The sequence below is a fragment of the Squalius cephalus genome (genome assembly GCF_949319135.1).
Source record: "Squalius cephalus genome assembly, chromosome: 3".
Taxonomy (NCBI): domain Eukaryota; kingdom Metazoa; phylum Chordata; class Actinopteri; order Cypriniformes; family Leuciscidae; genus Squalius; species Squalius cephalus.
This window is the reverse complement of record NC_137124.1, coordinates 18,238,179-18,379,978: the sequence shown is the minus strand read 5'-3', so window position 1 is coordinate 18,379,978 and position 141,800 is coordinate 18,238,179. Positions and strand designations below refer to the sequence as shown.

At 37.7% G+C, this 141,800-nt stretch overlaps 13 protein-coding genes across 15 annotated transcripts in view; 10 read left to right on the top strand and 3 right to left on the bottom strand.

Moving 5' to 3' along the window:
* tnk1 (tyrosine kinase, non-receptor, 1) overlaps positions 1–1,863 on the bottom strand; it is a 22,160-nt gene extending 20,297 nt beyond the window's left edge. Inside the window, exon 1 of the mRNA XM_079866854.1 lies at positions 1,565–1,863. The gene's annotated coding sequence lies outside the window, so the exon portion shown is untranslated. The remainder of the gene's footprint in view (positions 1–1,564) is intronic.
* Positions 1,864–3,659: 1,796 nt separating this feature from the next.
* On the top strand, positions 3,660–11,055 carry senp3b (SUMO specific peptidase 3b). Its single transcript, XM_079865657.1, has 11 exons — positions 3,660–3,818; positions 4,487–5,224; positions 6,087–6,230; positions 6,468–6,579; positions 6,710–6,857; positions 6,950–6,997; positions 7,120–7,197; positions 9,308–9,445; positions 9,616–9,699; positions 9,826–9,876; positions 10,179–11,055. The coding sequence occupies exons 2-11, from the start codon at positions 4,525–4,527 to the stop codon at positions 10,287–10,289; spliced, it is 1,614 nt and encodes a 537-aa protein (XP_079721783.1). The 5' UTR covers positions 3,660–3,818; positions 4,487–4,524; the 3' UTR covers positions 10,290–11,055.
* Positions 11,056–11,226: 171 nt separating this feature from the next.
* On the top strand, positions 11,227–16,546 carry eif4a1a (eukaryotic translation initiation factor 4A1A). 2 transcript variants are annotated; one of them, XM_079865156.1, is made up of 12 exons: positions 11,227–11,309; positions 12,460–12,474; positions 12,710–12,758; positions 12,871–13,003; positions 13,308–13,447; positions 13,809–13,977; positions 14,113–14,222; positions 14,847–14,990; positions 15,296–15,433; positions 15,517–15,606; positions 15,890–15,969; positions 16,053–16,546. In XM_079865156.1, exons 1-12 carry the CDS (start codon positions 11,287–11,289, stop codon positions 16,195–16,197), a joined length of 1,236 nt encoding a protein of 411 aa, XP_079721282.1. In that variant the 5' UTR covers positions 11,227–11,286; the 3' UTR covers positions 16,198–16,546. The 2 variants fall into 2 exon arrangements, with proteins under 2 accessions (XP_079721282.1, XP_079721283.1); XM_079865157.1 differs by lacking the exon at positions 12,460–12,474 and having other exon boundaries at positions 11,271–11,309.
* A 6,263-nt stretch (positions 16,547–22,809) lies between these two features.
* On the top strand, positions 22,810–26,713 carry sox19b (SRY-box transcription factor 19b). Its single transcript, XM_079866677.1, has 2 exons — positions 22,810–23,730; positions 24,358–26,713. Exons 1-2 carry the CDS (start codon positions 23,096–23,098, stop codon positions 24,602–24,604), a joined length of 882 nt encoding a protein of 293 aa, XP_079722803.1. The 5' UTR covers positions 22,810–23,095; the 3' UTR covers positions 24,605–26,713.
* An 8,061-nt stretch (positions 26,714–34,774) lies between these two features.
* On the bottom strand, positions 34,775–38,277 carry mpdu1b (mannose-P-dolichol utilization defect 1b). Its single transcript, XM_079865324.1, has 7 exons — positions 38,118–38,277; positions 37,657–37,722; positions 37,441–37,573; positions 37,173–37,258; positions 36,970–37,088; positions 36,779–36,889; positions 34,775–36,241 (listed from the first exon to the last, which is right to left on the bottom strand). Exons 1-7 carry the CDS (start codon positions 38,239–38,241, stop codon positions 36,119–36,121), a joined length of 762 nt encoding a protein of 253 aa, XP_079721450.1. The 5' UTR covers positions 38,242–38,277; the 3' UTR covers positions 34,775–36,118.
* A 238-nt stretch (positions 38,278–38,515) lies between these two features.
* Positions 38,516–40,109, top strand: LOC307155025 (metallo-beta-lactamase domain-containing protein 1-like). The gene is made up of 2 exons (XM_079865325.1): positions 38,516–39,018; positions 39,131–40,109. The coding sequence occupies exons 1-2, from the start codon at positions 38,614–38,616 to the stop codon at positions 39,371–39,373; spliced, it is 648 nt and encodes a 215-aa protein (XP_079721451.1). The 5' UTR covers positions 38,516–38,613; the 3' UTR covers positions 39,374–40,109.
* On the top strand, positions 39,796–41,638 carry LOC307156266 (metallo-beta-lactamase domain-containing protein 1-like; the record flags this gene model as incomplete). Its single annotated transcript, XM_079867560.1, has 3 exons — positions 39,796–39,822; positions 40,151–40,540; positions 40,653–41,638. 3 exons carry the CDS (start codon positions 39,796–39,798, stop codon positions 40,893–40,895), a joined length of 660 nt encoding a protein of 219 aa, XP_079723686.1. The 3' UTR covers positions 40,896–41,638.
* A 1,403-nt stretch (positions 41,639–43,041) lies between these two features.
* tm4sf21b (transmembrane 4 L six family member 21b) lies at positions 43,042–45,427 on the top strand. The gene is made up of 5 exons (XM_079865326.1): positions 43,042–43,287; positions 43,472–43,537; positions 43,971–44,107; positions 44,894–45,080; positions 45,257–45,427. The coding sequence occupies exons 1-5, from the start codon at positions 43,096–43,098 to the stop codon at positions 45,263–45,265; spliced, it is 591 nt and encodes a 196-aa protein (XP_079721452.1). The 5' UTR covers positions 43,042–43,095; the 3' UTR covers positions 45,266–45,427.
* Positions 45,428–45,986: 559 nt separating this feature from the next.
* On the top strand, positions 45,987–49,233 carry LOC307155500 (lysophosphatidic acid receptor 6). The gene is made up of 2 exons (XM_079866184.1): positions 45,987–46,066; positions 46,638–49,233. The coding sequence occupies exon 2, from the start codon at positions 46,680–46,682 to the stop codon at positions 47,646–47,648; it is 969 nt and encodes a 322-aa protein (XP_079722310.1). The 5' UTR covers positions 45,987–46,066; positions 46,638–46,679; the 3' UTR covers positions 47,649–49,233.
* A 4,516-nt stretch (positions 49,234–53,749) lies between these two features.
* her8a (hairy-related 8a) lies at positions 53,750–56,685 on the top strand. The gene is made up of 4 exons (XM_079867402.1): positions 53,750–53,951; positions 54,710–54,805; positions 54,953–55,031; positions 55,531–56,685. The coding sequence occupies exons 1-4, from the start codon at positions 53,889–53,891 to the stop codon at positions 55,998–56,000; spliced, it is 708 nt and encodes a 235-aa protein (XP_079723528.1). The 5' UTR covers positions 53,750–53,888; the 3' UTR covers positions 56,001–56,685.
* A 5,584-nt stretch (positions 56,686–62,269) lies between these two features.
* Positions 62,270–75,903, top strand: gal3st4 (galactose-3-O-sulfotransferase 4). Of its 2 annotated transcripts, none has more exons than XM_079866322.1 (4): positions 62,270–62,577; positions 72,208–72,318; positions 73,112–73,421; positions 73,868–75,903. In XM_079866322.1, the coding sequence occupies exons 2-4, from the start codon at positions 72,212–72,214 to the stop codon at positions 74,855–74,857; spliced, it is 1,407 nt and encodes a 468-aa protein (XP_079722448.1). In that variant the 5' UTR covers positions 62,270–62,577; positions 72,208–72,211; the 3' UTR covers positions 74,858–75,903. The 2 variants fall into 2 exon arrangements, with proteins under 2 accessions (XP_079722448.1, XP_079722447.1); XM_079866321.1 differs by lacking the exon at positions 62,270–62,577 and adding an exon at positions 71,303–71,592.
* A 3,626-nt stretch (positions 75,904–79,529) lies between these two features.
* On the top strand, positions 79,530–93,029 carry trappc14 (trafficking protein particle complex subunit 14). Its single transcript, XM_079866479.1, has 11 exons — positions 79,530–79,638; positions 79,735–80,217; positions 82,629–82,724; positions 82,990–83,119; positions 83,419–83,505; positions 84,408–84,528; positions 85,403–85,550; positions 85,708–85,942; positions 88,097–88,233; positions 88,367–88,566; positions 90,275–93,029. The coding sequence occupies exons 2-11, from the start codon at positions 79,744–79,746 to the stop codon at positions 90,426–90,428; spliced, it is 1,782 nt and encodes a 593-aa protein (XP_079722605.1). The 5' UTR covers positions 79,530–79,638; positions 79,735–79,743; the 3' UTR covers positions 90,429–93,029.
* Positions 93,030–93,230: 201 nt separating this feature from the next.
* Positions 93,231–132,671, bottom strand: zanl (zonadhesin, like; the record flags this gene model as incomplete). Its single annotated transcript, XM_079865808.1, is given in 102 exon segments — positions 93,231–93,400; positions 93,487–93,536; positions 93,688–93,778; positions 93,880–94,029; positions 94,256–94,391; positions 94,510–94,712; positions 95,268–95,398; positions 95,620–95,781; positions 95,918–96,119; positions 96,252–96,381; positions 96,512–96,759; positions 96,918–97,062; positions 98,154–98,362; positions 98,526–98,797; positions 98,977–99,104; positions 99,296–99,460; positions 99,638–99,879; positions 99,981–100,125; positions 100,315–100,517; positions 100,820–100,996; positions 101,862–101,956; positions 102,087–102,195; positions 102,318–102,495; positions 102,596–102,843; positions 102,996–103,137; positions 104,024–104,226; positions 104,633–104,802; positions 104,911–105,018; positions 105,120–105,263; positions 106,124–106,269; positions 106,539–106,663; positions 106,876–106,992; positions 107,530–107,668; positions 107,775–107,971; positions 108,108–108,249; positions 108,343–108,481; positions 108,589–108,717; positions 108,808–108,956; positions 109,067–109,311; positions 109,409–109,553; positions 109,645–109,838; positions 110,163–110,304; positions 110,428–110,630; positions 111,016–111,185; positions 111,295–111,402; positions 111,898–112,041; positions 112,259–112,404; positions 112,756–112,880; positions 113,099–113,215; positions 113,795–113,933; positions 114,040–114,236; positions 114,373–114,514; positions 114,608–114,746; positions 114,854–114,982; positions 115,073–115,221; positions 115,345–115,589; positions 115,687–115,831; positions 115,923–116,116; positions 116,441–116,582; positions 116,706–116,908; positions 117,294–117,463; positions 117,573–117,680; positions 118,176–118,319; positions 118,536–118,681; positions 119,033–119,157; positions 119,375–119,491; positions 120,073–120,211; positions 120,318–120,514; positions 120,651–120,792; positions 120,886–121,024; positions 121,132–121,260; positions 121,351–121,499; positions 121,610–121,854; positions 121,952–122,096; positions 122,188–122,381; positions 122,706–122,847; positions 122,971–123,173; positions 123,559–123,728; positions 123,838–123,945; positions 124,441–124,584; positions 124,802–124,947; positions 125,299–125,423; positions 125,641–125,757; positions 126,339–126,477; positions 126,584–126,780; positions 126,917–127,058; positions 127,152–127,290; positions 127,398–127,526; positions 127,616–127,764; positions 127,875–128,119; positions 128,216–128,360; positions 128,452–128,645; positions 128,737–129,275; positions 129,277–129,386; positions 129,503–129,603; positions 129,820–129,984; positions 130,094–130,243; positions 130,339–130,423; positions 130,802–131,064; positions 131,336–131,479; positions 131,922–131,947; positions 132,598–132,671. Coding segments are annotated over 102 exon segments (16,086 nt in total). The 3' UTR covers positions 93,231–93,326.
* Between the last annotated feature and the right edge of the window lie 9,129 nt (positions 132,672–141,800).

Below are 141,800 nucleotides of genomic sequence, written 5' to 3'. Positions count from 1 at the left end.
AATACAATTAAACTCATAAAGTAATTACCGGTATGCTATGAATGACCACTGAATACCTCTCTAATGTATTCTAACTTGTTTGTATTGGCAAGGAAATCTCCCCTCTCCCCCTCTAACAGCTTCATACTGTATGCACAAGTATGCAAAGCATTGTTTTAAAGTTATGTGCAGAATAGGATGAAACCTTAAATAAATACTAGTTTGAGCTGTTCAGCACTGTCATTGCCTTCACGTGTATGTGAACTCCTATCAGCATGCGTACAAAGAGAAAATGAGAAACTCTCTGCTCTCTTGTGTTTACAGAACTAGGACAACATACAGACCAACTCAGAGTCAGACACATGACCTTGTCCTTTAGTGAATAATCAGCCAGTATACTTGAATAGATCACTCTAAAACTATGGGGGCTTGTCTGAGCAGGTAACCCGAGAGCGTCAAAATAAGATTCTAAGACAACACGCCCAAAATCCACACCCTGACTGACAAGAGAAAAATGATATTTGAAGAGGACACTGAAAGATTATCACACAACAAATCATTTCAGTTAACAAGTTGCAACATTCAGGCCTGTTTTCCTCTAGCCAACTTGATGAAGCCGTGCTTGGTTGTTTCCATTCACATTTCATATGGGTGTGAACTGATAGATAAGACAGATTCTACAGCATTACATCAAATATGTTTCAAACGTTTTAAAGTCTTGAAAGCAGAAAAGAGTGGCCATTGACAAAGTTATGAAGAAGTGTAAACCCAGCGCATTGAAACAAATGACAGCTTCTGTTGGTTTGGGATTTTTGTCAAAAGGTCTGACTTTAATCCTTCAAAAACTATAGAAATCTGTCAAACATATGCAGGTGACTTATGACCGGTTAGTCACAAAAAAAATATGTAGGTAATACTACATATTACTAATTTTCCAATTAACAGTGTAGTACTAATTATTATATCACAGTTATCTGAGAGATTTGTTGTAGGCCTAGTCTTTGCCTGGTCATTTCTTTTACACAAACATGAAATAGCAAAACAGATGACAGCATTAATAATACGGCATTAATAATGTCAGTTCAGTTGTTTCTTTTTTTACAAAATGTGTAATTTCAACAAATATAAAAAGCACATAGGCCTACACTGAAACTGAAACTACACACACTGTAGGTAGGAAAAAAACTGCATAAAGATTAACATTGTATGTATAGCCTATCCTATAGACTAGATTAAACTGCAGGGGATTTATTGCAGGGGATACGAAGTAAAGTCTTTAATGCAGCTTCAGAACGCAAACGTACAAATAATAACAGCCTACTCATAGTTTCACTTTGTACTATAAATCAGCCATTAAAGCAGATATGGTCGACTTAGATAGATACCTGTGCCCAGGTGAGTGTTTGAAGCATAACACCAAAGCGGAAATGACGCTTTTTCAAAAATAATTCCCTAGTAAATCCTTAGTTTTGACCAACCAGTTTAGACTCTCATGCACTTTGATTAAATATATTACTTATTTAATTATATAATTCACTTGTTGCAGACTAAGAATGCTACTTAGTAAACAAAAGCGTATACTTACAAACGATCGACGTTATTGTCCACAATAGAATCACTTCTTCTTCAGCTCGTGTCAAATGCACTCTTGGTATTATGTCCTTTAAGTCCACGTTTCACGTATGTTTATAATGTTAAAATCCGCCATACTAGAACAGCCTATAAAAAAAGTAGTATTCTGACTATAATTTATCTGAAGTTATAAGAGTTTGTAAAATAAGGACAGGTGTTTTAGACTGCGTCTGACGTCTCTATGTGATTTCAAAGCGTTCGGGCTGAGTTCTCCGTCACACCGCCTCCTCAAGTCCTCCGCCCTTCACCAATACTTCCCCCTCTTCACTTGCTGGATTTATACCTTTCTATTACATCATACTAATAATGACGGTTGTTTTTCTCCCCAAATTTGACAATCATGTAGATTGTGTAGCTATTTATCTTCTTCCTTTCCCCCGTTTATTTTTTTATTTTTTATCATGCTGCATGATTTCAAAAATCTACTTTTAAAAAAGGCACTATTCTTCCTCTGTAGCCTACTTGAAAACCACGTTATTGTTTTTGATTACCCATCATAATTATAAAAAATATTATTATTGTTTCATACTCTTTATAATAAATACAACTTTACACTGTGTGTATTTGTGTCTGCAACTTATATTTATTTTGAATATTATGTAGTTTGACAACATGGTTTTCCATTTATTTACATTTTACTAATAAATTATTTTAAATGTGGTGCTATACATTGAGTTTAAGATTGTGGTAATAATGGATAATAATGGATTCCTGTCCAGGAAATATGGGCTTATTTCTTGTTATAGGCATTCATTAAAAAAATTAGAAGTGTTGACATAAAAGGCATCAACAATTGTTTAATAACAAATGAAAATAAATAGGTGTGACAGGAAACTTGGGAGTTATTGTATTTGTACACTCAGCATGAAGGAACTCTCACATGTGGACTATAAAGCCCTGCATCATTAGAAGAACTTGAAAACAGATACTATTTCCCCCAGTGTCATTTTCAGTCATGCCTCTCTGATCCTGTCTTTCCAGTTTGACTGGATATTTATGGACTTTCTTCTTGTCACAAAGACACACACATGCAAATGATCATGTGAAATCATGTATTAGGCTACATTACCCTACGTAATCACCCTTTAGGGTAAAAAGAACAATTCACTTCCTGTTCTGTATTTATAATGTAGCCTATATATCATAAATATTGAAACATCATGGTTTGTCCATGCTAACTTTACCATTAGAAAACTGGTGTATACACGTTTTCTTTCTTTTCTTTTTTTTTTGGTGATCCTTAAAATGTGCATATATGGCCCACTGGATTGTATAAAACTAACTGCAACTTCACTGCATGAAATCTGCTCTAAATGTATGCAATCATTGCTGTCTGCAATAATTGAATCTGTCAATAAACCAAAAAACAAACAAACAAAAAAAAAAACACACACACAAGATGAAAACTTTGTATATAATAATGGACCATATCAGTAAGATATAACAGATATTTAACAGCTGAGTTCTGGGAAATCCCATTTGTTGTGAATCTCTTGAGTCAACTGCATGTTGCAATTCAAAGGACTCCTCATTTAGCCAGACTAGTGCAATTTTTTTAAGTTCTTCCTTCCCATCATATTGTGACTCAGGCCTAGAAATATGCAGCATGTTCTTAACCATAGGATCTTACTTCAGGCTGGAAACACGATACTGACAGCATAGAAAAGATCACTGACAAAATAAGATGAGTATGAAACTATGTATTTGAAGGATAGCCATTTACATTCAGCTACTGAAAACCTACTCAATAACCTACTAAAATGTTATTTTTTTAAAACCTATTAAATATCTAAGTATACTTGATTCAGAAAAATCAAAATTAGATAAGAAGGCAGGGTACAAGAGTGGAAGAAGGGTGCACAACCTTCTTCCATTTGAAACTAATTTTTATTTTACTACTCTTCCTTCATTACACGATTCAATCCAATATTTCTATGTTAACATGTTGCAAGTATCTTTATATGAGTATTATTTTTATGCTTTATTTTGCAAGGGTCTGTAACGCCATTACATGAGGCCAATGATGTCATCAGTTGCGCGCAGCAGCTGTTCATGGTTTCGTGTAAAGACCGCGACTGTATTCATTGATTGAGGTGGAAATCCTCGTAATGCACAATCTGGTTTCTTTGCTTCTAAATCATTGAAAATAAAGGCAAAGCGGCCGCGTGTGTTTTTCATTTACATTGGTTTAAAACTGCACGTAAAAGGTGAGTGATATGTGGGTATAATTCAAGAGACTGTACAGTAGGTAGCTGTTAGCTAGTCAGCTAATTAGCGAATTTGCACATGCCAGAGATCGAAAACTACCTAGTAAGCAACCGTAAATTATTCGGCTTATAACATCGTTGCAAAACACACAAAATATGTGTTGTTTTCTAGATATGACACGACAATTGAAAGGCTTTGATTAGGCGTGCTAGATGTGAATCTGTATAATATCTTCGCTCATTTTGTTGTTGATAGTAACTTAGCATTTTACCATTGTGCATGAATATATGTGCACATTTAATGAATCACGTTGGGTTAAACGCGGACAAATTGTTAAATTATTGTGAGAATGTATTAATTCTAATACTTGCTTTCTGTCCGAAGTGTTTTGCTCTTTTGTATTTGATCCTTTTAAATAAGACTAAATGAAAACAAAATGTAAAATATATATTTTCTATTTTTTATATCTAAAATGTAAAATGAGATATATGTAAGATATCTAATATGTTCTCCACTTTGACAATCACCATATATTATACAAGACCAGTTACCAGTCATTCATAAACAACATATCTGTATAATGCAAATTATCCACCTGCATCAGAAACAAAATTCAGGGTACTGAATTCACATTTTGTTCCAATTCACATTTTTTTCACTCTTGCAGACGGCAAGCTGGCGCAGGTAGCAGGTTGCCAGTGGACTATGAGAGACAGTGGTGGAAGCCTGGCCCAGAACCGCTGGCAAGGGGAACTCTCCTTGACTGTGAGCCAGGAGGCCAGCAGTGTTGGGGGCATGGGAGGTGATCTAATGGATCCAAACTCCCCTCCCAACACCACCAGCCCCATTCACCTCAAAATAGCTCACAAGGAGCGAATCTGGACTGGGGAGTACATAGAGCCAGTAGAAGTTGATGAAGAGCTTGGATTTGATGAGAATGAAGAAGATATTGAAGAAGAAGAACAAGATGAGGAAGAGATTGATTCTGAGTGTGGTTCCTGGGAAGAGAAAGATGAAGTGGAAGACTGGCAAATGCCATTTGAATCACAACCGCAAGTCATGTTCGCTAACAATTATCGGCAGCAGATGTCCTCACATGAAGGGGAGGTCAAATTCCAAGCTAGAAACTTTCCCGTGAATCCCTTCCAGATTCGACTTCATGGACTTAGGCAGCAAAGACTGAAGCGCTGGCGAAGACTGCGGTCTAGTGCAAGGTTACGCAACCGGCTTGTGCAGAATTGGAAAACGTGGAGACAGCGGGCGCAATGGGTTGGCAACTTAGGGTATCGACGGGCAAGGAGGTGGCGCCGGTATAGCCTTTATGCCAGCAAGAGAGAAGAACAGGGATGTGACACCTTGGGCTCATCACAAATAGGTTTGGAGACAACAAGTGGAGGAGAACCAGGTGAGATTTTTCCTTTTCTCATTGTTATTTAGAGTAGGGGTTTTCAGACTGGGGTATGTGGACCCCCAAGGGGCCACAAGGGAGTACTAGGAGGTCTAGGGTGACCAGACGTCCTGAAATCTAAGCTGTTGTCCTGAATCCCGAATCCGGCCCTAATTGTCCCGAAAATTATACTAAAGCAAAATCTTGAGTAGTAATTGTCTGATAAAACATTAAAAACTGTCCGTGGAAGTTGAGTCGTCCTGCAGCCAGCCCCCGTCGGCTGCTCATTGGCTGCAGCATCTTTTTTTTTCTTTTTTTTTAAGTTCTACAAAGATACCGAAGGCGCGAATTTAGATATGCATTGATAAGCGAGCCGCGAGGACCGTGGATGTGCAGCCAGTCGTAAAGGAGTGATTGATTGGTCGCGGCACTGTGTGCAAAAAAATACTTCGGCCTAATGTCTGATGTCGGGTTACTCAAAGCAAATCATCTACACAATTATTTCGTTTTCTTATTTAATGACCGACAATTTAGTTGTAATAATAATTTTGGCATAAGGCTTATTAGCATTAGGCTATAGCCTGAAAGGTCTGATTTACGCACTGTTACAACAGTCATTGTTTTTAGTCAACAGTCATTTGAGTTCATGATTTTAATGTTGTTTTTTTGTGGCAGACTAAAGACTAATGACAGACTGTTGATCTTTGAATAAAAATATGTTTGGTTCAGGTTTGAAATTCATTATCTTTTATTATAGGCTATGTAGTCTAATATCATAGTTGGCCTACTCCCCACCCCCCTCCACTGACAACAACTGATTTAAAGTAAATAGAATTATAGCCGAAATTGCATTATATTAATGTTTGTTCTCTCTCCACAGAAAATCCCTTTTTTGGTTTCAATGGTTATCATGGGGATTCTCAGTCAAATTCAGTTGTGACAGGGGGGCGGGAATATCTCATGAAGCCAACCACTCAAAAGATGGAGATGGTCCTAACAGAGGAGCACAGGGCTTATGTCCAAGGTAGAACTCCTGTTGTCTAGAAGCTGCAGAAACATTCATCCTATCTCATATTATCTCTTTAGGTTATGATATGGAAGCATGTCCAGCATATTTAGATAATATAGGGTTTATGCCAAGATTGCAGGCCAAAGTGGATGTAATACTCCTCAGTCCTCACAGATCTTGGTGTTAAAATGTGTAAAATGTCCCGAACTCAGTGGTGGTGGTACCTCATGCATGCATTTATTTATTTCTCAGGTCTTCTTGATGAATACCTTCGAAAGTATGGAAGTCTAATTCCTGTACAAACAGATGATATTGTCGAGGAACTGCAGGGCATCTTCAATGAGGACTTTTCTCAGACTCACAGGTCTCACTCATGCACAACCTCAAATACACTCTTTTTCGTTTAGTTCTTTGTCTTTGTGCATCTTGTGTATCACATAGATCTTTAGAAGTAAAGCTAAAGTATTTTTCTTTTCTTTACCATGTGCCTACAGGAAGGCTGTGGTGCAACATTTAATCCAATCCTACCAGAGGTCATCAGGGACTGCCATGTTGAAAGGGTTCCGGGTGAATTACAAGCGTCATGTTCTCACAATGGATGATCTTAGCACCCTCTATGGACAGAATTGGCTCAATGACCAGGTCAGTTTTGAGTTATACATGATACATTTCATTATTTAGTCTTTCTCAGTCCTTCTTAATGCATACATTGTTATTTCATCTGATTTTTTAAGATCATGAACATGTATGGAGACCTTGTGATGGATTCAGTGCCTGAAAAGGTGAATATTCTTTTCTTATTTCTCCTATGGAATTCTTTCTTTTTATATAGTTCAGTTGTATTCACTTGTGTTCAGTGTTTTTTTTTTTTTTTTGTATCTAATACCATCTCATTTACTTTTAGGTGCACTTCTTCAACAGTTTCTTTTATGACAAGTTGAGGACCAAAGGTTATGATGGAGTGAAACGGTGGACAAAGAATGTAAGAAAACTGTAAACTTCACTACCTCACAAAAGTTCACTACCATTCAAAAATTTTGATGTTAATGTTTTTGAAAGAAGTCTCCTGTGTTCATCAAGGCTGCATTTATTTGATTAAATAAAAAAAAACGTAATCTTATGAAATATTGCTATTTTAGTATATTTTAAAATGTAATATATTCCTTTGTTGGCAAAGCTAAATTTTCAGCATCATTACTCCAGTCTTTAGTATCGCATGATCCTTCAGAAATATATCTGATATGCTGATTTGGTGCTCAAGGAACATTTCTTATCATGATCAATGTTGAAAACATTGTGCTGGATTCTTTAAAAAAATAGAAAGTTCAAAAGAACAGCATTTAATTGAAATGGAAATCTTTTCTAACATTATAAATGATGTTTTATTTACAAAGTTCGGGAGGAGCACGTTCAGATAATTAACACGAGTGGAGAGCACTCAGCAATCAACGATAAGAGGTGTATATATATTCAGCAGTCTCACCTCAATTCGTTGACAGTTTAGCAGCATCCCTCCACCACCCCTTCTCCACACTTCTAGTCCTAACCATTTATATACGGGGGGAGTACTCTGGGTTCGGGCCGAATTCCGAACTCGGAGCCCTCCACCCGGACATTACGCCAAATACGCATTAAACTTTACTCCCTCTAATTGTATGTAAGTGTGAACTCGTGAAATATCTTTACTGTCACTTTGATGAATGTAATGCATCCTTGCTAAATAAGAGTTAATTTCTTCAAAAACAAATCTCACTGACCCCAAACTTTTGAAGATTATGTTATGTGTATAACAAGATCATATACATGTACACATCTGATAATATTTTGGTGGATCCATTCTTCAGTGCTAATCCTTAAAGGGATAGTTCACTTTGAAATTAAATTTTGGTATGTTTTAGCTTACCTCAAGGGCATCCAAGATGTAGGTGTCTTTTTTTCCGCAGTAGTTTCAATTTTGATATTTTTAGGTCAAACCGTTCTTGTCTGTCAGTCCTATAATGCAGGTCTATGGTCGCTGTCTCAAAGAGCATGCACAGAGTCCAAATTAAAACAATTCCCCATTGTCCAAATTAAACAATTCCCCATCGTAAGTACACATTGATGGCCTAAGACACGAAACGAGCGGTTTGTGTGAGAAAATGAACAGTATTTATATCGTTTTTTAACTCTTGTACACAGCCACGTCCAAGTGATCTGAGGGCGCGCGCGCATCCTGCTGTGTGACGTGTGCGTAGATATATATACACTAGAATAGATGCCGCCTTGCCTACGGCATTCGTTCCCATGAACTGCCGTAGCCAAGGCGACATCTAGTGTATATATATCTATGCACCAGTCTGCGCACACGTCACACAGCAGGATGCGCGAGCGCCCTCAGATCACTTGGACGTGGCTGTGTACAAGAGTTAAAAAACGATATAAATACTGTTCATTTTCTCACACAAACCGCTCGTTTCGTGTCTTAGGCCATCAATGTGTACTTACGATGGGGAATTGTTTTAATTTGGACTCTGTGCATGCTCTTTGAGACAGCGACCATAGACCTGCATTATAAGACTGACAGACAAGAACGGTTTGACCTAAAAATATCAAAATTGAAACTACTGCGGAAAAAAAGACACCTACATCTTGGATGCCCTTGAGGTAAGCTAAAACATACTAAAATTTAATTTCAAAGTGAACTATCCCTTTAAAGGGATGGTTCGGAGTAATTTCAACCTAGGGTCCTTTGCACCATGACCTCGAGCCAAACACCCCCCCAGAAGCTTTTTTTCCTTGGTCGAACATTATTAAAGTTAGAGCTTATTCAGAGATATCAGCCGAATGGCTTAGTGTAGGCGCTAATGGATCCAAGTTTGTATCTCGTAAATTACCCCACTAATTATGCCCGGAATGGTACCAAACTTCTACAGTAGTACAAACAGGTTCTGTACTCATAAAACGAGGCATTGGAAAGTTTGTAAGTACATCAGGAGTTTATCAGGAGTGCAAAGGACTCTAGGTTGAAATTACTCCGAACCATCCCTTTAAAGCAAATCCGCAGAACTTTTCTTGTTCTTGCTTTTATTAACACACGTTCAAACATGTTTCAGGTGGACATCTTCCAGAAGGATCTTTTGTTGATTCCCATTCATTTAGAAGTGCACTGGTCATTGGTCTCAGTTGATATTAAACAGCGCTCCATCACGTACTTCGATTCTCAGCGAACTCTTAATCGCCGCTGCCCCAAGGTATAAGCCACATAAAAATATAGTGTTGTATGTGCTATAGTACACTCAAAATCTTCTCCACAAACTATGGAATTTCTTTAAACCTGTGTGTAATGTCTAAAACAATATAATAATTAACCTCTGTGTTTGTAACTCTAATTAGCTAAGTGACCATTTTTTTCCCTCCACAGCATATTTTTAAATACCTGCAGGCAGAAGCCATGATAAAAGACAAGAGAGACTTCCTGATAGGGTGGAAAGGCTTTTTTAAAATGGTAAGTCCAGACACTGCAGTGAACATTTCCACAAGTTGCTACTTGTTGTGACAGCTTTTCTTTTTTTTTCTAATGCTGTTCAAATGTGTCAGTGACAGTTAATAAAGCCTCTTTTTTATGTTACAGAATGTTGGCAGACAGAATAATGACAGTGACTGTGGGGCATTTGTCCTGCAGGTTTGTACATACACCATTTTCATATAGCTGACCATGGTCTGGGGTTTTATGAGTGGTGGTTGATAAGATTTAGATTAACTGACACAATGCTGTAGATTTATAACTGTTTATCTAGTGTAAAATCCATTAAAATAGACTGTGGTGGGTTGAAGTTTTTAACATGCTTCATCCATAATACGACAAACTGTTCTCCACAAGTGCACAGAAAAATCAGATGCACAGACAATATTGTCAGAATATGTGTTGTTTGATGTCATAAGACTGACCTTTTATTTCTCTTTATTTATCCACCTCCTCTTTAGTACTGCAAGTGTCTCGCATTGGGTCAGCCCTTCAGCTTCCGTCAGCAGGACATGCCCAAGCTGAGGAGACTTATGTACAAAGAACTGTGTCATTGCAAGCTCTCACTGTGATATTTGTGTAAAGACTGCACAATCAGTGAGGAAAGCGATACATTTGTCCAAAAAGCCTGAGAGACTTCACAATGAGGATATTTTCTTCATCACTCACTTTTATTTTTATTTTGTATAACCTTTTCAGTTGGTTTCGTACTTGAGGCCAACATCTTGACTGAGAGATCTGAGGTAATCCACGGTTGACAGCCTGGCTTGCCCTTGTGACATACTGCCTAAATGGAACATTCTGTTTTGGGTTTTGTATTTGTTCTGTGCATAAAGATGAGAGTAACTGTGCCCTGATGCAGGTGACGATTCATGTCTGCAGTTTTGTTTTTAATAAATCGTCTTATGAAAATAACGATCTGGGTAATCATCAGAACACTTAAATTGTTATTCTGCTAGTCACATTGTAATTAATGTTGTATTTTGAAATGGCCAGGATTTATTATGGTAGTATTCTCATCATGTTAGCTTTGTTCACCCTTATTGAAACTGGAAATAATCCCAGTAAGCTGTTTTCTTTTCTTCTCAAAGCATATTTATATCACATATTAAATGAACCACTATTACAATAGCTGTGAATAATAGATGACTCACTTGCAGCGCTTGGGTAATAAGGGAAGCGTTACTTCTGACTATATTTTCTGGAAGTGAGCAAAACCTTTTATATTTATGAATTTTATTTTACTAATTTAAAATTAGGTATTTATCATTTAAAAAATGTAGATGCTAGAAAACCAAACATCACATTTCTTAAAGAAAAAAACGTGGTTAATATAGCAAAAAAAAAATTCAACTTCCAGCTAGGATTTTGTTCTCTTTTTTTCGTTTGGTGACGTCTTTAAACAGGCGCTTATAATAGGGAGAGACCAATCGTTTCTTGACCAATTGGAAGACACGCTGGGCGGGTCTATAATCTGATTGAACGGGAAGTTGTCCAATCAATGGACTTTGGTCGTCGTCACGGTTTAAGTATTTGCGCGTTTCCGCCAGTCTACAGTCCTTTGTAATAATGTCGTCTGAACATGAAGATAGGTAAGAAAACGTGCTCGAATAATTTTTTATATATATATCTATGTAAGTGCTGATCGTTTTACGGGAAATGTTTAGTCAGTGTTATTGATTTCATATGTGTTTAGGAAAATATAGAATATTTGTCTTTCATCAGCGTTTTAAAAGCTAACATTATCAGCCGATTTGGCACGTTCGTCCTCTCCCTGTTCCCGCCTCGTAAAAAATTACCCAGAAAAGTGTTTTTTTCACCAGGTAGCGTAACTACCATGCGTTTTACTTAAGATTATACTCGTAATGTTTATTGGAAAGTCTTTTCGAATGATTTTTGGAACGTCTATTCGACGTTCCGTTAGAATGCCGGTTTTTGTGACGCAACGTGTCTCACGCGCTTGTTCAGTTCCTCGTGTGGCCGGCGCGTCCATGCGGCACATGGTCACTCCCTTATCCTCGTTTTAAACATATTCTCTACATTTTAACGTTAATTTTAATGTACTTCGCCAAATGTCCCCGTATCAGGTGTCATTTAATAGAAAATATGTGTTTTGTTCGCAGATGTAGGCCTACAAAGGAGAAAATATGTAGGCCATGTGCCTTTCCTGGGCTAGACAATAGGGTGTTCTTGCGATGTAGGCCCAAGGCCTATCCTCACATAGGCCTCTCTTATTAAAATGTATATAAATGCTAAAGATGCTGATTATTCTTTTAAAATTTTAAAAGAAAAGGGAAACTGTGCCGTCTGTGAAACTATTAACTTACTTGAATACTTTGGGTCTATAATTAAATGTATACATGGATTGGTATAATACGGAGTTGACGCACGGTATTATTTTAAACCGCTTTTATAAGAGAGAACGTTGTAATTGTAATGATCGATTGTTGTTTCCGACGAATTACTAGAGCCACGTTGTTAATGGCGCTGACTGAAAATGGCTGCCTCTTGGTCATATTCTTAATTTACGATGGCAGTGACTTAACTGTAAAATATCGCTATGTTTTATAAATAATCGTAATCTAAAACCGTGACTTTTCCGTGGAATGCTAAAGGAGATATTAGGCAGACTGACAGCACTGGTAACCGTTCACTTTCGTTTATGGAGAATGATCCAATGCAAGCGAATAGTGACTGAGGCTGTCATTCTGACTAACCTTTTCTTTTCTTTTTCCCCACAAGTCATCATGAGTCTGAGTAAGTTTTCGTTTTTACTTGAACTAATTAAACATTTAACAATATATGAATAAATGTATGGGATGTTTGTGTGTAGATAAACCCCAACACTATAGGGGGACCGAGTGACTGAATTATTGGATGATATCCAATTAATTGCTGTTTAGTCCTTTAGCTGACTTTTCACATCTCAACACTGGAAAATGTGAAATGAGTTTTACATCAAAGCTGTACTAATTACAGCCTCTCATTTCAGACCCAGAGACAATGGCCCTGAGGGGATGGAACCAGATGGTATCATTGAGGTTGGTGTCTAAGAGCCATTTAATTTGTCTATAATTATATTGATATAAAATAACACATGTTTATATGCGCATCAGCGTAAACTATAAATGTATTTTATTTTTATTTTTTCAGAGCAACTGGAAGGAGATTGTCGATAGTTTTGATGATATGAATCTGCGAGAGGCTCTTCTCAGAGGAATCTATGCTTATGGTTTTGAGAAACCTTCTGCCATTCAGCAGAGGGCAATCCTCCCTTGTATCAAGGGTATGTAGAATTTTACTTGCCCATCTATGCTTAGTCGTTTTATATTATTGGATTATAAATTCAGTTTATTCATGCCCTTATTAATTGGGCAAGGCTGTGTCTGTCAGTGACACTGACCTATATCTGGTAAGGGCAGATTAAATAAAGCCTATATTCATCCCAGTCAACTCAACACAGTGAGGCATAGACTGTTTCATGGTATGGGCACAAATGCTTTCCTTAGTACTTTTAACATTACAGTCAGTTTGAAACTCCAAGTGATTGAATGGCCATTGGTTAATGTTCTGCAGTTTTCTGTCTGTAGGTTATGATGTCATTGCACAGGCTCAGTCTGGCACAGGAAAGACGGCCACGTTTGCCATCTCCATTCTGCAGCAGGTTGATGTGGAGCTGAAGGCTACACAAGCAATGGTGCTGGCTCCTACCAGAGAGCTGGCCCAACAGGTGAAAAGCATTACTCATTCAGGTTTGCTATAGCACACAGGTTCTGTCTTTGTCTTCTGTGTCTTCAAATGAAAAAGTGTGGAAAGTTTAAGCGTGTCCCCTATCAACTGGGCAAGGCTGTGTCTGTCAGTGACGCAAAGTCCGATATCTGTTAGGGGAAGAGGAAATTAAGACCGTATTCATCCCAGTCAGCTCAACACAGTGAGACAAAGACTGTTTCATGCTATGGGCACAGATACACATCAATTATTTTAACATGATTCACCATCCATTTTGTTTCTTGTGCAGTGACTCATGAGCACAGATGGGGTTTTTTTTAGATTGTTTTTATTATTTGCTAAACTGTCTTTGTCGTCTTTAGATTCAGAAGGTGGTCCTGGCTCTTGGAGACTACATGGGGGCATCTTGCCATGCCTGCATCGGTGGCACCAATGTCCGTAATGACGTTCAGAAGCTTCAGGCTGATGTGCCCCACATAGTGGTTGGGACCCCTGGCCGTGTGTTTGACATGCTTAACCGCAGGTATCTCTGTAAGTACAGATTATGGGCACTTGTTCTAGCATTCATTGTTTTCTCAACTACCTGTTCTGTTTATTGCAATGGTTCACAGATTAGTATTCTGCATGCCTAATGTCTTAGAAATGACACCTATTTTCCTATTTCAGCTCCTAAATATATAAAGATGTTTGCGCTGGATGAGGCAGATGAAATGTTGAGCAGAGGCTTCAAGGACCAAATCTATGAGATCTTTCAGAAGTTGGCCACAGATACTCAGGTGAGCTAATACTTTTCAGTTTCTGGTGCCCACACCAAAGATACCCTCTCCTACCAGCTTCCTATGCTGAATTGGGAATCATGATCTTTGGTAGAGAAATGTTTCTGCTCTCCACTATGATTGGGCTCTTGGGGTCCCTCTTCATGACTATTAAGCAGCTGACACTTCATACCTTAAATGAGTTTCTAATTGCTGTGCAGTTTGTTTACTTTTAACTTCAAAGTAGATGAAATCTGGCTGAGCATTAACCCCTGGTTTCACAGACAAGACTTAACCCTAGTCCCAGACTAAAATGTATGTTTGAGTTTTAACTGAAAGCAACTTTCACTGACACATCTTAGTGTCAATGCCATTTTGTCTCTACACACTAATGTTTTTTTTTTAAGGCATGTTTATAAAATACTTAAGTAGCCTAATCCTGTCTTAATCTAAGCCCTGTTTGTGAAACCAGTCCATAACTTCCTCCGCATCATGATCAGCTTAGATTGCTGTAGATTTGACCATGATAACTGTACATTTGTTAACCCAACAAATAGCCTATCCTATAACATGAAAAGGTGTTCTTAGTGTTGACTCGGTTTGTAAGCTTATGCATGTTGGGGTTTTTTCTTTTTCTTTTCCCAGGTGATTCTTTTGTCTGCCACTATGCCTCAGGAGGTGCTGGAGGTGACTACAAAGTTCATGAGAGATCCTATTCGTATCCTAGTTAAGAAAGAAGAGCTGACCCTTGAGGGAATCCGGCAGTTCTACATCAATGTTGAGAAGGAGGTGAGTGAGTAATAAATATTCCTTTCTCTACCCTAAAATCTTCAAAGATGTTCATTTGCAGTTCTAGTTTAGTTTTTTTTTGTGACTGAAGTTGTAATGCTGTTTTGTGATGATCCCCATGCGTGTCAACTGATCCCAGACTCTCTGCAGTGCTCAGTGTCTGGTAAGCGTTTTGCTTGCCAGTGCATTTTGAGCCTGTAGGACTCTGGGAACATGATCTTGACTTAAGTCTGAAAACAGCACCACCTATTGGAAGAGCAGGGTCTTATCTCCCTCCATTTGCTAAGCTTTTTTCTGTCTTTCAGGAGTGGAAGTTGGACACATTGTGTGATCTTTATGAAACCCTGACCATCACTCAGGCTGTAATCTTCATCAACACGCGCCGGAAGGTGGACTGGCTGACCGAGAAAATGCATGCGAGGGACTTCACGGTTTCTGCGCTGGTGAGTGACTGACGGGTTGTGGTGTTTATATAGTTTTCCAAAATGCCTTTGTGGTTAACTTTTTGCACTCTATGGCTTCATAGCATGGTGACATGGAGCAGAAGGAGAGAGACGTCATCATGAAAGAGTTCCGTTCTGGCTCCAGCCGAGTCCTCATTACTACCGACCTGCTGGTAAGCAACCTTTCATCTTCCTCTTTACCCACAGTTCTGAGATGTCACACCAAGGATCCCTCTTCCACCAGCGTGCTGTGCTGTGATGGGAATAAAGTTCTTTGGGAGATTATTCTAACTGCTCTCCACAGTGCCTGGGTTGCCAAGTCCCTCAACACGACTATAAAGCAGTTGACATTTACAAATTTCAAATGCACTGTTGCTTGTAATTAACTTGGGTTTGCTAGTTGACTGCTTGTTTTTCAATCCGTTACCATTCCTCACAGTACTTGTTTACTTTTAGGCAAGAGGCATTGATGTGCAGCAGGTTTCACTGGTTATCAACTATGACCTTCCAACCAACAGGGAGAACTATATTCACAGGTGAGTCTAAAATCTTTTCTGTGATGGTGGTTGTCTGATTTGTGCATTTGTCCCTGTTTAGTAACAGTGCTTTATTTGTGTAGAATTGGACGTGGTGGACGCTTTGGCAGAAAGGGCGTTGCTATCAACATGATCACCGAAGATGACAAGCGCACGCTGCGAGACATTGAAACCTTCTACAATACTACTGTGGAGGAAATGCCCATGAACGTTGCTGATCTGATCTAAGAGCCCTGCCCCATTCTTTCCTCCTTCCCTACTTTTTTTTTTTTTTCTCCCTCCCCTCTTTAGTCTCATTCCAACCCACATCTCTTTTCATGCAAATCCCTCACAAATCAAGTACTGTTGGTTCTGATGGTGTTTTTTAAAAATATAAATCCAGTATGTTGGCCACATTGAATACTCAAAATGAATACAATATTCGTAAGACTCATTTAATCTTGCCCATTTAAAATGGTGCCATCTAGTGATCAAGGAGGTGTTGCAGGGCTTATTTGCATGTGGTGTAAATGTTAATGCACTGACTGGCATAATGGATTGGAGACATGCCCTGCTTTTCTTGATAGTGTTGGTTTAACCATATTTGAGATGTGACTCTACATTGGAATTTTTTTTTTTTTTTTTTTTTTCTAGCACAGGGCAAAGGATGTAAACTATATAATGATTCATGTGTTTTATATGGAGGACTTGGACTTTTATTCCAAATTGCAAGTCACTGCCATTTTCCTTTTACAGAAGCATCTGAGTAGGTTAAGATCTGCTTGGTTTAAAAAAAGATGCTTCAGTTCAAAAGGAAGTTGGTTTGTGGGAACAAATCGGATTCTAGAATTGAAAAATGTGGTCAAGTAATTCTCAAACTGTCCAATTCTTGTTACATCTTTTGTTGTCCTGTGTGCGTGGCTGTAGCTTTTTCGGTTTTTGTAAATAGGCTTTACTCTGGCGGGATGAATGGCTGAAGGCATTAGAAATGAATTTGGAATGGTTGATATGATTGGATAACCCACCATTGTATTGCCTCAAATTTTTCTCTGCATCAAAGTCCTATTGAGGAGTTCTGCTCCCATAACCTACCTCACCAAACTGTGTTGGAGGGGTCTAAATATGTAAAGGACCAAACTGCAGTAGTAGAGTATATAGAGATCATTATGTCTTCGTATTGTTCAAAAAATGCCTGTCTTTTGTTGGGTGGGTTTGGATGTGGGGTTTACATTTGGGGTGGTTAGGGCTATTTTTTTAAACAAATTTATTACAAATGTGATAATTATTAACCTTTTTGAGACAGAAGCAATGTATTAAGTCTTTTCTACATTGGATTCTGTATAGTATTTATTTTAATGGTCTGAAATAAAGGTATTTCCCATTTTTAACATGCTAAGTTGTCTTACTTGTTTATTGTCTTTATTTTATATAATAAATCAATAGATCTGTTAAACAAGTGAAAACCTTTAATGTGATACGTCTATGGGTCTTGCTCTGGTTGAGCTTGTATTTTATTTTGAAGCTTAACGCCATACCTTTTTGCTGTTTGTTTCTTTATCAATGTTCCAGTCAGTGTTTCTGGCCTCTGGCTGTTTGATCATTAGATAGTATACATGATAAACATACAGCAACAACTGCACACGTCATAGTGTTACAGACAACAGGAATGATGGCTTCTGGAACTTATGGTACCACAATTAAAGTTTTGAAGTGTTAAATCCGTTAATATAATACATTTTGCTAGAATATTTTATGCATTCAAATATTTAGGTATAAGTTTAATATAAATATGGCCGTTTGAATTAGTTTTAAAGCATTAGTTCACCTGAAACTATTCATTAATTACTCGCATTCATGTTCCAAACCCGTAAGACTTGTTCATCTTCAGAACACAAATGAAGCTATGCATCCATTGACTACGCAGCTACCACTTAGTTGCTTCAAAAAGTTCATAATGAGATCGTGAAACTAATCCATATGAATTGAGCTGCTTAGGCAAAATTTGCTGAAGAGACTCCATTACTTTTATATGAGCAGATTTAATTTAGGCTTTTATTCACATATAAACATTGATCAGTGAACATAATCAAGCTCAACCGAACCTGCTTGATGCACAAGAACAAAATTCATTGGTTCTTGTGGAAGCTCAATCTTACAAGTCAAGCGAACATGATTGAGCTTCCATGTGTGTGAATAAAAGCCTAAATTCAATCTGTCTCTTCAGAAAATTTGGACTAAACCGCTCAATTCATATGGATTAGTTTCACAATGTCTTGAACTTTTTGGTAGTTGTGTAGGCTGTCAATGGAGGTACAGAAAGTTCTCAGATTTCATCAAAAAGATCTTCATTTGTGTTCCAAAAATGAACAAAAGTCTTACGGGTTTGGAGCGAAACGAGGTGACGAGTGAATGATGACAGAATTATGGGTGAACTATAACTCTTCAACAAAAACAAATGATTGTGATGCATAGCTGTCGGTAATATATGAATGAAACAAAAGCTAGGTTTATATAATAGAACTAATAAACTGAATATGTTTTAAATACACAATAACTAGGTTTATGTTTATTAAATATCGATAGATCCAACTGATTATGTAAACCAATCTCATATTTTAACTAACTGAATCTTTTTTTTTCCTTTTTTTTTTCCTTTTTTTTTTTCCTTTTTTTTTTTCTTAATGCCATGAACCAGATCATCATTCAAAGTAAAACAAATATAAAGTAAAATAAAATAAGAACAGTGCCAGAGGACAAGAAAAAAAGAATTACAAACAACAAAAAAAGGGTGTTACTTTATATAACATCATACCTACAAGTTTCACAACCTAACATTGATGTTGATTCTAAGGAATTTGAATAAGGCCTACAAAAAAAAAAAAAAAAAAATATATATATATATATATATATATATATATATATATATATATATATATATATGCAAATAATAGTAATAAACTATGCCATGATTCATTTTTTATTGTAGTGTAGTTTCGAGGATATGTAGATACTCGTATGTTGAAAAACTGAACCTAACTAAACTAAACCTGCTGGTCACAATATGTATATTTTACCATTAAAGTGATGGAATTAACTTTTGTTATGGCAATTATTTGCACTGCGATCAATGAGTAAATGTTCTCTTAAATCTTATTGGACGTAACTATTCCCATTTGGGCAAAACTAAACTTTTCAGCACACTTACCCCCGGTTTCACAGACAAGGCTTAAAGGGAAAGTTCACCCAAAAATTTTAATTTTGTCAGTTGACAGTAGCCATTGACCGAAAGTAAACAAACAAAAAAACACTATGTCAATGGCTACCGTCACCTGTCTGGTTTCAAACATTCTTCAAGATATCTTCTTTTGTGCTCAATAGAAGAAAGAAACTCATACAGGTTTGGAACAACTTGAGGGTGAGTAAATGAAAGAATTTTCATTTTTGGGTGAACTACTACCCCTTTAAGCCTAGTCCCAGACTAAAATTCATGTTTGAGGAGTTTTAACTGAAAGCAACTTGCACTGGCATATCTTAAAATATGTCAGTGCCATTGTTTTGTCTCAAGATGCACACCAGTGATGTTTTTTGTCTAAGGCACGTTTATAAAAGCTACTAATTAAGTCCTAATTAAACTAATCCTGGTTTAATCTAAACCCTGTCTGTGAAACCAGGCCTAAATTAGATATTTAAGCACTAAATGTTCACATATCATTATGCTGAGTCTGGTGCCCATTTTTAAGTGGAAAAACTCCTGAGAAGCGCACTTCTTGAAGCAAGAGTCAAGAGACAGACCTAGTACAGCTCCTTTAACGGCAAGTTCTGAGTGTGTCCACAGGAGGGCAGATCTGTACACCATCTGTATCCACAGGAGAGAAAGGAGCTTTCAGCTGTGCCACAAACTCAGGATGCATACCAATCCCATTGGACTTGTCATTCCAGCACATGGGGATGTATTAGGAAATGTTTTATTCACACATATGTGCCAATAGTTATCCGAAACTCCCTGAAGGCCTGTGTCATTACAATTCCACGGCTGCAACTTTTGATCACTTCAGCGAGATCGCTTCACCAACATCCCCTGACATAAAGTGCAGGCCCTCATTCACCTGTCCATCACGCAAACACTATGTTAATTCCCGCATCATGTACCCCTGTCCCACGTCCCCTTCATTCAATTCATTGTACCAATCCCCTCTCTTTCCTGCCCTTTTATACCCACAGTCTTCTTTTCCAACATTCTTCCTCCTATCACAGCCCTCCATTGGAGGCATAACAACCTCTCCCCTCCATCTCGCTCAGGGCTATACACCTTATGAGAAATGTTTTGATTATGTGTGCTCAGTGTAGGTGGCCCTCCGAAAAACTTTCACTGTCTGCATGGTAACCTCCCCCCCCCCATTCCACTTCCCCCTCTCCCCCTGCTGGGCGCATGATTGTGGGCTCAGGGATTATGCGAGCAGGAGGCTCGTAAAGGGCCTGCCAGGGTCTTTCTGTGCAGTGACGGATGGCTAGGAGCCCCCATTTACATAAGAAGGGAGAGAATAGAGGCCCCATTCACTCGGTCTGTCAGGGAGGACTCAGGGACAAACTGCACTCTCTCCAAGTTGCCCTCTTCCCCTCTCAGTCTCTCTTTTCTTCTTTATCTTTGCCATTCTCCCTTCTCCTCAAGCTTTTCCTCATCCGTCCTCCTTTCTTCGAGCCATTGTACTCAGTCTCTTCATTTTTGGGCCACTTAATTTTTTTTCTTTTTTTACTCTATTGGGTTTCCTATTTCAAATCAAAATGTCATATTTGTCCCAATGAATTACATAGCATTTAATTTTTCATTGTTCACAGATTAAAACAACAACAACAACAACTCAAAAAAGGTATTACACGAATACACTCTAACTTAAAAGGATATTTTGAATACCAAATATTGTTTTAAAAAGCCCCATCTATCTTAATTCTAAATGGTATTTTAAAATAAAAATAAAATATATGTATGTGTAACACACACACACACACATATATAAAACTATATATAATGTGTGTGTTCATTTTATGACTTTATTTATTTGCAATTAACCATTCAAATTTTGTTGATGCAAATTCACATCAGTGCTAAAAAATATATGCCAAATTCAGTCATTTTAAACATGCATATTAAAGCTTCTCAGAGTGAATATTCTCTGACAAAGTTATTGTCGTATCAAGATATCATTAAAATACTTTTCTTTAAGAAAAAAATATTTTGATCAGGATTCTCTTTTGTTTGTAATGAAATGACCGTAAACTTTCTTAGACATCTTGATGATCAATAAACACATTCTTCATTTAAAAAAATGTAAGAAGTAATAATAATTGATATAATTTGTTACTTATAACTAAGATATTTAATATAACTCCATATTTTACATTTACATTAAAGTTACATTTTAGCATAGTAGGCTATCCATAAATACCCAGTTTTTGGTAATGTAGCGTAAGACTTACAGTGATTGAAAATAATTATTTACAAGAAAGCTAAATATTATTTGACCATTTGATTTTTTTAATCTGCAATTCAAGGGAAAAAAAGCGTGCACACACTAAAAGAAAGATCAAATAAGCGAAAACAGTCTAGATGCCGTATTTATTTAGTTCAGTCATAGAACTCGTGTTGATTCTCCTTTACAGGTTCATTCAGGTATCTGTGTTTGAGCAGCTTAGAGCCCATGCAGCTGAATGGGTGGTTATCTTTTGTGTGCGCTTTGGAAAAACAACTGTGTTGTAACTTGTTTTGGACATACATATTCAAACCCATGAAAACACTGGTTTTAAAAAGCAATACAACAGTCAAAGAGAGGCATGTGGAGCACATGTGTATGCAAACATGAGGTCTTTGAGCTATCTGTGTTTGTAGGGGGCTACACTTAACATTTCTGAGACATTCTCTGAGCTGTCTTGGTTCGGTCTCAACCAAATGGGACAAAGAAACAACGGATGGCAGAATGAGTCAGGCACTTTCCATAAAGAGGTTTACTATTTGTCCAAAAATGTTTTCTGGACATGGTTATAAGAATGAAGCCCCACAATTTGTGGTTTGGTTGGCATTAAGGCATAACTGTCAGTCACGAACAGAAGCTGCTCGCATGGTTCACAAAGCACCTGCAAACTCACAGGCACTCACACCTGTGTCCACAAAAAAAAGAGAAAGAAACAACATAAAGCTTTGCACCCACACCTTTTCTCAAGCAATTATAGAAGCAATCCACACCTTTAGAAGTTTCTGACATTCACATGTCATAAATGGTCATAAAAGGGAGTAATGGCACATTGCTGTAATTATATATTGTGTGTAGGCTACTGTAATAATTCCCATTTCACACAAATTTACCCCGAAAACACAGCTCAATAAACGCACAAGATTTAAACAAACTGTTCGTTTTCACAGAAAATGTTCTCATGACCCCACCATGACAGGGCTAAGAAATGCCAATAGAAGAGACAGAAATTGTAAAGGTGCAAAGTGAAACTAATTAAGTCATAGAAAGTGATTCAAAGAAATCAGGTCCAGAATAACATTTGTGTCTAATTTTTAAAGGCTTGTCTGTTTTGAAGTGTATAAAAACATGTGCCATGACAATTTACACTGAAATATGTAATAATTATCAGTAATGTATATTTAGAATTGAATTCTCTGATCAATAAAATGAGTCTCTAGTTGTCTCTGCGTGCCGTTTACCTCCTGCAACAAGTGATCTTCGACGTACAACACCACACCCCTACCATTGTTATGCAAATGAGCAAAGGGTTGCGTTGAGCCCTGATTGGACAGACGTGGAATACAATTATACAATTGGTTCAGTGTGGACTGCAAACTATTTCTGCTCAACAAGTGGCTTGTGGATATCGTTCAACAGAGTTAGAGAGGGAGAGACAAACAGCAGAGATTGAGAAACTTTTCGAGACCTTTTACTTTATTTTGGTTTTAAAAACTTGCTATAAATGTTTTGATTAATCGGTTTCTCATTGCTCCTTTTTTGGAGTTTAATTTGGCGAGACAATCCCGGCTGTAAAGAGACTTCACCTGCGCCGGATTTGTTTGACCTGATTAGGTTCGCTTAGACACTTTTAATTGGCTGCTTTACGCATTGAGTGGTTGAAACTCAAAGTGAGTAGAGGCATGATGTATAGCATGATGGAGCATGAACTGAAGACCGCGGGTCAACCTCATCCCCACCAGAACAGTCCAGGGATGCCTCCTCCGGTCAGCGGGGTTGGAACTGCGCACCACGGATCAAAAACTTCTTGTCCACCCGGCGGGGACCCTATGGACAAAGTGAAGCGCCCCATGAATGCGTTTATGGTGTGGTCTCGCGGTCAGCGGAGGAAGATGGCACAGGAGAACCCCAAAATGCACAACTCTGAGATAAGCAAACGCCTCGGAGCGGAATGGAAACTTTTAACGGACGCGGAGAAGCGACCGTTCATCGATGAGGCCAAACGTTTGCGGGCTGTACACATGAAGGAATACCCCGATTACAAATACAAACCTCGGCGTAAGACCAAAGCTCTCATGAAGAAGGACAATCACGTCGGCAAATATCCTCTCGCACACGGCAACCTGTTGGCTTCAGCCGTGGCACAGGGACAAAGTGGCAGCCCGAGAATGGACGGCTATGGCTGGGGTCACGCCGGTGGTTATATGGGCATGCAGGGCGAGGCACTCGGATACCCGCAGCAACTGCACCGCTACGACCTGTCAGCTCTCCAATACCCGCCGGCACAGACGTACATGAACAGCGCCAGCCCTTACAGGTTTGTTTTATGAAGGGATTTTAGTGCAGTTACAGTACTAGGGAAGCTTGACAAATTGGGGAACTAGAAAACTAGTTATACGCGCCCGCACACTTATACATTTGTTAACTGATTCAGTTTTCGTCGTGTTTATCTGTGAAAAGAAGTTGAAGAATCAAACATTTGTGAACCGTTCATATTGGTCTCTTTAAATTTGTATTATCAAACCAAAATTGGTTTTTAAAATATTAATTGTAGTAGGCTATATAAAAGTAATTTCGTTCAAGTTGGTAAATTAATAAGCTTTCTGTGCTGACCATGACACTTTATTTGATTTATAAATGCGTTTATTCAGCATTTGACTAGATTTTTTTTCATCATAACTGCATATTTAGATAGATTTTCTTATCATTGCCCATATTTATTTAGCATTTGCCTATAGATTTTCTCAGATTCGCCACAACTAAGCTGACTTAACCTGTATAGACCGGTTATTTGCTTGTCTGCATTACTTTGAACAAATGCAGAGAGATGTTTTATATGTGGAAAGATACAGATTCTCAAAGCTGTTTATGTGTCTGATGCCTTGATCTTCTTTTGTTGATCACATTTTAATGGATTATTTTGTCCCCTTTTTTTTGTCCACAGCCAAATGTCGTATAGTGGCAGCCCTCAGCAGCCCAGTCCAGTGATGTCTATGGTTAAATCAGAACCCCTATCCCATTCACCTACTGGAGTACCAAACCACCACCGTGGCGCTTTCCAAGGGGACCTGAGGGACATGATTAGCATGTACATTCCAGGTGGGGATGCCAGCGATAGCTCAAACCAGAGGGCCTTCTCTGGTGTCCAACAGCACTATCTAGGTGGAACTGTTCCCCTCACTCATATCTGAAGTTTGGGGAATGCTCCCTGAACTCCTATTAGTTGGACCCTTATTGGGACTGTAGTGCCACACATAGACTGTATGGATTACTGAACACTTCTGATTGTTTACTACCTCCTTGCTTTAAATGATCTGAAGTTGTCTGCTGAAACTGTCTAGCAAACTTAGCTTTTTCAGTCTCCTGTTTTCTTCCTGTTTTTGCAGCCATCACACTGACCGATCACCTTTAACTTCCTAACTCATGGCGTTATGGACAATTAAAGGGGTTAGTTCACCCAAAAATGAAAATTCTGTCATTACTCACCCTCATGTCGTTCCAAACCTGTAAGACTTTAAAAGATCTTCATTCGTGTTCTGAAGATAAACTAATGAAAACTGAGAGCTTTGTTCCACCATTGACAGTCTACGCAACTGATACTTTCAAACCCTAGAAAGGTAGTAAAGACATAATTAAAATAATCCATGTGACTCCAGTGGTTTAACCTCAATTTTATGAAGCGACGTGAGTGCTTTGTTTGAGCAAAAAAAACATAATTTACCTCTTTATTTACAAAATTTTAATCTGTTACGTAACAACGTCCATTTTCGTGTCAACACAACACATGCGTTGTGGTGCTCTCTTGAACACATGTTGGAGATTCATATTTTGCGTCACTTAAAATTGAGTTTAAACCACTGCAGTCACATGGATTACTTTAATGATATCTGTACTACTTTTCTGGGGCTTGACAGTGGTAATTGCGTAGGCTGTCAATGGAGGGATAGAAAGCTCTTAGATTTCATCAGATATCTTAATTTGTGTTCCGAAGATGAACATCAGTCTTTCAGGTTTGGAAAGACATGAGGGTGAGTAATTAATGACCGGATTTTCATTTTTGGGTGAACTAACCCTTTAAATTGGCTTTTTTTCCCCTCAATTCCAGATATTTTAGCACAGGCATCCTCTTTCTTCCTGAATGGATAATAGTTTTTTTTTTTAAAACAGTATTCTTTTGTGCTCTGTGCAATGTTTAGAACATGCGTTGTTCATGCAGCAGTGGGAAATCATGATTTAAAATCTAATTGGGGTACAAAATAGGTCAGCCAATATTGATCGCAATGGCCAGTGATGGACAACATGAGACCTTAAGGAGTGTAAATTGTTTTTTGTTTTGTGAACCCTGTTTCCCACTTGTATGCCCAAACTGGCTCAGCACGTGGAATAACTGAGTGATTGGTCAAGTTGACCTTTTAAGTTTCTTTAAATTTGGGTATTAATATAGTATTGTTTTGGACAATCTCAGGGCTTTCTTCAAATAAATAGCATGAAAATGACAGTATCGGTTTGACATTGCCTCATCCAATTAGAAATACTTGATACTGTTACCCAATTTGTAAGAGGAAAGTCATTCAGTCTCTATATGCTTTGTTTTCATTCTTTAATAATAACTGAAAATGCATATGTACCATACCAGTGTGCACATACGTTTGTGAATGAACTTTTATTTTTATTTTTATGTAGTCTCTACAATCTACAATGAAATTGCACTCCTGTAAATGCTCAATATTTTAGCCATATTTACAGATTGCTAAATGTTGAGTTTGTCTTGCCTAGCATTCCAGTATTTCCCTCTTATGGGTCAAACTCGAATGCACTGATCTTCGCTGTCAGTCGATGCACTTCGTTAGACTAGAAGGTTCTCTACCTCATCTGGTCTTTCTCATTCTACCACAGCATTAAGTCTGCTTTTGCCATTACAGTATGGTTGACCAGTGAGTTCAGTGGACTTGACTGAAATTTTCTGTTGGGCTCTGTTTTGTCCTTTGACAACAAAATGCAAAGTTATGTCAAGGTCTTGAGGTTTGTTTTGAGCTCAAAGTGTGTAGGTGGCATTTTGTGGCAGTCAAAAATTAAGTTGGCCGCCACAAAGCTTGGTTAGTTACTAATATTTTGGTTAAATGGTGATTAAGCACAATGATAAACAGTTTACATTACCATTGAAGTGAGTTTGCAGCTTGCTGTTTAATTTTTTTTTTTTTTATGGTTTTAATTTAGGTTGTAAATACCTTTTTTGTACAGTGTATATTTCTTGGTTTTTGTGGCTCTTATAAGGGCCGTTTTTGCAGAATAAAACCTTTAAATACAACATCTGGTCTCAAGTTTTCTCATTTTGAAATAAATATTTGAATCTAAATAAATGTTTATTTGATTCCTAAGTCACATGCAAATTAAATTTGATGTCATCTTAGAACTTTAGCATCACTGGGACAAAAGTTCTGTTACCAATCCCTTCGGTGGTAAATACTGTTTGCAGTCAGCCAGAATCAATTTGCTGTGAGTGAAAGTGTCATAACTACCAAGATAAATAAAAAAGTGTTTGTTGACAACATGGTGGCCTCTTACACCGTGTTCTAAAAAACAAACACAAAATGTGGCAATGATAATCTCAGGTACTGTTTATGTGCTTTATATAATGTTAAAGGCGTGTAATGTGACTTTGAATATCATTTAGTGCTCCCAGCTTTGTAGCTGTAGCCTAAAAGCAACAATGGATAATTCACCTCAGATCTTGAAATTAAACAAATGGAACCAAGAACGTTCAAACTGTGAACCAACAAGTGTATTATTTGGCAAAGATTGTTTTAGTAACTCTGTAGCCTATGTATTTGAAAAATGTTTAAATGGTGTATTTGTGAATTTGATTTCATTTTCTTGAAAGTGCCGTCAAGATTACACTCTGGTGCTGTGAGTGCACTTGCCGCGAGAGCCCGCCCACACGCTGTTCTGATTGGCTGTGGATTTTGATTGATTTTTTTTAACGCATCTCGCTGTCGCGTCTTGTGGACAGACTAATTGTTTGTTGTTGGAATCTTATCGCATCGCATCTGGTTAGGACACGGTGTTAGGCTGGGGCACACTAGACTATTTTCAAATCTTAAACTGTGGGAGACCACAGATACAAGAGCAGTTTCAACCGATTTGGTTTAATCTCAACCGATCGATTTGGCGATTTCAACCGCACACACTAGAAGTTTCGTCCAAACCGTGAGACCACACCTGTCGATTGTAGATATCAAACTTGACTTAAGAAAAACAAATGGAGGATGATCAACGTCGTCAGCTGAATTCTTCCTGTGTGAGTTTTGTTTTAAGGGGAAAAAAACAAAGGGGGAAAAAAAGCTTTTTTTTTCGGAGCTGTAAAATAATCGGCGTAATTTTGTTTGTGGCTGACAAGTTTTAGGTATAGAAGCACGCAACATCTGGTTGGTGAAGCTTGCTCGCTCTCATTGGCTATCGCGGGTACACGTCAGAGGCAGCCCGATCAAGAGTTTGATCGCGTGAGCTCCAAAGAGGTCGGGAGCAGTAAAATAATCGTAATAACAAAACAGGGTTTTTTTTGGACAAAAAGTTGGTTGCGAGAAGCCTTGAATCGGGCCACACTCCCCAGATCATTAGGGGTTGCAAACCAAGCTTAAATTCTTTAAGTGAATGACCAGCCTAAGGGTCGTTTTCCAACGTTTTCAATTAAAAAAATATTTTATGTTTTTGGCTGTTCATTTACATGACGACCAGCGTTTTGGCGGCCTGAAAAAGTGCACGTTTTTGAAAACGATACCATTATTGTCTCTTTGTAAACCACAAAAACGTGAATTTGTGAAAACAGTAAGGTCATGCGCATGGCATGTGTTAGTTTTTCTTTACAAAGTGACATCGCCAATAAATGGACATGAATACTACAGCGTTTTAAATTGTTTCAGATCGTGTGAACAGGGATCGTTTTGACTATGTTAAAGCGCAAAGGAAAAACCTTTCCGTTTTTATTATAAACTTTTTTTAATTGACACTATTTATTTGCAATTTACAAACAAATTTAAAATCCATGATCAGGCATTAGGCCTATCTCATGTGACTGCAAATATATATTTAAAAAAACATTTATTTTGTGTTAAACATTTAAGCCATATAATTTACTTTTAATTGAAGCAGTTATTTAGTTTTTCTTTTGTATTATTTATGTAGTTTTAATAATACGTTTGTGTCGTAAAAAGTTAGAGACGATGAATAAATATTTAAAGACACAGGCCGAATGGAACGATTTAATGGCGAAATCATCTAACGTTACTCTGCCCCCAAATTCACTGTCCACCTCAACATAACCCTCTCTCTCCAGATTGAAAACTGGTTGTTGTCTCGGTCGTAATTGGCCGTTTCGGAGGCACATTGTCCGTCGCTTTTGAGATCGCAGGTGTACGTAGTAAGCCACTGAATCCGGAGAGGCTCCCTTGGACCACTTTGTTCCCTTTTCTCGCTTCCCGCTGTGCGGAAAATTAGCGTTGCCGTCGTTTCTCTCCGTTTTCTTCTCGGGTTTAACCCCCTCACCTCCTAATGTCATTCTCATGAAAATGTAAAAGCTCGCCGCGGCTAATCGGAGGGCGAAGGGAGGGGGGGGCTGCTGGGAAGAGCGCGTACTTTCATTAACCTTGATAACAGTTCAGGCGTGTTCCCAAGTTAGATGCAAGTAAATCATTATCCATTACCAATTTTTTAAAGTGTTTAAAGGGAGAAAATCAAGCCCACTTTGGTTTCAAAAGAGCTGCGCTTATCGTCAGACGACTTCTGACTATACTGGGGGTTAAGAGGGCGAATGTGGGTGTCGAGAAGAGGGCGGGGGACTGGGGGTGTTGAATTTTCTGGTGAGAAACATACCATCACTTAGCAACGACCACTGAGGCTTAAACAAACTGTTACCATGGTATATTTTGGGTTGCCAGTTTGCAGATTAAGGCCAAAATTCGAATGAATGAAATTGACTGAATGATCATGATAATATTTTATTAATTATTTCTTTTTTTTATTCGTTAAACCGCAATATTTTTACATTCTTTTTAAATTTGTTGACAGCATTCGTCATAAACCCGGAAACGAGATTATGGTTGCTCTGGAAACTGGGGGGTGCGTATTATTTACATGCATTCCGAGGGAGCCGCTCCCCTCCTGCACGCACACACACTGCACAGGCTGCACTGCCTAACAGGTGAAATAAAAACAGTGAATGTGAAGAACGTGGTAATTATGGCTATGAATTGACAAATTTACTCGGAAATATAGATATTCCATAGTATTGCATTTCCACTTAGGCTGTGTAAACAAGAAAACAATGCAGAACAGCGATAGAAAGCGGATAGGCTAGGCTACTTAAAGTGTTTTCAATGGCAACCCATTCCCGCTAAAAAATCAAAGATGCCTCTGCCGTGAATAAGGCCTATATTCACGAGCATAAGTTATGCGGTCCACACCAACAACATGCAACATTTTTGTCACATAGGCCTACAAGATAAAATGTTTGATGTAAAGTAATATTTTGCTCCAAAAAGAAAATTCTTTCATTATTTCACCCTTCTGCCATGTTCTGGCTGCATTTATGTTCGGTGTGTTTTGTTTATGCTCATTAAAATGTTGTTCTCTTTACAGCGGAATTTCCTCAGTATTATAATTCTTTTCATTTCTGTTTCACAGAAAAATAACAAGTTGAACGACATAAGGGTGAGCAAATATACCATATGTTTTTCTTTTTGAGTGCGCTATTTCATTTTCAATCTGTTCACAGGCCTACATCAAAACATGTTTCATCGCTCACTTGCGTGTTGGCTTGTCAGTCATACCTGCTTAGACGTTGTGTATGCACAGGTGAGTGAGTGGGCGTACATTTTTCTTCCCTTTTTTTTTTTTAAACAGCCGCTACGGTTGGTTGAAATGCCACCAGGGCTGCAGACACGCATGTGTGTGAGTCAACCTAGACGAGTATTGCCTGTCACGCAATAACAGGGGGGTGGCCAGACTCATCCGATAACATTCTGTTGTGTCTACCACTTGTCAAATGTATGGCTAATTTTATAAGATATGAATAGAATATGAAACCTGTTTAAACAGAAACATATGTTTGTGTATTACAAGAGCTCATGTGTTTTGTGCACAGACAAACATTATAAAAACTAAAAGGTAGAGCAAAACAAGGTATAGCGACAAATCTGCACACCGTAGGCAGGATGTTTCTGCCAAATCTATCAACATCCTATCTTGCGCTATCTTTTTTTTTTATTATTATTATCAAGATTTGGACGCTATTCTAAGAGGGAGGTGTAGGCCAACCTCTTAACTTTTTCCACTTTATTTATTCAGAGCAAAATAAAATAAAACGCATGGATTCCTGTTTGTCAACAGAACATTATCTACATCAAAAGACTGGCATGAGGCCAAAGCAGTAGTCCGTCGCTGATCTTACCTCATAGCTCGCAATGAGGTATAATGAAATGTTCTGGATGACAACCATAATTTCCCCTAGAAAATTCTTTTTTTTTTTTTTTTTTTTGGTCATAATGAATTTAAAAAAGCTGAAGAGGAAGTTGGATATGGTACATTTAGTGTGTTGACTTACCGGTAGTAGCCTACTTAAGTGGTCTCTGCAATTCTATTATTTATTTAAAGGAGCCAGTTTCAAACAAACAAACAAAAATGCATTGATAAAATGGAAAATATTCTATAATAGACCCCAGACGTCAAAGCCCACCTTTCTGAGCATCTGTGCCACGCTTTGACAGAGCACGTGTCCATTTCTGTCAGGTTAATGTGGTTAATAGAGGAAGCATTTGCACAGCAATGAAAGAGTGATTGACAGCTAACACTAATGACTGCACCACACCCTGAGCAAGACTGGTCTTGCAGCAAATCGAAGGAAAGCAAGGTGGGGTGAAACAGAGGCAGAGGGAAACAAGATACTCAGGATTACTATTTCCAAAAAAGATAATGCCATCACCTGTGATTTTATGCATGCAATGTTAATTGATGTTACTACACTAGCTGAGAGCTAAATATCTTTTAGTCTCTGACAAACCGGTCAGACACATAAATCTTCCGTTATAGGCTGGATAAGATATTTGTCAAGCACCCTACATGGGTGAGGAGGTGGTATACGTAATGCTGATTAGATACAGATATGGGAAACAGTCTTCTCTTCAGGTGAGGTGAGATAAGAACATGGGCCGTGCTTTAAGACCTTTCCAACAAACCTGAGAATAAAAAAAAAAAACAGATTGCGTAATCCAACATTATGGATTATATTAATACTTTAATTAAACTGTCAAGAAAAAAAATCCTGACCACTCTCAAAGAGTTAAAGTAACCCTCTTTTCCTTATTCCATTTACATAAATAAGTTATATACACTAATGCTCAAAAGTATATTTTTAATGTTTTTGAAAGAAGACTCTTATGCTCACCAAGGCTACATTTATTTGTTTAAATTACAGTAATATTGTGAAATATTATTACAATTATTCATCTGATGGCAAAACGGAATTTCCAGCAGCCATTATTCTAGTCTTCAGTGTCACACTATACTTTAGAAATCATTCTAATATGCTTATTTTGGTGCTCACGAAACATTTAGTATTATTATCAATGTTGAAAACAGTTGTGCTGCTTATTTGTATGGAAACTGTGATATTTTTTTATATGTCATTAATGATGAATAATATTATTCATGTCTTTACTCTCACTTTTAATCAATTCAGTGCATCCTTGCTGATTTTTTTTTTTTTTTTTTGGATAATACCTTTAATGATAATAATGAAAAAGGGTCTGCATGGGGAAAAAAAACCTAAGTAGAATTCACTTAATTCTTCTTTTGCAAGTTTTTGCATGCAGATTTTTAAAGTAAATTTCAGATAAGGAATTAAGTAAAATCTACTTAACTGAGTTAAGTAAAATTAACAAAGAAAATGATTTTAACTTGGCCAGTTTAAATTTGAGTAATTTCTACTTTTTATTCTATTCAAGTACATTTTACTCAAACAACATAACACTGAATTAAGCCATGATTTAAAAGTGTATGCTTTATTTCTAAGTAAATAATGAATAGATATTGTGTAGACAATCTGCATAATAGTGTGATACGGATTCAAGCACAGAGATCTCAATACTTGGTACACAATAACGGTAACATTCAATTGATCATTTTTGAGTATGAATGTATCATTTTGAGTAGAAAATCAACTCCACATATCACAAAACAGCAAGTTACTAAACCTAACAACAAAAACAAAGATAAAACTGTAAATACAGCTGGAAAACAGTGGAAAATGCAACCTTATTAATTATTCATGTTGAGTTGGTTTTACTTAATTTTCTAACGTTGATATTTACGCTTTAATTTCTACAAGCTGACATTGAGTACTAACATAGAATTTACTTCTTCTTCTTTTTTCTTGCCTGAACTATATTATTCAGGTATAAATTACATGTTTTTTTCTGTACTTCACCACAGATTTTTATTTTTCTTCAGTGTGTGATGAGCATTGACAATAGGTGTGTTTGACACGAGCTATGCTTAACCTTGCTGATCGGCAAGAATAGCCGGTTGGAGGTGGAGTTGAGAGCCATCAAGTCGGATACTTACTGCTTTTTTTTTGTAGAGTACGGGAAACACACTATCTACAGGAAAGCAAATAGAATGCTGTTGAGTTGACAGTAAATTTAAGTAGAATGTGTAGTCTTTGTAAGCAGTTAATTAACCATGAGCATGTGAGCACAACCAAAGAAAACATGCAGACTATGAAGATGTCTTTAAAGGACCTTACAGAGGAGCACCACTTTTATGCTTACAAATATGAAATCTCTAAATAAACTCTAATATATGGTCAAAAGACAATTGTTCCCTGTTTCAAGTCTATGGTTTATTTTAATGCTGCAAAGATATGCAGCAATTTACAGAAACGCTTTCCTCCATTGACTGACTTTGTGGCACTTCTCTATTATTATCTTTTGTTATTTGTTTTTGTGATATTTGATTTGGAGAGGCCACTACCCTACAGAGGATGTTTTGTTTTGGAGGTTGGATGGATGAATGATTTGGAGATTATTTTGTATTTTTATTTTATACTTTGCATTTAAAAATTATTTCTAACCTCCTGTTAATATTGGTTTTTTTTTTTTTTGCTTAAACATCTCACATAAATTTTTAGTTCAATTTTAGCCTCAGTTTTATCCTGCTAAATTATCCTTATCCTTTTATCCTGGTAAAATAAAGGCACAAACTTTTTGTATGGGACCAGAATAATTATCAGTTAAATTACTAATTACTAATTAATAATTTAATCAAAGGTGTTCTAAATTCAATGTATGGTTGTAAATACGTTATATTTAGACTACATTAGATGTAATATTTGTTCTGATTTGTCATAGCAAAATTTCAGAAGTCATTTCAAGTGTCTGTGCTTGAATACACTAAAAAATGCTGGGCTGTTTCAACCCAAATTTGGGTCAACTATGGACAAATTCAGCCATTGGGTTAAATTCGTAAATTAAATTTTTAACCATGTTTGGGTTTGTCCATATTTGACCCAAAATTGGGTTAAAACAACCCAGTGTTTTTTAGAGTGTAAGGTGGTGTTAAATAGAATTAGATAATTTGAGATTATATCACAGAAATAATTTGCTCTTGCTTCTATAACAGCTTTTCGTTATTTAGATAAACACTCTCATTAGATGCCTGTAGCTCATCTTTCTGTCACTTGCACTCATCCGTCCTGTCTGTCCTGTGCGTGATTACCATTGTTCAACCACACTGTAAAAATGATTATTCGAAGTTGTAAATATAACAAAGATTATTAGAGTGAAAATAATTTCAGTAAATACTACATCAATTTTTTTTTCACTCTTGTTTGAACTCTTATGTCTGTCTGCTCCCTATAAATCAAGACAGAGTAAGACTTTTTAAAAAATAATAAATGATTTAAAGTATAATTAAATGATCAGCTGAAATCACATCCAACTGGATAGGCTTCATTCGGCAACATTAAGCCAAGAAATCCAACTTGCTGTAGTCTATTAAAACATTAATTTTATTAGAAATTCATGCTGAAACTGATTTCAGAATTCTAGAGGTGGACTTTATAAAATTGCCACTGAATGCAGAACCAGTACTGCCAGTACACTTTTCTGAGCTATATACTGTAGATTGTTTCTCTTTTAAAAGTGATGACGAATGAAAACTAGTAGGGTAAAGGGTACCTACCAGTGGACAAAACTGACAGCGATTATATTTTTACCAACTCTTTGCCTCTCTCTGGTGGTACATTTATGTATCACAGTCCATCACTTCAAACCACCCATAATGAATAAATGAAAAAACACAACTTAAGATAGCTTTAAAATAAACTGTTTTATTATTTTCTTTTACAACTGATTGTGTCTTTTTTAAGCCTTTCACACTAAAAGAAATTCTCTGTGAACAGTGAGTAATAAACACTACAAATAATGGAAATGTTTTACTCAGCAGTCAAATGTACATTGCAACTTTAGATATGGAAAAACCGTAATCACAGCCATTTGTAAAATGTCATTCCTGAAATAAACCAACAATGAACAATAGATGTTCACATGCAAAAAAGGAAAATTAATTCACATGTGTGCAAATATGCAATGTCGATCATTCAAATGAAATTTTCATTTTACCTGTAGAGAGCTTAAAACAACTTGCATTTCTTGAACAAACAAAAAAGTGCTTTGTAGGAATTTTTTTCTTATTGTACCCAGTCCCCTTTACATCATGATGACACTCGACAGCACGGCTACATGCACTATTGCATGGCCATTGCAAGAAATACAACAGTAGTTGATTTACTATTTCCCATGTATTAACTAAAGAAATCCTTTATTTTGTCAAACGCCAAAACATATTGTGGGGTGTAAAGCAACATGAGCATTTCTAGGTTCTGGAAGACTTTGTGAAATAGTGTCCATATGGTGGGATTTGTATACACACAGAACAAAAAAAACAAAAACGATCCCCTATGGGGATAATACTTTCCCTATGACGTTCTAGTAGGGCTGCCTTTAGCATATGATGACACATATGATCATATGTGCGTTTTTTAAAGAATGCATTTTATGTATTTATTTATTTTGTACAATTTGGTCACTTTTACAATTCTGGAATTCATGTTTAAAAAAACCTTGGTAGACATTTTGTTCAAAGATTTGTTGTTGAATTCAAAATGGCTACATGTTTTAGTGAATATGCAGTGAGCCCGGTTAATGGGAGTAACAAAACAATACTCTAAAACAGGATGGCAGGAATTATACATAAGGATTTCGTACATACAGAATGTGGTTGAATGCAAGAATACTATGGACACTACTCCCTTCTCTGAGCTAAGAAAATGGTCCAAAAATTGCCTAATTAAATTACCCACTACCATAAAAAGGGCGAAGGAAAAGATCTAGAATTATAGAAGGACCCCTTTTGGCTTTTTTGTCCAATTAAGGGACCTGGAATAGATGAATGTGTGAATTTACACAGTATTCATAACTGTCTCTCCAGTAAGCGCTGATATGTTAACAATAAATGCACTTAACAACTGATCAAGGGACAGTGTTCAATTTTACAAGAACCGTCATTTTGATTAGGATACATCTGATCCCCAATCGGCTTTCCAGTGTTCTTAGTTGACTTGAGTGATCACTGAATTTGCCTTTCGTTCGGATCTACTCAGTCTTCTTCCTGAGGGCAGGGCTGCTGTTCCAGTAGTAGAGAACCTGAGCTGTGATCACACCATTACAGCAAGAAGAGATGATGTAGGTGACAGCCATGAGGGAATCTCCTGTTTCCTGTACAGGGACATCGAACACATTAAAATGGTCACTTCTCAATGAACCCATTTCAAACAATGAGGATCATAAATAAGTTACACTATCATTCAAAAGTTTCAGGTCAGTAACATTTTTTGCTTTGTTTTGAAAAACAGAGATACTTTCTTCAGCAAGGATGAATTAAATTGACCAAAAGTGGCCGTAAAGATTTTTACATCATTAAAAAAAAAAAACTATTTGAAATAAATGCTGTTCTTTTAAACTTTCTACTCAAAGAATTAAAAAAAATGGGTTTCTTGAGCACCAAATCACTATATTAGATTGATTTCGTGTGGTTCATGTAAGACTGGAGTAACGATGCTGAAAATTCAGCTTTGCCATCACAGAAATAAATTAAAAAATATTCTGAAATAAAAAAAATCCTGTATATTTAAATAATATTTCACAATATGACGGTTACTTTACTGTATTTTGATCCAGTACATTTAGTCTTGATGAGCATAAGAGACTTTTATTCGCTTAAATATGGCATGATTGCTCATTACGGTGGTTTACCTGCACTGTAGTGAATATGCGTGCTAGAGAGCCAGCAAACAGCAGAAACACTGAAATAGCTGACAGCTGCCCAGTGTGGCCATTTGTGTAGTTGGTACCAGCCTGAATTAACTGAAGACACAGAAAATCAGATAAATACATTTCTGCTGGTTCAGCTGTTGAACGGGGTTGTTTATTTTAGCCTAGCTTACTCGTCCAAAGATGATGGCTGGCATATTAGAGGCTTGCATGGTAGTGACAACAGACATGGGGACCATGGGAGAGAGGAGCACTGCCAATAGTCCAAAGTAGACTGCCATAAACCCCAAACCTGCAATCAAAAATGCACAATTTAAAAAAATGCAGCACAGATTTATTTTTATTTTTTGAAAAACATGTGGAATTGTCTTATAACCTTTGACGGTGTTTCCTCCGTAGTGCTGTATGAGGAAACCGATGGTCACAGTTTGAAACATGAGAAAAAGTGCCTCACCCCAGGAACTGTCAAAAATATTCACAGGCACATGTTTTACATCTTTGTTTCTATTAGCCAGTTTTCCACTTTTTTGTTTGACATTTATAAATGAATGGTGTCTTTGTATGGACAAATGTTTACCAAAACGGTAAATAAATATGAAATTAGACTTTAACATATTTATGAAAGAGCATCACTATTAATGTACCTGAAAGGGAAGCTGTTGGCAATACTGTAGGCCATGGTGCCTGTGATGGCAAACAGCTCTAGTAGTACAGAGTTAAAGCTCAGTCCCTCAGCACTTTTAGCACCAATCAGCTTTAGAATCTGAGGCAGCTTTACTATGAAGAAACATGCACAAATCATAAGTGTTAGGAAGTCTTGGTTTTTTATGTGTTCTAAAGATGGTGGAGATTTTCCTTACCTAATACAGAACCGAGGATGATCCCAATGCCTAGGCCTTTGCTGATTACAATCTTCAGACAATCCACTGTAGAGATTCACAAGGAAGAACTTCAATACTCAGACTTCAATATGATTGGCATGTAAAAGTTGACCCACAATTTTAATATAAGCCAAACAGATAACACATTTAATACAGACATTATTACTTTTTTGTGCAAATTATAAGGCAGATGACGTTTAACATATTAACATGTATGATGTCTTAATTAAAAACTGAGAACATCAAATCTAAGAGTCCTAAATTGTGACAGCATTTACCGAAGACAATAGACCCAGTAAGAAATTGACGTGTGTAGTTTACAGTAGAGAAATCCTCTTTGTCATTGAATCGTTATAAGTAAGTTATACCAGGAAATAATCTTTGAAATAGCTTCCATTTATCTATAAAGATGCAACTAAACTAATAAAACGTGAACCTACCGTGCAGAAGATTGAACTGTAAAAAGAACTCGTCATAACATCTTTCTGGCATTAAATAATTAACCAGAATATCTTTAAAAGGATCCATGAATGATGTTTCTGCAACTGCTTCCGATGCCGCCATGATGCAAACCTCAAATGATCACGTGATGTAGTGTGTTACTGTAGTACTTCCCCTTTATTTATGGAAATACTTCTAGCAGCTTATGTTCCCACGATCTTACTTGCGATTGAATAGAGAGGTCACACAAAATATCACTTCATCGAATAATTATTGCTGTTGTTATTATTATTTGTGTTTATAAAATTTGATTTGTCCTTCTACCAGCAAAAGGGGGCGCGATTGTACCATAAACGCCAAAATCTAAATTTCACCCCTTTCTAGTTTGTCCTTAGTAACTTTCCGTAGAAGTATATGAAGCGATACTGAATATAACATTTCAGCTGTTGTAAACTTTTTGTTCTATTGAATATTATCCCGATTACTCAGGCTCAAATGGACATGCCTCGCTCAATAAGAAAAAGTGAATCTGGCATCAATTCCAACATTTCAGGCCACCCGTATTGCGTCTCAGTATTGAAAGAGGGCTACTGCACAGCTGAGCCAGACGGCTCGTTTAGAGCTGACGGGACCATTTCTTTAATTACTGGACCACAAAATATTCTAGTAGACACCGGGGGTCCTTGGGACCGAGACTTTCTGGTCGGAAAACTGAAGGAGAATGGCATGACGCCAGGAAGTGTTGCTATAGTAGTCGGAACACACGGCCACTCTGACCACGTGGGAAACTTGGGGTTGTTTCCAGATGCCAAAATAATTGTGGGATGCGACATAAGCGTGGGGGATCGATATCTACCAAACCAGCTGGCTGAGGGACAGCCATACCCTATTGATGATTTTGTAAGTTATTTATATGTCATATAGGGCCATAACTAGACTAGCAAAGGGAAGTAACTTCTAATATATATAATTATATATAGTAGTAGACACTAATTTGGTAATCCACTTTAAGGTATCCATCATTCCAACACCTGGCCACATGGGCAGAGATGTCAGTGTCCTGGTAAAGGGAACATCAGAGGGTGCAGTCCTTGTCGCTGGAGACTTGTTTGAACGTTGCCACGATGAAGACTCCTGGAAGGAGCTGAGCGAGAACCCTCAGATACAAGAGACCAATCGACAGAAGGCGTTACAGATAGCGGATGTAATAATTCCTGGACATGGGCCATTATTTAGAGTGCACAAGCAATCATGACATTGACGTAATCTTGGACCTGAGGTTGAGTCATAGACAGAGCAATTATGAAACAAAGAACACATTAATTTATATCACACCAATGTGGCACAATAGTGTTAAAATAGCACATTGGTGTTGAATCGTACCATTCTGTTCACATATTTTTCAAATGTATTTCAAATTAGGCTACTGGCCATTCCTTTTTAGTTCAAAATAGGTATTTTCACACTCTTAACTGCATGGTGTAACCATTCATAAGTATATTAATGACATATATTACAGTGAAAATGAGTTGCTGTACTCTACTGTGGGTGTGAAATCACTTTATTCATGAATGTTAACTGTGGGTTTTTCAGTGTACTGACTGCTCAAGCCACTGCCCCACTTGCTTTTGCAGTTATTTTTAGGCTTTTGCTTATTTGTGAGTCATGTGTCAAAAGATGGTTGTGGAAGATATAACTGATGACGTAGTAGCAGTAGTAAATGAGTAGTAGTAAGTGAGGTCAAGGTTTGATTGTACTTCCACAAAATAATTTATAGATGGAGATTTTATGTGTGCCATCTTAATTCTTTATATGCGTAATACAAAATTAAGCACTTGCTTTTGTGAATGTTTGTAATTTTAAACAGTTAAAGGGATAGTTAATGGAAAGGGATAAAATGGAATTTCTGTCATCATTTACTCACCCTCAAGTTGTTCCAAACCTGTATAAATTTCTTTGTTCTGCTGAACATAAAGATATTTTAAAGAATGTTTGTAACAAAACAGTTGTGGGGCATTATTGACTTACATAGTATCTCCCCCCCCCCCCCCCCCCCCCCAATTCCAACATTTCAGGCCACCCGTATTGCGTCTCAGTATTGAAAGAGGGCTACTGCACAGCTGAGCCAGACGGCTCGTTTAGAGCTGACGGGACCATTTCTTTAATTACTGGACCACAAAATATTCTAGTAGACACCGGGGGTCCTTGGGACCGAGACTTTCTGGTCGGAAAACTGAAGGAGAATGGCATGACGCCAGGAAGTGTTGCTATAGTAGTCGGAACACACGGCCACTCTGACCACGTGGGAAACTTGGGGTTGTTTCCAGATGCCAAAATAATTGTGGGATGCGACATAAGCGTGGGGGATCGATATCTACCAAACCAGCTGGCTGAGGGACAGCCATACCCTATTGATGATTTTGTAAGTTATTTATATGTCATATAGGGCCATAACTAGACTAGCAAAGGGAAGTAACTTCTAATATATATAATTATATATAGTAGTAGACACTAATTTGGTAATCCACTTTAAGGTATCCATCATTCCAACACCTGGCCACATGGGCAGAGATGTCAGTGTCCTGGTAAAGGGAACATCAGAGGGTGCAGTCCTTGTCGCTGGAGACTTGTTTGAACGTTGCCACGATGAAGACTCCTGGAAGGAGCTGAGCGAGAACCCTCAGATACAAGAGACCAATCGACAGAAGGCGTTACAGATAGCGGATGTAATAATTCCTGGACATGGGCCATTATTTAGAGTGCACAAGCAATCATGACATTGACGTAATCTTGGACCTGAGGTTGAGTCATAGACAGAGCAATTATGAAACAAAGAACACATTAATTTATATCACACCAATGTGGCACAATAGTGTTAAAATAGCACATTGGTGTTGAATCGTACCATTCTGTTCACATATTTTTCAAATGTATTTCAAATTAGGCTACTGGCCATTCCTTTTTAGTTCAAAATAGGTATTTTCACACTCTTAACTGCATGGTGTAACCATTCATAAGTATATTAATGACATATATTACAGTGAAAATGAGTTGCTGTACTCTACTGTGGGTGTGAAATCACTTTATTCATGAATGTTAACTGTGGGTTTTTCAGTGTACTGACTGCTCAAGCCACTGCCCCACTTGCTTTTGCAGTTATTTTTAGGCTTTTGCTTATTTGTGAGTCATGTGTCAAAAGATGGTTGTGGAAGATATAACTGATGACGTAGTAGCAGTAGTAAATGAGTAGTAGTAAGTGAGGTCAAGGTTTGATTGTACTTCCACAAAATAATTTATAGATGGAGATTTTATGTGTGCCATCTTAATTCTTTATATGCGTAATACAAAATTAAGCACTTGCTTTTGTGAATGTTTGTAATTTTAAACAGTTAAAGGGATAGTTAATGGAAAGGGATAAAATGGAATTTCTGTCATCATTTACTCACCCTCAAGTTGTTCCAAACCTGTATAAATTTCTTTGTTCTGCTGAACATAAAGATATTTTAAAGAATGTTTGTAACAAAACAGTTGTGGGGCATTATTGACTTACATAGTATCCCCCCCCCCCCCCCCCATACTATGGAATTCAATGGTGTCCCACAACTTTTTGATTACAAACATTCTTCAAAATCAGCAGAACAAAAGAAATGTATACAGGTTTGGAACAACTTGAGGGTGAGTAAATGATGACAGAATTTCCCTTTTTGGATGAACTATCCCTTTAAGTACAATCATAATAGGCGATTAAAAACAGCTATCAAGTAATAAAAGACCATTTACACGTTTTTATGACCTAAATGTTAATTCATTGCATCATACTGCCATTTGCTGTAACCCATCAAAATAAATGTGTGTCAGTGTAAATGTGAATTATAGCATTTCCATGTGTTTTTCTTCTCATACTCATCCCAAATCACCAAAACATTGCTCCAGAAACGAATTCCTATTCAAGCAGTGTATTAGCACATTTACTCCACTAGAGTGCAGTCAGAAATAATGGATGTAAATTGATCGTTGAAAGAAGTGGTGACTCGTTAGGCTATTGCTGTTTTGTGCAACATCATGCTCAACAATAAGTTCAGGTAAAGTTTATTAATATCAAATGTTTCCCACAGTGGTTAACCAAAGATAGTGTCAGTCCCAGCGCACTTTTTTTTTATTGCACTGTAAAGCTTATACAGTGTCTTGTGGTGTTGAGGTAATTGGTGGTTGTGGTGAACACAACGAGAACCAATTTGGACATCATTTAATTTCTCTAAATGGAGTATTTGTTAAACTATTTATTAAATGATCCCATCTTAAAAATTAGATTAGCGGTTATAATAAATACAAAATGTTCTAATAATAGAAATGTTCACATATCTGTACCTTGATCCCTTTCTCAGTAGGCTTGACGTATGCTGTCATTACATAAAATAACTGTTTAGATTCCTGATTAGAGGGCATGTGGGATCTGTACATAAGTGCACTGAAAGGTTCAGAGTTCAGTAAAGAGCCACAAACACACCGACCCACACCTCCAACAGCAGATAACATTCATTGATCAAATGATCCAAGGCAATTTCCAGGATATTACAAATGTCATATGATGCCCATGAACAGATATCATTTCAAGCATTGCACCTCTTCACTTTATATGGATAATTGGCAAGCAATAACAAAAGCATTATGTAAGAACAATGTCTCCTTTGTGCAAAACAGTTTTCTGTCTAATAGCAGCATCATTCAGTATGTTTCTAAGGACTGTTTTTGAAAGAGTGACATTGGCTGTTCAAAGTACAGTCATTTTTATGGCAACTAATATATGATAAAGACGTGACATCAGTACCTGACCTGACGTCAGATAGGCGTGTTAGTCTTATCGCATAGAGTATTTATAATCTGTCCTCTCATCAACTTAGCACTCGAGAATAAAGTCTAACACGCTTAAAGTCTGTTTAATATTTCTGAGCCTTAACAAAACAGAATATTTACATCATGTGTACAGGAAAGTGTGCCAAGTTTATTGGCATCAGCCTCTATCCGCTGGCACTGCTGTCCATCATCTGCAACATTTTTCTGTTTTTCCCTGATTTGAAAACCAATTATTCAAAGGAGCAAGCAGAGGGGCTCTACCGTCTTACGGATGAGATCATATACATGGGAGGCGTTGTTGGAGGAGGTATCTTGGTAAGGAAATTCTATATCTCGTTGTATTGTTATTGAGTTTTCCCTTGACATTTCTGTTGGTGTTGTCTGACCAGTTTCTTGGCACTATTTAGTGCATCCATCCTGGCTTCTGGAATACATTGTAGGTTATATCTCTTCTTCAGCATACCTTTATGTTGATATGGCTACTGCTTTTCTCTTTTAGGTATTGATTCCTGCGATTCACATCCATAGCACTGGGAGGCAAGGCTGCTGTGCAAACCGATGTGGGGTGAGTTCTGCTAGGGTCACAGATTCGATTTATTTCTCTAGGACTACACTCTTGACTTTAATTGAATTAGTGCCTTAGAAGGACAGCAGGTGTGTCAGCTTTACCTAGGAATATTCATCATTTTATAGGGATAGTTACCCAAAATTGAACATATTGTCATCATTTACTTACCCTTATGTCGCCCCAAAAAAAACAATTGTCGACTTTTATTGTGTTAGGTTGAAAATAATCAAAGATATTTGAAAATGAACAAAAATAATCAAAGATATTTGAAAATTAACAAAGACATTTGCTTTTACTGTTTGCTGGTGAAACCACTATGAACCACTATGGTGAAAATGTTCATTTTTAACATAAAGAAAATGCTTACATTTTTCCACTTAGTGAACCTTTAACTGACCTAAGTCGGTTGTGTTCTTTCTGTCTATTATAGATGTTCCTGTCCATTATCTTTGCTGCAATTGGTGTGGTTGGTGCTCTGTACAGTGGTATTATAGCTGTGTTTGCACTGATTAATGGACCAGTTTGCTTGACTGTAGATGATCAATGGAGCAGACCATTCATGAACAGGTGTGAAAATGATTGGTCCATCCCATTTTCAGAACTCCAAACATCCTCTCCAGTTTAAAAAGAACATTTATAGAAAACAATTCTAGAGCTCCTAGAGAGAAAAATAGTCATGACAACTAAAATATAACTTTTTTGGGTGCAAAAATGTATAACATAATAGTGTACATCAAAATAGTTTGTGGCGCTTAACTGCTTTTAAAGGGTTAGTTCACCCAAAAATGAAAATTCTGTCATTAATTACTCACCCTCATGTTGTTCCAACCCCGTAAGAACACAGATGAAGATCTTTTTCATGAAATCTGAAAGCTTTCTGTCCCTCCATTGACAGCTACGCAACCACCACTTTAACGCTTCAAAAAAGTTCATAAAGAAATTGTAAAACTAATCCATATGAATCTAGCAGCTTATTAATTGAACATTGAAATTATTAAATGTTCAATGTTCAAATGTGAATAAAAGCCTACATTAAATCTGTTCATTATATAAAGCAATCCAGTCTCTTCAGGAAATTTGAACTAAACCACTCAATTCAAATGAATTAATTTTACGATTTCTTTATGAACTTTTTGAAGCGTTAAAGTGGTAGTTGCATAGGCTGTCAATGGAGGGACAGAAAGCTCTCAGATTTCATCAAAAATATATTAATTTCTGTTCTGAAGATAAACTAAAGTCTTACGGGTTTGGAAGACGTGACGGTGAGTAATGACAGAATTTTTCAAAAATGGTTAACCTTTAATGTCTTTTTGTTGTTCTTATTATTATTTATTTATTTGACATATTTTGCAGCACTGAAAACTACTTGGGAAACTCTGAAATCTGGAACACTTGCAAAGAGCCAAACAACGTTGTGGAGTTTAACATCAGCCTGTTTGTCACCCTGCTGGTGGCTGCTTGTTTAGAACTGCTGCTCTGTTTATTTCAGGTGCTCAACGGCCTCTTTGGCTGCATCTGTGGTACATGCAATCGCAAAGAGGTATGTACTGTATATAAAGATGACTTGATTTCTAAAGGTCAATCAGTTATTCATTTACTGCATTTTTTGCTGATGGTCTTGCAATATCTATTAATTCATTGATTGATTTATGGTGTCAGCATGGTACCTTGTAAAATGATCTGATAGTGGGTCTAAATGATGCTTTATTCCTATAGGTGGCATAACTTCAAAAGGACAACAGACCAGATAACACAGGATCAAGATTTATTACCAGACACTTGTCCTCAGTATCGATCAGTGACCATTAGCAAATGTGGAAGTGAACAGTAATTAACAAGAAAGGACCTGTAAAACGTACTCTTACTGATTAACATTATATCTTCTCGATTGAAACATTGTTTGCATATGTCATACTGAGAAAATGTTTGCATCAGAAAATGTATATGTCATACTGTTTGCATACTGAGAAAATGTGTCCAGAAACTCACTGATGTGGAAAAAATGGGTTCATTTGTTGTATAAATGTTAAAGTTGTATTTTTCTTATTTTATTTTGTAAAATATTTAGATATCTTTTAAATAATAGTTCAATGTTATGTTAAAATTAATGTATTTATATTTACACAGACATTTTAAGGAAGGATTGGGTGCATGGCTCTTATTAACATTTATGTCAGGCAGACCTTTTTTGACTGTGATCTTAATGTACCCAGATGTTTTAACACATTTTATTCTAAATAAAACTTTTAACAGGTTTTGGCTATTTTATTGCTTGTTTCTCTTTTTTGATAAACTATGTCACATTATTGAGAAGTTCAATGTGGTTTTTGGATGAGAAGTGCTTTGCTATGTAGTTGTTTGATGTTGCATAAGATAATACTTTAAAAAGAAGGCAGAAATGACTGACACTCACCACAAACTCATTTCCTGAAGTTAAGGCCCTTGATGAGACTGCAACATAAGAACTGTCTTGCATCAGTACCAACTACCAACCAAAAAGAAACTCTCTTCTACATAACAAAAACGGTGAGTGAATCATTTTCCACATGTTTTCATTTTTCAAATAAGGAAATACCATGTCTACATGGGCAGGCTTGACTTTTAATTACTTGTGTATGTAAAAGAAACACTGTTGGCAACTAAGCAAAACGGCAACTGAATTTGACAACATTGACATTTTGTTAACCCATCTTCTGTTCCACGGTAAAAACAAGGGATGTAGTCTACAGTAGCCTACAAACAGCATAAAATGTACCAAAAGATTTTTTCATTTTTATTCTTTATCTCACATAACCCTTGTACAGAATTCTGGCAAGATCTGAGATGCACATTGTACACTTTATGAGATGTTCATGTCACTTGATCTTTAAAAAAATAAAGGCTACTGGTTTCAAAATGCTTTGAGTTGGAGGAAATGTTTACTCTCCGACCCTTTTTTAAAGTTTCCTACTGACACAAGCTGTATGCTTGCAATACTTTGAAGAACCTCTGCATCTAAATAAAAAGCGAGATCCCTTCTTGGTGCAAGTTTCTTTTGAGATTGATAAGCCTGTTATAACATTTCATTACACAACCCTTTGTTTCTCTGTCATTACAGGCTATTAAAGACTAGTCAAGGAGGTAAATCCTAAGATCAGCAATGTTAAATTATACATGTCCGAATTCAACACAAGACCAGCAGAATGTGGTTTTTGTTGCTGTGTACTCAGTGGTCTTCATATTTGGACTGACCCTCAACCTCACTGCACTTGTCATTTTTTTCCGCAACTGTAAATCACGGTCGCACACCACAGTGTACATGATTCACCTAGCCTTTGCTGATCTTCTTCTGGTTTGTACGCTTCCAGTGAGGATCTATTACCACGGGGGGTTGGGGAATCCGAACCAGCAATTCTGTAATTTTACCGGTCTCATACTGCTAAGTAACATGTATGGCAGCATCTTCCTCCTCATGTGCATTAGCTTTGACCGTTGCATAGCAGTTTGCTTCCCGTTGTCTTCTCACGTCCGTGAGGGCCGCAAGAAAGCATGGTGTGTGTGTATGGGAATCTGGATCCTAACTACCGTAACGAGCTTACCTATCTATTTCAAAAATACATTTTCAGGAAATTTTCCTGAGTGCAAAAACAGCATGTGTTTTGGAAATTTTCCTAAGTATGCCACTCAAACATCTGCTCTCATTTCCACGCTAATTGTTGGGTTTGGGATCCCACTAACCGTTATGATTCTCAGCTCATGGGGGCTCATCCGGGCTATAAGCAAGAGCACGGCTGTTCAGACCAGTGACCTAGTAGACAGCAGAAGGATTAAAAGGATGATAATAACTAACTTGGCGATCTTTCTGTTCTGTTTTCTGCCATATCACGTTATGCTTGTGCTACTTAACGCCTATGAGGCTCCCCAGACCAGGTCAAGCTCACTGTTAACAGCTTACCAGTACAGCCTCATGATAGCTTGCCTGAATGGAATGCTGGACCCCCTGGTGTACTACTTCACAACAGAGACGTTTCGAAGAAAAATGGATGTTGCACCTGTACGCAGAATATGGCAAATGAACAGTCACAGCTCGGACGGAAACAACCGTTCACGCGCCCCGCTCACAACGTAAGCGCCACCTCATCTCAACACTGAAGATAAAAAAAGTTCATGCAGGTCTCATGCTTAGTGACAGTTTACATTACCGTTCCATAGCTATCTGCTTCAATAGAAAGAAAAGATGTAGATGGAGTGATAGATCACTCGCATGTGACTCAAAAAAAGAAAAAAGGAAACCACAAGTATTTTCTCCCTCCTGGGTGAGTTGCTGACTGCATGCACACAGTGTAGGCCTATGCAAAAAATGAGTGCTCTGTAAAGTCTAGACTCATTTTAGAGGGCATTGGTTTTTTCTCACATAGGCCTATGCATTTATGAGAAAGTAGCCTAAATGACTCGTTTAGCCATTGATGTGGAACCACTCGTTTTGTTTTCAGAAAGGACTCTCACTGGGAAGCCTTCGTAATGTGTTATGTCAAATCAAATATGACTGAAAAATTAGGATAATTATTTACAGAGAACATGTTCTAAGACAGTTAGATTAGAGCATTATATCCACATTTACATATTTGTAAAGTTTCTACATTTTGTTAACGATTCATAGCCTTTTAGTTGTAAGGTACTAATGCAGCAGTGTTGTATTTTTAAATGTTACTATTTGTAAGTAGCTTACTTGTGCATGGTAATTTTGCATGTGTGTAATTTAGAAATGTTGTTACTTTTCCATAAAATAACATATGGACATATGTGCTTAGATAATTGCTTAGAAAGTTTCGCTATTAGTATTGTTAAATAGTTAAAAAACCACCAAAACCCTCTTTTCTGCATGTTTCCACACCCTTCCCCTGCTCTACCACATCCGTTTGACCTGGTGCGCATAGCTTGTTCTGAGTATTACCACAGTTCCTTTAAGTCTAAGCAGGCCCGGCTGCAGAATGAAATGACTGAGGGGGCATGTGAAATTATTAAGGGGGCTTAACTTTATACCATCAATGAAACAATACACACTGATAACTTGCTTAGTAAAAAAAGATAAGCCAGCGTAATTTATTATGCATATATTAACCTTTTCACGCTTAATTTTTATATTCTAACTGACTCTGAGTTTTTTCAAGGCGACTGTTATTTTAGAATTTAGAACGTTCCCCCTTAATGTTTCCATGGCAACGCGTCATATTTGTCACGTGACACACCGCGGATATATCGCTTTTATTTCCTTTTCCCTTTTTTATTCAAAATACTCACAAACTTGCTTACCATGTCATCAACTATCTGATATTCCGATTCTCAAAAATGTGTATGTGAGTGTGTTTGGTCATTTAAAAACCTTTATAAATAATCTTGATCTTGACCTATAACGTGAGATGGCTGTGTCTTTGCGCCGCAGTTCTGAGAATCCTGTGAGTCATCAATTTCTCCCGAAATACATGCAAGCAAGTGGAATAGAAGAATAGAGTAAACTACTTTATAGTTACTTCCACTGTGTTTGTCTGATATGATATGAATAACACACATGTGACACGTCGGCAAATTATATTTGAATAGATTGTTATTGCTGCTTCCACAGACATCAGTGTGTATTTTACAAACTCCAAATGTATTGTTTTACTAGTGCTTAATGTGTATTTAAATGTCTGAAACCTAAAATAAACATTGTGAGGTTGAAAACACTGCATAGTTCGTTGTGATATATGACAGCGCTGAGCGCGTCCGACTCTGGCTCAGCGCCAGCCAACGCGCGAAAGCACAGTTTGAATCTGGCAGTTATGTCACGTAACCGAACATTCTAAATCCCATATGTGGGACCGTACTCTCAGGGGCACTGAAATAAAAAAATCCCATATATGGGACTGTACCGCTCAAAAGGTTAAACATTTCATTTGTAACCATAAATACAAAAATGAAACTGAGGGGGCACAAATCAGATCTGAGGGGGCAATGCCCCCTTTTGCCCCCTCGTGGCGCCGGGCCTGAGTCTAAGTATAACGCAAATATTCTCATGTGTAAATATGTTAATAAAAGTGATTAATATTCTCTTTTTGCAGTTTTAATTATTGTTATCCATCCATGTGATTTTCTTCTAGAGATGTCAAAGAGAAAACAACAACTTGTCATTAAAGAAGCACATTTCACTGGACAAGCATGCATTAAGCACTGGGGTGAATTCAGGGTGATTGGGACACTTTCCCCAGTCATCTCAATGGGAAAAAGTGTCCCAATCACCCTGAATTCACCCCAGTGCTTAATGCATGCTTGTCCAGTGAAATGTGCTTCTTTAATGACAAGTTGTTGTTTTCTCTTTGACATCTCTAGAAGAAAAGTGTCCCAATAAACCTGATTTCACCCCTATAGATCGCTTATAGTAGAGTGGATAGGTCCGATTTTCAGGGATAAAATCTTGATACCAAAATCAATAAAGATATTGGTAACACTTCACATTAAGGTTCATTAGTTAACTACCATGGTTAAATGAACAATACTTCTTTAGCATTTATTAATCTTAGTTAACATTAATTTACTAATACATTATTAAAATGAAAGGTTGTATTTGTGAACATTAGTTAATGCACTGTGAACTAACATTAACAAACAATGAACAGCTGTATTTTTATTAACTAACATTAAAAAAGATTAATAAATACTGTAACAAATGTAATGCTCATTGTTAGTTCATGTTAGTTAATCCATTAACTAATGTTAACTAATGAACCTTATTGTAAAGTGTTACCAAGATATTGATACAGATGCATGTAAATACCCACAACGTGTCTTAGTGCTTAACTGACTTACCCAAAAATGGCCCATGTGAACTATACTTTACATACTTTCTGAATGCAGAAGTTCTCGAGGCCATACGCATCAGAGCCAGGAGTATGAGGTTGCATTATCTGCTAATGCGTTCTTTTTGCACTCTAACGTTATTGTTGTAAATTGAGCACCCCCTGGTGGTAGACTAAATCACATAATAATTTAGCCTACTAGCTACTGTTGTAAAATGGAACAAATTTGTCTGTCGAATTAACTAACTTTGTATTAATAATTAACGATTAAGGGCTCAAATAGGCCCTATTATAGGCTATGCATGATCATGTTGATTATTTTTTGTTGATTTATTGCATGTCGATATTTAAATCTTAATTTTCCCCAAATAGCTAGGCTAACACGAAACCAATGATTCAGAAATGAAAACTTAACAGTAGCCTAGCTATACTTAGCCTAGGCCTACTTCGGATCATATAGGCCTATATATATATATGCATATGAAGACTTCAGATGCAAAAGCCTCTGAGTGCCATCTGAAACTTTCTTCTAAAACAAGCATTTTTATCAAGCTCGTATATAAGTTCAGTAATTTCACTTTAATGACAATTAATAGGTACTTTTCATTGTCATTTAAGTGAAATAACTGAACATAAACATACAAGCTTGATAAAAAAATGCTCTTTTAGAAGAAAATTTCAGATGGTACTTATAGGCTTTTGCATCTGAAGTCTTCATATATATAAAATTATATTATTTAGATTTTTTTATTTATTTAAATGACTATTGTTTTCATAAGTAGATTGGCTCTCTTTGCAACAAAAAGTAAAATCTGTAGCCCGAAAAAGAAAATCATTGCCTGTCCTTTGGTTTGTATAATAGTAACTTATACAACTACATTTGGATTATTAGACAATGTCGAAATAAAGTGAATCTGCAGAGTGTTGCATTCAAAGCATGTAATTGACAGAGAAGAAAGAGTTAAAACTCTTCACATGTGCTCGCGCTCATGACTGCTACTGAATATCTGAACACACACACAAAAAAAAAAAAGTACATCGACGGATCTTCTTCTGTCGGTTCTCCAAAATATAATCAAATGTATACTGTATTTCTGCAAGCATGTTTAAACTGGTTAACTCAACTGTGTCGACGGCAGGCAAAGACATTCGTTTTCAAGCCGAGTTCGCACGCCACTGCGCAACAATACACACAAACTACCGCGGGATGGCGGGTGTTCATAAACTGTGAACAATGGTAGCTTATTTAATGTATAAATTAATGTATATGTCCAAAAAACGGGTAATGTCATACTTTCTAGTAGTGCTATCATGGCGTAATAATCTGTTTGGTTGTAAAATGTATTACCTGAGTGAAATCAATGAAATCGAATATATCGTCCTGTGGAATCATTCATTCACAGACAGCTTACGAAGATGTTCAACTAATAAAGATCTTCATCGCTGGCAAATATATGATGCATTGGAAGATTTGCTCTCACTTGACTGTACTGTACAGTCCACTGCCACTTCATCTAACGCTCTTGATGTGCTTAAATCTTCCTGTTACGACTCGAGTCGAGTGTGAATTGAAATCGCTTCAGACGATTCAGTGCGTGCAGGAACTGAACAGATCATTCAAACTGATTCGCGAACCGATTTAGACAGATCTGCCAACTTGTTTGATGAAGTCTTTGAACAGAATCGACTCAAAAGAGTGATTCATTTGTGAATAGGCTTTATGCCCAGCTCCACTACTTCCTGAACTTCAGCCAGCTCCTTTGTTTCCTGTCTGCCATTATTGGACAAACTGATTAATCCAGGTGTGCCTGACCTCAGTAACAATAATCAGACACACCTGGATTAATCAGTTTGTCCAATAATGGCAGACAGGAAACAAAGGAGCTGGCTGAAGTTCAGGAAGTAGTGGAGCTGGGCATAAGGCCTATTGAGCATCGCTCAAGCCCAGAAAAAAGATACATATTGCACTTACGCATTTAACAACACATATTGCATTAAAATAAAGTAACGAGAGGAACGTCGCCCAACGTAACGAAGTAAAAGTAGCCTACAGTTTTTTCATTAGAAATGTACTCGAGTAAAAGTAATAAGTACCCACATTCAAATCTACTCTTAAAAGTACAATTTTTCCAAAAAAATACTCAAGTAAATGTAACGAAGTAAATGTAGGCTACTTCGTTACTACCATGGTTACTACCCAACTCTGGGCTTACATGGTGCAATTTATGTTGCAAACCTCAAAATGTGGGTTGCTGTGAAAAACCTATAAGAAAATCCACAATACGAGTGTTTAATGGTTTCGTGAGCCATTGAAACCAAAGTTGAATAAACCGATTTGTCTTTAAAAATTGACGTGTAGCCTAGGCTACAGCTGATTCATATTTTTTTTTCATGTATATTTTAAATGTGAGGCTATTTCTATTCATTTCTAGGGTGTACATTTTTACTGCATCCCCCCCGTTCACAAGCAAACAAACCTTCTTATAGGCTACTACTAATGTTTAATTTTACACGTGGTTTCCTGGTTGGTGACAGCAAACTGTCAATTAATCACAACCAATTCTCATATTTAATCGAATCAGTCTTTCTGTGGGCACTGTGTTTTTCTGGGCTCCTGAAGAGTTTAAGATGGCCATTAGGGATTTGGCACCCTGTCTATTATTCCGTTGACTGTGGGTCATTATGGCCGGACAACAGCAGAAAAAGAGATCTTGGCGTGCCTCAGTGGAGTGTGCCCGTCCCGTAGGTGAAAATAACAATGGCGAAGGCCTGAAGGGGTAGAGCAGAGGGGATGGGTCGCGCGCTGTGGAGGAAGGGGTGGGGAACTAGGAGATAATAGTAGTTCTCCCTCTGTGAAAACACTTAAAAACTAAGATTTCTTTGCTATTGTTGCTCGTTACCATCCTCCAACCTTTACCATCCAGTCTGTCTTTGTTGGGGTAGCGGATACCCCATTCTTGTTTTTGTTTACATATTGAATAGCATTGCATCTAAAATTCAACAGTGAAATATATGTTTTTAAATGCAACGTGATTCATTTAATGTCCTTACCTATATACCAGGTTAAAGGACAGAATTTAACAGGATAATAAACAATTGTATGCATCCACAGACAGGTGCATCCTTACTAATATCAGTTTTAATTTTAGTGTTTCATACTGTGAGAGCCACTTTCATTTTTTTCTTCTTCTGTTTAGTCAAATGCGTGTTCTGAAAGTGAGTCACTTGTGAAATCAAACTTTTGAACTCTGTGCTTTATCTCAGCGCTTCGCACTATGCGTGGAACGTGGGATTCGTTCTATTTAATAGGCCGAACCCGAGACTGTGGGAAATTGTGCAGCAAAAAGCACCCATGTATTGTCATGGTAATTTCGGTGGGTGGAGGTTTGAGGGGGAGTGCGAGTACATGTTAAACGAGGTTAAGTGAGCTTGTTTAGTTCCTAGTTTTATCAAGCCTACGCCACCGCAAACATTCCGAAATAGTCGTGGGAAAGCGAAAAAGTTTTCTTGTTTTTAACTAGAAGTGCAGAATAATGACGGCCTCCAATATCGGCAATGGCCCGGAGAAGAGTTTCAACGCAAAAGAAGAGCGAAAGGTATGTGACGATTTTGTGTTGTTTATGCAACTATGTCAAAATATGTACTCATTTGTTCATGGGGGATACAAGTAAAAAGCGTTTAAATAACTGAACATAAAATAGGGACATATTTCTATTTAATAGACCTTACAGAGCAGCTTTAAAAAGTTGCACAAATTCCAGACATGCTGTTTGAGAGTCCTCTGGTAATTTTATATAGAAGGAAACATAAGACCTAAATGTCAGAAATAGCAGTAGCACTTACTAAATGGGCTATTTCATAAAACAATTAGGCCTAGATTGTTTTGCAAATCTAAACATTGTTCAGTTAGTATCTAACTTTTAGATGTTGAGTAGTTCCTTATGAATATGTAAACCTTATACTTGAAAAGAAATTGCAATTGGCATGTTTTTTTTTTTTTTTTTTTTTTTTTTTTTGTCATGCAGTCTTCTTAAAATGATTTGCTCTGATTGGCTCAAATCAGTTGATACATTTCAAGTAGGCTACAGCTGTAAGAGTTTGACAGTGATCAAGTATTGGATCTTAAATAACTACTGACATGACTGAGTAACTTAGTCAAGACTTTACAGTAGTTTTGTTAAATAATCACATTTAATGAACTCATCTGAGAATGTTTCACACTTCAGACATGCACCTTACAGAATTGGCATGTGTATTGTGAGACTTGCTTTGTCAAATTGGTAGTGAATTAATCCCTTGAGGATGTCTAATGAATATTTCATACACACTAAAACCAGCTTGTTTATAATTTTAGCTGCGGAAACCCTTGATAGAGAAAAGACGCAGAGAGAGGATAAACTCAAGCCTTGAGCAACTAAAGGGTATAATGGTGGATGCCTACAATTTGGATGTAAGTGACCCAAATAAATATCATTAAATATAAACACTCTTTATATTTTAAATCTATTTGCACCAATATAATTCAAATCATTTTAATGCATTTATAATAATAAAAAAAAAAATGAAATAAATACATTTAAATGCACTTTTCCCACAGCAATCTAAATTGGAGAAGGCTGATGTTCTTGAGATAACAGTTCAGCACATGGAGAACCTTCAAAGAGGTCACGGACCAGGTTAGGCAGACTTTCTGGGCTAAAACCATTGTAGCAACCCTGTACATTTTAAGTTAATATTATTTCAAACATATAAACAAACTCTACTGATCTTTAAGGGGAAATGTATGATTGTTTACATTTAAAAAAATTCTATATATCATATTATTGAAGTATACAACTATATTATTTCCCCGATTGATTTCAATGTACATGTATTAGAATAATTGTTAACATTTAGTTTTAAAAGTATGGTAAAAGATCTATAAATAAGATCAGGTGCTTAATCTATATGTAAATCTATGTGTGTACTGATGATGATTCGAGGGCAGTAAATGTTTTGCCTTTGCACTGTGCACTTTTTTTTTTGTTGGTGTGCACTGAGCACTTTCGTATTTTTATTGCCTCTGAATAAAGACTTTAGACAATTCTTTTTCTCAAAGGAAACTGTGTGCAGGATTTTATTATGATTACATGGGGTAAAATCACTCCCATGCTTCTATTTTGCTTTGATTTTCAGGTGGTAGTCACGGTCCAGGCACTGGGTTTGAGTCTCGACAAAGATACGGTAGCGGGTACATTCAATGCATGCATGAGGTGCACAACCTGCTCCTGAGCTGCCCTGGGATGGACAAGACTCTGGGTGCACGTCTGCTTAACCACTTGCTGAAATCTCTTCCCCATATCAGCACTGAGGCTGGTAGCACAAGTTCTGTTGGCACCCCGAGCCCTGTTCCCCTGTCCCCGACCCATTCCCCTCTAAACCTGCCTTCCTTACAGGCTCACCCTCTCCATCTGCACACCCCTCCATCCCCTCCATCTCCTTCCCCTCCCTCCAGTCCCACTCACTCGCCAAGAGTCCCACTGATCAGAGAGAGACCCCGAGAACAGCCCTCTCCCCCCAGCTCTCCTTCCTCTCAGTCTCCAGCACAATCGGCCCTTCCCCCTTTCTTTCTAGGGGCCGATCCTTCCATGTGGAGGCCCTGGTGAATGACTCCAGCACCACCCCCCCCCCCCTGCACCCCCCCCCCCCCCATTTGCCCTCCCCTTGCCCTTCCTGGCCTGCCCTCTTCTACCTAATAGTTTCCATTACATTTGATCTCTTGAGAGGTTGTAGTGCTTTCCACTCAGAGGGGTGCGTCATATTGGGTTACAAAGTCCCATTGGGTTGTGTGGTATCATTTAAAGCACTATGCTGCATGCTTAGAAGCAAATTATGTTATGTGCATGCTTTTAGGGTATGATCATAAATGACACCAAAGCTGCCCTCATTGACTGTATATACTAGTATTGCTGCATTACTACTTATAGGCAAAGGTTAGATTACCTTACTTTGGTTTTAATTTTTTTAACAATGATATTTTTACTAGCTGGGTTTTAGATGTGGTGTATTTTGTACATGTAGTAAAAGGGGTTTGTTGAAATTATGCATATTTCTCTACCTTAAATGCAAAACACTGATAGTGACTCAGAAAGAGTAGAATGGACAAGATCATTTGTGAAAAATACTCCATCCTTGTATATTACAAGAAGTGAGGAGTCTGACTAGTACCTCATATTGAAGCAGTTAAAACTGATTTCCTTTATGAAAAATCAGAACTGTGTATTGTTTTTGTACTCTCAAATTATGATTATGATAAAGGTGATTTTAAAATAATAAAATAGATGATCAGTTTGTGTGTGTGTGTGTGTTTTAATATATAAATATATGTTTAACACCTTGTATATCTGGCTGTTAAACCAGTGACAAACAAAAACTGTTAGAATTTACAATTTTTATTTTTACTTTTACAAACAGCATCACAGGCATTTACTTCTAAATGAATGTACTCAAATTACAATATTTTGTACATCCCATTGTATTTTCACTTATTATGCCAGTCATTTTACCTTAAACAATTTGATCTACTACATCTTATATATTGTAACTTGCTTTCCATTCAATACACTGTGTAAATATGAAAAATTAGAACACTTTTTCGGCTAACTTCTATGGTATTTTTTTCCTATATGGAAGTAAGTGTCTGGTTACCAACATTCTTCAAAAATATCTTATTTTGTGTTCAACAGAAGAAAAAACAGGTTTGGAGGGTGAGTTAATGATGACGGAACTTTCATTTTTGGGTGAACTACCCTTTAGGCAAACTATATTCGTCCTATAATGTGAGAAAATGGTGCAATTAAAACAGCCTCTAGATGTCACTATTTACTAGTAACATGCTATGTCACACAGCCACCTCATATGTTAAAATAATTAAGATAACTGCCCCTTACTGGATTATCACCCATCCCTTGACTGTTACCTACAACTAAAGATAATATCTATAAAACATATTTATTTCTCTATTAAACATATGAAGACTTCAGATGCAAAAGCCTCTAAGTCCGTCTAAACTTTTTGTTTAATATTAACATTTTTATCAGGCTCGATCCTATGTGTAGGTTTCTACCCGGCATTTCTGAGGGGGCTGAGGCTGGAATTTAGTGAGTTTGAAGTGAAAGTATTTGATGAACGTCTCTATGTGCGGAGACGGTGAGCATTCACTCAATATTATTATCTCATTTTTGACAGAGGTGGCTTTTAGAGGCTTTTGCATAGGATGTCTTCATATATTTAGCGTAGTGGGGGAAAACGCCCCCTTTAAGGACTGTAATTTTTCTAAACAAAAGTTTTTGTCTAGAATAGTTATGTTTTTAGTGACAGTGACATAAATTATAAACCAAGTATGAAAAATGTTCAAAGTTTTCATGTTATTATACTTAATTTAATTTGTACCAAGCATGCGTTTTGCCACAGGTGGGGTAAAATGCCCCCACTCTGACAAAGCAATTTGCTTTATACATTTACAGCAAAATCAGAGTACAAGTAAGCTAGTTTTAGCTTAAATTTTAAAAGACAAGCCAAAATAACAGTAGATAAATATAAATATTTAATAATGAACCATGCTGAAAATCATCAGCCTATTTGAAAAATATTGTTAGCTGATGCCAACTGGCTAGCTAACTAGCTGATGCTAACTTGAGGTAATTTAAAAAATATAAGTCAAAACATTTGTATTCAACCACCTAGTTAGATTACATGTAATGTAAACAATGGATGTGATGTTTAGAACATTGTTACAGTAATTATGATAGTGAGAAGTGAGTTTTACCCCACAAACTACCCTTACGAAAAAGAAGTATAGCCTACTTCAAGTTCATTTTATTAAGTATACTTAAGTAATGTTCAAGTATATATTTTAAGTATACTTTATGTAGTAAGTATACTAATATCAACTTGTAGTAAACTTGTAAGTGTACTATTTCAATACTGCTTGGGACTAAATTGGCCCACTTTTAGTATATAAAAGTATACGTTTAAGTGTACTTTAAGTGTAACAGTAGTAAACTGTAAGTACACAACTAGGTTTCTCATTTGTAATGCATCTGTACTACAAGTGTACTTAAGTATACTAGTAGTTTACTATTTTAATAGAAGTAGTACATTTTTTAGTTTATGAAAGTACACACTGAAGTGTACTCTCAGTAAACTACTAGTTTAGTAGTTTATACTGCAAGTATACTTGTAAGTTTTCTTTAAGTGAACATAACATTATACTTACAGTTTACTATTTATATATTATTTTTGCACTTGCAATATAGGCCTACTACTATGTTGAAATGTAGATATTTTTATACTTGAAAAATACCTTTAACTGTACTTTAATTTTAAAAAACATTTTATTAGCTTCATGCATCCTATTTTATCAACACTTGAATGTCGGTGAGTTTCATAAAGAAAGGCAACATTTTAAAACAAAAAATTAGAGAAAATCACATTTTTGTCAAAGACTACGCCTTGATCAGATTCAGAACGATGATCAAAACACAGATGGAGTAGATCGAGTCCAACACCCCCAAAGCTTCACATTCGTTTTCTCGTCATGGGTTCGACATTTCATTTGGTAACATTAAGCAGTTTTGATTTACATGCAGTTTAATGTTTGATGATCACGTTATTTTACATTTGTGTAAACAATCTTATATCACTTGTTTCAGCTTCTCCTCCTGTGTTTTGATCCGGAGATTCTGTACTAGATGTGTCATATAGCGCCCCCTACCGTATAACAGTGAAACCATGGATAGCTGGAAAATTCAGTCAATGGTGGGGAAAAGTAGAATTAGAGTAAATTCCTATACACTACCAGTGGACTAGCCTACACAAAAATTCAGATACGCAGAATTAAAAATATATCTGTTCTATATCAATATTCTAATCAATATTTTCAAACAATGTAAGTTTCATAAGACTGTATGTGAAAAACTATGTAAAAAAAGAAAGTATATTTAATAGGCTACTCGATCAAAATAGTTAACACAATACACAACCACAAGCCAAGTATACTTTGCATACTTAATTATAGCCTACTTTTAAGTATATCTCAATCAAAAGATTGAGTTCAAGTACAGGCCAAATATACTTGGACTTTTCTCTCAGTATAAGTCAAGTACACATAAGTGTATACAGGTGCTGGTCATAAAATTAGAATATCATCAAAAAGTTGATTTATTTCAAGAATTCAACTTAACAGGTGAAACTAATATATTATATAGACTCATTACATGCAAGGTGAGATATTTCAAGCCTTTATTTGTTATAATTTTGATGATTATGGCTTACAGCTTATGAAACCCACGAAATCAAAATCCCAGAAAATTAGAATATTACATGAAATCACACAGTAATTACACAATGATACCATGGTCATTGAACCAGGTTTTGGTTCTTTTGGCAGTGTGGGCAGGTGCAAATCCTGCTGGAAAATGGAGTCAGCATCTCCATAAAGCTTGTCTGCTGAAGGAAGCATGAAGTGCTCTGGAAATGTCCTGGTGGACGGCTGCGTTGAGTGGACAACACAGTGGACCAACACCAGCCGATGACATGGCTCCCCAAACCAACACAGACTGTGGAAACTTCACACTGGACTTCAAGCATCTTGGATTGTGTGCCTCTCCATTCTTCCTCTAGACTCTGGGACCTTGGTTTCCAAATGAGATGCAAAATTTGCTCTCATCAGAAAAGAGGACTTTGGTCCACTGTGCTTTATTAAATCCAGAGTCAACGCAGCCGTCTACCAGGACATGTTCAGAGCACTTCATGCTTCCTTCATTTTCCAGCAGGATTTGCACCTGCCCACACTGCCAAAAGAACCAAAACCTGGTTCAATGACCATGGTATCACTGTGTAATTACTGTGTGATTTCATGTAATATTCTAATTTTCTGGGATTTTGATTTCGTGGGTTTCATAAGCTGTAAGCCATAATCATCAAAATTATAACAAATAAAGGCTTGCAATATCTCACTTTGCATGTAATGAGTCTATATAATATATTAGTTTCACCTGTTAAGTTGAATTCTTGAAATAAATCAACTTTTTGATGATATTCTAATTTTATGACCAGCACCTGTATTTCTGAGAAGCACATAAAGTATATTTCTGAGAAGTATATAAAATGTAGACTGAAAGTATACTTTCTTATTTTTAGTTTAAAAGAAGTATACTAATAGAACACTTGAATAAACTTCTTTTTCGGAAGGGTAGGTTTGAAAAAACAAATAGTCAAGGGGGCGTCCCCCCCATCCCCCCATCCCCCCCCCCCCATCCCCCCATCCCCCCCCATCCCCCCATCCCCCCCCCATCCCCCCATCCCCCCCCCCCCCACTTCCCTAAAGTGTGATTTAAGCAGGTTTTGGATTCCAGTAGGCATTGGACGCATATTTAAGTGATGTTGTAGACCTATAGCTGGATGTCAATCATTAATCTGATGCCGCATTAATAGGCTATATATATTCAAAAAAACTTTTTTTTTACTGGAAATTAAATAAATAGGCTAAATAATAATAATAATCATAAAATCTGGTAACCATGTAATGAAAATTTGATGTAGGACTATAGGCCTACAAGAAAAGAATTGACAGTATCCTACTATCTCTCAATGCCACGTTTTACATTCCTGAAAATGAAAAAAGGATCCATATGTTCAAGACGTGAGTCACAATTGCGAGAATGGAAAACAGGCATTTTTTCTTGTCATCGTCAATCATCACAAAATGACAATATAATTTTAGATGCAATGAGTTAGGGTTCCAGCTGTTTCTCCAAACATGTGGTTCATTAGGTCCACCGGTGTGTTTGGACACGTCCTTTACAGAGTGATCTGCACCCACTCTTGTTCACCATGCATCCAGGTGGCAACTGACCATTTCAACAAGACAAAACAGGACTGGGATGGCCAACATTTATCTTCTAATGGCCCCTTTGTTGACAGAACAATGTTGCTAAGTTTTGCTTATAAAGACTTTCATCTTTTTGTCTTTAAGCTTGTGAGGCCCACATACTCAAAACATTGGCCAAGCATTATTCATATCCAAATTACTGAAAAGACTGGGTTTCAGTGACCAGGCTCAGTCTGATTTCAGACGGTGAAAACTGTGAGCCTTGTGATCCCCAGATTCCCCTTGAGGTTCATTATTCAGTATCAGCTGGCGGAGCAAGAGCTCAGAGATGAATGGGGCTTTTGTTTGGCTTTGGATGTATGTGAGCGAAACAGATGGGGGTCGCATAGTTTGGGTGTACAGTGACACATAAAACCTTGGAGTTGTCAGTTCTTCAGTGTCATAAGCAACAGATAACACATTTATTCCACATTTACTGACTTTAAAAAGTATGGCAAAAAGAAACATGTAAGGCCTTTTGATACCAATTTACATGACTTTAGAATGAATTCAAAGAAAACAGAATTTTGAACATTTAAAATGATTTGTCACATAACAGGTCAATTTAAAATGAACTAGTGAGGGTAAAATGTGATTAAGCTTTATGGAGATATTGACAAGATACTGTACATACACTTCCTAACTTAACTCAAAAATAATAAAATAATAGCTACGTAATGCATGAATTTTAACTTGAAATTTTACACAAATTTGTAATAGAATTTTAGGTCTTTAATTATTTTTCTTATTTTAAACGTTTAATTATAATTTTTTATTTTAAACGTTCTTTAATGTGTCATTAAAGAACATTTATTTTCATAAGTATTGACATGGAAGATTTCATTATGGACTCAATTAATGAATAAATGATTGTTCTAAGTCACTTTTATGTCTGCAGTGTTGCAACAAAAGCACTGAAATGTATATGGTATTAAGATGTTGCAGCAGACAGGATAAAGTTACACTCTCCCTACGGAGTGAAGAGAGCGCGCCGCGCGTGCACGCACAGAGAGCTAGACAGACGGGGATACAGTAATGGATGGGGGTTGGGACAGATGGATTGTCTTAGCAGGCAGACGCGAGGAACTTCTTAAACACGTTTAATATAGTTTGAAGGACAGTCAACTATCTCAGCGTGGTGAGCTGTTTATCAACACAAAACTTTGTTGCATTTGGTGCCAGTTGGTGGATAACGGGAAGACTTGATTCACAGGGAATGCTGGAGTGCCTCGCGAACTAACATTTCTCTGCTCTTGGAGTAAAGGAACAGCCACAAATTTGCACTGACGCCTCTTTGAGACACAATTTGGGTAAGTAGACCTGATAATATATACAAACAAATACTAATGACAGTCTAAGGGTGCATTTCCAACTTCAGCGTCGTCCAGTTTCTTATATTAAAATATCTGAATCTGACCGCACCTACTGATAGCCTACTGATAATTATTTTCTGGAAACCATTTGCCCTGCGATTAAGTTTTACACTTTATTCTCTCTTCTGTATAGTCAGACTACTTTTTAGTCACTTTTATACTTTATTTAGGCCAATTCTACTTTTGTCCTGAATACGTGTCGGGTCAACATCTAATGACATATCCACCCTAAAGCGCTTTTCCGTTGCTATAGTCATCCCGGGTAAATAAGTAGATTATTCGGCTATGGGGTCGATTAGTGAAGGTAAGCTTGTTTAGCAGCTGCTAAATTTCTTGAAGGGTTTCTTTGGTCTCATGTGAATGGCCTGTGGAACAAGGTTGGACCGTTGTCCACTCTCCAATTTTCCACACACATGCAACTTTCTGCAAAGGACCAACTGTTGTCTTGTTCTGAAGTTTCACTAAGGGATTACCTTTCTCACACACAGCATAAAGGGATAGTGAATCCTCCAAAAGTGCTGTCATTACTCATTCACCCTCATGTTTTTCTAAACCTGACTGATTGACTTTCTTGGTTTTTGGAAGAATATCCTGGTCACTTTTTCATTATAAAAATGAATTATTATGACTGAAGCTGTCAAGCTCTGAAATGATGAAAACAATAACAACAACAACAACAAAAAACACCTTATAAAAGTGACCCATATGGCTTATGTGCGATATATAACCGACTAAAATGAAAATGATCTAGCTCTCATTGGCACACTGAGAGAAGCATGTTGAGTTATTTTGAGTTGAATCTTTTTGCTGCATTGGTTGTTATAGTTCACAAAACTGGTCTGAATGGTTTGTTCCTGAATTGGACTGATCTGTGAAAAGAAGCAGCAATTAAAGACTGCTGTATCTTATGGTTTTTGATGTTATCTGTATTCTAAAATGTATTGTTCTAGTCCAGGATTCTGGATGGAAAGAGGTGCACCAAATATTTCCCAGATGAACTGAAATGTTCATTTGGATGATTATGTTTCACTGTTTTATCACTGGTTCAATATTACCTGTGTTTTGTTTCTTGAACAGAAAACATGGACGGACACTTTTCAGGAACCATCAGTTTTAATTTATGCCTTTAGGCATGCATGTAAAAAAGGACTACTGGTACCTAAAGTTTACATAAATCAGTAAGCCAGCCTGTAGAACACTTAAAAATGGGTCGCACCTCTGTTCTGATTGGATCCTAGACAGCAAGGAAAAAGTACTGTATAATCATGTATAGGACAGCAAAGTAAATACATGTATCAAGTTTTAAAAGGGAAGAGAAAACGCTTCACTTACCTTTTGTTGTTGACGTCAAAGGCTGTGCATCAGTAGCCAATTTAGGTAAATGCCAACATGGTCAGGTTGCGTGACATGCCCTCATCCTCGAAAAGCCATGAACAAAACAAAACAAAAGCTAAAATGACCCATACTAAATTAAATATGGGTTCACTTTCAGCTAGGATCAAATGTTTTGTGCAGTGAAATATTTGATGCAGAGAGAATGAAACCATTAAAGTTAAGAGGCATTTAGAAACCAAACACTCAAACTGTAAGATATCTGAAAAAGTAAATTAAAAAACAATAATTATGCATAAATTCCAACTATGCATTTCAATTTAATGAATTTTTGTTACATTTTGTTATGTTTGCCCAATAATTATTTTCGTATTGTTTGTCTTGCATGCAAAATTTTGCATTTAAAGGTTTCAACTAGAGCCAGAAAGACATTCATCACCATATACAGTCACCTTCATTACTTTTATGCACATAATTCAAGCTAGTCATCTTATCATGAGATTCTAACCTACCTACTAACCTACTATCCAAACTATGCAGTTGGATAGCAAAGGGGAAGTGACTATGTGTGAAGTGTCAACAGTCAGAACCATGCTTGGTTTACAAATTTTCCATTCAGACAGTTGATAATCATATGTGAGATAAAGGTTCTTTATTGACATTGATTGTTCAATAAACAACTTTTAACATAGGCTACATGGAATCTTTTGATTGAATAAATGGTACTTTATAGTGGAAAAGGTTCTTTAGATTATTAAAATGTTCTTTGCACAAAGAAAAAAAGTTCTTTTAAGAACTGCTTGCTGAAAAGTTCTCTGGGGCACCTGTGGCTTCTATGGTTCTATGGCATTGCTGTGAAACTTTTGTATCAATACTGTTCCTTAGCAACATACTACAAGGCACTGTTCCAGCAATTACCATACTGTAAGCTGCTTTAGAAAAAGCTGCTAAAGCTGCTAAATGGCAACTAATTGCATTAAGTCATCCACAAATCCAATTGTGCATCCAATATTTTTACACAAAGATGTCCAGCATGTTTACATTTACTTATAACAAAATGGATTAAGAACATTAATATCGCCAATGAAGTAAAAAAATAAATAAATAAATAAATAAATAAACAACACGAGGTAAAATCCAGGAAACCAGATGCAGGAAATCTAAACCTGACGTCTACCTTATTGAAATTCATACAGTGAATTTGCGTATATATGTCCTTTTGACTGTTGTTAAAGGAGTAGTTCACTTTAAAATGAAAATAAGCCCATGATTTACTCACCCTCAAGCCATCCTAGTTGTATAGGCTACACTTGGCTTGAGGGTGAGTAAATCGTGGGCTAATTTTCATTTTAAAGTGAGCTACTTCACTAAAGGTGAAATTTACCTTAGGCAAAGAGCTGTTGTAAATCAGGTAATACAGGTGCTCGACTAATGAGCATTTCACCTTTACCGTTGTGGGGACACAATAAAATAATGTGTAAAAAACAAAAGCACTGATGTTGTAAGTAAAGTGCATGCTGTGACATAGGGCTGCACAATATATCGAAATTATCGAAATATCACAAATGTATATATCGCGATATGCATATGCACAGGTACCGCGATATGCATATGCAGGTACCGCGATATGCACAGGTCATGAACAAAAGAGAAAATCAAAATCAAAAGAAACCTTTTGTAGCTTTAATAAGAATCAGTATATATTTAATTCATACAGTGAAAACTAAGCAGTGTTTTATTTTTACATTTGATTATTCAGTTTATGTTGTTAAATAAACCTAATGTAGGCCTAAATCCTAAACCCCGTGGTTTACACTGATGTTAAAACAACACTTCTTATGCTACAGTAAAACACTGCTGTTCACTTTCAGAAGTTGTAGGGATGTTTTCTTGTCACAAAAAGAATGTGAAACAAGTATGTAGGTCATATAATTTTAAAAATATTTTAAAGATAATTTGTTTATTTTACACACTTTAAGCATTATCGAATATTGCATTATTTAATGAGATATCGCATATCGCATTTTTCTTCAATATTGTGCAGCCCTACTGTGACAAAACAGAATCCTTTCCCTCAACAAAATCCGATCACAAGCGGTCACAGGAGACATACAAGGTGTAAATGGCCATCTGCCTCAACTGACCACTTGTGGTCAGGGCCTCAAAAATAACAGTTTTGTTTAGAAGCTTTTGGAGCTGCTTACTTGGATATGCTTCCAGGATTATTGAGTGAGTGTTAATTATGACCGCCGCTAGCGTAGCTAGCGAAAGCGGTCATATAGGGATTGTCAAATGTTTTTTTTTTTTTTTTTTCCGTCATCTACTGAATTTTTCGTCAACGATACCAGGGACACCGAAACACCGGGGAACATGAAATTTGGTGGGCATGTAGCCCCACTAGACTTTTACGGAAAAATTTTGTTTGGTCCCCGGGGGCCACTCCCCCCCCGCGCTGGGCCCCCCCAAACCCCAAAAATTCAGTTTTTCCTAAATAACTACCTGAACCGTGGCACCGAGGATGAAGAAATTTTTATGGTATGTTGCTCTTAAGGGCCCACATCAACCTAGCCCATAATCACTCATTTGTGATTTGCGCCCCTCCCATAAAAAATGAAAATGCAATATTATTCTGCTTTAATCGCCCCTATCTTCAGTTGAGATGTTCAGAACTGCACCATATTTCATGTGTATGATTAACTTGACATCCTCTGGGGGTATGCTAAGTTTCGTAGAATTTCATCCATGGGGGGGTATAAAATAAATTCATTTATGTGCACATTTAGTGACTGTACACTCATCGGCCTGTAGATGGTGGTGTTGAGCGAAGGGTTGCTGGTTTAGGATGATACTGTCACTAGGTTGCCAACTGTCCCGAATTAGGCGGGACGTCCCGTATTTTGGGCCTAATTTATTTGTCCCGTGTGTGACCTCCCGTGTCCCGTTTTTTGACAAGCTGATAAACCACTGACTGATACAACAGCAACAGCAGCAGTGCTGACCACGACACTTGAGAATGATCACCGACACCTGTCATCATCCAATCACAGCTTTTTTTAATCACTGTTTTGAGACAAATCATTGTTTGATTTGCGAACATCCTCTGCCGTCTGGTCGCTTCCGCTTCAAGCCGGACTCGTCTCGCGCTAACGGTAATTTCCTTTCACTGTCCACGTTTTGATTTCGGCTAATCAATTTTGGCGAATGCAAACAACGTGATTATTGTTCATGAGTCTAACATCCAGCCACGCAAGAAAACATGTAATCTACCTGAGGGAATAATATGCTCAAAAAACATTTCTGATTATTATTAATGTTTTAAAGCTTTTAGAAAGTAAATAGAAAGCTTTTGTAACATTATCTTAACTGTCACTTTTGATTAATGTAATGCATCCTTGCTGAATAAAAGTAGGCATTTACTTTCTTTATTTTTTTTCCCCAAAAAATAATCTTACTAACCCCAAACTTTTGAACTGTAAGCCTAGTGTATAATGTTAAAAAAGCTTTCTATTTTAGATAAATGCTGTTATTTTGAACTATGGTTTGTTTGTAATGTGACTTTTTTCATGTATGACATTAAAATTATTTTTAGAATTAAATACATAAATAGGTTAAGCAATACAAATGTGTTTATGTCTGATAACCTTTTAAACACAAACTTAACTGCAGACACTGAAATGACGTACACTGTGTGATACAGTACAAATATTTTGAGTGTCCCTCATTTTCCTATAAATAACCACGATTGTCCCGCATTTTCCTTTTCTGAAGTTGGCAACCCTAACTGTCACACACACACATGCAGGAATACAAACAAACGCAAGCATGCACACACACTGACATCCACACGCACAGACACACACCCATACACACACATACAAATCCACATGCACAGACACACACACACACACAAACACACACGCGCACACACATGTACGCACGCATACATACACGCACAGACACACAGACACACACATACACAAACACACACATACACACACACACACACACACACACACAGACAGACATGCACATACTACTACTTTTTTTAAGTATATACATAAACACGCAATACAGCCAAATTGCTCCACGTCATTTATTTTTGTGGAAAGCCAGTGCAGGCCTGAGCGGCGGTCATATTTTGTACCGCCATGCGGTACATCTAGTTGGTTCTATTTTGAGCTATTTGTCATCCCGAGAATCCCTGAAGCAGTTTTGCAGTTTTATTAGATTTCATCCGGTGAGCGGGTGTTAGTTAATTACATCTTTAGAGGACATGCCAGTGTTTTCTGCACTGCTATTCAGCATCTCTTTGTTGCATTGTCCTCACTCTAGGCAACACTGAACACAGTGGAACACTGCAATCCATGATGTCCGATTCCGATTTGAATAATTTCATCTGCATAAACTCTTTCTCTTTCTTATAATCAACTGCAAGCTTACAGTTTTCCCTTTAACAACAGGCAAATGGTTCATATGAAATTTTCAACAAGGACTCATTTCACTGTATGAATTTCAATAAGGTAGACGTCTGGTTTAGATTTCCTGCATCTGGTTTCCTGGATTTTACATCTTTTTACCTCACTGGCGATATTAATGTTCTTAATCCATGAGTAACCCACTTCTAGCCAATAACCTTGAATTTGGTTACATGTCGTTTTTGCCAAAATAACTTGCGAGATGTATGATACTCCATCATGTAAGCAAAGTCAACAGTGATTAAAAGGTGTTTGGTTTCATTTCTTTGTATATAATACAGTACATGTGGTTTTTTGAAAAATTACTTTGCCACCATTAAAAAAATATGTTTTATATCAGTGGTTCCCAAACTCTGGTACGTGACAGAGGGGGAACGCGAACAACATGCTGAGTAAAAACGGGAAAATGGACTTAAAATACGTGACATCCAATCAATTAGGCTACCTCATCTTTTTTGGTCAAAACTGACTGCATCCACACAAGCAGCGTGCATATGATGTAGATATGGTTGTGTGCATAGTATGCTGCATTAGCAAATCGTGCTACATTACTGCCATTCTATGTACCTTTGTAAAAGTGGGGATTTAGCACTTACTAGCATGAAGAACAAATATAAACACAGAGAGTGCATAGAGATCAATTTAAGACAAATCTGCGATTCAAAAATAACACCCTGTGTGAGTGCCTATATGAGCAAGAATGCATTTTTTCCCCAGAATATCCACATGACTGCAAAAGTGACATTGATTGCATACAACAGTTCAACAAACGAAAAGGTAATATTAAGTGACGTACATTTTAAACAGTATTGTCAATATTGTTTGCTCTATTTTGCAACGAAATAATAGTTCCAATGAAAGCAACAGCAGAACTGTTTCAATGACCCATTCATAAATACAGCCACTTGCTTCGTAACTGAATGAATGAATGAATGACCCGAAGACTCACTCATTAAGACTTAGACTAAGCGACTAAGTGGCATTTTTTATGCCATTGTAATTGCATTCAATGTAAATGCTCTGAGCAGCATTAAACAATGTAAATACATCAAGATGCAGCTTGTGCCAGTGGAAAGATGACTTTTGTTGATACTGATTTCATTTGATTGAAATTATTGATTTAGTTTAATTCATTGCTTTATTTACTATATTAATAATTAAATTAATGACATTTTCAGAATTTGACAAAACATTAATTAAAAGCCTACATTTAATTGGGTTAGAAAAACCTTGCCTTTATAAAGGTAAAAAATGCACCTAAAACATGGGAACCACTGTTCTATATAATACAGATGTGTGTATGAATAAAATTCGGCCATTCTACATTCACCATGTTGTCACTGTCATGTGACTTGCATCAGTGGCCGCCTTCAATGGGTGCTTCTCAATCAGAAGGCTGCGTCCTAAGGCTGCATGTCTCGGTTGCCACACCATCAAACTCCGTCAAATGTCTCAATTGAGAGGATCCTTTAAAGACCGCCTTCGTTTCATGTCCTTCATGTGTTTTGAAGGATGCATCAAGAGTGTCCTTCGAGTCCCCCAATCACCCACAATCCTTTGCACACATTGCAATTTAAAAAAAAAAAAAAAAAAAAAAAAAAAAGAGCAAAAGATGAAAGCTTGTCCAATTTCACTACATAATGCAAGACAAAAATTATTTTGTAGTTAAAGGTATTATGTTTTCTTTTGTTTTGTTGTAAATTAATCACATAATGTTAAACCATGCATAATGTAAACCACAGATTGTTGTCATTACCTGTGCTGCGGTATTTTTCTAATTATAATTTGAATAGTATTTTCGCGTCATGACCGTTCATAATTCTGTCAGCCCTGCGCCCATATGCAAATAATTTTTAACGGGCCCCATCGGTTGAAATTGCATTCCGGGTTCCACATCATGCTGCATATAATCCAATCTGCCGCAGGCACATATGCATGCTGTGCATTCCCAGCATACCCAGACGCTACGCCACTGGATGTAGACATGCACACTTAATGCTGGAGGACTCTAGCCTACAAGCCTCCGCAGGACTAGGAAGGACACAGCCTCATAGGAACCACCCTTCTGTTTGAGAAGCACTACGTCATTCACAAATCAGTGGCATCATGATAGTAACGTGCCATTGAATGCACACTACCGAATCTCAATGGAAGAATTAGGTGATTCGGTACTTTTCGCCTACTGTTTTATGAATACTATGAATTCAGACATATTACTCGGCTCAAATAATGTTTTTCACATACCTACCTGCATGGAAGTAGGCATATTCACAAGTCTAGACTTGGCAAAAGGTCAGGTCTTGATGTGTTTAAAACTAGCTACTTTACATAAAGAGTTAATTTTATGCAAAATAATAGTTTATCTAACACAGGGATGGATGGGCAATGTCGGCTCTGGATTGCTGCATCTGTCCTGCTCCAAACCTAGTCAAACACATCTGAACAGGCTTATCAATGTCTTTACGGTTAGTAAGGCTATACAGGTGATTTTTTTATTTTTTTTTTATTTTTTATTTTTTAAATCAGGGTTGGAGGAGCTAAACTCTGCATGACAGGGGCACCCCAGGACCTATGTTGCCCATCGCTGATCTAATATGCAACAAAATAAAATAAAAAAACATTCCATGTGTGCCTCTAATGCTCTAAAAATGTAATAAAACATCGGAGAGTACCGTATTCGTGGCTATCTTTCTAACGATGGATGTGCCGTTTACTTATGTGCTCCGCTTGCAATAATAATGTCTGCGCTTATCGTTCCAGCAAATCTGGATTTGTGCTTGTAAGCAAAGACTAAGAGCAGGTCTGACGTCAGACATCGACTCGCATAGCAGCAGACCGGTCCCTAAACACCGCCCACACTCTCCCAAAACACAAAGCAGTCCCTTTTCTCTGTCTTAACCTGTCGAGAAACTAAAGCGAAGCGCATGCATGCACGTCAAGCAAACGGGAAATTTAACGCACTTGACGGCAATCGTGCAGGCGCTCTGTTGTCGGACCATATACGCACGGATGGAGCACTTGCATTACACAGACGTCGTCGGGCGGATTTGAAAGGCATCGGCCGAGATGCACCGAGGCTATTGCCAAGCGCCGATCTATAGTGATACCGGCCGGGTTTTATTATGGCTTTCAGACGGTCAGCTCGGTAAGTGCATCAGGCTTAGACTGTTAGGCGCAATCTGTGTTTTATGACAGAGGCAGTCTGTCTTTGTCCAAACGAATTCTGCAACATCCTTTTAAACAAGACGAGTCAAGCGTATGGAAAAGGCCAATTTTCGCATCTATTCTCTCCCGCAGCCTGTTTAAAGCCCTCCTCTACACCCGTTTTCATGCAAATATAATATAGTTTGCAATGAAGCATTGGACAAAAGTCTGTTCTCTTTGATCTAATCCTGAGTGGGAGAGAGTCTAGGATGCAGATAGCGACATGAGGCATGGACAAGAGTTTTAAAAAGCAGCCTTTAAGCTTTTTGTATGTGTTAACTATATGTGGATTTGACCTGACAACAGATACACCTGCCTGTTTGTCTCCGTTTTTTCTGTCATATTGAATGACTCCTCACTTCTCTGGTATAATGTCTCTTTTGTGTTTCAAATCACGGCTTGTCCTTTCTAACTCATTCCATTCTTCGCATAGTCACGTTCTTCCCTTTTATTGTACCTTTTTTTATCATTTGATACTTTATTATTGAACATTTCACTCTCCTTCTGCGCTGCACAGTATCACAGTCGAGGCTAACAGTTCTCCTCTTGGTCACAGGAGAATGCGGTGGCTGGGATGTTATCGGCTGGGGCCCATATGGAAAGCACTCCTGGTATTTGTTGTCATCGCTTTTGCTGGGCAACTTCTGGGAGTCATTTTCAACAAGAGGTAAGAAAATGTTCCCATTTCTATTTTCATTCCTTCTCAAATATTTCTTCTTGTTTACTGTACTCTATATACAGGATTTGCTTAAATACATAGTATTGTCATTTAACACTCAAGTGTTAAGAAACAATGTTGCTTAAATGTTTCTGGATTATTTACTGTAGCAAAATAACTAAATTAAAAGAATCATCTGTGACATGTTGCTAAAGGCTCTTCTGAGAAGGAAATTAATTTCCTTGTTTACCCCCCTCCCCCCCAAAAAAGAGAGAAAATGCTGTCATCAGTTGCTTATTCTCATGTCGTTTCAAACCTGCATGACTTTTTCTTCTGTTGAACATAAAAGAAGACATTTTATAAAGTCATACAGGTTCGAATGGCATGAAGGTAAACAATGACAAACTTTTTATTTTTCATCAAATGCTATTTAGCCAGTCAAGAGTAGTGTAATTATTCTTCTGTATGGTATCTTATTATGTAATTTATTCTACTAATATATAATGTGCCTTTTGGTACAAATAAGTGATTATGCATTCCACATTCTCAGAGTATCTCTCAATTCATTATTTGTGGCTAATCTATTCTCACTTGTTCATTTTGAAGTGTTTATTCTCTACTTTCTTAATCACTTTATCTCAGTTATCTCTCTTGTGTAATTATCTGTAACCTGACAGGCCTGTCTGCCTTGTTTAATTTATTTTCTTAGTATTTCTTAGTAGGCTATATTGAGTAGAACGGGAGATTAATTTTCGTTCTTGTTATAATTTTTATGTCATAATTTGTTCTTTCTTTCCATTAGCTGGATGCAGCCAGAGAGGCCTCACTCCCTCTACTCTTTTCCCTCTGACAATTCCCAAGGGGACTCTCTGGGGTCTTGTCAGCCCCACATACACATCATGTTCCTGAAGACTCACAAGACAGCAAGCAGCACCGTTCTCAATTTGCTCTATCGCTTTGGAGAGGAGCGGGGCCTTAAATTTGCCCTGCCCGTGGGGTACCAATTTGGCTACCCGCTGCCCTTTATCGCCCAGAGGGTGAAAGGATACAGAGGCCCTCACGTGGCAGAATTTGACATTATGGGAAATCACATGCGTTTCAACAAACCAGAGGTACAGCACATTTTCTGCTGGCATTTTCTCGGACAGATCTGTTGCAATCACACTCTGTTCATACATATTTAATCAAATTAATTAGCCGTCCAAGCAATGAAACCAATTTGATTCCTTAGTATTAATATTGTTTTTCTGGCCTAAAACTGTTTGGGCATCAAAGACCTTTCTTTCTGATACTATGTTTTCATTAATAATAAATACCACATAATCATTCAAATTCTTTTGATTGGTGCTAGCAGATGTTAGATACTAATTAATTAGCTAATTGCAGATTCAAACTACTTTTAAAGCATGTTTATTTTCTTCTAGTCCAGAATCTGGACTTTCTGATCAGGAAAAACTGTAGAAATATCCTCTTCTATAACCCTTTATATTTGAGTTCAGTTACATGATTGAAAATAATCCTATTTGGAATGTTATTCTCTTTTTCACTTTTGTTACAGGTTGAGAAGGTCATGCCAGCTGACACCTTCTATTTCTCCATCCTTCGAGAACCTTTGGCGCTAGCTGAATCCTCCTATGCCTACTATAAAAACGTTGCCCCTGCCTTCAGGCGTGCAAAAGGACTTGGAGATTTTGCAGACAACCCCTATAAGTACTACGACCCCAGACTCCGAAACAACCATTATGCCCGCAACCTGATGTGGTTTGACTTTGGTCTGGATCATACCTCTAACTTCAGCCTAGCGCTAGTCAAGCGCGGTGTGGCAGCAGTGCGTCGGAACTTCAAGCTCATCCTTCTCTCAGAGTATTTTGACCAATCTATGGTGCTGCTGCGCCACGCTCTGTGCTGGCCACTAGATGCTGTGGTTTCTTTTAGCCTAAACGCCAGGCAGCAAGTGCCCAGTGGAAGGTCAGGATGGGTGGTCAAGGCAGCTCCAGCCCCTTTGGCTTTAACAGACAAGCAAAAATCAAAATTACGTGAGTGGAATGCGCTGGACTGGCACCTTTACCAAGCTTTCAATCTCACTTTTTGGCAGGAAGTAGAGCGCTTTGGGCGTAGTCGGATGGAGACTGAGGTGGCCTTGCTTAGGACCAAAAGGGAGATTCTCACTCGAATTTGCTTACGCGACGGCGGCCGTCCCATAGAAGCCAGTCGTATCCGAGACAAGACCATCCGCCCTTTCCAGAGTGGATTAGTGAAGATCTTAGGTTATGAGTTGCAGTCGGGACTGGACAACGCCACGTGGGAAGCTTGCCTACGCATGATCAGGCCTGAAATTCAGTACAAAGATTTGCTGGATCTTCGGCAATTCCCGCGAACGCAGCAACCCCCAGTCGCTGGAGGGCTTCCAATAAGGAGGGAGTCCTCAAAACTCAGGACTGAAGACCATGGGGGAAGGAGGTTTATGGAAAAGGACTGGGATGGGACCATTCTGTTTCGGAATCAATCATTAGATCATCAGGTTGATTCAAAAGTAAGATTTAGATAGTGAGCTAGTTGCACCTTTTTTGCCTCAAGGTCAGTAGTTCTGACCCATTTTGGCTCCACGGGCCTCTGTGCTGCACTACTAGAGGAGAAAGGGATATCCAAGACATACAACACACCACTTTTTCATCGACTCTTCCTCCTCATCTTACCCTTCTACACTCTATTTTATACAACAGTAAGTGTCGGAGTGAAGAGGTACTTTGCAGTGGCTGGAGTGATATAATGGTACAAACATGCCAGATGGTGGCTAAGTTAATAAGCTCACTGTTGGTGAGTTTGATATTAAGAATAAGTGAGAATGCTGCTTCCCTGTCCATGCCGAGCCATGGAATGGTACAAAAACGCAACATAGCAGTATACATGTCATGTAAGTGGTTGCAGTATTTCGAACATACTGTTTAACCCACTCTTAAACAGATGAAGTATCTTTGGTACATAGCGTTCAAAAGTTTGAGTTAGTATGATTTTTTTTTAAAGAAATTAATACTTTATTCAGCTGGGATGCATTCAATTGATCAGAAGTGACATTAAAGGGGTGGTTGATTATGATTTCACTTTTCTAACTTTAGTTAGTGTGTAATGTTGCTGTTTGAGCATAAACAACATCTGCAAAGTTACAACGCTCAAAGTTCAAAGCAAAGGAAGATATTTGCTTTTAAAGAAATCGTTTTTTACGGACTACAACAAAAGGCTGGTAGGGACTTCCTGAGATTCCTCCGGGGTTAGTAACAAAATTTACATAAACCCCACCCCCAGAACACACAGTCCATGTTGAGAAGAGGAATAGTTGTTGTAGTACATTTGTGAGTCTGCTCAAGCTATCGCATCCGTCTTTTCACATGCAATATAGTACGTAACACAAATGCAATAGCACGTCTCTCTGTAGGCATCTTACAACAGTTCCCTCACAAGCGATTTTATAGATTATCATGATAACAGAATATGCTAATCAAAGACTTGAAGATAGTTAACTCCACATCAGCAACATAAATTCATCAACTAACCATTCAGAAACGTCCTGTTGCATTCTACATGTTGTCACTTCTTCTTGAGTATCTCCATCATTGTCCAACTCCAGTTTAAACATAAAAGGCAGAACAGTTTCTGACATTTTAGTGCTTGTCTGCGTGAGGTAATCGGAGCTGCTAACACACACAAGCTCTTGAAGCTCCGCCCTCTGTGCCGGGAGCAGCAGGTCATTTGCATTTAAAGGGACACACAACTACACGTTTTTGCTCACCTTCAAAAAGGGACAATTTTAACATGCTGTAAAAAATATTTTGAGATAAAACTTCACATAAACACTCTGGGGGACATCAGAGACTTATTTTACATCTTGTGAAAAGGGGCATTATACCACCCCTTTAAAGCCATTTATAATGTTACAAAAGATTTCTATTTCAAGTAAATGCTGTTCATTTTTGAACTTTGTATTCATCAAAGAATCCTGAAAATGTATCTCGTTTTCCACAAAAAAATTTGTTAAAATATATAACATTGATAATAATTAGCTTATTTATTGGAGCTTTCTTGAGCTCCAAATCAGCATATTAGAATGATTTCTGAAGGATCATGTGACACTGAAGACTGGAGTAATGATGCTGAAATAGAAAACAGAAAATTGTAAGAATATTTTACAATATTACTGTTTTTACTGTATTTTTGATTAAATAAATGGTGAGCATAAGAGACTTCTTTAAAAAAAAAAAAAAAAAAAAAAAAACCTTCCCAAGCTTTTGAAAATGAACATCCAGTATCACTACCAAAAAAGTAGGCTTTTGCATCCATTGAAATAGCAATTCGATTAGGGAAATGCAAAAAAAATATGGATATCCATTTGCTGTATGAAGAAATTCCACAAAAGTGGATTCACAGTCCCTTCATTGTCTGGCACACATTAGAGTGGCTTGAATTTAATTTTATATCCATTTATATGGGTATTTTTTCAACAGGAATCCCGACAGTGTTTTTTAATTGAATATAATTGCAAACGTTTGTTTTATATGCCTCACATTCAGTTTTAAAATCTGGGAACTGAGAGAAGACACAAAAGCAGGCTTGCAATAGTTCGATTTTCAGTGAAACATTATAAGCTATCATGAGTCCCATGGGTCTGGGAGAACAAAATCTCCAGTTTTTAACACTGTGAAATAATTATGACCATTCATAGAGGGCAAAATGGGCTGTAGATTTGTATTTATCAACCTCATTGATTGGCTAATGCACTTCCTGTAACAGTCTGTTTACCTCTTGATGTTTGCTAGAGTTTGATATTTTCTGCAGTTTTATTTTGAGGTTTTGAGTAAAAAAAAAAAATGATGGTGAATGTTTTATTAGCATGATAAATGCTGTAATTTCTGAGGCCTGTCATAGACACTTTAATGACCAGAAAATACTCCTCCTGAAATTCCAAAACTCAATGGTTATTTTGCCTTACTATTAGTACCTTTGTGAAGCAGTGCTTTAATATCAAAGCTTGCTGTATTTATTATGCTTTTGTATAAATTTCTCTGTGTATCTACTGCATTTATACTCTCAAACTTAAATGTTTTTTCTCTTATTGTGAGTGCTGAGAAAACGTAGTGTAGAAATTTGACTGGAATGCACTGTGCAAATTGCCCCATGTATGAACAGCCAGCTTTATGCAAATTTCAATGCACAGAGCAAGACGCTATCTTACAATACAAATTAATTTATTTCCTCTGTTTTAATTCAGACGTTCTTGAAATGAAGAAAACACTAGGTATGCTCACTGTCATGTGCCTACTCATGTGTCATTTATTGTATAGTTAGGATTTATATGCATGGCATAAACAACTGCATATTTGAATACCCCATTCCATTTTAGTTTGAATTGTACTATTGCCAGTTAATTCATTGTTTTTATCGCTTAATTTTCCAGCCTGAGTAGCTTCTGTGTTTGCAGATCACATGCAGTAGTTATTGATGGAGCTAAATTCAAAAATAATTGATGCATTAAGATGCATTAAGCTTATTATATTTTACAAAAAAAGACTTGATTTGAAAGTGTTCAAGACATAATGATTCATTTTGATAATCCCCCTTTCTCTTTAGAAACTTTGATGTTGGCTAATTTAATGCTTCTGCCATTAAAAAGAAAAGATTAATGCTACTGCTGTCAAACATTTGGAAGAAATTCACCCTAAATTGAATTTAAGCATTGATTTCCTGTTCAGCTTGAGATGTATAATAACTTTTACATTCATTCACCTCATTTTAATGAATACTCTGTAATGAGACTGTAATAAGTCTTGGCAATATTGTGCTGTAATACCTGCGTCTCATACAAATCAGTAGGTTCTGTGTCCTCATGACTCTTTAGGTAGATTATCTGTGGTACTGCAATTTAAAGATAAACCAAAGAGGTACTGACATTTCTGTGCTTGGAATCTTGATTTGGCACATAGGTTTTCATTGCATTCACTGACTAGAACATTAATTCAGAAGGCGTGCAAAGGGGCAAATACTGCCCACATTCTGCATCTTTGCAGATTTGATGCAACTGACATCAACTATCATCTCATAAGGGAATAAAAAGACACGGGCAGAAAGTTAATTAAAAAGTGTGCTTTCCAAGTGAGAAAAAATGCTACACTGCTCTTACAACACAATCTATAAATCTGTATGTGTCATTCAGTTTCATTTGAGCAGGAAAAGTAAACTCATTAATGTCTGTTCTGCACTTTTGAGGCCATAATGCGATTCACATGATGTTTCTGGTTGGGTTTCTCTTTGACTGAGATTTTTCAAACCTGTTTACCATATTTATTATTTTTTGTTACTTGAATAAATGGGGAAACCTCTGTAAATATTTGATTGTGATTAACCTGATTTGGGTTACTTGTATGTAGTAAAATAAAACAGCTTAAACTTTTATAACTTTTGTGATGAATTTGTTTCAGATATGTTTTCTAATGGTGCCCTTATCATTGATCTTTGTACTGAATGAGATAAGGTCATTACACACATTGATATACTAGATTAAACAATGGAAAAATAGTCTGGAACTTTAAGTTTGCATTTGTTTTTTTTCATGTTGTAGCATGTGAGTAAGAACGTAAAACTCTCATTTGCAACTTTATTCAGTTTTGCATTGATTCAAGTTCAATGCAAGCATTCAAATCGGTCAATTTAATCTGTGTTGCCTTCAGTGAAATATGCTAAAATAAAATAATATTAAAGCATTCACTGACTTCCAAATGTAGCAAGAGGGGTGAAGAAGGGGGCTACATTGCATGACAATAAGTTGTGGTTTTTAATCAACTCTTAGGTTGAAAATTTTCTCAACGAGAACACATTTTAACTTTACCATATTTACCATGTTATTATCTAAATTAGCTCAAACAATTGCCGTGTTTGCAGTTGCATTTAAATTCAGACATTAGAGACACAGCAGCTTCAAAACACTGGACTTTTCCCACATGCATTCATGGCTGAATATAAATAAATATTATTTTGTTGGAAATAATAATATAATATAATACATTTCAATTGAATATAAGTACAAATAAAGTAACGGAATATAATATATTCGAAGGATTATCCAAAATAGCTAGGACCCTTATTTACCTTCATCGACAAGCGACTATTCTCGCCTTGTTATCTTCGCGCTCTACTCCATCTTAACTCGATACGCATGCCTGCCATATAGCGCACTTGAATGTATTGTACGTCAACTGGCAGACAAGCGAAATGTGGAAAAATAAGATGAATGTAATTTTTCTTCAATCTGGGCAACCATAATATGAACTGAGCTGAAAGGTAAAGCGGGTTTGTTTAATTTCTTGTTTCTTATTTGAATGGGAGTGTTATTTGCATACTGCACAGGCTAAACGGATACTGTCTGTCTGCTTGCAGTGCGCTGTGATGGTTATGGTGTTAATGATGGAATCGCAATGCGAATACTTTATGTATTTCCCGGCCGTCCCCATCTCAGACCTGTCGGACCCGGCCAAATACCGGACGCTTCCGCGTCGCAGTCACCTTTATCTAGGGGAAACTGTGCGCTTTCTCCTGGTTTTGCGCTCGAGCACTGCGGCAGCTGATGGCAGCGGCTCGGAGCATCACAGCAGCCGCTCTTGGAGGGAGCTGGCCGGCTCTCTCTGCGCCGTGGCCAGCGTTAGCCCGGGCGACAACCGACAGCGGACACAGCCTCTGTATCACGACTACCACAGCAGCGGGGACGAGTGTGTGGAGGATACTGACGATGATGATGCTGCGGAGGTGGGCTGTGCAGGTAGAGGGGGCCCGAGGTACCGGGGCTTCAGGGAATGCAAGCCGCTCCTCATTCACAACAACCCCGGCAACGGCGTGAGGGAATTCCGCAAGGCTCCTGTGCAGGTGCATAAACAAACAATGTAGTCTTTTGGATTATAGCTGTTCATTGTAGAGGTAAAGTTCACTGCTATGAATGCAAATACACTTTACTTTAGCTATAATAACACGGAAGTGGTGATATTTCCTGTTACTGTTCTGTTTGAGAGATGTGTATGTCTTGGCTGCTGGTAAGCATGCATAACACATTCCTAATTTATCATTGAGGGTAGTCTTATTATTACTGGAAAGAACTTCCTGTTTTAGTGCTCTGGCCAAAATGCTACCAAGTGTAACGTTATTCCATGCAGTATATTTCTATAACGGTCTTGACTTCAACACCTACCGGTACACTCAGTCAAATTTTGTTAAAAAATCACCATGAAAAATTTTTTTTTTATAGATTATTGTAGAATCTTCTCTTCTCTTCTCTGATGAGGCGTTTACTGGTGTGAGGGTGGAATAACCTGTCACTCACATGAGATCCACCAATAGCAAACCACAGCGATCCAATCAATTGCTGATTGACATAATCAAGTCCCGCCCTGTGTTTTCTTGTTCGGCAAGCTGTTTCACTCGGATATACGTTACAATAGGGAAGAAAAGACTATTGCAACTTCCGTTTCATGCCAACTTTTTAACTAAGAAAGATTTTACAGAAAAATAAATTTACTGCATTTATAATAAATATTATTAAAGGAGTAGTTCACTTTAAAATGAAAATTTGCTTATGATTTACTCACCTTCAAACTATCCTAGGTGTACATGACTTTCTTCTTTCAGACGAATACAATCGTAGTTATATTAATAAACACCCTGACGCTTCCGAGCTTTATAATGGCAGTGAATTGCAACCATCAGATTTTAGCTCAAAAAAGTGCATCCATCCATTATAAAAGAACCCCACACTGCTCTGAGGGGTTAATAAAGGCCTTCTGAAGCAAAGCGATGAGTTTGTGTAAGAAAAATATTCAAATTTAACAGAAGTAGCGTTGTGCGTCATGGCGTAGAGTAAATATCAGCAGTATGTCCCATTACACTTAAGTCGAATCCGTATGTTCGTTTGGCCGGAAACTAGTTATTTTACTTTATAAAGTTTTAAATTTAGTTTTCCAAACAGATTGTGCAAGTTAGGGAGGTACAGCCCACTATTGAAATGAGGGCTTAGTTCTTAGTGCTATTTGCTCTGCTTTCTTGGTAGTCGCACCCCATAGTGCAAATAATTTTATATGTACCAGCCATGGAAGTCAGACATTACAGAGTGATGATGCTCAAGCTTTAGCCCAATGTTGTGTGGCTAACTGGCCAATGTTAGTATCCCTGAAGCATAAGAACACATAGATTCTCTACATGTAGAGGCTCTACATTTTTGGGCTTGGCCTTTTTTTTTTTTTTTTATGCTGCAATGAACAAGAAAAAAAGGCCAAGCCCAAAAATGGTTAAACACTAAGCATTTAATTGTCTTAACCACAAATTATTGTTCAGGAAATTAGCAAACATTTAAGCAAATGCACTACTTAAAAAGCCATTGCTGTCTTAGAAAAGCATCAAAGACAGAATGAAGTTTTTGCCAGAATATGGAAAGTTGTGTGTGGTGGAGTGATGAATCATAATGAAACACGAGTTGCGTGGTGATGCTCCAGAGTGGTGCCTTCGAAAATATGGTGTGAAATCTAATAATAAATGCATCACTGTTCACTATCACAGTGAAGCATGGAGGAAAAGGTGTCATTGTGTGGGGAGCCTTAGTATCTGCTGGGTTTGGTGAGCTACTTCACTCTGAAAAGTCATTTCATGCTTTGGAGTATAGGAGAATATTACAGAATGGCTTGCTTCCCACAAATGAAAAGTTGTTATCTAAAGAGGAATGATCAGGTGTTATTTTTTTCCAAACAAGACAATGCTCCTGAAGTGAAGAAGTGGCTTGAGAACAAGTCCATCAGGTTCATGTTTTGGCCTGGTCAAAGTCCAGATTTGAACCCTATAGTGAATATTTGGTCTCACATTAAACTCAATTGAACTGGGAGACATTTTTCAACTGCTCATGAACTGTTTGAAGCCATTAACATGGATTAAAATAACATTGACTCTTCTTCCTGTAAAAAACTGTCTGCAAGTTGGGGAGGGCTAACTTACTTTATCTTCACTATTTGTGCAATTCTTGCTAATTTCCTGACCAGTGATGTGTGATTAAAATTGTTAAGACCAGTAAAAGACCACTGAATATTTAGCAATTTTTTGCTTGGCCCATTTTTCTTTGCCCAGGAATGTATTTTAAGAGAAGATTAACGTGTTTTTTATTTTATTGAATTTTTTTTACCTTGGATGCATGTAAACCTTTTGTAGAGGACGTCTAAAACAACATTAGGCATCTTTAAAATGGCATAATAGGGGCGCTTTAACTCGTCCCATGTCTCATGTTTCACTTTGTTTCTCAGTCTCCTGTAGATGAGCCAGTTGTTTTAAGCGATGAGGTCATCTTCCCTTTGACTGTATCCCTGGATAAGCTCCCTGTCAACACTCTCAAAGTGAAGGTATGGCTACTGTCTTTGTTTTTATGCTTACTCTGGCATTCATGCATTTGGTTATGTGTTTTGCATTTAGTATTGTGGTATAAATAGAACAGGAACTTCTATCATCACACGCATTTTTGGCACACGTTTGTGCTGCTGACTTGTACATGTTTGTGCAAGAAATTATGAAATCTGACCAGTGCTCACGCTATGCCACATCACCTTGCACGTGTTGCTGATCACACTTCTGATTATGTGTCTGTGTTCGTGTGTTACCTCGATGAAGATAATTGTGACTGTGTGGAAGCAAGAAGAGGAGAAAGCTGAGATCCAAGAACATGGCTACCTCAGCATCCTCCAACAAAAGAGCCCCTGCCAAACATTCCGCCAGGACCTAAACACCTTCAAAGCGCAGGGTGAGCTCTTGCTTCCTTCGGCACAATACTGCATGATGTCATTATTGATTCAGGACCTCTGGGATCTTCCTTTTTCACCCATCACCTAGTTTTCTTTTTCATTTCAGTATTTCTCCTCTCTCTGTTTCTTTATCTATTATTTTGTTGTGTGCTTGTCGGTGTCATGTTTTTAGATTTGTGTTTTTCCTGCTGTGTTTTATGTATTTTAAAAGGCATTTTTCCTTTCAGAAACCTATGCTGTTTAGAATTTTTTTTATGGTGTTTTTAAATTGGTATAATTTTCTCTTGTTTGCTAACAGTCAGCACCACACTTAACGTCCTGCCCCCTCCCGCAGTGAAGTGTCAGCAAATGACAGTATCAGGGAGACACTTAACTGTCCTCAAAGGTAATGTCAGCCCTAGTTCTCTTTCTCACATTTTATGAGCACAAGTGATACATATACTGTACACTACCATTAAAATGTTTGGATTTTGGATTTTTAAATGTATTCAGCAAGGATGCATTAAGTTGATCAAAAGTGACATTAAAGACATTTATAATGTTACACAAGCTTTCTGTTTAAAAAACAATGCTTTTCTTTTGAACTTTCTATTCATCAAAAGATTCCTGAGGAAAATGTATCACCGTTTCAACAAAGCATAAAGCAGCACAACTGTTTGCAGCACTGATATTAATAAAAAAAATGTTTCTTGAGCAGCAAATCAGCATATTAGAATGAATTCTGAAGGATCATGTGACATGACTGGAGTAAGGATGCTGAAAAATCATTTACAAGTATATATAATATAATATTAATATAATTGTGAATCTCTTAAAAAAACGAAGGCCTCTTATGAATTTTTCAGAACCGTGAGTGTCTGTGTGTCTTCTGAGTATGATGTAATGGGTAGTCCCTAATGTAAGGGAGTGAAGAAATATATATTCATAATATCTCATTATAGAATTATTCCCATATCTATTCACACAGTCTTCAAGGGAGGATGCATGGATATGTTTGTATGTTATATTTGTATGACTTTATTAGACTGTCCTTTCTTTAAATCTGCCAACTATGTTCAAACAGTAACAGTTTCATTCAGCTGATGTACTACATACATTTAGTCATCACTGCTATAGTGTAAGCACATCATTAGACAATTTTGTGCTAAAATGGTTTGTGCGTGTGAGACAGGCAGTTGTCATTCTGTAGTTCTTTTGCATGCACTTTATTTTTGACCTTTGTGGCTTCCTGTCTCTTAATGTGATAGACGTCCTGTTTATGTATATACGAACATCTGACTGTTTCAGTGTTAAACGGGAGTTCTCAAGAAGAAGTGTGTGTGCGTGACGTCAAGATTTTTCCCAACTTCAATGCTTCATATTTACCAGTGATGCCAGATGGCTCGGTGCTGCTGGTGGACAATGTTTGGTAAGAGAAAACATTATGTGTGACCTCACACACCCATGAGTGTGATTGAAGTACAGTTATCAGTCTATTGATAATATCCTCAAACATTCTGGTTATGGTTTCTTATAAAGTCTTGTTTTTATAAAGTTTAGGGTTTTGTTCTTAAGTAAACTATTCAAAGTAAACTATCTGCTATTAATTCAACTTGAAACACTTAACAGAACATTCAAAATTGTGTTGTAGATAACACAAGATCTGTTGGACTATATATTGACTTATCATACTTATTGAGAAATTTAAGATAAAAGTTAAAAAAGTTTCACAATTAAAAATGTAACCAGTCATGAGTATGTCAACATCATATTTGCATGCTTTTTTTTTTTAGATGTGGCGCATACTTCCTGGAATGTATTTAACCATTTATTGCCGGTATTTCTTTTATATAGTACCAAAGACCTAAAACTAACCTCGTTTTGCTTTTTCCTCTTTGAGGAAATGCAAATCTTGGTATAACTGTGATGGCTTACAGGGAAAATAAAGTCATGCATTTGGATTTTTGTACCATTTTTTTATAATAAATCACAGTCTCTCTGTACATTCAAGAAATATCATTTTTGGATGTTTTAAAGGTTTTTGATATTTTGTTTATCTTCTTTAGTCATCAGTCAGGAGAAGTTGCCATGGCATATAATTCTTTGGATGTTTGAAAGGTTTTTGATATTTTGCTTATCTTCTTCAGTCATAAGTCAGGAGAAGTTGCTATGGCATTTTTGGATGTTTGAAAGGTTTTTGATATTATGTTTATCTTCTTCAGTCATAAGTCAAGGGAAGTTGCCATGTCATATCATTTTTTGGATGTTTGAAAGGTTTTTGATTTTACATTTATCTTCTTCAGTCATCAGTCAGGAGAAGTTGCCATGGCATCATTTTATAGAATGGACAGCGAGTCTAGCCACCTTCCCAGCATGCTCAGCGCTCTAGAGGAGCAGAACTTTCTCTTCCAGCTGCAGCTCAATAACCAGCCACAAGATGATTCAACTGAGGTAGGCCATCAGTCATTATGCAGTAAATTATGTGGTAACATTTTGTTTGGTACAGGCTAAAAAAATATATCTCACAGCCTGTTTTTTGTGTATCTTCTTTCTGATCATTTAAAACTTTGATATTTTTAATAAAATGTCATGTTTCTTTTTGCTGCAGGGACTGGAGGTGCCATTAGTTGCAGTCCTACAGTGGTCTACTTCTAAACTGCCCTTCACCAACTTTATCTACACTCACTATAGTCTCCCCAGCGTGAGACTGGACCGGCCGCGCTTCATTATGACCGCCAGCTGTCCCAGTGCGGTCAAGGCCCGTGAGCATTTCCGAGTGCGATATACCCTCCTCAACAACTTGCAGGACTTTCTGGCAGTCCGACTAGTCTGGACGCCTGAAGGTGAGGACCAATATTATTTTCGTAAAACGAAAACTGAAACTAAGACTAAAACTATTGGTCAAAAAACATTTTCGTAAACTGAAATAAAATAGAAATTTCAACAAAAATGAAAAACTAAAACTAAACTAACAGTTACTGAAAAACAAACTGAAATAAAATAATAATTAGCAAAAATAATTGTTTTTTTGTAATTAATAAGCTCTCATCCTGTACCGGACAATCAAGTTTTTCCATTCCACTGCGCTACTTTATTTTTCAATGTTTGACCGTTGCGCTCGAGTCTCGCGTCTTTTGCAGCGTCTCTTGCATGATACGACGTTCTAAAAACGCTGCACTCAAGTTAAAATATGTTCAACTTTTAAGAGACGCGCCTCGAGACCTTGCGCATTTTTCCCATTCCACTGCCCGTGTCTTTTTCCCGTTTTTTAAAGCAAAACCGATTTCCGTGTGAACCAGCCCTAAGAAGCAGAAATGGCCAAATATGTATTTCCATCATGCCTTAGGCTTATGCAAATACAGCTGTACCTTAATTCCAAGTAGGAAAACCATCTCATGTGAAACTAAACAAAATACCACACATTTTAGACAGGATACCACACTGAGCAGAAAACGCAAAAAACTAATGGCCTAGCATGTCTAGCCCACAATAGTAAACTAATGAAGTAATAAAAGTAAACTAAATGTCTGGTCTGAATAGAACACATGAATATGAGTATAACTATGAGTATATGATATTAAAATACGCAATAGACAAAAAGCATAAATGGATCAATACGTGAATAATGTTTGAAAGGATTAATCATAGAAATAAATAATCATACGCATATTTTTTCCTTTTTCTTATACACCATGTTTAACAAAATTTCATTTTTAATATGAATGAGTATGAATAAATAATTTTTACTTTTAAGTTGCATTTGTTTGGTTCTTTGTTCAATCTCAAACAATATAGATTTTTTTATTATTAAGAGGTTTACACAAGAGTTAACTGTGAACTGCAAACATTAAACTTTGCTGAAATTAAATGTCTTTAACTGGAAGTGTTCTGTTAACTCTGCAAACTATAATTACTAAAACTAAAACTGAAAGTAAATATATAAAAACTAAATAGAAATGTGTTCACAAAATAAAAACTAAACTAAAACTAGCAAAACCATTAATGAAACTAACTAAAACTAAACTGAAATTTATAGGACATTTTAAAATGATATTAAAATAAAAACTAATTTAAAAATGCAAAACTATAATAACCTTGAGGACTGGTAAAATAGTCAAAAAAAGTTTCAGAACAGAGTGGTCAGGGTTAGTGTCAGATTGTTGTATGATGTACACACAGTTGCCTGCTTTGATATACTGTTTGGTAAGTATATGGACGAATATATTATATGTTGTTTTTTAGCATTATTTAAACGCTATTATCGTATTTGTAAATATTTCGAATTAGCTTTTAATTCGATATTTTCTTTGTTTTAAGTTTTGTTATGAGGTTTTGTCATTTTTATTAGTTTTTTTTAAACATTTACAATTGGCTTTCATTTATTTTTATTTCACTTTTAATTTTAGTACTTCAACTTCTCTTATTTCAGTTAGTTGCCAAGGCAATATTTCTAATATTAAAATCCCTCCCCCCATATTTATATTTTATTTCAGATTTATTTCAATTAACAAAAAATGTTTTTAATTCAAAACCGGAAACCCACCCAATCTGGCAACACTGCACCTGAATATAGCAATAAAGGTGAGAGGGCTTTAAGAAATGAGAGATTGCCAATAAATCAAGAAGTGTTGTTTGTGAAGTTGAGAAAAAAAAAGTTTTGTAACACTATCCATTATAGGCCTGATAAAGGCAAAGTAGAGAGTAAAGGTGAACATTTCTGAATGTCATTAGCTCATAAAGGGTGTGGTTCTCTCTTGTAGATGTAGATAGCAGAGTTTGAGTCTCCAACTGTGACTATGTGAGTATTTGTAATGCCAGATGAGCTAATGTCCGTTAATACATCAAAGACATACAAGCAAAAGAATCCAATCTGACAGCATTGCATGTGCCTGATGCGTGTGTGCTAACATCTCAATTATGGCTGAAATGTTGTTGTTTTTTACATTGCTTTTTATTGCATGTCCTTTTGGGTTTTGATCCTCCTTTTGTCTTCTCAGGTCGTGGACAGAAAGAGGATCCTGCAGTGAATGCAGTGGTGTGTCATTCTCCTCTCAGTAACCTGGGTTACTGTCGAAAAGGCAGTACCCTCTCTGTCAGCGTGGCTTTCCAGATACTCCGATCAGGCCTTTTTGAGGTAAAGAGTCATTAAGTCTGTGTTGCATGTGAGCAATTCATTGTTCTGTTTCACTTCTTTCAACAAAACCAATGAGCTGAATTACTGGATGTAAACAACTCAGTATCCGCTATTCTATCTCCTCTGTCTTTAGTTGAGTCAGCACATGAAACTGAAGCTACAGTTCACAGCATCCGTGTCCAACCCTCCCCCTGACGCCCGTCCTTTGTCCCGCAAGAACAGTCCGTCGAGTCCAGCGGTCAGAGACATTCTGGACCGACATCAGGCCAGTCTCAGTCTGGGCCGCTCACAGTCCTTTTCTCACCAGCAACCATCCAAGTTTCACCTCACAAGGTATGCACATACACATTCACACAGATGATCTTCACATATTTTACATGCTTTATGGTTCAATCTTTCAGTCTCTCTCTCTCTCTCTCTCTCTCTCTCTCTCTCTCTCTCTCTCTCTCTCTCTCTCTCTCTCTCTCTCTCTCTCTCTCTCTCTCTCTCTCTCTCTCTCTCTCTCTCCTCTCTCTGTCTCTTACTCTCTCACACACACACACACACACACACGCACACACGCACGCACACGTACACACACTATACACAAGTACACTTTAAGTGGGACTTACCTTAAGATATTCATTTCATATTATAATTTACTAATGTCTCATTCTTTGTTTTTCTATTTTATTCTATTCTGTATGTATAAAAAGATGTTTATGTCTGTTGACAGTCTTTTTAACAGTAAGAAATAATACTCACATAGTGGAATGACAAAGATGAACTGCCAAACAACAATGTTTTAAATACAGTCCAGATAATATTTTAATATTTAGTTTGGTACAATAACAATATACACAACCATTTAAATGAGAACATAACACAACATAACTTAAAGGGATACTCCACCGTTTTTTTCATATTAAACTATGTTATTCCCTTAACTAAGACGAGTTGATACATACCTCTCTCATCTCAGTGCGTGCACTCAATCAGCACTCAATCAGAACAGTTACACGAGTAGTTATACGACCAAGTATGGTGACACAAAATAAAACGTTTATTTTGTGTCACCATACTTGGTCGTGTAACTACTCGTGTAACTGTATTTAAATAGGGAAAACATGGAGGTGTTTGGTCGCTTCTAGCTTCATCTCTGTTTGTTCCCTAATGAATGAACTGGGCTAAGCTAAGTGCTATCAAAGTGTCGCCGCGCGCCAGAGCGATTGAGTGCACGCACTGAGACGAGAGAGGTATGTATCAACTCGTCTTAGTTAAGGGAATAACAGTTTAATATGAAAAAACGGTGGAGTATCCCTTTAAAAAATGTTGTTGTTTTTTTTTTTAGAGAAATGTATACTTTTAAATAGTACTTTTTTTATTCTATTCATAAAAAAATATATATGACAGATTCACAAAAATATAATTTTCAAAAAAACTGTTTGAAAACTGTTTTCAACATTGATAATAATAAAAAATGTTTCTTGAGCACCAAATCAGCATATTAGAATGATTTTTGAAGAATCATGTGACTGAGGACTGGAGTAATGATGCTGAAAATTCATGCCATCACAGGAATAAATATATTTTTAAACATATTAAAATAGAAAATAGTTATTTGAAACTGTAATAATATTTCATAATATTATTGTTTTGCTGTATTTGAGACTTTTTCAAAGACTTTTTCAAAAACTACAAAATCTTAATGAACCCAAACTTTATGCTTTAGTTATAAAACTTTTAATATATAAGTTATTTAAACTTTTAATATATATATATATAAGTATATTTTAAATGAATAGTAGAAACAAGTTTTCCTTTATAATTTCTCTATAAAGATTTTTTTACACTTTTTAAACAAATTTTACTGTTCTACGGCAGCATCCTGACTGAAATGGAGCATCTTAGTTGATTGATTCAGAATTTTCTACATATTCAGGAACTCATATAGCATATGGCAAACTGGTACATCCTCTCACAACCCTCTCTCTTCTTTGTCAAATCATGATTGTCTCATTTCTGCAGCACTGATCAATGTTCATGTTTGTTTGTCTTACAGGACAGGTAGTGTTATGGAGCGCAGGGCCATCACCCCTCCCGTGGGCTCTCCTGTTGGCCGGCCTCTGTACCTCCCTCCAGACAGGAACATTTTGTCACTTGACAAAATAGCCAAGCGTGAGTGCAAGGTGCTGGTTCTGGATTCACACACCTAAATGCACACGCGCCCAGGGAGAGGAGTTACGGATATTCTCGAACTTTGGGAAAGAATCGTGTCATGAAGTAGTATAATTGGAAAAATGGTTTAATGTCCATTGTCTTTCAGTTTCTATTCTATAGGTATTTATTTTGTTCTTTTTACCAGCATTTATTGTTTACATGCTGTACAGTGGGATTATTTTAAATAATTGTGATGCAATTTATGTGCAGCTACTGACAATTTGGACTGAAGGAATGAAAAGAAAACATAAACACACAGGGTTTTTATTGTTTATCCATAGGACGTTTCACTGGAGTCAAGAAGTTCTGAAAGTAAAAAAGAGTGTATTTATGACTGTTTAAGGGAAGAATGGATGGTTATGGTTACCCAGACAGCAACATAGTGTCAGCCCAGATCCGGCCCACATCTGGTACGGATGGAATCCACAAGTACCAGATGTTGGCCGGATCTTGGGCCGACACTATGTTGCTGTCTGGGTAGTCACGCACAGATCAACATGAAATCTGCGTGCTCAGAAATTTCAGATTTCTGAAGAAACTAAAATTTCTCAAAGGATGTTGGTTTAATAGTTTGGCTATTTTGGTAACGTTTTTAGCTACCAATTAGAGTCTAACATTCCATGAAACCCATTTTGCGCTTTAAATCCATTCTGTCGAACTGTCCTCAAAAATCAGTGCAGACAATATGAAGTCAATTTTACAATCCTATTGTAAAAGCATGTAACATGCGAATGTAAGTCCCCCCCCCGCCCCCCGCCCCCCCTTCTCTGTTTGCTACTTAGTTTTGGATAGATTTACATTTCATTTGTCAACACTGCCAGCATTTCCCTGCCCTTGTTTAATTCCTCTTTGTCATTTGCATTTCACTTTGTAAAAGTGCTTTTATTGTTTTTCTTAAATACTTGAAAGATGGTTTGCAACTTTGTGCCTGTGGGCAATCAGAAAGTTTCTTTAATTTGCAGTCCTGTACACTGAAATGTTGTTTTTGTTGGTCTGGCCTTTATTGTACCTTGCAGTGTAACTCCATGTCACAAATATTCCTTACTCAGTCAATAGTCATACGTACGTGTTGTTAAATTCATATTTGTTTGATGTTTTCCATCGAATTACTTCACTGTTGTAATGTTAACACTCCAGTTCATCAAGCTGTGTTCAACTTTTAAAGGTTTCCCATGTAATTACACACAACCTTTCATTGCCTGAGAGCGGGTAAATCAAGTCACTTCTGGTTCTTGAAGGTGGAGCTTGTGTTATTGGCTGGAGCCATTTTATTTCTGCTCCTCCTTTTATGGATTTAGAAACATTCTGTCACATTCCTACTGCAGTGTGTGCTCTCAAATATGTGGTCTAATTTTTTGCTCCATGATCTTATCCCTCTCCAGGAACAAATTCCCGGTTAGTGTCAGGGCAGATTCTGGCCATACAGTTGTATTGATTTCTATGCATTTAAGCTGAACATTTGACTTTCACAGAGAGTTTCATATCTACAAGCCCTTTGGCTGTAGTGATAATCAATTATCAACTGGCGTAAAGTGTCACCCCATCGAGCCATTTAATGGGGTTATGATTGATTTCTTTGCATCAATGTTTACATGTGAGGACTACTGAATCATCCTTAGGACTGAAAAAACTTTTCTTTTGTTGTGGAATATTGCACATGGTTTTATATTGTCTATGAATATAGGACCTTGAATGTTTAATTTTTTCGACAGACTTCTCATTCTGCAGAAATGTAACACATTGATCCAAAACCATATTGTGGGTGTGGATAAAATGTTTTAATATAAACACTGTGATGTTTTTTTGTTTGTTTTTTCAAATTCTCATTCCATTTCACTTGTAATTTCCATATTTGCATCTTGGCCAGTTTACTTTTTTTTTGGACTATGTTTGTTATTATTTTATAGTGAAAACTTGTGAAGAAAGGTCACTTAGCACAATTAGACCGTTTATTGCAGAAGGAAATGTTCAGAAAACGTTTGGTATACTATTATCCAGGGCATCAATTCATCACATTTCATTTTCAACAAAGATGTAGACGGTCTTGTTTCGTTTTTTTTTTTAAGCACTTTATTTACATTTTTGTAACTTATTTTATTGGGGGGAAAAGAAGGAATGTTCAAAAAAGGGCCCATATGCTTTGAGTTCAAAAACTACACGGAACGATTATTATTTGACGTGGCAGGGATGAGAAATGCCAACTGTAACCACTGGATTTACTCCGTCTGTATAAATATCCTGTGGTTAGAAGTTGTGGAAAAAGGTATCAGAGCTGTTGAGGCAATATATGTTGAGTATTGCGCTTGTATTATGTGTTTGGACTATTTGCATTTTTTGAATTGCAAAGACCTGCCAAGCTCTTCTGGAGGACGTCCCTTGTGGCACACTCAATCATATAGATAACTAGTCGACAAAGACAATTTTTACTTTTCTGCTCTATGAACTGCTGCTTTGCGCATTTTTGTTTTTATACAGCTTTAATTACAATGCTGTTTAAAGTGTTAACAAAAGTGTTCAGAGTTGTTGGAAATGTGTGTTGTTGGATATTGGATATTGGATTGTTGCACTTGAAAAAGTTGAATAAAAGCAGTCAGGGCATAAATCGTCTTGTTAACTTATTCAAAATAATAATTAAAAAAAAGGACAGAAAATATAATTTATTTCATATCAGATGTTCACAGACATTTGAAAATTGCACTCGTTTCCCCAATCATATCACACCTCATACCTCACACCAAAAATTACAATAAAGTTTACAAATAAGTTACTGAAAGGTTGAAAAACTATTAACAGAGGTTTTACCAGTTATTTCACATATTCCACAAAGACGTTTAAAGTGAATAAATATTTTAAAGAAATCTGCACATATCAGCAAATCAATGTCAAAAAACAGTTCAGAATGTTGTTCCCTTCAGCTCGCTGTTGTCTGCTCCCTGCTTACTATCATCCAGATTTTTATAGGGATGCGCTGTGAACAAAAACACTCATATTACAGCTCATATTATACTTCTCAGTTTTTATGGTGTTTTAGAAAGACAATCAGTTATCACGTACCTGTTTTGCTCAGTTCAATTTTACTTGCCTCGTAAGACTTTTTCTTGCGGCTGTGTAAAAAGAGATAAAAAAATCATACATTTAATAAAAAAAAAAAACAATACAAAATTCAAATTATTTTATTTGCTTGGCTTTCACATTTTTGACATCATAGCACGATCAGTGTTTTTGATAAGAGTTTATTCTTTAAATGGGCTTTACCAGCACTTCTTGTAAATGCACGCAATTGCAGTGACTATGAGGATGACGCCAAGCGGCACGAGGACTCCAATCAAGATGATGGATGTTTTATCTATAAAACAGCAAGCAGGTAAAAACTCTGATTACACATCACTGGCATATATGGTTTCATTTTTAAGCATTAAAGAATACAGTATTTTCACATTCACTTACCCAGGCCTTCCTCATCCTCAGTGGGGACTTTAAAGAGCTCACAGTTTGTGCCCTCAAAACCTTCAGAGCAAGTGCAGGTGTACCCAGAACCATCTGTTTTGACCACACAGGTACCATCGTTCTGACAGGGTGAGCTCAAACACGGACTCACTGAGAGAGATAGAGAGCAAAAGAAGTTACAAATCAGTGCGCTACTCTTCTGAAGCACCCGTAATATGATAATGAATCCACATAATATCCTATCCGATATTATTTGTGGACTAAGAAAGGTCTCAAGCTATGCATGATATATTTATCACATATATTTCGAGCCAGAATATCCAATATTCATTGATAAAATGCTTTAAGAGTAAAGTAATCTCAATCAAATGCTCACTTTTATAACAGTCGCGTTTGGTCTCGTACACAGTGCAGATCTCGTTGTCTCCACAGCTCTTTGCTTGACACACAGCACCAGTTGTAGTGCACTCACAACTCTGTGAACAATCGTCTGTCACAAATGTCTCCTTGAGCTGTAGAGTTCAGAGAAGCATGATCAGCAAGTGCAATGTCTTGTTTCATTTTTTGGTACAATTCATGTTACATCATAACCTTTAACCTGTAGTATATTACATGCATCAAAAGCCTCACCAAATAGTAGCGATCTAGGTAAGTGCATCCACACTGGCTGTAAGGCACACAGTCTTGGTCGCTCAGGACAAAGCCAGAGGCGCACTGACATCCCTCCACACATTCTGTTTGCTCGCACTCCGAAGGAGCCGCAAGGTCTGCGCAGGACGCCGGGCATGGAGTCATACAGAAGGAGTAGGTGCTGTTGGCCCCACATTGCAGATCTGAATGTGATCACAAACACAAACAATCAGGAAATTATATGCGAAAGAGGAAACAAATTCATTTATAGTTTTTTACATACACTACCAAATGTTTAGGGTCAGTAAGTGTTTTGAAAGAAGTATTGGTAACACTTTAGAATACTGTTCCTTCATTAATGAATAACTACACTGGAACAAATGAGTAATGCACTATTAACATTCTAGTAACTACTATTAACTAACAAGAAACTAATTAAGTACTAGCGCTCAGTTGAATGTGGTAGTTCACTATTAGCTAATCAGTAAATACTATTTTTTTTCATACTTCCTAGAGAACTACTATATACAGGTTTATAATTAACATGAATAATGAATAATATAAAATAAAAGGTAACAGTAACTTACTAGTAATGAATCAAGTGTTACTACATCGTTCTAAAGGAACTACTTATTATTTGGATCAGTATTCTAAAGTGAAAAACATGATAACTACCTAATATTGACTGTCACTGTAAGCTTTTGAGATTTTTGTAAGATTTTGATTTATTTATTGATTTATTGATTTTTTTGTCTTACCACACTTCAGCTCCTGTCTCCATGGCTTTATTTGGACACCCTGATCTTGGCAAGCCCGAGCGTAGACGGCATAACTTTCACAGCGCAGTACTTCACTGCCCGGCTCAGCACACAGGTCAAACACACAATCCCTGCAATGCACACACACACACGGTCATGAAGTGAATCCGCACCAACACCCATAAATCAAGAGTTTATCTCAGTCAAACACAATGCACATAACACATGCTCTCATTCAGAGTTAGTGCAATACACACCCACTACACATTATGTTATTCTCTAACTCACACAGTACTTGCTGTCCCTAGAGTGTACACACCCTCACACACAAACAAATGCACACATTACTCACTCCTGGAACACGTTTGGTTCGACCACAGCATTGCAGGCAGCGAAAGGACCATCAGGGTCACTGAGAGCCCCACACTGTTTATTCCCGCTCAGCTCAGTCACCTGATCATCTGTGCAGCCCGCCGTCTCAAACCCTGAATCTAGATCTTCCTCCACTTCACGCCTAATCGTAAAGAAGACAGGATTTTTAGGAGTAGGATAAATTCAGATGATTCATTTCAGGTTATTTTATATGGTTAGGGTGAACTCCATGAGAATTTTCATCCCAGCTGATTTATAATGCATAGATTCTCCCGTACTTGTGCAGGTGCACCATCTTCGGTAGGGGTGTGATCCGAAGACTAGCCCCATCTTTGTCAGTTACTCTCCAGCTGTCTCCAAACTCATTGAGGTTGCGCGTAACTGTGCCGTCTGGTTTTGTGTACTCGTTACTGGTGCGTCCATCATAATTACCACACAGACCGAGCACACGAGATCTGTATACGCTAGGAAGACTCACCACTTTAGGTGAGAGGAAGAGAAAGAGAAAGAGAGAGAGTGTTTGTGATTATATACTTCAAAAAATAAGCAAGCTAGGCATTACAAAAAATCCTTTTCTAATATTCGTTTTAAGTTTGAGATTTGGTCTTGTACCTCCTTGGGAACTGCCATCAAAGCGCACAGAAAGGCCAAAGTCAGTTGTGAGCATAACAAAGCGAGACTTGGTTTTAATGTTAACTCCCTGTACAGGACTGTACGGTAGACCAACTTTCTCGCCATTGACCTGGTGGAGGAAAACAATGCAGAAGACTTGTTTTTACTATATAGTGTAATCCACGTATGAAGTAGCAGTGGTTTGAAAGTCTGTTAGATACAGCTATTAGGACTGACTACATATCCCATGATTCTCTCACCAGCACTTTCTTCTTCTGTTGCATGCGAACACTAATGCCGTACACGTCCACATAGACCTCGTGCAGAAGGGACACCCGACTGATTCCTCCCTGCCTTTGGTTTTTGCCGCGGACAGTGAAAGGGGTGAGGGAGCTTGGCAGATTGTTTCCTTTGGTTAATACATACGTATACGCTCCCTGGTAGTGGTGATTGTAATTGTCAAAGGTTCGATAGTGAGGGTCCCCAGCAATATTGCAGTCATCGAATTCTGCGAAAAGTAAAAGAAGTTTGAGTTAGTTCATCCCTGGGGTGGACATTAAGACTAATCTGGAAACTGCTTAGAGGGTCTAAGATATGCATTTCTTTAGATGCCCACCAGGCCCACATTTTTCCCTCTTTCTTAGTGTTTCGCATTGCAAAACTCACTCTCAGGTTTGCAGTAACGGTCTCCATTGCTGTCAAGATCACAGATTGAGTTCTCATTGCATTCAAAGGATGTGCAGGACAGCAGTCCTCCAAGGCTGCAGCTGCACCTCTGTTCGCAGTGGTCAGTTATCCACGAATCTCCCACCTGAAATGTATACCAGGCATTACTATTATTTGACATATAAAATAAAAGCACAGTCATCTTTACAGCACTTTTTTCTAATATATTCTTTAAGCACATTATATGTCTTTGCACATTATACATTTACATAGAAAATGATATCAATCGTGAGATGAAGAATAGAAGAGTTTTGAAGAATGGAATAGAAAAGGATAGATTTGAAGAATAGATGTCTTCAATATATATACACTACCATTCAAAGGTTTGGGGTCGGTAAGATTTTTAACGTTAGAAAAAGTCTCTAAGAAGGCTCAGTAAAGCTGTATTTATTTGAACAATAAATAAATAAATAAAAAATAACAGTAAAGTGTAATTTATTCATGTGATGCAAAGCTGAATTTTCAGCAGCCATTACTCCATTCTTCATAGTCACATGATCCTTTAGAAATTAGGAAACATTTATTTTTATTATCAATGTTGAAATCATTTGTGCTGCTTATTTTTGTGGAAATAATTAAGATAATTGTCTTCAGGATTTTTTGAAGAATGGAAAGTTCAGAATAATTTGTAACATTATTATTATTTTATTTTTTTTACTGAATTTCTGATCAAATGAATGTGCAATTGCTGAAAAGTATAAATTTTCTTAAAAAAAAAAAAAAAAATCAGACCAACAACTTTTGAACAATAGTGTAATATCTCAATATTTCAGTCAACCATCATAGCATTCTAGTATTAAAGCGACAGATCACCCAAAAATGAAAATTTTGTCATCACTTACCCTATTCCAAACCTATATAAGTTTCTTTCTTCTGTTGAACACAAAATAAAATATTTTAAAGAATGTTAGTTTGGTAATCAAAGAGTAGACGGTAGCCATTGACTTCCATAGCAGGAAAAAAAAATACAATGGAAGTCAATGGCTGCCATCAACTGTCTGGTTACCAACATTCTTTAAAATATCTTCTTTTGTGTTCAACAGAAGAATGAAATCCATACAGGTTTGGAACAACATGAGGGTGAGTAAATGATGACAAAATGTTCATTTTTGGGTGAACTATCCCTTTAAGGAAAGCTGATGTTTTTTGTGTTTTTTAGCCCCAAAGTTTACTCACCTCATGATACTCTCCACTGCTGTCAACACATCCACAGCTTGAGAGGGGAACACACTTGCCATCACTTAACACGAAGCCTGCATTGCACTGGCAGCCTTCAACACAGCTATTGGGTGGTAATGGGCAGAATATGGGGAAGAGGTCGGCACAAGTAGGAGGACATGGTGCTGTGCAGTCAGAATAGTGACTGTTTGGTGGGCATGGGAGAGCTGGAAATAAAAACACACAAAAGGAAAGAGGTATGATGCATTGAACTTAAATTACAATGATTCTCTGACATATTTAGAGACCATTTCTCCCAGCTGTCACCCAGCTTAGCATAACATTCTCAGCACATCTCTTCGCCTTTTCTTCCCTCTCTCTTTCACTTACGGCAGAATGTGCTGTTCCTCCAGCTGATCTTGATTCCAGCGCTATAACAGGCCTGGGCGTAAGCCTCAATGTTGTCGCACAGAGTCGACTGCATGCCATCATATTCGCACATGTCATAGACACAGTTCCCCAGAAAGGCTTCTGGAGGAATGAGAGAGTGACAGGGCTTGAAGAGATCAGACAGGATCGAAGCTGCGCATTGTGACTGGAAGATTTCTTCCTCATTCTCGTCACAGTTGGGTTTGTCTTCAGGTCTTGGATCAGGTTTGCAGCTGCGGATGGAGGAACAAGGAACGGATGAATACAACAGAAGAATGAAAAAAGTGGAACTCTGTTAATTTTTCACCATGATGCCTCAAATTCATATGCATCATAAGTGCTATTTATCTAGATTTGTTTATTTCTGAATTATGGAGAGGTGCTTAGAGGCACCAAATAATCTAACACTCACCCAGGATCACTGTCTCCCTCTGCTTTCCAGCTGTTACCAAGTTCAATGGCATTTTCGGCCGGTTTGCCATCAGGCATCAAGTTATCGTCAGATGAATCGCCGTTGTAGTTACCGCACATTCCACACACCTATAATAGAAATGTTGAAGGACAGAAAAAGTGTGTTTTGCTTCTTGTGGAAAATCTTAAATGCAGTTCAGATATTCTGACAAAAAGGGAACCGTCTGGTTTATTAATCATATGTCAGTATCAAAAGAATATATTTAGTACAAAAACAAAGTAGAGTGATGTTCTAGTTTTGTTTTTGTGTAGTTTCATACCTTGTTGAAATAGTCTCCAGGCACTGTGATCTCAATATGGTGCACTCCATCAAACTTCACAATCAGGCCAAAGTCAGTGTCTAGTATGGTGTTTACTCCACTGCTAAACACCCGTGCCTTGGCTGCAGTGATGTCGTAGGGGGTCTTTATCCTGCGTTCATTCAGCTAGTCGGAGGAGAAAACAAATGTGAGTACAGGCCAGAGATTTAGCACAATAAGATCACTGAATACATATGGTTTAGAATCGTATGCAATATTTCACTGTCTAATCAGAAGACATGCAAATGCAACATAGTTAAAACCACTACTCCATCTCTTCCTCTTTCCTTCTCGGACTCTCACCAGTACTCTTCCGTTCTTGCTGATGGTGATGTTGGCAGTGGGCAGGTAGACGGTCACGGAGCGAACATACGAAGCTTCTGGCTGGCCGCGTTCTTCGTTCTTGGCCACAATGGTGAAGGGTGTCACCATAGAGATGTTGCATATTGCCACCAGCGTGTAAGTGCAGGTACCCATGAAGGTGTGCATGATCCCGTCAAATGTGTAGTAGTGAGGATCACCAGCAATGTGGCAAATGCCCACTCCTGCAAAGAAGGCCAGTTAGTAGTCTGTCTGACAGATAGAGAGATGTATGTATGTATGGATGGATGGATGGATGAACATTTGTTTTTGGTAGAGTATGTACCTGTATTCACACAGCCCAGCTGACCCTCATTGACTTTACATTCCTGAGCGGGACCGCACTGCCATGCCTCGCATGTCACGTTATTGAAAGGTGAACAAACACAGCGCTCTGTGCAGTCATCTTTTGTGAACCAGCTGTCTCCAACCTGAAAAACAAATTGAAATGAATTAATAATTTGATTGCACAAAGGAAACTAGAAACAAAAATGAACTGAATTAAACTATTATTCAGTTATATTATTTATATTATTTAATATCTTTTTTTTGAGATGAAATTGTTTAAAACGTGAAAACATAAGTAAAAGTTTCATTCAATCTTCTAAAGAACCACTCACAGGCCTGTAGTTGTTGTCTTTGTCAGTGCAACCACACTCCTTGAAGGGCACACACTGGTCTCCACTAAGGACAAATCCAGGGTCACACACACATCCCTCAACACAGGGCTCAGTACAAGTGCCTTCAGATCCAGGGTCCTGACAACTGGCTGGACACGCTGAACCACAAGGCTCATAGTGACTACCAACCTGACATTTAATAGCTGCAAGAAATGGAAATAAAGGAGTGGTGTTCAATAAACAGATGAGAACAATGAGAACAAAGGAATGAAAATAGTGGGAATAGGATAGACGAGAAACTGGAAACAATGGTCGGAGAAGGAGAGACAAAAGTACAACCATTTTAACTCAGCCACTTTAGCAACAAAAGAGAGAAACAGCACCTATTGAAGGCTCTCTAATTGAAGGGTGCACACTACAAAGTCTTAAAAAGGATACCAGGATACAGTTAATAGCAGGTTTTAAAGGGCGCTTTACAGAATGCCTGTAGGGCTCAAACACTTACGGCAGAAGGTGTTATTTCTCCAGTTAATTGGCACCCCAGCTTGAGCGCACAGGTCAGCATAGCTTTGAATAGCTTGGCACAGTGCCACTGCGGCGCCACCGGTGCCACACTGATCAAACACACAGTTCTCAAAGTAAGGCTCGGGAGGCACCACTGCATGACATGGCTTGAAGATTCCTGGGAAAATAATGATGAATAGGCTTTAATGGTGCACAAAACAGGTGTCAGAAGAACGGCCCAATAAAACTGAGAAAATCAATGAAATGAACAGATGTGCTGGAATAGAAGCATAAATAGAGCAATGAGGACTCTTGCACACTTTAGTCTTGACATTCAGGTCATTAGCAGTGTTATTCGTTTTAATATCATTCAGATATTATTATAGTTTTTTATTTGTATATAATTTTAATTTTAGTTAAAGTTTTAGTAATTTTGTTGTATGTTTTTTTTTTTTTTTTTAAATGTCTATAGATTTTTCTTTTTTTCTTTTTTCTTTTTTAGATTTTAGATTTCTATTAGATTTTTTTCGGTTTTAGATTTAGTTATTTTAGTACATAAAGTTAAACTAAATGAAGATGAGAAATGTTGCCTTGGCAATCAGCTGAAATAAATAAGTTAATGTTTTTTTTTTTTTTTTTGATTCATTTCAGTTAACAGGTTTTTGTTTTTTTTAAAGCTATAATTTTTTATTTTTTATTTCAGATAACTATAATAACTCTGGCATAAGCCACAATTTCTAATTATAACAAACAATCCAACCTGAGGGGAACAAAGTGGACAATAATTATGGGTGATTGAGAAAAGTAACACTAAGCCCCAAAACACTGTTAAATTATTATATCCTGCAACCAAATCATATGCTGATTTGAAATGATTTAAAAAACAAAAAAAAGCACATAATGAATAAGAAACCAAATTAAATAAAACACCTACGAAAGATAGAACAGATAGAACAGAATTTTTTTAATGTTTTATGAATTTGATCAGGGACCTCATCATCAAAGTGTTTTAAAATGTATGTTTGAGTGTATGTGTGTCCCACCATTTGGATCGGTGATCATGCCACAGCTAGTAGGTTTCGTAGCTTCACTCTGGATCTTGTCATCACATTCAATGTCTCCTCCGTCATGAGTACAACTATGCGAGATACGAAAGGCATGAATGATTAAAGCTTCAATGATAAAAAGAGCATATTTATAAAAAATAAAAAAGAACAAAACCTTTCTATTACTGGTGCAGTGCACAGTTAAATATGCTTTTAACTTACTCGGGTCTGTCATCGGGCACCTGCCAGCTCTCTCCAAGCTCATTGGTGCTGTCTGTTGGCTTTCCATCTGGCTTAATGTTGTCATCATCAGGATTATCATTATAGTTTCCTGTAATATATTATCATTATTTAAATGAATCATATAAGACTATTAATATTTGATTAGTAGCAACTCTTGAGTCTTCATTATAATCATCAATAAAGTGAGATAATTGAATTTGCAGTCTTTACCACAGAGTCCACATAACAGTCCGCTGTAGGAGGAAGGCAGGGTGACATCTGCATGATGATTTCCATCAAAACGGACACGCAATCCAAAGTCTGTCTCAAGCACCACAAATTTGCCACTTAGGAAGATCTTGATACCGTTTGGAAGTGTGACAGGCACAGTGACCTGAACTCCATTCACCTGCAGGATGTAGGAATAAGGTAAGCTTACGTATGCACCACAGTTCTGATCTTCTCTAATCTGTTATTTAGCTCTCACAAATCTCAGAAATGTCCCTTACCTGAACTTTGCGACCCTTGCCCAAAATGACCTTTGTGTCATGGACATTGATGATAACAGATCTTACATAAGACACTTTCTTATTATTGTCTCTGTGCTCGTTCTGTGTCTCCACAGAAAAGTATGGCAAGCCGGAGGTCTCATTACAGGGCTTAGTGAGAGTGTAGGAGCAGGCACCCATGAAGTGATGTACTTTATCATCAAAGGAGTTATAATGAGGGTCACCAGAAACAGAGCAAATGCCTGTACCTAAAAGAGATAAAAATGGGGAGATAAAAAAAAAAGAGTTCCATGTCTCAACAGGTTTGTGCAGTTGCGTGTATGTGATAAGATGTGTAAACAAATATACCAGTGCACATGCTAAAAACTGTACTAAGTGTAAACCAGTATATATTTGTTACCAAGTGGTTTGCAGACATAGTCTCCATCTTGAAGTTGGCAACTCTCAGTAGGAAGACAGCTGGTGTTGTAACACTGAATAGTTCCTCCACCCTCACATGTACACTTCTGCGTACAGCTCTCCAGATACCAGCTCTCATTCACCTAAACATGGCCACATTGAGAGGAATGTGTTAAAACATTAACCACATTTTTTTTTTTTAAACCTGAATGGCTTATATTAATAAAATAAATCTTCACTATGTTTTAAGCAATCCTATAGACTATGATTTATCCCAGTGACTCGATTCCTTTGATCAGTTCACCAAAAAGGTTCATTTAGCCAAATGATTTGTTCAGTGACTGTGTTACGCCAGTAGGTAGCGAAAGCGTCTTACTGGCTGCGTCCGAAAGCTTAGGCAACTTAGGCAAATTGCCCTATCAGGCAATAGGTGTGTTCGACTTGAAGAGGCGCTGCACAGACCGATCGGTGTATGACATCAGAGTACCGCGAGAGCGATTAGAGAGCAGATGGCTCCGTATCCTTTTGAATCGAATTTGATACAACAACCGGCCTTCAAGCCACCACTACAATTCGAATGAAGCACCTAATGACTTTGCGGCATGTGATACGCTCATTGGATTAAAACGTGTCTTGCACAGCAGAGGCTTGTGTTCTTTTGTTGAATTATTTACTCAACCTATTTGTTAAAACATCCAGTCGAAGCATTTTTAATGAAAGACACAATGTGTTTGTCACATTTTCTGAAGAATAATATGACAAACAATTACTATGCAAACTAAAGTTTCTACGAATATCTGCTCTTCAAGAGGTCTGAATATTTATTTATTCTATAAGACCTCATTAACAGAGAAATAGATCAATAACATCATGGATGATTCGAGAACTTGGGACATTTTTATACTTTTAAAATAACTTGTCATGGTTGCAATGGTTTTGTGGATGTTTTGATCAAAATTTTTTATATTATTTTCATAATCTTGTCCATGGGCCCAAAAGCCCACGGGTCGGCCCTGGTTTTAAACTCACTGGGTGGTAGGAGCCTGAGGGGTCCACACAGCCACAGTCTTTAACAGGAACACATTTGTTGTCACTGAGGATGAAGCCAGGGTCGCACTCACAGCCCTCTACACACTTCTCACTGCAGCCCGGTGGTCCATTGATACCCAGACATGTCTCCGGACAGGAGCTCACACATATGGAGTAATGGCTGTTTGGAGGACATACCAGAGCTGTAGAAAAAAGGGGTAAAGCATCAGTAAATGACTGTGAAATTAAGGCTGAAGTGAGGATGCAATGTGGAGTATGTAGTTTCCCAGTCCCGTGTCCTCTTCCCCATGTGACAGCATTCCTGTCTCTACCACTCTGGCCTTTAAAGGCATAAAAGCTTCATAAATAATAAAAACAATCAGGCTAAAGTTAACATAAGTGTTCAACTCTAGCTGCCCTATTTCAACCTCCTGAACTACATTTACTTCAATAATTTATTTTGTCCATTAGAGAGAGCTGAAAGCTGACTTCACTGGGAATATGAAATGTCATTCTTGTACGGATGCAAGTTGCCAAATTTTGCTGCTTTATCACATTCTCAATCCGTTCATCACTTAATGCAATATGAGACATGTGAGTATGACTCACGGCAGAAGCCTGGCTCCCTCCACTGATGGACAGGTGCACCTGCACTCAGGCAAGCATCAGTGTAAGCTTGAAGCTGGTCACAAAGGGCCTGCTGCAGCCCTTGATAACGGCACATATCAAACACACAGCTCTGGAAGAACGGCAATGGGTCCACCACATTTATACAGTCCCTGTGAGGAGCAAATTTAAGGGAAAGTGTACAATGTTTAAGCACTAAAAGTTATTCATCATTGTTTATTAGCAGTATTTGGAAATTTCATGGTTTGGTAAGTCCTAACCTAAAGGGTCCATTTGTGTCAGTTATTCTCCCACAGTTCTCTGGGTTTGACACCTCACCCTCCAGCACAGGATCACAGGGTGGTTGAGGTCCAGGGTCAGGCTTGCATCTGAAAACACATCATCATTGAACAAATGAAGTCAACCTAATCCTCAAAACACTGTGCTGCATGTGCAGTTGATAAAATGCAGAAAAGAAAGAGGTACTGACGTTGCATCCTCGTCCTCATCAGTTTGCCAGCTGTCGCCAAACTGATGTGAGCTGTCAGATTGGGAGCCATCTGGCTTAGTGAAGTCATTATTAGGGTTTCCGTCGTAGTCCCCACACAGGCCACACATCTGGTCATAGTAGGAACTGATGAGTAAGAGAAGAACAAAGCGAGAGGGATTAATTTTAAGATGTTCATTTCCCCAGAAATGGTTTTTGATTTTTTTTCTTTTGTGGGAAGAATCCTATAACCCTTAAAGGGTTAGTTCACCCAAAAATGAAAATCTGTCATTAATGTCTCACCCTCATGTCGTTCCTAACTCGTAAGACTTTCGTTCATTTTCGAAACACAAATGAAGATCTTTTAATGAAATCTGAGAGCTTTCTGTCCCTCCATTGACAGTCTACACAACTTTAAACCCCCAGAAAGATAGTAAAGACATCATTAGAGTAATCCATGTGGCTCCAGAGGTTTAGCCTCAAATTTATGAGTGCTTTGTTTGAGCAAAAAAATGCAATTTACCATTTTATTTACAAAATATGAATCTCCAGCCCATGTTCACGAGAGCAACATGACGCATGCGTGTTGACACGAGAGCGGACGTTGTTACATGAACGTGCGTTAGACATTCATATTTATGAGTAAATTACATTTTTTGGTGCAAAGAAAGCACTCACGTTACTTCATAACCAGGTTAATCCACTGGAGTCACATGGATTACTTTACTACCTTTCTGGGACTTGAAGGCGGTAATTGTGTAGGCTGTCAATAGAGGGACAGAAAGCTCTCAGATTTCATTAAAAAGATCTTTATTTGTGTTCTGAAGATGAACAAAAGTGTTACTGGTTTGGAACGACATGAGGGTGAGAAATGAATGAATTTTAATTTTGGGGTTAACTAATCCTTCAAGAATCATGGTGGATCTTAGTGTTTCCTGACAAATTCTTCAGGTCAGAGTTATGTACTGTGTATATATTTCAATGAGGCTGTTTCAGAGTTTTAGTACCTGGGAACAGAGATCTTGGCGTAATGGTTGCCGTCCCACTTCACCTCCAGGCCGAACGTAGTTGTGAGGATTACATATTGGCCAGCAAGAGACAGAGAAATGAGCGGAGATGGCGAGTGGGGGAGGGACACCCTGAGTCCATTTACCTGGATTTGTGAAAAAGAGATAAACAATAGAGATGGATTGAAGACTAATGTTATCTTTGACTAGAAGAAATGTGATTATGAACAGATTAGGAACAACTGAAAGAAAATATTTTGGATATGAGGAGTGTCTCAAAACTATTGTCTTTATTTACTTAATGCCATAATCTAAGAGAGACTAAAACATATTTTAGCTGTCTCAATTGTTGATCTCAAGATTACAGAATGACTTCAGTGGTGGTTTAATGAAGGCAGCTGCTGTGGATACTGACCAGAGTTCTCCTGTTTTTCATCATTGTCACAGTGACACCATCAACAGTCACGTACAGTTTCCTCAGGTAAGAAAGACCAGAAATTCCTCTCTCTTCATTCTTACCCTCTATGGAGAACCAGGGGCCTGCAGACCCAGGAGAGAGGAAAGTAAAGTTATTTAAAATTCTTATTTAAACTTCATTTTTAAGTTAATTTTGGGAACATTTAATGTACATTGAATCAATATTAAGAATGGCAGGATTTTTTGTTTCTCCATAACACCTACTGTTGACCAAAGCATTCTAATGTCACTGCTGATTGTGGATGGTTTTAACATGGGTTTTAGCCATTGCTTACCAGTGTTGTTTTTACAGGTGCGGGCCAGAGTGTAGGTGCAAGTGCCCATGAAGCTGTAGTATTTGCCATCAAAGGTGTTATAATGAGGGTCACCAGAGATAATACAGTCTTGAGATCCTGGGGGATTGTGAAAAGATTAAGTATTTTTAAATACATCAACCATCTTTTAAGTGCTAAAGTTTGTGTAAAGTGCAATAGTATATTGTCGGATATACTTTTCGTAGGTAATGAAAAGTTTGTGATGTTATAATCTGTTTGCATGTAATACAACATTCTACTACCATGGTATGCTATTATATAAAGTAAGTTCACACGCATAGTCAAGCTAGAGTCTCCATTTCTCTAGCCAAATATACACGATACAATGTGTAATCAAATATTAAGAAGGATAAATTACAAACAGCATCTGTCTTTCAGAGTTAATGCAAGCCAAGACCAGTTGTTGTCTTATTAATGCATATAATGCTGGACATGCTGGACAAAGCCGAGCTAGTATCTAAATTTGTTAGCTCAACATTGCAAAACTGGACTAGTATGATTTTAAGCAGACATAAAAAAAAAGACAATTATTGCTTTAGCCTGACTGAAATTTGATGGATGGATGAAAAGTGAATAAGAATGCACTTACTGAGTTTACCTAACTATTGGACTCACCTTCTGGGTAACACCCAATTACACCATCCTGTACTCCACACTGTTCCATTGGTGGACAGTCAGCAGCGCTACAGGAAACGAACGGGGGGTTACACTTACACAGTAGCTCACAGTCCTTGGTGTAGAACTCTTCACCTGGCTAAATCCATGCAGAGAAGAAATATGTTAGTTTGATGAAAAATACTACTTGATTGACTATAACAAACCATCACTGTCCTAAATGATTCCACATACAGTTTCCTCACCTGATAATAATTTCCATTATGCCTGCAGCCACATGTGTCTTCTTTCACGCACTGGCCAGCACTGAGGATGTATCCAGGGTCACAAACACATCCTTCAGAACAAGGTCCAGTGCACTGATTTGGTGGAATTGGGTTACAGGAAGGTTGGCAAATTGGGGCACATGACTCAAAATGACTGTTGGGTGGGCATTTCAGAGCTGGAGAGGAAGAATGTGTTTTAGTACTAGTCATAAACTTCACTCTATCTGACAGTATGAGAAATAGTGCAAGCCATTGATGTCAGCAGTTTTTGTTCGAGTTTGTGGTTGAGGAATATGTATTTTTCAGACATACGACAGAAGGTGCTGTTTCTCCAGGGTCCAATTGTGACGCCACGGTCCTGACATTCGTTGACGTACGACTCTATTGCTTCACACAATGCAGAATGAGCTCCATCCAGCTCACACACATCAAACAAACAGTCTTGGAAGAAACCCTATACACACAGGGTTAAGATCTGTAAGTATCTTTTATATGGTTAAAATGACACACTAAAGCATTTCAAATAATCTGACTTGACTTCACTCACATTTGGGTTGACTTTTGGATGGCAAGCAGCAAATGGGCCATTGGTGTCCAATATGAGACCACAGTAAGCCGGCCCTTCATACAACTCCTGCTCAGCATCTGTGCATCCTGGGGTTGGGTCGACCTCTGGCTTGTTACACCTGAAAGGCAGAATCAAAGTTAAGTCATCTATGATATGAATTGATAGATAACAAACTGTAGATGAGTCTTTTATAATTAACAGCATGTGCATTGCATATTAACTTACTCAGGGTCTGTGTTCCAGCTGTGGCCAAAGTCACTGGGGTTTTGGACCAGTTCACCAGTCGGGGTCTGGAAGTCATCCTTAGGGTCTCCGTTGTAGTCCCCACATAGTCCACAAAGTTTGTCCTCATAGCTGTAAAATGATCACAAGCATGTAGAAACATTTAAAAGTGGATCAAGTTGTAATAGTTATTAAAAAGACTTTTATAAGAACCATACTCACTCCTTGATAACTTTGATGTCCATAAAGTGGTTTCCATCGTAACGTACAGTTACTCCAAAGTTCAAGACCACTGTGTAGTGCTTGCCAGACATAAAAATGTCAACACCACTGACAGGACTCAGAGGAATGTTCACTTTGGTACCATTGACCTGAGAAAAGTCAGAAAACATAACTGTCTATTTGAATGTGCCTCTAAATAAGATGTCTACAGTATATGTACATTAGCAGTAATATTGAAATGAATGTTCTTTTCTCTGACCTGCACAGTTCCTCCTTTCAGAATAGACACTATCACTCCCAGCGCATGGACATGAACTGCTTTTACATAGCTGATATAAAGATTGTTGTAGCGATTCTCATTGTCTGTGTATACAGCAAAGTAAGGCACATCTGTGCTGTTACAAGGTTCAGACATCAGGTAAGAACAGTTTCCCATGAAGTCGTAGCGCCGCTTATCAAAGGTGGTGTAATGGGGATCACCAGAAGCAACACAGGTGGAAGTTCCTGTGAGTGAAAAATATGTTGATGTCAAAGATATAATTAAAAAAATTAAAATTAAAATAGTTCAAGGGAATATTGTTGTTGGTTTTTTGTACATTACCTTTAAGGTAGCAGCCATGCACTCCACCAACCTCCCGACATTCTTCTGTCACAGGGTCACAGCTGTTGTCCACACAGTCGAAAGTGTAGTTGCCAGCACAGCGACACAACTTGGAACAGCCATTTCCAAAAATGATCTCACCAGGCTGAGTGTAAATACAGAACAAGTTTAGAGCAAAGGCTTAGGTCCCAGAAATGGATTAAAATGCAGCCTCACATCAACGACAACTCTTGTACCTCAAAATAATTGTTTTCTTCATCCAGGCATCCACACTGCTCAATAGGAACACAGCGCCGGCCACGGAAAACAAATCCTGGTTTACAGAAACAGCCGCTGATGCAAGAACCAGAGCAGTTGGTGGAGGGTTCTGCACAGGTAGGAATACAGGCTGGGCCGCAATCAATGTATTCAGAGTCTGGAGGGCAGTTCACTGTTGGAACACACGAAGAGTTGTTTAGCTATACAAATCTTGTCATTTTTTGATCGAGTAGGAGCAGGTACTCATGAAGTGATCTACTTTACTATCAGAGGAGGCAATGAGGGTCAATACAATAGAGACAAAACAAATTCTTATATCTAAAGAGAAAGATAAAAATGAAGTTAGAAATATAAGTTCCAGATCTGTCAGGAGTTTCAATTGGTTTGTGTATAACTGCATGTGTGTATATTCACGATGTGTTAATATGTGTAAATAAATGTACCCGTACATGTGCTCAAAACATTATTATGTATAAACCAGTAATATAATTGTTACCACTTGGTTTGCAGACATAGTCTCCATCTTCAAGTTGGCAACTCTCATTAGGAAGACAGCTGGTGTCGTAACACTGAATAGTTCCTCCACCCTCACATGTACACTTCTGCTTACAGCCCTCCAGAGACCAGCTCTCATTCACCTAAACATGGCCACATTGAGAGGAATGTCTGTCATTTTTGCAGTGGTTTCATGAATGTTGTTATTTTCACAATCTCGTCCATGGCCCCAGAAGCCCACGGGTCGGCCCTGGTTTTAAACTCACTGGGTGGTAGGAGCCTGAGGGGTCCACACAGCCACAGTCTTTAACAGGAACACATTTGTTGTCACTGAGGATGAAGCCAGGGTCGCACTCACAGCCCTCTACACACTTCTCACTGCAGCCCGGTGGTCCATTGATACCCAGACATGTCTCCGGACAGGAGCTCACACATATGGAGTAATGGCTGTTTGGAGGACATACCAGAGCTGTAGAAAAAAGGGGTAAAGCATCAGTAAATGACTGTGAAATTAAGGCTGAAGTGAGGATGCAATGTGGAGTATGTAGTTTCCCAGTCTCATGTCCTCTTCCCTCAGTGACGGGATTCCTGTTATAGAAGTCAAATAAATAATAAAAGCAAAAAGACTAAAGCTAACATAAGTAATCGACTCTAGCTGTCTTTTTCCAACCTCCTGAACTCCATTTCAATAATTAATATTGTGCATTAGAGAAAGCTTAAAGCAGGTTTGTCACTGGGAATGTGAAATGTTATTCTTGCATGGATGTAAGTTGCCAAATTGTACTTCTTTAGTATATGTTTAAAACGTTATACACTGTGCGATATGATACATCCTATAAGAGAGTGTGACTCACGGCAGAAGTCTGGCTCCCTCCACTGATGGACAGGTGCACCTGCACTCAGGCAAGCATCAGTGTAAGCTTGAAGCTGGTCACAAAGGGCCTGCTGCAGCCCTTGATAACGGCACATATCAAACACACAGCTCTGGAAGAACGGCAATGGGTCCACCACATTTATACAGTCCCTGTGAGGAGCAAATTTAAGGGAAAGTGTACATTTGTTAAGCACTAAAAATTATTTTAACTTTGTTTATTAGCAGTATTTGGAAATTTCATGGTTTGGTAAGTCCTAACCTAAAAGGTCCATTTGTGTCAGTTATTCTCCCACAGTTCTCTGGGTTTGACACCTCACCCTCCAGCACAGGATCACAGGGTGGTTGAGGTCCAGGGTCAGGCTTGCACCTGAAAACACAACATCATCGAACATATGAAATCGACCTGATCCTCAAAACATTGTGCTGCCTGTGTGACCGGTCCTATTCAACCCGCTTCGAGCGGGATTTGAACCGGGGTCTCTGGTGTGAGAGGCGGGCGTGCTAACAAGGACACTTAAGATCGCAGACTCTGGCACTAGTGACTGATGATAGTGGAGTGAGGTTTACACACACAGCTCTTACTGGCCTACATGCGTTACACTCGCCCCCCTAAACCTCACTCTTATCTGTTTCAACTGCACCAAATATAACCTGTCCTACTCTACCCGCTTCGAGGGGATTCGAACCGGTGTTGGAGGCGGGCGTGCTAACAAGGACGCTAACGGCAGCAGGCTCTAACGTCAGTCGCTAACATGCCTCTTGAGGCTAGGGGAGTAAGGTTTACATGCACAGTCTTACTGGCCTAAGTTCATTACACCTGCATGTGCAGTTGATAAAATGCAGAAAAGAAAGAGGTACTGACGTTGCATCCTCGTCCTCATCAGTTTGCCAGCTGTCGCCAAACTGATGTGAGCTGTCAGATTGGGAGCCATCTGGCTTAGTGAAGTCATTATTAGGGTTTCCATCGTAGTCTCCACACAGGCCACACATCTGGTCATAGTAGGAACTGAGAAAATATGAGAGAGCGGAAAAAAGAGAGAGAGATTAATGTAAAGATGTTCGTTTCCCTAGAGACACTTTTTGTTTTTTCTTTTGCAGGATTTACTCAAATCCTATAACCCTTAACAATCATGGTGGATCTTAATGTTTCCTGACAAATTCTTCAGGTCAGAGTTATGTACTGTGTATATATTCCATTGAGGCTGTTTTCAGAATTTTAGTACCTGGGAACCGAGATCTTGGCGTAATGGTTGCCATCCCACTTCACCTCCAGGCCGAACGAAGTTGTGAGGATTACATATTGGCCAGCAAGAGACAGAGAAATGAGCGGAGATGGCGAGTGGGGGAGGGACACCCTGAGTCCATTTACCTGGATGTGTGAAAAAGAGATAAACAATAGAGATGGATTGAAGACTAATGTTATCTTTGACTAGAAGAACTGAGAGATTTTTTTTCTTTTGTTGTAAAGGAAATATTATTCTTGAAGAAATGAAAAATGGACAGAGATATTCTGATTATTAACAGATTAGGAACAACTGAAAGAAAATATTTAAGATGAAAACTGTTATGTCCATAGTCCATTTACTTAATCTCAGAAATGAAAATTTCAGAAAAACTAAAATATAGTTTAGCTGTTGACTTAAAATCTCAATTGTTGATCTCAAGATTACAGAATGACTTCAGTGGTGGTTTAATGAAGGCAGCTGCTGTGGATACTGACCAGAGTTCTCCTGTTTTTCATCATTGTCACAGTGACACCATCAACAGTCACGTACAGTTTCCTCAGGTAAGAAACACCAGAAATTCCTCTCTCTTCATTCTTACCCTCTATGGAGAACCAGGGGCCTGCAGACCCAGGAGAGAGGAAAGTAAAGTTGTTTTAAAAGTTGATTATACTTTAAAGTTTAAACTATTAAAGTTTTTGAACTTTGTTTCAGGAATATTTCATGCACATTGAATCTGAATAGGATTTTTGTGCTACTCCATAAAAACTACTGATAACCAAAGCACTGTAAACTCATTGCATGTTTGGATCTTTGCACCCTGTCTTGGCCATTGCTTACCAGTGTTGTTTTTACAGGTGCGGGCCAGAGTGTAGGTGCAAGTGCCCATGAAGCTGTAGTATTTGCCATCAAAGGTGTTATAATGAGGGTCACCAGAGATAATACAGTCTTGAGATCCTGGGGGATTGTGAAAAGAAATTAAGTTTTTTATAAATGAATCAACCATTTGTTAAGGGCTAAAGAATATGTAGTTTGTTTAGTATATTGTATAATAATGTAATATTGTATATAGTGCATTATTTGTAATAAAAAGAAGAAAAAAAGAAGAGGAAGAATAATAATAATAAAAAAAGAAAAAAAGTATGTGGTGCTATGACCTGACCACAGTATACTATTACATAAAGTACATTTACATGTACAGTCAACATGCATAGTCAAGCCGCATTTTCCCGCTCTTTGTCTAAGTATGCATGACACAATACGTTATCGAGTATTTGAAGAATTAAATACACATTGCATGTCACATCTTTCAAAGCATGCACACAGCACTGAGACCAGTTGTAGTCTGATTAACACGTACAGGCTAGACAAAGTTAAGATACAATCACATGTATGATTTGATTACAAAATGATGCAAAAATTATTTCAGACTAAATTGTTCATATGTTAAAAAAGACATATTATTGCTTTAGTCTGACTGAAATCCTATTTTAATGTGAATGGAAACACACTTACGGAGTTAACCAAAGTACTCACCTTCTGGGTAACACCCAATTACACCATCCTGTACTCCACACTGTTCCATTGGTGGACAGTCAGCAGCGCTACAGGAAACGAACGGGGGGTTACACTTACACAGTAGCTCACAGTCCTTGGTGTAGAACTCTTCACCTGGCTAAATCCATGCAGAGAAGAAATATGTTAGTTTGATGAAAAATACTACTTGATTGACTATAACAAACCATCACTGTCCTAAATGATTCCACATACAGTTTCCTCACCTGATAATAATTTCCATTATGCCTGCAGCCACATGTGTCTTCTTTCACGCACTGGCCAGCACTGAGGATGTATCCAGGGTCACAAACACATCCTTCAGAACAAGGTCCAGTGCACTGATTTGGTGGAATTGGGTTACAGGAAGGTTGGCAAATTGGGGCACATGACTCAAAATGACTGTTGGGTGGGCATTTCAGAGCTGGAGAGGAAGAATGTGTTTTAGTACTAGTCATAAACTTCACTCTATCTGACAGTATGAGAAATAGTGCAAGCCATTGATGTCAGCAGTTTTTGTTCGAGTTTGTGGTTGAGGAATATGTATTTTTCAGACATACGACAGAAGGTGCTGTTTCTCCAGGGTCCAATTGTGACGCCACGGTCCTGACATTCGTTGACGTACGACTCTATTGCTTCACACAATGCAGAATGAGCTCCATCCAGCTCACACACATCAAACAAACAGTCTTGGAAGAAACCCTATACACACAGGGTTAAGATCTGTAAGTATCTTTTATATGGTTAAAATTACACACTAAAGCATTTCAAATAATCTGACTTGACTTCACTCACATTTGGGTTGACTTTTGGATGGCAAGCAGCAAATGGGCCATTGGTGTCCAATATGAGACCACAGTAAGCCGGCCCTTCATACAACTCCTGCTCAGCATCTGTGCATCCTGGGGTTGGGTCGACCTCTGGCTTGTTACACCTGAAAGGCAGAATCAAAGTTAAGTCATCTATGATATGAATTGATAGATAACATACTGTAGATGAGTCTTTTATAACTAACAGCATGTGCATTGCATATTAACTTACTCAGGGTCTGTGTTCCAGCTGTGGCCAAAGTCACTGGGGTTTTGGACCAGTTCACCAGTCGGGGTCTGGAAGTCATCCTTAGAGTCTCCGTTGTAGTCCCCACATAGTCCACAAAGTTTGTCCTCATAGCTGTAAAATGATCACAAGCATGTAGAAACATTTAAAAGTGGATCAAGTTGTAATAGTTATTAAAAAGACTTTTATAAGAACCATACTCACTCCTTGATAACTTTAATGTCCATAAAGTGGTTTCCATCGTAACGTACAGTTACTCCAAAGTTCAAGACCACTGTGTAGTGCTTGCCAGACATAAAAATGTCAACACCACTGACAGGACTCAGAGGAATGTTCACTTTGGTACCATTGACCTGAGAAAAGTCAGAAAACATAACTATTTGACATAACTGTCTATTTGAATGTGCCTCTAAATAAGATGTCTACAGTATATGTACATTAGCAGTAATATTGAAATGAATGTTCTTTTCTCTGACCTGCACAGTTCCTCCTTTCAGAATAGACACTATCACTCCCAGCGCATGGACATGAACTGCTTTTACATAGCTGATATAAAGATTGTTGTAGCGATTCTCATTGTCTGTGTATACAGCAAAGTAAGGCACATCTGTGCTGTTACAAAGTTCAGACATCAGGTAAGAACAGTTTCCCATGAAGTCGTAGCGCCGCTTATCAAAGGTGGTGTAATGGGGATCACCAGAAGCAACACAGGTGGAAGTTCCTGTGAGTGAAAAATATGTTGATGTCAAAGATATAATTAAAAAAATTAAAATTAAAATAGTTCAAGGGAATATTGTTGTTGGTTTTTTGTACATTACCTTTAAGGTAGCAGCCATGCACTCCACCAACCTCCCGACATTCTTCTGTCACAGGGTCACAGCTGTTGTCCACACAGTCGAAAGTGTAGTTGCCAGCACAGCGACACAACTTGGAACAGCCATTTCCAAAAATGATCTCACCAGGCTGAGTGTAAATACAGAACAAGTTTAGAGCAAAGGCTTAGGTCCCAGAAATGGATTAAAATGCAGCCTCACATCAACGACAACTCTTGTACCTCAAAATAATTGTTTTCTTCATCCAGGCATCCACACTGCTCAATAGGAACACAGCGCCGGCCACGGAAAACAAATCCTGGTTTACAGAAACAGCCGCTGATGCAAGAACCAGAGCAGTTGGTGGAGGGTTCTGCGCAGGTAGGAATACAGGCTGGGCCGCAATCAATGTATTCAGAGTCTGGAGGGCAGTTCACTGTTGGAACACACGAAGAGTTGTTTAGCTATACAAATCTTGTCATTTTTTGATCGAGTAGGAGCAGGTACTCATGAAGTGATCTACTTTACTATCAGAGGAGGCAATGAGGGTCAATACAATAGAGACAAAACAAATTCTTATATCTAAAGAGAAAGATAAAAATGAAGTTAGAAATATAAGTTCCAGATCTGTCAGGAGTTTCAATTGGTTTGTGTATAACTGCATGTGTGTATATTCACGATGTGTTAATATGTGTAAATAAATGTACCCGTACATGTGCTCAAAACATTATTATGTATAAACCAGTAATATAATTGTTACCACTTGGTTTGCAGACATAGTCTCCATCTTCAAGTTGGCAACTCTCATTAGGAAGACAGCTGGTGTCGTAACACTGAATAGTTCCTCCACCCTCACATGTACACTTCTGCTTACAGCCCTCCAGAGACCAGCTCTCATTCACCTAAACATGGCCACATTGAGAGGAATGTCTGTCATTTTTGCAGTGGTTTCATGAATGTTGTTATTTTCACAATCTCGTCCATGGCCCCAGAAGCCCACGGGTCGGCCCTGGTTTTAAACTCACTGGGTGGTAGGAGCCTGAGGGGTCCACACAGCCACAGTCTTTAACAGGAACACATTTGTTGTCACTGAGGATGAAGCCAGGGTCGCACTCACAGCCCTCTACACACTTCTCACTGCAGCCCGGTGGTCCATTGATACCCAGACATGTCTCCGGACAGGAGCTCACACATATGGAGTAATGGCTGTTTGGAGGACATACCAGAGCTGTAGAAAAAAGGGGTAAAGCATCAGTAAATGACTGTGAAATTAAGGCTGAAGTGAGGATGCAATGTGGAGTATGTAGTTTCCCAGTCTCATGTCCTCTTCCCTCAGTGACAGGATTCCTGTTATAGAAGTCAAATAAATAATAAAAGCAAAAAGACTAAAGCTAACATAAGTAATCGACTCTAGCTGTCTTTTTCCAACCTCCTGAACTCCATTTCAATAATTAATATTGTGCATTAGAGAAAGCTTAAAGCAGGTTTGTCACTGGGAATGTGAAATGTTATTCTTGCATGGATGTAAGTTGCCAAATTGTACTTCTTTAGTATATGTTTAAAACGTTATACACTGTGCGATATGATACATCCTATAAGAGAGTGTGACTCACGGCAGAAGTCTGGCTCCCTCCACTGATGGACAGGTGCACCTGCACTCAGGCAAGCATCAGTGTAAGCTTGAAGCTGGTCACAAAGGGCCTGCTGCAGCCCTTGATAACGGCACATATCAAACACACAGCTCTGGAAGAACGGCAATGGGTCCACCACATTTATACAGTCCCTGTGAGGAGCAAATGTAAGAGAAAGTGTACATTTGTTAAGCACTAAAACTTATTTTAACTTTGTTTATTAGCAGTATTTGGAAATTTCATAGTTTGGTAAGTCCTAACCTAAAAGGTCCATTTGTGTCAGTTATTCTCCCACAGTTCTCTGGGTTTGACACCTCACCCTCCAGCACAGGATCACAGGGTGGTTGAGGTCCAGGGTCAGGCTTGCACCTGAAAACACAACATCATCGAACATATGAAATCGACCTGATCCTCAAAACATTGTGCTGCCTGTGTGACCGGTCCTATTCAACCCGCTTCGAGCGGGATTTGAACCGGGGTCTCTGGTGTGAGAGGCAGGCGTGCTAACAAGGACACTTAAGATCGCAGACTCTGGCACTAGTGACTGATGATAGTGGAGTGAGGTTTACACACACAGCTCTTACTGGCCTACATGCGTTACCCTCGCCCCCCTAAACCTCACTCTTATCTGTTTCAACTGCACCAAATATAACCTGTCCTACTAGACCCGCTTCGAGGGGATTCGAACCGGTGTTGGAGGCGGGCGTGCTAACAAGGACGCTAACGGCAGCAGGCTCTAACGTCAGTCGCTAACATGCCTCTTGAGGCTAGGGGAGTGAGGTTTACATGCACAGTCTTACTGGCCTAAGTTCATTACACCTGCATATGCAGTTGATAAAATGCAGAAAAGAAAGAGGTACTGACGTTGCATCCTCGTCCTCATCAGTTTGCCAGCTTTCGCCAAACTGATGTGAGCTGTCAGATTGGGAGCCATCTGGCTTAGTGAAGTCATTATTAGGGTTTCCATCGTAGTCTCCACACAGGCCACACATCTGGTCATAGTAGGAACTGAGAAAATATGAGAGAGAGGAAAAAAGAGAGAGAGATTAATGTAAAGATGTTCGTTTCCCTAGAGACACTTTTTGTTTTTTCTTTTGCAGGATTTACTCAAATCCTATAACCCTTAACAATCATGGTGGATCTTAATGTTTCCTGACAAATTCTTCAGGTCAGAGTTATGTACTGTGTATATATTTCAATGAGGCTGTTTCAGAGTTTTAGTACCTGGGAACAGAGATCTTGGCGTAATGGTTGCCGTCCCACTTCACCTCCAGGCCGAACGAAGTTGTGAGGATTACATATTGGCCAGCAAGAGACAGAGAAATGAGCGGAGATGGCGAGTGGGGGAGGGACACCCTGAGTCCATTTACCTGGATGTGTGAAAAAGAGATAAACAATAGAGATGGATTGAAGACTAATGTTATCTTTGACTAGAAGAACTGAGAGATTTTTTTTCTTTTGTTGTAAAGGAAATATTATTCTTGAAGAAATGAAAAATGGACAGAGATATTCTGATTATTAACAGATTAGGAACAACTGAAAGAAAATATTTAAGATGAAAACTGTTATGTCCATAGTCCATTTACTTAATCTCAGAAATGAACATTTCAGAAAAACTAAAATATAGTTTAGCTGTTGACTTAAAATCTCAATTGTTGATCTCAAGATTACAGAATGACTTCAGTGGTGGTTTAATGAAGGCAGCTGCTGTGGATACTGACCAGAGTTCTCCTGTTTTTCATCATTGTCACAGTGACACCATCAACAGTCACGTACAGTTTCCTCAGGTAAGAAACACCAGAAATTCCTCTCTCTTCATTCTTACCCTCTATGGAGAACCAGGGGCCTGCAGACCCAGGAGAGAGGAAAGTAAATTGTTTTAAAAGTTGATTATACTTTAAAGTTTAAACTATTAAAGTTTTTGAACTTTGTTTCAGGAATATTTCATGCACATTGAATCGAAATAGGATTTTTGTGCTACTCCATAAAAACTACTGATAACCAAAGCACTGTAAACTCATTGCATGTTTGGATCTTTGCACCCTGTCTTGGCCATTGCTTACCAGTGTTGTTTTTACAGGTGCGGGCCAGAGTGTAGGTGCAAGTGCCCATGAAGCTGTAGTATTTGCCATCAAAGGTGTTATAATGAGGGTCACCAGAGATAATACAGTCTTGAGATCCTGGGGGATTGTGAAAAGAAATTAAGTTTTTTATAAATGAATCAACCATTTGTTAAGGGCTAAAGAATATGTAGTTTGTTTAGTATATTGTATAATAATGTAATATTGTATATAGTGCATTATTTGTAAGAAAAACAAGAAAAAAACAAGACGAAGAATAATAATAATAAAAAAAGAAAAATAAAGTATGTGGTGCTATGACCTGACCACAGTATACTATTACATAAAGTACATTTACATGTACAGTCAACATGCATAGTCAAGCCACATTTTCCCGCTCTTTGTCTAAGTATGCATGACACAATACGTAATCGAGTATTTGAAGAATTAAATACACATTGCATGTCACATCTTTCAAAGCATGCACACAGCACTGAGACCAGTTGTAGTCTAATTAACATGTTCAGGCAAGACAAAGTTAAGGTACAATCAGATGTATGATTTGATTACAAAATGATGCAAAAAATTATTTCAGACTAAATTGTTCACATGTTAAAAAGACATATTATTGCTTCAGTCTGACTGAAATCCTATTTTAATGTGAATGGAAACACATTTACGGAGTTAACCAAAGTACTCACCTTCTGGGTAACACCCAATTACACCATCCTGTACTCCACACTGTTCCATTGGTGGACAGTCAGCAGCGCTACAGGAAACGAACGGGGGGTTACACTTACACAGTAGCTCACAGTCCTTGGTGTAGAACTCTTCACCTGGCTAAATCCATGCAGAGAAGAAATATGTTAGTTTGATGAAAAATACTACTTGATTGACTATAACAAACCATCACTGTCCTAAATGATTCCACATACAGTTTCCTCACCTGATAATAATTTCCATTATGCCTGCAGCCACATGTGTCTTCTTTCACGCACTGGCCAGCACTGAGGATGTATCCAGGGTCACAAACACATCCTTCAGAACAAGGCCCAGTGCACTGATTTGGTGGAATTGGGTTACAGGAAGGTTGGCAAATTGGGGCACATGACTCAAAATGACTGTTGGGTGGGCATTTCAGAGCTGGAGAGGAAGAATGTGTTTTAGTACTAGTCATAAACTTCACTCTATCTGACAGTATGAGAAATAGTGCAAGCCATTGATGTCAGCAGTTTTTGTTCGAGTTTGTGGTTGAGGAATATGTATTTTTCAGACATACGACAGAAGGTGCTGTTTCTCCAGGGTCCAATTGTGACGCCACGGTCCTGACATTCGTTGACGTACGACTCTATTGCTTCACACAATGCAGAATGAGCTCCATCCAGCTCACACACATCAAACAAACAGTCTTGGAAGAAACCCTATACACACAGGGTTAAGATCTGTAAGTATCTTTTATATGGTTAAAATTACACACTAAAGCATTTCAAATAATCTGACTTGACTTCACTCACATTTGGGTTGACTTTTGGATGGCAAGCAGCAAATGGGCCATTGGTGTCCAATATGAGACCACAGTAAGCCGGCCCTTCATACAACTCCTGCTCAGCATCTGTGCATCCTGGGGTTGGGTCGACCTCTGGCTTGTTACACCTGAAAGGCAGAATCAAAGTTAAGTCATCTATGATATGAATTGATAGATAACATACTGTAGATGAGTCTTTTATAACTAACAGCATGTGCATTGCATATTAACTTACTCAGGGTCTGTGTTCCAGCTGTGGCCAAAGTCACTGGGGTTTTGGACCAGTTCACCAGTCGGGGTCTGGAAGTCATCCTTAGGGTCTCCGTTGTAGTCCCCACATAGTCCACAAAGTTTGTCCTCATAGCTGTAAAATGATCACAAGCATGTAGAAACATTTAAAAGTGGATCAAGTTGTAATAGTTATTAAAAATACTTTTATAAGAACCATACTCACTCCTTGATAACTTTAATGTCCATAAAGTGGTTTCCATCGTAACGTACAGTTACTCCAAAGTTCAAGACCACTGTGTAGTGCTTGCCAGACATAAAAATGTCAACACCACTGACAGGACTCAGAGGAATGTTCACTTTGGTACCATTGACCTGAGAAAAGTCAGAAAACATAACTGTCTATTTGAATGTGCCTCTAAATAAGATGTCTACAGTATATGTACATTAGCAGTAATATTGAAATGAATGTTCTTTTCTCTGACCTGCACAGTTCCTCCTTTCAGAATAGACACTATCACTCCCAGCGCATGGACATGAACTGCTTTTACATAGCTGATATAAAGATTGTTGTAGCGATTCTCATTGTCTGTGTATACAGCAAAGTAAGGCACATCTGTGCTGTTACAAAGCTCAGACATCAGGTAAGAACAGTTTCCCATGAAGTCGTAGCGCCGCTTATCAAATGTGGTGTAATGGGGATCACCAGAAGCAATACAAGTGGAAGTTCCTGTGAGTGAAAAATATGTTGATGTCAAAGATATAATTAAAAAAATTAAAATTAAAATAGTTCAAGGGAATATTGTTGTTGGTTTTTTGTACATTACCTTTAAGGTAGCAGCCATGCACTCCACCAACCTCCCGACATTCTTCTGTCACAGGGTCACAGCTGTTGTCCACACAGTCGAAAGTGTAGTTGCCAGCACAGCGACACAACTTGGAACAGCCATTTCCAAAAATGATCTCACCAGGCTGAGTGTAAATACAGAACAAGTTTAGAGCAAAGGCTTAGGTCCCAGAAATGGATAAAAATGCAGCCTCACATCAACGACAACTCTTGTACCTCAAAATAATTGTTTTCTTCATCCAGGCATCCACACTGCTCAATAGGAACACAGCGCCGGCCACGGAAAACAAATCCTGGTTTACAGAAACAGCCGCTGATGCAAGAACCAGAGCAGTTGGTGGAGGGTTCTGCACAGGAAGGAATACAGGCTGGGCCGCAATCAATGTATTCAGAGTCTGGAGGGCAGTTCACTGTTGGAACACAAGAAGAGTTGTTTAGCTATACAAATATTGTCATTTTTTGATAGAGTAGGAGCAGGTACTCATGAAGTGATCTACTTTACTATCAGAGGAGGCAATGAGGGTCAATACAATAGAGACAAAACAAATTCTTATATCTAAAGAGAAAGATAAAAATGAAGTTAGAAATATAAGTTCCAGATCTGTCAGGAGTTTCAATTGGTTTGTGTATAACTGCATGTGTGTATATTCACGATGTGTTAATATGTGTAAATAAATGTACCCGTACATGTGCTCAAAACATTATTATGTATAAACAAGTAATATAATTGTTACCACTTGGTTTGCAGACATAGTCTCCATCTTCAAGTTGGCAACTCTCATTAGGAAGACAGCTGGTGTCGTAACACTGAATAGTTCCTCCACCCTCACATGTACACTTCTGCTTACAGCCCTCCAGAGACCAGCTCTCATTCACCTAAACATGGCCACATTGAGAGGAATGTCTGTCATTTTTGCAGTGGTTTCATGAATGTTGTTATTTTCACAATCTCGTCCATGGCCCCAGAAGCCCACGGGTCGGCCCTGGTTTTAAACTCACTGGGTGGTAGGAGCCTGAGGGGTCCACACAGCCACAGTCTTTAACAGGAACACATTTGTTGTCACTGAGGATGAAGCCAGGGTCGCACTCACAGCCCTCTACACACTTCTCACTGCAGCCCGGTGGTCCATTGATACCCAGACATGTCTCCGGACAGGAGCTCACACATATGGAGTAATGGCTGTTTGGAGGACATACCAGAGCTGTAGAAAAAAGGGGTAAAGCATCAGTAAATGACTGTGAAATTAAGGCTGAAGTGAGGATGCAATGTGGAGTATGTAGTTTCCCAGTCTCATGTCCTCTTCCCTCAGTGACGGGATTCCTGTTATAGAAGTCAAATAAATAATAAAAGCAAAAAGACTAAAGCTAACATAAGTAATCGACTCTAGCTGTCTATTTCCAACCTCCTGAACTCCATTTCAATAATTAATATTGTGCATTAGAGAAAGCTTAAAGCAGGTTTGTCACTGGGAATGTGAAATGTTATTCTTGCATGGATGTAAGTTGCCAAATTGTACTTCTTTAGTATATGTTTAAAACGTTATACACTGTGCGATATGATACATCCTATAAGAGAGTGTGACTCACGGCAGAAGTCTGGCTCCCTCCACTGATGGACAGGTGCACCTGCACTCAGGCAAGCATCAGTGTAAGCTTGAAGCTGGTCACAAAGGGCCTGCTGCAGCCCTTGATAACGGCACATATCAAACACACAGCTCTGGAAGAACGGCAATGGGTCCACCACATTTATACAGTCCCTGTGAGGAGCAAATGTGAGAGAAAGTGTACATTTGTTAAGCACTAAAACTTATTTTAACTTTGTTTATTAGCAGTATTTGGAAATTTCATGGTTTGGTAAGTCCTAACCTAAAAGGTCCATTTGTGTCAGTTATTCTCCCACAGTTCTCTGGGTTTGACACCTCACCCTCCAGCACAGGATCACAGGGTGGTTGAGGTCCAGGGTCAGGCTTGCACCTGAAAACACAACATCATCGAACATATGAAATCGACCTGATCCTCAAAACATTGTGCTGCCTGTGTGACCGGTCCTATTCAACCCGCTTCGAGCGGGATTTGAACCGGGGTCTCTGGTGTGAGAGGCGGGCGTGCTAACAAGGACACTTAAGATCGCAGACTCTGGCACTAGTGACTGATGATAGTGGAGTGAGGTTTACACACACAGCTCTTACTGGCCTACATGCGTTACACTCGCCCCCCTAAACCTCACTCTTATCTGTTTCAACTGCACCAAATATAACCTGTCCTACTCGACCCGCTTCGAGGGGATTCGAACCGGTGTTGGAGGCGGGCGTGCTAACAAGGACGCTAACGGCAGCAGGCTCTAACGTCAGTCGCTAACATGCCTCTTGAGGCTAGGGGAGTAAGGTTTACATGCACAGTCTTACTGGCCTAAGTTCATTACACCTGCATGTGCAGTTGATAAAATGCAGAAAAGAAAGAGGTACTGACGTTGCATCCTCGTCCTCATCAGTTTGCCAGCTGTCGCCAAACTGATGTGAGCTGTCAGATTGGGAGCCATCTGGCTTAGTGAAGTCATTATTAGGGTTTCCATCGTAGTCTCCACACAGGCCACACATCTGGTCATAGTAGGAACTGAGAAAATATGAGAGAGCGGAAAAAAGAGAGAGAGATTAATGTAAAGATGTTCGTTTCCCTAGAGACACTTTTTGTTTTTTCTTTTGCAGGATTTACTCAAATCCTATAACCCTTAACAATCATGGTGGATCTTAATGTTTCCTGACAAATTCTTCAGGTCAGAGTTATGTACTGTGTATATATTCCATTGAGGCTGTTTTCAGAATTTTAGTACCTGGGAACCGAGATCTTGGCGTAATGGTTGCCATCCCACTTCACCTCCAGGCCGAACGAAGTTGTGAGGATTACATATTGGCCAGCAAGAGACAGAGAAATGAGCGGAGATGGCGAGTGGGGGAGGGACACCCTGAGTCCATTTACCTGGATGTGTGAAAAAGAGATAAACAATAGAGATGGATTGAAGACTAATGTTATCTTTGACTAGAAGAACTGAGAGATTTTTTTTCTTTTGTTGTAAAGGAAATATTATTCTTGAAGAAATGAAAAATGGACAGAGATATTCTGATTATTAACAGATTAGGAACAACTGAAAGAAAATATTTAAGATGAAAACTGTTATGTCCATAGTCCATTTACTTAATCTCAGAAATGAAAATTTCAGAAAAACTAAAATATAGTTTAGCTGTTGACTTAAAATCTCAATTGTTGATCTCAAGATTACAGAATGACTTCAGTGGTGGTTTAATGAAGGCAGCTGCTGTGGATACTGACCAGAGTTCTCCTGTTTTTCATCATTGTCACAGTGACACCATCAACAGTCACGTACAGTTTCCTCAGGTAAGAAACACCAGAAATTCCTCTCTCTTCATTCTTACCCTCTATGGAGAACCAGGGGCCTGCAGACCCAGGAGAGAGGAAAGTAAATTGTTTTAAAAGTTGATTATACTTTAAAGTTTAAACTATTAAAGTTTTTGAACTTTGTTTCAGGAATATTTCATGCACATTGAATCTGAATAGGATTTTTGTGCTACTCCATAAAAACTACTGATAACCAAAGCACTGTAAACTCATTGCATGTTTGGATCTTTGCACCCTGTCTTGGCCATTGCTTACCAGTGTTGTTTTTACAGGTGCGGGCCAGAGTGTAGGTGCAAGTGCCCATGAAGCTGTAGTATTTGCCATCAAAGGTGTTATAATGAGGGTCACCAGAGATAATACAGTCTTGAGATCCTGGGGGATTGTGAAAAGAAATTAAGTTTTTTATAAATGAATCAACCATTTGTTAAGGGCTAAAGAATATGTAGTTTGTTTAGTATATTGTATAATAATGTAATATTGTATATAGTGCATTATTTGTAAGAAAAAGAAGAAAAAAACAAGACGAAGAATAATAATAATAAAAAAAGAAAAATAAAGTATGTGGTGCTATGACCTGACCACAGTATACTATTACATAAAGTACATTTACATGTACAGTCAACATGCATAGTCAAGCCACATTTTCCCGCTCTTTGTCTAAGTATGCATGACACAATACGTTATCGAGTATTTGAAGAATTAAATACACATTGCATGTCACATCTTTCAAAGCATGCACACAGCACTGAGACCAGTTGTAGTCTAATTAACATGTTCAGGCAAGACAAAGTTAAGGTACAATCAGATGTATGATTTGATTACAAAATGATGCAAAAAATTATTTCAGACTAAATTGTTCACATGTTAAAAAGACATATTATTGCTTCAGTCTGACTGAAATCCTATTTTAATGTGAATGGAAACACACTTACGGAGTTAACCAAAGTACTCACCTTCTGGGTAACACCCAATTACACCATCCTGTACTCCACACTGTTCCATTGGTGGACAGTCAGCAGCGCTACAGGAAACGAACGGGGGGTTACACTTACACAGTAGCTCACAGTCCTTGGTGTAGAACTCTTCACCTGGCTAAATCCATGCAGAGAAGAAATATGTTAGTTTGATGAAAAATACTACTTGATTGACTATAACAAACCATCACTGTCCTAAATGATTCCACATACAGTTTCCTCACCTGATAATAATTTCCATTATGCCTGCAGCCACATGTGTCTTCTTTCACGCACTGGCCAGCACTGAGGATGTATCCAGGGTCACAAACACATCCTTCAGAACAAGGCCCAGTGCACTGATTTGGTGGAATTGGGTTACAGGAAGGTTGGCAAATTGGGGCACATGACTCAAAATGACTGTTGGGTGGGCATTTCAGAGCTGGAGAGGAAGAATGTGTTTTAGTACTAGTCATAAACTTCACTCTATCTGACAGTATGAGAAATAGTGCAAGACATTGATGTCAGCAGTTTTTGTTAGAGTTTGTGGTTGAGGAATATGTATTTTTCAGACATACGACAGAAGGTGCTGTTTCTCCAGGGTCCAATTGTGACGCCACGGTCCTGACATTCGTTGACGTACGACTCTATTGCTTCACACAATGCAGAATGAGCTCCATCCAGCTCACACACATCAAACAAACAGTCTTGGAAGAAACCCTATACACACAGGGTTAAGATCTGTAAGTATCTTTTATATGGTTAAAATGACACACTAAAGCATTTCAAATAATCTGACTTGACTTCACTCACATTTGGGTTGACTTTTGGATGGCAAGCAGCAAATGGGCCATTGGTGTCCAATATGAGACCACAGTAAGCCGGCCCTTCATACAACTCCTGCTCAGCATCTGTGCATCCTGGGGTTGGGTCAACCTCTTGCTTGTTACACCTGAAAGGCAGAATCAAAGTTAAGTCATCTATGATATGAATTGATAGATAACATACTGTAGGTGAGTCTTTTATAACTAACATTATGTGCATTGCATATTAACTTACTCAGGGTCTGTGTTCCAGCTGTGGCCAAAGTCACTGGGGTTTTGGACCAGTTCACCAGTCGGGGTCTGGAAGTCATCCTTAGGGTCTCCGTTGTAGTCCCCACATAGTCCACAAAGTTTGTCCTCATAGCTGTAAAATGATCACAAGTATGTAGAAACATTTAAAAGTGGATCAAGTTATAATAGTTATTAAAAAACTTTTATAAGAACCATACTCACTCCTTGATAACTTTAATGTCCATAAAGTGGTTTCCATCGTAACGTACAGTTACTCCAAAGTTCAAGACCACTGTGTAGTGCTTGCCAGACATAAAAATGTCAACACCACTGACAGGACTCAGAGGAATGTTCACTTTGGTACCATTGACCTGAGAAAAGTCAGAAAACATAACTGTCTATTTGAATGTGCCTCTAAATAAGATGTCTACAGTATATGTACATTAGCAGTAATATTGAAATGAATGTTCTTTTCTCTGACCTGCACAGTTCCTCCTTTCAGAATAGACACTATCACTCCCAGCGCATGGACATGAACTGCTTTTACATAGCTGATATAAAGATTGTTGTAGCGATTCTCATTGTCTGTGTATACAGCAAAGTAAGGCACATCTGTGCTGTTACAAGGTTCAGACATCAGGTAAGAACAGTTTCCCATGAAGTCGTAGCGCCGCTTATCAAAGGTGGTGTAATGGGGATCACCAGAAGCAATACAGGTGGAAGTTCCTGTGAGTGAAAATATCTTGGTGTCAAAGATATAAATTCAAAAATTAAAATTAAAATAGTTCAAGGGAATATTGTTGTTGTTGTTTTGTACATTACCTTTAAGGTAGCAGCCATGCACTCCACCAACCTCCCGACATTCTTCTGTCACAGGGTCACAGCTGTTGTCCACACAGTTGAAAGTGTAGTTGCCAGCACAGCGACACAACTTGGAACAGCCATTTCCAAAAATGATCTCACCAGGCTGAGTGTAAAAACAGACCAAGTTTAGAGCAAAGGCTTAGGTCCCAGAAATGGATTAAAATGCAGCCTCACATCAACGACAACTCTTGTACCTCAAAGTAATTGTTTTCTTCATCCAGGCATCCACACTGCTCAATAGGAACACAGCGCCGGCCACGGAAAACAAATCCTGGTTTACAGAAACAGCCGCTGATGCAAGAACCAGAGCAGTTGGTGGAGGGTTCTGCACAGGTAGGAATACAGGCTGGGCCGCAATCAATGTATTCAGAGTCTGGAGGGCAGTTCACTGTTGGAACACAAGAAGAGTTGTTTAGCTATACAAATATTGTAATTTCTTGATAGACATTTATAAGGGAAATAGAACAAGTTTAACTTACCTGGTGGTGTTGGTTTTGGTGTAGTTGTCTTAGGTGTAGTTGGTTTAGGAGTTGATGGACCCGGTGTTGTTGATTTAGGTGTAGTGTGTTGGGGTGTAGATGGTTTAGGAGTTGATGGACCTGGTGTTGTTGGTTTAGGTGTAGTGGGTTGGGGTGTAGATGGTTTAGGAGTTGATGGACCTGGTGTTGTTGATTTAGGTGTAGTGTGTTGGGGTGTAGATGGTTTAGGAGTTGATGGACCTGGTGTTGTTGGTTTAGGTGTAGTGGGTTGGGGTGTAGATGGTTTAGGAGTTGATGGACCTGGTGTTGTTGGTTTAGGTGTAGTGTGTTGGGGTGTAGATGGTTTAGGAGTTGATGGACCTGGTGTTGTTGGTTTAGGTGTAGTGTGTTGGGGTGTAGATGGTTTAGGAGTTGATGGACCTGGTGTTGTTGGTTTAGGTGTAGTGGGTTGTGGTGGGGATGGCTTAGGTGTTGTTGGAGTTGCTAAAATCAAGCAAGAAAACATTTTTTGACAATCGCATTCGCAACATATAGCCTTAAAATGATATTAATGACACAGTCTGCCACCTACCTGTACAATTGGTAATGCAGACACTATCAATAGCAATATCTGTCTTGTCTGTTTCACCATAAACACCAACAATTACAAACTGAAATAAATAAAAAAAATTACAATGTAAACACATGCTATTTTGCCAAAATATATTATTTAAAAAAATATAAAGAAGCTCTGTCACAAATTCCTAACTGAGAGAATAAAACTGACCTGCACTGTACCAGCTGTGCCAATGTAGCGAACACTTGCAGGCTTCCAGTTTTGACCTTGATTCCCTGTGAGGCTGAAAATAGGGGCTCCAAGTGCCCCACCTAAAACAAAATAAGAATAAATAAATCTGAGCTAAAATCTCAGTAATTAATCTGTATTGTAAAATGTTTAGAAACCACTGATCATTCAGTTTTTAAAAGTTGATTAATTGCTTTAATATGTGCATATGATCCTCATGACATTGTAATATAATTGTCCTTTGAACTTAAAGATGTTTAAATAAACTCTTAATCTTCACTCTATAGAAAGACTCTTACCAGTGGTGACTGCATGGACATTAAGTTCCATGTTGGCAGCACTGCCATACATGTAGTAATGAAAGTCCAGCTGCAGGCAACCAGAGGCTGAGGTAGAGGGACTCCAGAGCTGAGCGGATTCTGATTCAATGCTATAGCTGGAGTCCAATAACAAGTATGACCCCACTGCATTGGAAAGAAACAGTTTGAGAAAATAGGGAATTTTGGGAAATAGGGAAGTCCTTAAAATCATTGTTGTCTTGATCAAAGTCACAGGGTGGAATGTTGGACTCACGTCCTGGTTTGGAGAAATCATCATCAGGACCAGTGCCCGGTGTATCTGTCGATCCAGTCCAAAGCTCCCAACCATAGATATCGTCATTTGATACCTCATTCATCCAGCCACAATCGTCTTTATCATCAAAATCACACCCAGCTATACAGCCTGTATAAAACAAATTAATTCTTTTTTTATTATTATTATTATAGTAATATGAAATGTGCATCTTTGTAACCTGCAATAAGGGTAGAATAAAGTACCAGCACATGCTCCCTCATTGATGACAATGTTATCCAGGGCAGTGTCACATGATGAAGTGGGCCCACGCATTGCTTGAAAAACAATCTAGAAAAGAAAAATTACATTAAAGCAGGCTGAAAGGGAATTTTCTGTCATGCTGTGGGAGTCATTCTGTCAGTAAAAGCTTTTGCAGTGTCTAACTTATTTTTATAACTGATGATGAAGATAAAGACCATATAGATTAGACAATCTGTAATGCATAAGCCTTGTAGCCACAAGCACAGTGACCACACTGACAGCTAAAATCTTCTACAAAGGTCACAATCCTTTTGGCAGTTTGGTCAGGTATGGCAGGACGGCACCCATGTGTATTTCATTTAAAAATGCATGTTAGAGCCTTTGAATAATTCTAGAGCCTTACATGAACACTTGAATTAGCACTAATGGCAATCTTTTTTGCTGTTTTTAAGCAGACCCACGTACCTGAGTCTGCCCGGCTGGTATGGGAACTGTGACAGAAGCTCCAAGCCACGACGGGCTCTGAATCCCAGTTTTTTGCCACAGTTGTTCCTCAGAGCCAGAATGTTTGGCCAGCACAGTCAGAGTGTTACTGCCATCACTGCCATACATGTAGTAGTAGAACTGTACACAGATCTCAGCAGGTCCATTACTAATAACTGGGCTGAGGAGGCGTACTTTCTGTCCATTTATGCTGTTGTCGGCCTCATGATATATGTAATAGCCAGCTATGGGGGAAAAGGGATCAATTTAACAATGAATGAGAGCAAGGAACAGTAACAAAAAAGTGCTTTACCATTTCATAGGTTAGTAGGTTACCTGACAAAACATATTTAATTAGTGTAACATAATTAGTGCACTGTTATTTTGTAAACATATGTGGTTGCTGTAATTTTAGTATTTTTCAAAAAGTGCTGCTGAAAAACATTCGGCAATGAATGTGCATCTTTAGTGACTGATCATTGGATTATTGTTTGTTGGTTTGGCACTCATACTCACAGCCATCCGGATAGTCTCCATCAGGTCCTGTTCCTGGAGTTGGGGTGGGTCCAGTATGGCGTGTCCAATCACCGTTATCTGTGGTGTCTTGTTGGAAGTTGCAGAAAGGTTCTTCATTTTTGTTGAAGTCACAGGAGGCCAACACTACTTAAAAGATAGAAAAACATTTCAGTTTTCAGTGGTAGAAAATTTACTTCACATGGAATTCTAGTTAATTTAAAATTATTTAAGGATATGGTGTTAAGTCATAAACAGTCCTAAAATGAGGAATGAGTCATGCTAATCTTTTTTTGTATTGTTTTCCAGTTGTACAATGCCATAAATGTTATTTATGTTCATAATGTGTTGGTAATGGACATGGGCCTTAGATATGCTTTATGGAGGCCTACCGTACTCCACCCGTTTACAACCAGTTCTCAAGTCATTTTGTAATCATATGTGTCCTTGCTTGATTGCAAGTGTGAACATTTTGTGCGTTTTTGTTTTTTATGTGACAGAACAAGTTAAAGTCAGGGAATTTTGCAATAGTGCTAATTCTCTGGTTAATCATTGTCCTTTTAAACATTTTATATGATGATTTACTTACCAGCATCTCTCTCTGTCACGTCATATCTATAAAAACATGAAATAATTGAGTCTGAGTTAACTAATACCAGAAAAAGACAAAAGAGCTGGCTATATTTTAATATTCATGTTAAATATGAGATTAACTGGATAATCATTTAAGAATTTCTTATACACAGGCAGAAAAGTACTGTAATTCAGTTACATAACAGTAGTCATCACCTTAACATTTATCATCTGTTCCCATCATTATGATTAATGTCTAAAATCAAAGTTGCTTTTTAAATGAGATGGTAAATGCTTAATTACATTTAAACGAAGACTGTAAGAAAGTGACAATAAATGCCTTGGCAATGCATTAATGTTGTGTACAAAATTAAGAAATAGCAAAACTCTGATATGTTATCGAGCATTTCCCCGTACAATTTTGGGGTTTTTTATCGGTTTTCCTAATTTAATTGATAGAAACGTGTTTCTCTATTTAAATGCATACTGCAAATGGTTAACAAGTATTGGATAAATCATGTTCATTGTATAGACATTAATAGAATGTGCATTTGTATGTATGTATACTATTTCCACCAGTACATAAAATAATCATCTTTTACTCAATCTATACTTAAAACCAAAATTAGGTTTAAATTCACATTACTGCTGAAACATTATACCAAATTACTGAATAATTATGAGAATCTCACCTATTCTCGTTGTTGTCTATGGTAAAGCAACCTGTTATCCATATTACTACTAGTATTAACTCCAGATGTCCCATGTCTGGATTAATGGATGGTGTTAGGTTCACAAAGACAGAAGCGAGAAGGATCTGTGAGTTTATAAACGGTCAGTTGATGTAGGGTCGGTGGGGCAGGGCATGAGAAGGTGTGTTTCAGTTTTTATCACTTTCATGAATATTATTTTACATATCTAATTGCAAAACCAGTTTAGTGAATCAGTAACTGTTTGTGATAGGACCAGGGTGTGTTCCCCCTGTTGTCTTACGTCTTATGGGTGGAAGTGTTTATCAGAAGACGCAGTGAATTTCAGCTCATACAGTACATAGACCTTTGAATTGAACTGTCAAAGCAGGAATCCCCCATGTGGTTTACCTTTTTTTTTTTTACAATGTTTTTTTGACTTGTCTGACTCTGAATAGCACCGCACTCTAAGGTTCATTGGGGTTTTATATAGAGCCCAAGGGTTCTTGACTCAATTTTAAAGAATGCTTTATGCCAAAAAGGATATATAAGGAGAAATGTCTTAAATTATTGCATAATGCTTTCATGTTTAAGGGGTTATTTCAACTTTTCAACAAGCTGTTTAATTCATAAAAACTTTATTAAAAATGAATTAAATATTTTAATTAAAACCAAATTCATAAACTGATGGAATAAACCTAAAAGGTTCTATACATGAAGTGCCTGACAGAACCCTTTAAGATTCTACAATACATAGAACATTTTCTTCAGAGAGTGCAGGAGTTCATTACTGACATCATTAAGCTCTAATGCATAAAGCTCTATATATGAATTAAACATTTGGATTTTCCAAATCCAAGATATTGTAAATATATGATTTTTTATAGAATTAGCATGTGTAGAAATCGTAATTATTGTCACGGTTGTTTGTAGCTGAGAGTTGTGAGGCTGGATCTAATTGCAGCAGTTACATTATTTAACAACACAAACAAAATAACAAACATGCAGGAGTAACACAACCAACTTAACGTTGATGAAAATGGACAAAGAAACAACAAAAAATTAAGGCTAAATAATAGACTCAGTGAAGGGAGAAAACAAGGAACAGGTGGGATTAATAAATGAACAAAAGAGTAACCATGGAAACAAATGGGAACATACCTAGAAACCATTGCTGTGTTTGAAATCGCCACTTATACCCTCATTCACTATTCCCTACGTTAGTCCATTAATAAAGTCCAGCTAAAGGAGTGAATGAAAACAAGTGAACGAATTAGGAAACTGAGTGTGCTAGAAGGGTTGCCGCTTTGCATAGTTTGTGCTTGCTGTTTGTTTAATAATAATCATTTGAAACTTAGCAAACTGGCAGCTCCACTATATGAAGAGATCTTGTCATGGAAACTTAACTTATAACTTATACCTTAATTAAACTATTTCTTAATCAATTAAAAATAAATGTATACCTGTATGATATTACACTGAATGTAGCCGCACTGACTGGAACAGCGGTTTGGAAAATGGATGAATGGATTATTCAGCCTTAGGCGGCATCTTCTGGTGAGACACAGGAATTCATTCGGCACGACCCTTCAGTGCATTATGGGTATTCTCTAGCCATTAAGCGTACACCGGATTTACACCCGTAATTGCTGTGCATAATGGGATTGAATGAGTGCACTCGATAACGTCCACTATGGTTTTGGACACCACTACGAATAGCTGTCCTCTCAATTATAGTGTAAGGGTATAGGGTGCGATTTCGGACACAGCCCATGACAACAAATGAACAGGGACAAAGGAGACGGGAACTAAGACGCATGCTCATGACGTCACCGTTTTCCCAAATTTGACTTTTTGGGGTTTACACTAAAATAATAACATAGTAGCCTACTCACACGTGTTTAGTTCATTATCCTGTGTATTCAAGTCGCTCAGTTTGTTCTGTTCCCTGTCTGGTATTGTGCTGCATGCTGTTTTTGTTGAATTTACTCATAGTGTTGGGTTAAGTTACTCTAAAAAAAGAAATTAAACAATAGTTACTAATTACATCTTCAACAGTATAATTGGATTACTGTAGGCTATATTTATTACTCTCTCTAAAAACTATTGCATTACCTAATTACTTTCTAAATCCCATCATCTTAGACCAGTTGAACAATTCAAAGATAGACATGAAACTGCTCTTTTAATCCTTTCAAATAAATAATATAAAATGCATAAATTATTCTTGAATTTGGAAGGTTAGGCTACATTAAAAACATACATTTTAACATTAGATGTTACATTTTTATGTTTAATCCACTATTGTTTTATATAAAATTGTCTATACAGTAGCCTATTTAATGCAATTACATCAGAAGTAACTAATTACAGAAAAAAATAATTAAATTACTGCTCGTATTGTATTAGCCTATCTGAGTTTTATAGCCTACTTTAATAAATATGCTGCACTTTGATCAAGCCTTTGCATCTCAGTTTCTTCATTGGACTTTATAGCCAACAGCCTTAGTCATTTTCGCGGATCGCGTGAACAGGGATTGTTTTGACAACATTGTCGTCTGTAGGCTATGTGAAAAACGCAAAGGAAAAACTTTTCCGTTTTTAGTAGCATACATCGTTGTCGTGTAAAACAGAAACCTCATGTGGCCATTGTTGTTATATCTTGCAAAAAATAATATAAAATAAACACATAAACAAGTTTAGTTTTCCTTTATGACATTCACAAAATGACTGAAGTAATAATTGCATATTATTTTCAGTCTTCCAGTTATGAAGCAAGTTAGTAACTAACAAAACCACTGAGATAATGACTCTTATTGAGGAAAATGAATCAGTGCTCACAAGTATTACTTCTGATGCTAAATTAATTCTGTCCTACATGTGACAAGAACTGATGGGAATCACTAGAATCCACCCTGTTCTCTGATAACGCATGTACTGTACCTTTATGATGCCTGTAAAAAGAGGCGCCCTGAAAATCAGGTTCAGCCCATCAATGTGAGCCACTAAAGCTTGATGATTCAAGGTCAACGCTCTCTTAAATTAAGCTAAAGTATTTTGTCCAGGCTAAACTTACAATTAAAAAAAGATCACCTTTTTTCTTCACACACTTCATTATTGTAGTCCATATTATAATGGATCATTCAGATATCAGATACACAAGAATTGTTGTATACTTTGATTAGTTCTCCTATAAAAAACACCATTATGTTATATAATGTTTAACAGATCTGAATGTACATACTGATCTCTAAAGTGCTATAACATGTTAGGTAATGAATTCTTTATTGACTTTGGTTTGTGTAATTTATGAACAAAACCTGAAAATATCTTTTTTTCTTTTATCTTTTCTTTTTGTGTGTGTAAATCTGTGTGCTTAAAGACACATGAATTAATAAAGGGATTTAGTTTGGTTTGGTGCTTTGTTTGTTCTTCCCAAATGTCAAAATGTGAAGTGTTATTTTGCAACTGAAACTTTTGCGTCTGTTTGCAGAAAGCTGATGCATTATTTTGATTGCAAAGGCCTTGGAACTTAATGGTCTTACAGTCATACAGTCATACAATGAAGTCACAAAGGTGTGGGAAAAGATTTAACAAATGTATATACTTGTATTCATGCCTGTACATACTTGTATTCATGCCTGTACACAGTGGGCGTGATTTGATTCAAATGTAGATTGTGTAACACTTATTTAACTTTGTTATCATTTGTAAATGGATTAGGTGTAAAAAAACAAAAACAATGAACTATTTTTTTTACAGCATTTATAAATCTTTTTTTTATTGCTAATTCATGTTTTTTCATAATACATGACTGTTCATTGTACCAATTGAAATGTTAGAAATTTTATTGAATACACTGTTCAAAGTTTGGAGTCAGAACACATTTTTTAAAGAAATTAACTTATTCAGAGAGGATGCATTACATTGATTAAAGTGACAGTAAAGACATTTATAATGTTACAAAATATTTGAATTTCAAATGAATGCTGTTCTTTTTAACTTGATCTCTTTAAAATCTCTTTAGTTCTTGTATACCAGTTTCCACCAAAAATTAAGCAGTTTTTAAATTGTTTTCATCATTGATAATAATAAGAAATGTTTCTTGACCATCACATCCGCATATATTAGAATGATTTCTGAAGGATCATGTGACACTGAAGTCTGGAGTAATGATGCTGAAAATTCATGTCATCATGTTACATTTTAAAATATATTGAAATAGAAAACGGTTATGTTAAATTGTAATAAGTTCAAATAAATGCAGCCTTTGTGAGCATTAGAAATTTCTTTCAAAAACATTCAAAAATCTTGCCGACCTTAAACTTTTGAACAGTAGTGTATGTAAAAATGAACATTGATCAATATAATAAATGCTTGCAAAAGTATTGTTTATTATATATCAATGTGTAACCTTGTAAAATGTTACTGTAGATTGTTTGCAGTTTGAATTCACCCCTATGATGAATTATGTACTTATTGTATGTACTGTATGCCATGGTTATGTTTAGTTTAATTTGTGTTTTAGTTTGGTTTCCCTGTTTCCTGTGATTTTATTCCTTGTTGGTTTCTGATTAATTACACTTGTGTATCATTTAGCTCCCTTGTTTGCATCTGTATATACTCTGTTTTGTTCAGTTCATGGTCCGGTATCGTCAGTGTTATACTGTAGCTACGTGGTTCTTATTGTGCCTCCTGTTATCTTCTGTTTGGATTCTATAAAGATGGTTTTTGTTATCCTCCTGTCGTCTTGCACTTCACTGCAACAACATTGTAGAGAGAGCTTTTTATTTTTATTGCCTAAAACATTAATAAGTGGCTTGCTCCCAGGAAACTACAGCGATAAGTAAGTTTAAACCTTTGTCCCATATCTATGGTTATGGTAGATTATAGTCCTCTGAGTCATGACTGTACCAAAACCTCACTGTTGCTATTGATCAGCACGATTTATTCGTCACCTTCACACTCAATCACTATGTTCATTTTCTGAGTCATACACAAAACCTACAGATCCCCCTCATTCATCATTTACTTTTATCTGTCTTCCCATGCACAATTACGTGTCTGTTCTTCCTGGTATTTGAAAAATGTATGTGTAATGTCATAGGTGACATGCTGTGCAATGCTATACCTCTCACATAGAGAATTTTACTTTGTTACTCATGTGCGATTTTTGTGTGGAGATAATTTTTGTCCATAATAAAATAAAACCTGAAAATAGTTTGCTTTTTTTTTTTGGTGTCAAAACATTTTGTCAGATAAATTGCTGAACCTAGTTTAGTGTTTTGTCCTTCCCTCATATTTAAAATATATAGGATATTTTCCAGGGGCGTAGAATTTAGTAGGGACGCTAGGGACGTGTCCCTACCAATATCCAGTGACACTGATATATCCTTAGCAATAATTTCGATCAAAACTTAAAATATATTTATATTGATGTCCCCGTCCCCACCAATTTCAAAATCAAACCTACGCCACTGATATTTTCTATGGAGGACCAGGAGTGCCACTTAAAAATGAAATGAAGAATCAATGTATCAATTTAATAATTCAAACATAATGTATATAGGCTAAATAAATCACTTTTAAATGGACAAATTAATAGACATTTTTAAAGTTGTTTATTTGATTCGTGTTTTTAAATGTATTTTAATAAAACCATAAAACAACAAATTTAAAATAGTTTATTTAATTCATGTTTTTAAACATAGATTAATAAAACAATAAAAAGTACATTTATAAATCATTTTAAATGTACACGTTAAATCGCTTTTTTTAAAAGCATGCGGCAAACCTTTTCTCTCTCTATTTGCCAGATGCTTTTCTTTGTCGTTTTGCCAAATGCTTTTATTTATCCATTTGTCAATCGAGTTAAAAAAAATGCCATTGGACAGTTGTACAACACGTGGGAGCAACCAATCAACTTTCACCTCAATTTGAAGCGCTAAACCGTCCCTCCCACTTGTAAATGTAACACGCACTGTCATTGGACAGTTAGAGAAACTATACGTCATTACGGCGGGAGTTTGAAGACGGGTTCGAGCGACGCAAAAATGTCCGTGAATCTGAACGTGTTTGGAGAGGGATTGTGGATGATTTGTTAACTTTAGCTGATTTCTGCGAAAGAAATTCTCCTCTCAATTATCATTTTGTATATAGAAGACGTTGCAAACGCAGCGGATAATTGTGGTTGTACAAAAAAAAATGGAAGGATTTATTTGGGTTATGTTTGATGAGGCACAGAGTGTCATTCAACGACTCGGACTGTTGCAGCCTTCACGCTATTGTACTTCCAAGCATTCTTGAACACCACCAGTCGTTGGATGTACCAGCAGAAGAGATGGAAAGATGTATCGGTGTGTCGCTAAGGACAGTCCGAAGAAACCTTAAACCAACATGTGCAAGTTATGTAAAAGAAAATGTTGTGTCAATGTTTCCAGAAAGATTAGCCACCCGTGCCTTGAACGGCCTGCACGCGTATAACTACAGCGGTCAATCGCATGACCGCTGACTTTATTGTATTTTATACAGCATGTAGAAACATTAGGCTGGATGTTTACTACAGTTAAATTGGTTACATGAAGGGGGGAAACTCTCAAATGTATGTGAGTGCTTTAAAGGGCAGTGAAGTCAGAATTTGTTAAAATATTATAATTGTATTATGTAAGACTTTTGTGTAATAGCTTACTATGATTAAAACATGCTTTGTTTTTAGGAAACGTGACTTGTACACCTCCATTACGAATGAGGAGTTGGATAAAATATTGGTGGAAATACACCACAGATACCCCAATGCTGGCTACAAGATGATCTTGGGACACATAAGATCCAGGCAACTGCATATACAAAGTAGGAAATGTAGCAAATATTAACATATTAATCATCTAATGTCTCATCCAGGTTTGAAATTAACAGATTTAAGGACGTTTTAGGACGGCCTGACGCCGACGTTACAGTGTACCAGCTCCCAACAGTGTGTGGAACATTGATGGGAATCATAAACTTATTTGGTTGGTGTTGAGCATTTCTTTGGTAAAGTTAAAGGTGCTCTAAGTGATGTCATGCTTTTTAGGCCAAAACATTTTTTGTCGCATACAGCAAAACATCTCCTCACCATCCGCTAGCTGCCTGTCCCCTGAACACACTGTAAAAAAACGTGGTCTCTGTAGACAGCCTCAGAAAAACAAACTGGGCTAACCCGCACCACGAAACATAACAAACTGTTCCAGCCAATAACCGACAAGAATGATTTGGGTTGGGGTTTGTTTGGGGGGTTAGTGCGCGGATGAGGAGGAGGGAGGGTCGAGCTAGCCTCCATTTTGTTTGACAATACTTTAAACGTCAACAAGAAGTGACGTCACACAACATCACTTAGAGCAGCTTTAATGGATAATAATGTCTAGGGTCACACAGAATCTGCACTTACAGACCTAAATATAATCCTTTACACATGTCTACAAAATAAAATTCCCATCAGTCACAAAGATTTATTTATTCAATATTTTGTTTTGTTTTATGTTTTCAGCCACCAATTATGGTGTAATAGTCTTATATTCTGATAGATCTGAAAGAATACACCATTTTCCATGCCTGTTTCTTTCCCAAATCTGCAAAAAAAAACATGCAAAAAAGTCTGCATATTTGATCTTGCCCTACTTGTTGACCACTACTTTTGTAGACATGTGTAAAGGATTATATTTAGGTCTGTAAGTGCAGATTCTGTGTGACCCTAGACATTAGCAACATTATCTATTAACTTTACCAAAGAAATGCTCAACACCAACCGAATAAGTTTATGATTCCCATCAATGTTCCACACACTGTTGGGAGCTGGTACACTGTAACGTCGGCGTCAGGACGTCCTTAAATCTGTTAATTTCAAACCTGGATGAGACATTAGATGATTAATATGTTAATATTTGCTACATTTCCTACTTTGTATATGCAGTTGCCTGGATCTTATGTGTCCCAAGATCATCTTGTAGCCAGCATTGGGGTATCTGTGGTGTATTTCCACCAATATTCTATCCAACTCCTCATTCGTAATGGAGGTGTACAAGTCACGTTTCCTAAAAACAAAGCATGTTTTAATCATAGTAAGCTATTACACAAAAGTCTTACATAATACAATTATATTATAATATTTTAACAAATTCTGACTTCACTGCCCTTTAAAGCACTCACATACATTCGAGAGTTTCCCCCCTTCACGTAACCAATTTAACTGTAGTACATATCCAGCCTAATGTTTCTACATGCTGTATAAAATACTATAAAGTCAGTCATGTGATTGACCGCTGTAGTTATATGCGTGCAGGCCGTTCAAGGCACTGGTGGCTATTCTTTCTGGAAACATTGACACAACATTTTCTTTTACATAGGCCTACCTTAAACCAACATTGTGCAAGTTTTCTTAGGACTGTCCTTAGCGACACACCGATACATCTTTCCATCTCTTCTGCTGGTACATCCAACGACTGGTGGTGTTCAAGAATGCTTGGAAGTACAATAGCGTGAAGGCTGCAACAGTCCGAGTCGTTGAATGACACTCTGTGCCTCATCAAACATAATTTTTTGTACAACCACAATTATCCGCTGCGTTTGCAACGTCTTCTATATACAAAATGATAATTGAGAGGAGAATTTCTTTCGCAGAAATCAGCTAAAGCTAACAAATCATCCACAATCCCTCTCCAAACACGTTCAGATTCACTGGACATTTTTGCGTCGCTCGAACCCGTCTTCAAACTCCCGCCGTAATGACGTATAGTTTCTCTAACTGTCCAATGACAGTGCGTGTTACATTTACAAGTGGGAGAGACGGTTTAGCGCTTCAAATTGAGGTGAAAGTTGATTGGTTACTCCCACGTGTTGTACTGTCCAATGGCATTTTTTAAACTCGATTGACAAATGGATAAAAGCATTTGGCAAACCGACAAAGAAAAGCATCTGGCAAATAGAGAGAGAAAAGGTTTGCCACATGCTTTTAAAAAAAAGCGATTTAACATGTGCATTTAAAATGATTTATAAATGTACTTTTTATTGTTTTATTAATCTACGTTTAAAAACATGAATTAAATAAACTATTTTAAATTAGTTGTTTTATGGTTTTATTAAAATACATTTAAAAACACGAATCAAATAAACAACTTTAAAAATGTCTATTAATTTGTCCATTTAAAAGTGATTTATTTACAGGCACGTGC

Excerpts from the sequence above, each read along its gene's own strand:
- gal3st4 (XM_079866321.1), top strand. The coding sequence starts at position 71,570 with ATGGCTTTCAGACGGTCAGCTCG. Across the intron at positions 71,593-72,207 it reads GCTTTCAGACGGTCAGCTCG|GAGAATGCGGTGGCTGGGAT; the intron begins GTAAGTGCATCA and ends TCTTGGTCACAG. Across the intron at positions 72,319-73,111 it reads GGAGTCATTTTCAACAAGAG|CTGGATGCAGCCAGAGAGGC; the intron begins GTAAGAAAATGT and ends TCTTTCCATTAG.
- senp3b (XM_079865657.1), top strand. The coding sequence starts at position 4,525 with ATGAGAGACAGTGGTGGAAGCCTGGCCCAGAACCGCTGGCAAGGGGAA. Across the intron at positions 9,700-9,825 it reads GGAAAGGCTTTTTTAAAATG|AATGTTGGCAGACAGAATAA; the intron begins GTAAGTCCAGAC and ends TTTATGTTACAG. Across the intron at positions 9,877-10,178 it reads GTGGGGCATTTGTCCTGCAG|TACTGCAAGTGTCTCGCATT; the intron begins GTTTGTACATAC and ends CCTCCTCTTTAG.
- trappc14 (XM_079866479.1), top strand. The coding sequence starts at position 79,744 with ATGGTTATGGTGTTAATGATGGAATCGCAATGCGAATACTTTATGTAT. Across the intron at positions 80,218-82,628 it reads TCCGCAAGGCTCCTGTGCAG|TCTCCTGTAGATGAGCCAGT; the intron begins GTGCATAAACAA and ends TTTGTTTCTCAG. Across the intron at positions 82,725-82,989 it reads TCAACACTCTCAAAGTGAAG|ATAATTGTGACTGTGTGGAA; the intron begins GTATGGCTACTG and ends ACCTCGATGAAG.
- LOC307155025 (XM_079865325.1), top strand. The coding sequence starts at position 38,614 with ATGGACATGCCTCGCTCAATAAGAAAAAGTGAATCTGGCATCAATTCC. Across the intron at positions 39,019-39,130 it reads CATACCCTATTGATGATTTT|GTATCCATCATTCCAACACC; the intron begins GTAAGTTATTTA and ends ATCCACTTTAAG.
- mpdu1b (XM_079865324.1), bottom strand. The coding sequence starts at position 38,241 with ATGGCGGCATCGGAAGCAGTTGCAGAAACATCATTCATGGATCCTTTT. Across the intron at positions 37,259-37,440 it reads GCCAACAGCTTCCCTTTCAG|TTCCTGGGGTGAGGCACTTT; the intron begins GTACATTAATAG and ends TATTTTTGACAG. Across the intron at positions 37,089-37,172 it reads CGGAGGAAACACCGTCAAAG|GTTTGGGGTTTATGGCAGTC; the intron begins GTTATAAGACAA and ends TTTTGATTGCAG.
- tm4sf21b (XM_079865326.1), top strand. The coding sequence starts at position 43,096 with ATGTGTACAGGAAAGTGTGCCAAGTTTATTGGCATCAGCCTCTATCCG. Across the intron at positions 43,288-43,471 it reads TTGTTGGAGGAGGTATCTTG|GTATTGATTCCTGCGATTCA; the intron begins GTAAGGAAATTC and ends TTTCTCTTTTAG. Across the intron at positions 43,538-43,970 it reads GCTGTGCAAACCGATGTGGG|ATGTTCCTGTCCATTATCTT; the intron begins GTGAGTTCTGCT and ends TGTCTATTATAG.
- her8a (XM_079867402.1), top strand. The coding sequence starts at position 53,889 with ATGACGGCCTCCAATATCGGCAATGGCCCGGAGAAGAGTTTCAACGCA. Across the intron at positions 54,806-54,952 it reads TGGATGCCTACAATTTGGAT|CAATCTAAATTGGAGAAGGC; the intron begins GTAAGTGACCCA and ends CTTTTCCCACAG. Across the intron at positions 55,032-55,530 it reads TCAAAGAGGTCACGGACCAG|GTGGTAGTCACGGTCCAGGC; the intron begins GTTAGGCAGACT and ends TTTGATTTTCAG.
- eif4a1a (XM_079865156.1), top strand. The coding sequence starts at position 11,287 with ATGTCGTCTGAACATGAAGATAG. Across the intron at positions 13,004-13,307 it reads AATCCTCCCTTGTATCAAGG|GTTATGATGTCATTGCACAG; the intron begins GTATGTAGAATT and ends TTCTGTCTGTAG. Across the intron at positions 14,223-14,846 it reads AGTTGGCCACAGATACTCAG|GTGATTCTTTTGTCTGCCAC; the intron begins GTGAGCTAATAC and ends TTCTTTTCCCAG.
- sox19b (XM_079866677.1), top strand. The coding sequence starts at position 23,096 with ATGATGTATAGCATGATGGAGCATGAACTGAAGACCGCGGGTCAACCT. Across the intron at positions 23,731-24,357 it reads AACAGCGCCAGCCCTTACAG|CCAAATGTCGTATAGTGGCA; the intron begins GTTTGTTTTATG and ends TTTTGTCCACAG.
- LOC307155500 (XM_079866184.1), top strand. The coding sequence starts at position 46,680 with ATGTTAAATTATACATGTCCGAATTCAACACAAGACCAGCAGAATGTG.